The sequence below is a fragment of the Oncorhynchus kisutch genome, linkage group LG15 (assembly GCF_002021735.2).
Source record: "Oncorhynchus kisutch isolate 150728-3 linkage group LG15, Okis_V2, whole genome shotgun sequence".
Taxonomy (NCBI): domain Eukaryota; kingdom Metazoa; phylum Chordata; class Actinopteri; order Salmoniformes; family Salmonidae; genus Oncorhynchus; species Oncorhynchus kisutch.
In genome coordinates, this window is record NC_034188.2 from 61,488,591 (window position 1) to 61,628,440 (window position 139,850).

General features: G+C 44.4%; 11 protein-coding genes, 1 long non-coding RNA gene and 1 other non-coding gene across 44 annotated transcripts in view; 6 read left to right on the top strand and 7 right to left on the bottom strand.

The window, feature by feature from the left end:
- Positions 1-10,258: 10,258 nt before the first annotated feature.
- ilkap (integrin-linked kinase-associated serine/threonine phosphatase) lies at positions 10,259-14,502 on the bottom strand. 3 transcript variants are annotated; one of them, XM_020503729.2, is made up of 10 exons: positions 14,240-14,502; positions 13,650-13,778; positions 13,368-13,485; positions 13,018-13,124; positions 12,565-12,655; positions 11,856-11,943; positions 11,480-11,613; positions 11,181-11,300; positions 10,856-10,937; positions 10,259-10,759 (listed from the first exon to the last, which is right to left on the bottom strand). In XM_020503729.2, exons 1-10 carry the CDS (start codon positions 14,280-14,282, stop codon positions 10,619-10,621), a joined length of 1,053 nt encoding a protein of 350 aa, XP_020359318.1. In that variant the 5' UTR covers positions 14,283-14,502; the 3' UTR covers positions 10,259-10,618. The 3 variants fall into 3 exon arrangements, with proteins under 3 accessions (XP_020359318.1, XP_020359320.1, XP_020359317.1); XM_020503731.2 differs by having other exon boundaries at positions 12,565-12,658; positions 13,656-13,778; positions 14,240-14,499; XM_020503728.2 differs by having other exon boundaries at positions 12,565-12,658; positions 14,240-14,495.
- Positions 14,503-14,577: 75 nt separating this feature from the next.
- Positions 14,578-14,649, top strand: trnag-ucc (transfer RNA glycine (anticodon UCC)). Its single transcript has one exon. It is a non-coding gene; the product is annotated as a tRNA-Gly (tRNA).
- Positions 14,650-18,931: 4,282 nt separating this feature from the next.
- On the bottom strand, positions 18,932-21,573 carry polr2d (RNA polymerase II subunit D). The gene is made up of 4 exons (XM_020503114.2): positions 21,267-21,573; positions 20,542-20,722; positions 20,310-20,405; positions 18,932-19,345 (listed from the first exon to the last, which is right to left on the bottom strand). Exons 1-4 carry the CDS (start codon positions 21,340-21,342, stop codon positions 19,267-19,269), a joined length of 432 nt encoding a protein of 143 aa, XP_020358703.1. The 5' UTR covers positions 21,343-21,573; the 3' UTR covers positions 18,932-19,266.
- Positions 21,574-22,022: 449 nt separating this feature from the next.
- Positions 22,023-30,696, top strand: LOC109905628 (uncharacterized). Its single transcript, XM_020503115.2, has 4 exons — positions 22,023-22,318; positions 27,505-28,396; positions 28,507-28,762; positions 29,011-30,696. Exons 2-4 carry the CDS (start codon positions 27,534-27,536, stop codon positions 29,245-29,247), a joined length of 1,356 nt encoding a protein of 451 aa, XP_020358704.1. The 5' UTR covers positions 22,023-22,318; positions 27,505-27,533; the 3' UTR covers positions 29,248-30,696.
- LOC109905629 (PHD finger protein 13) lies at positions 30,135-38,743 on the bottom strand. Of its 4 annotated transcripts, XM_031790705.1 has the most exons (6): positions 38,397-38,674; positions 38,011-38,101; positions 34,908-34,994; positions 32,950-33,859; positions 32,421-32,689; positions 30,135-31,168 (listed from the first exon to the last, which is right to left on the bottom strand). In XM_031790705.1, the coding sequence occupies exons 2-5, from the start codon at positions 38,020-38,022 to the stop codon at positions 32,460-32,462; spliced, it is 1,239 nt and encodes a 412-aa protein (XP_031646565.1). In that variant the 5' UTR covers positions 38,023-38,101; positions 38,397-38,674; the 3' UTR covers positions 30,135-31,168; positions 32,421-32,459. The 4 variants fall into 4 exon arrangements, with proteins under 4 accessions (XP_031646565.1, XP_031646564.1, XP_031646563.1 ...); XM_031790704.1 differs by having other exon boundaries at positions 30,135-32,689; positions 38,623-38,743; XM_031790703.1 differs by having other exon boundaries at positions 30,135-32,689; positions 38,397-38,677.
- Positions 38,744-39,050: 307 nt separating this feature from the next.
- LOC109905902 (kelch repeat and BTB domain-containing protein 3) lies at positions 39,051-44,816 on the bottom strand. The gene is made up of 5 exons (XM_020503557.2): positions 43,005-44,816; positions 42,782-42,936; positions 42,404-42,565; positions 40,185-40,312; positions 39,051-40,082 (listed from the first exon to the last, which is right to left on the bottom strand). The coding sequence occupies exons 2-5, from the start codon at positions 42,809-42,811 to the stop codon at positions 39,974-39,976; spliced, it is 429 nt and encodes a 142-aa protein (XP_020359146.2). The 5' UTR covers positions 42,812-42,936; positions 43,005-44,816; the 3' UTR covers positions 39,051-39,973.
- A 1,443-nt stretch (positions 44,817-46,259) lies between these two features.
- Positions 46,260-50,377, bottom strand: LOC109906073 (solute carrier family 35 member F2). Of its 2 annotated transcripts, none has more exons than XM_020503732.2 (8): positions 50,194-50,377; positions 49,632-49,807; positions 49,330-49,457; positions 49,024-49,183; positions 48,722-48,878; positions 48,546-48,598; positions 47,143-47,297; positions 46,260-46,691 (listed from the first exon to the last, which is right to left on the bottom strand). In XM_020503732.2, exons 1-8 carry the CDS (start codon positions 50,307-50,309, stop codon positions 46,431-46,433), a joined length of 1,206 nt encoding a protein of 401 aa, XP_020359321.1. In that variant the 5' UTR covers positions 50,310-50,377; the 3' UTR covers positions 46,260-46,430. The 2 variants fall into 2 exon arrangements, with proteins under 2 accessions (XP_020359321.1, XP_020359322.1); XM_020503733.2 differs by having other exon boundaries at positions 49,330-49,437; positions 50,194-50,328.
- A 571-nt stretch (positions 50,378-50,948) lies between these two features.
- Positions 50,949-66,919, top strand: LOC109905631 (cullin-5). 2 transcript variants are annotated; one of them, XM_020503119.2, is made up of 19 exons: positions 50,949-51,052; positions 52,110-52,219; positions 52,328-52,427; positions 52,656-52,832; positions 53,032-53,173; positions 53,316-53,437; positions 53,523-53,603; positions 53,716-53,809; positions 53,910-54,040; positions 55,881-55,988; positions 59,798-59,862; positions 60,175-60,307; positions 60,611-60,742; positions 60,844-60,967; positions 61,105-61,280; positions 61,423-61,584; positions 61,750-61,868; positions 62,329-62,452; positions 62,654-66,919. In XM_020503119.2, exons 1-19 carry the CDS (start codon positions 51,029-51,031, stop codon positions 62,846-62,848), a joined length of 2,319 nt encoding a protein of 772 aa, XP_020358708.1. In that variant the 5' UTR covers positions 50,949-51,028; the 3' UTR covers positions 62,849-66,919. The 2 variants fall into 2 exon arrangements, with proteins under 2 accessions (XP_020358708.1, XP_020358707.1); XM_020503118.2 differs by having other exon boundaries at positions 50,950-51,052; positions 53,292-53,437.
- A 1,992-nt stretch (positions 66,920-68,911) lies between these two features.
- LOC109905632 (DCN1-like protein 5) lies at positions 68,912-81,380 on the top strand. 24 transcript variants are annotated; one of them, XM_020503120.2, is made up of 11 exons: positions 68,912-69,238; positions 72,122-72,192; positions 72,404-72,446; positions 72,544-72,646; positions 74,124-74,215; positions 78,106-78,176; positions 78,272-78,363; positions 78,904-79,012; positions 80,427-80,531; positions 80,665-80,767; positions 80,872-81,380. In XM_020503120.2, the coding sequence occupies exons 4-11, from the start codon at positions 72,576-72,578 to the stop codon at positions 80,928-80,930; spliced, it is 702 nt and encodes a 233-aa protein (XP_020358709.1). In that variant the 5' UTR covers positions 68,912-69,238; positions 72,122-72,192; positions 72,404-72,446; positions 72,544-72,575; the 3' UTR covers positions 80,931-81,380. The 24 variants fall into 24 exon arrangements, 14 of the variants coding, with proteins under 14 accessions (XP_020358709.1, XP_031646572.1, XP_020358717.1 ...); XR_004203147.1 differs by adding an exon at positions 80,095-80,200 and having other exon boundaries at positions 68,932-69,238; positions 78,106-78,363; XR_004203154.1 differs by adding an exon at positions 80,095-80,205 and having other exon boundaries at positions 68,984-69,238; positions 78,106-78,363; positions 80,665-80,771.
- Positions 81,381-82,452: 1,072 nt separating this feature from the next.
- On the bottom strand, positions 82,453-84,060 carry LOC116353542 (uncharacterized). Its single transcript, XR_004202959.1, has 3 exons — positions 83,868-84,060; positions 83,605-83,757; positions 82,453-83,463 (listed from the first exon to the last, which is right to left on the bottom strand). It is a non-coding gene; the product is annotated as an uncharacterized LOC116353542 (long non-coding RNA).
- Positions 84,061-86,901: 2,841 nt separating this feature from the next.
- Positions 86,902-111,301, top strand: LOC109904823 (calpain-5-like). Of its 2 annotated transcripts, XM_031790715.1 has the most exons (14): positions 86,952-87,303; positions 94,017-94,176; positions 98,883-99,014; positions 100,027-100,232; positions 104,155-104,363; positions 104,438-104,630; positions 104,792-104,985; positions 108,068-108,145; positions 108,281-108,476; positions 108,559-108,681; positions 108,767-108,963; positions 109,398-109,519; positions 109,636-109,772; positions 109,890-111,301. In XM_031790715.1, exons 4-14 carry the CDS (start codon positions 100,119-100,121, stop codon positions 110,067-110,069), a joined length of 1,743 nt encoding a protein of 580 aa, XP_031646575.1. In that variant the 5' UTR covers positions 86,952-87,303; positions 94,017-94,176; positions 98,883-99,014; positions 100,027-100,118; the 3' UTR covers positions 110,070-111,301. The 2 variants fall into 2 exon arrangements, with proteins under 2 accessions (XP_031646574.1, XP_031646575.1); XM_031790714.1 differs by lacking the exon at positions 100,027-100,232 and having other exon boundaries at positions 86,902-87,303.
- LOC109905634 (olfactory marker protein-like) lies at positions 101,110-103,654 on the bottom strand. Its single transcript, XM_031790716.1, has 2 exons — positions 103,395-103,654; positions 101,110-102,654 (listed from the first exon to the last, which is right to left on the bottom strand). Exons 1-2 carry the CDS (start codon positions 103,485-103,487, stop codon positions 102,226-102,228), a joined length of 522 nt encoding a protein of 173 aa, XP_031646576.1. The 5' UTR covers positions 103,488-103,654; the 3' UTR covers positions 101,110-102,225.
- Positions 111,302-132,832: 21,531 nt separating the features above from the next.
- The window catches only part of LOC109904824 (unconventional myosin-VIIa-like), a 19,549-nt gene continuing 12,531 nt past the window's right edge, over positions 132,833-139,850 (top strand). The window contains 13 exon segments of the mRNA XM_031791427.1: positions 132,833-132,953; positions 133,838-133,920; positions 134,619-134,687; positions 134,689-134,829; positions 134,972-135,008; positions 135,011-135,174; positions 135,517-135,696; positions 137,563-137,652; positions 137,877-138,004; positions 138,147-138,273; positions 138,461-138,580; positions 138,803-138,976; positions 139,119-139,346. Of these exon segments, the coding sequence (XP_031647287.1) occupies positions 132,833-132,953; positions 133,838-133,920; positions 134,619-134,687; positions 134,689-134,829; positions 134,972-135,008; positions 135,011-135,174; positions 135,517-135,696; positions 137,563-137,652; positions 137,877-138,004; positions 138,147-138,273; positions 138,461-138,580; positions 138,803-138,976; positions 139,119-139,346 (1,662 nt within the window).

Consider the following 139,850-nt stretch of genomic DNA (forward strand, 5'->3'; position numbering starts at 1 on the left):
AAACATTTATTAAAATAATTATTGAACTTTTCAGCAAATAAGAGCTGTAAAATTAGCCAAATATAATAACTCATCATGGTTACTTACCCATCCCAATCACCTCCGTCAGTGTGCAGTGTGTTTGAGGAGGACAGTGGGCAGTGAATGTCCTGTCCTGTTGGTACGACTGCGGTGTGAAATCTGTATGAAACGCTGTCACTGTCCTGTCAGCTGGTGACAAAAGCGACCATCCCCCTTCAATCAGACACACGTATAAGCACACGCACGCGCAGGCGCGCATGCACACACACACACACATATACACATACACACCAGCTTAAAGGGAGGGGTGTAGGAGAGGACGGGGACAGGGGGTTGAGGAAGCTCCAGTGGTGAGCTAATTACATCACATTAACTATTCCAACTGCAGCACAGTCCAAATGCGGTTCTTCCAACTGATTTAAAATATACAGAAGAATCTGGAAAGAGAGTGATAGAGACGGAGAGGGGGAAGAGGGAAGGAAATTAAAAGAGGGGTCCGAAGAAAGAAAGAACTGAATGACTGACAGCTTCATCTCATTTACATGCACTTACAGGGGCCCCTAGCCCTCCGCTCCCTCACTCCAGCCTTACCCTCCCTCCCTCCAGCCCTCCCCTCCCTCCCTCCCTCCCTCCCTCCCTCCCTCCCTCCCTCCCTCCCTCCCTCCCTCCCTCCCTCCCTCCCTCCCTCCAGCTCTCCTCTACCCCCCTCCAGCCCTCCGCTCCCTCACTCCAGCCCTACTCTCCCTCCCTCCAGCCCTCCTCTCCCTCCCTCCAGCCCTCCTCTCCCTCACTCCAGCCCTACTCTCCCTCCCTCCAGCCCTCCTCTCCCTCCCTCCAGCTCTCCTTTCCCTCTCTCCAGCTCTCCTCTCCCTCTATCCAGTCTGCCTCTCCCTCCATCCAGCCCTCCTCTCCCTCCAGCTCTTCTCTCCTTCCCTGCAGCTCTCCTCTCCCTCTCTCCAGTTCTCCCCCCTCCAGCCCTCCTGTCCCTCCCTCCAGCTCTCCTCTCCTCTCCCTCTCTCCCTCCCTCTCTCTCTCCCTCCATCCACTCCCTTCCTCAAGCCCTCCACTCCCTCAACTCTTCCTCTCCCTCCCTCATCTCCTCCCCTCCCTCCCTCTCTACCTCCCTCCTGCCCTCCACTCATCCTCCCATCGTTCTCATCGTTCACTCCTAGGCCATCATTGACAATAAGAATTTGTTCTTAACTCAAATGAAATCAAATTGATTTATATAGCCCTTCGTACATCAGCTGATATCTCAAAGTGCTGTACAGAAACCCAGCCTAAAACCCCAAACAGCAAGCAATGCAGGTGTAGAAGCACGGTGGCTAGGAAAAACTCCCTAGAAAGGCCAAAACCTAGGAAGAAACCTAGAGAGGAACCAGGCTATGTGGGGTGGCCAGTCCTCTTCTGGCTGTGCCGGGTGGAGATTACAACAGAACATGGCCAAGATGTTCAAATGTTCATAAATGACCAGCATGGTCAAATAATAATAATCACAGGCAGAACAGTTGAAACTGGAGCAGCAACACGGCCAGGTGGACTGGGGACAGCAAGGAGTCATCATGACAGGTAGTCCTGAGGCATGGTCCTAGGGCTCAGGTCCTCCGAGAGAGAGAAAGAAAGAGAGAAAGAAAGAGAGAATTAGAGAAAGCATACTTAAATTCACACAGGACACCGGATAGGACAGGAGAAGTACTCCAGAAATAACAAACTGACCCTAGCCCCCCGACACATAAACTACTGCAGCTTAAATACTGGAGGCTGAGACATGAGGGGTCAGGAGACACTGTGGCCCCATCCGAGGACACCCCCGGACAGGGCCAAACAGGAAGGATATAACCCCACCCACTTTGCCAAAGCACAGCCCCCACACCACTAGAGGGATATCTTCAACCACCAACTTACCATCCTGAGACAAGGCCGAGTATAGCCCACAAAGATCTCCGCCACGGCACAACCCAAGGGGGGGGCGCCAACCCAGACAGTAAGATCACATCAGTGACTCAACCCACTCAAGTGACGCACCCCTCCTAGGGACGGTATGAAAGAGCCCTAGTAAGCCAGTGACTCAGCCCCTGTAATAGGGTTAGAGGCAGAGAATCCCAGTGGAAAGAGGGGAACCGGCCAGGCAGAGACAGCAAGGGCGGTTCGTTGCTCCAGAGCCTTTCCGTTCACCTTCACACTCCTGGGCCAGACTACACTCAATCATATGACCCACTGAAGAGATGAGTCTTCAGTAAAGACTTAAAGGTTGAGACCGAGTTTGCATCTCTCACATGGGTAGGCAGACCATTCCATAAAAATTGAGCTCTATAGGAGAAAGCCCTGCCTCCAGCTGTTTGCTTAGAAATTCTAGGGACAATTAGGAAGCCTGCGTCTTGTGACCGTAGCGTACGTGTAGGTATGTACAGCAGGACCAAATCAGAGAGATAGGTAGGAGCAAGCCCATGTAATGCTTTGTAGGTAAGCAGTAAAACCTTGAAATCAGCCCTTGCCTTGACAGGAAGCCAGTGTAGGGAGGCTAGCACTGGAGTAATATGATCAAATTCTTTGGTTCTAGTCAGGATTCTAGCAGCCGTATCTAGCACTAACTGAAGTTTATTTAGTGCTTTATCCGGGTAGCCGGAAAGTAGAGCATTGCAGTAGTCTAACCTAGAAATGACAAAAGCATGGATTAATTTTTCAGCATTTTTTTGGGACAGAAAGTTTCTGTTCTTTGCAATGTTAAGTAGATGGAAAAAAGCTGTCCTTGAAACAGTCTTGATATGTTCTTCAAAAGAGAGATCAGGGTCCAGAGTAACGCCGAGGTCCTTCACAGTTTTATTTGAGACGACTGTACAACCATTAAGATTAATTGTCAGATTCAACAGAAGATATCTTTGTTTCTTGGGACCTAGAACAAGCATCTCTGTTTTCTCCGAGTTTAAAAGTAGAATGTTTGCAGCCATGCACTTCCTTATGTCTGAAACACATGCTTCTAGCGAGGGCAATTTTGGGTCTTCACCATGTTTCATTGAAATGTACAGCTGTGTGTCATCCGCATAGCAGTGAAAGTTAACATTGTGTTTTCGAATGACATCCCCAAGAGGTAAAATATATAGTGAAAACAATTGTGGTCCTAAAACGGAACCTTGAGGAACACCGAAATTTACAGTTGATTTGTCAGAGGACAAACCATTCACAGAGACAAACTGATATCTTTCTAACAGATAAGATCTAAACCAGGCCAGAACTTGTCCGTGTAGATCAATTTGGGTTTCCAATCTCTCCAAAAGAATGTGGTGATCGATGGTATCAAAAGCAGCACTAAGGTCTAGGAGCACTTAACTGACTTGCCTAGTGAAATAAAGGAAAATAAATCATAAATAAATAAAGCATACTATTACTACCAGGCTATGTACCCGCATACTATTACTACCAGGCTATGTACCAGCATACTATTACTACCAGGATATGTACCGGCATACTATTACTACCAGGCTATGTACCAGCATACTATTACTACCCGGCTATGTACCAGCATACTATTACTACCAGGCTATGTACCAGCATACTATTACTACCAGGCAGCATACTATTACTAATATTTTATGTTTACTACTGCAAGACATACAGTACTTTGTGGTGGTGAGATTATATATCTCTCTGTCTGCTATATCAGTCAGATTGTCTTCGTCAGGTTGGTCCCAATGTTGTGTGACTCCTATTGGTTGTGTGATGCTGCACATTCTGATGGATTCTATATTCTTGGATCAGTCAGAAACCTCAGTGTTAGTTAGTCAACACAGCAGGAGTCGAAACCTTTCATATAACCAGGCATAGGGAGAGGGGGGGGGGGGGTGAGATAGAGAGAGGGGAATCCTGCAGCCTGCTCTAACAGATGCAGCTCTCAGTCAGTCTGGCTGGCTGGTGATGATATAAGAGCAGAGTTATCTGAAGAATGATATGGTTATTTAATTCAACAGCCTGAGGCAAGCTATTAGAACATTCAGCGTCTTCCATAAACACAACACTGATTCAGGAGGAACACAGATAACAGAAAAAACAACTGTTCTGTCAGGGTCTGTGCATAGAACAGTTAGGGTAGGGACGTCCCAAGGATCCCAGATAGCACGGAACATTCTGTCAGGGTACGCACCATGGATACACTGTCTGCAAACCTTGGATAACCTGTCTGCAAACCTACACATATTCGCAAATACTCTAAAACATGGAATAATTGCCAATGGGCTAACTGAACAGGCTATAGGTCTATAATACGACTGGGGGTGGCAAGAAGTGACCTGACTGCTGACTTGTTTCCCCCCTGGATCTGAACATTGTTTCCCCCTGCTCAACCCTTCATCTGGTCCTCAAGCCTTCATCTAGGCCTCAAACCTTCATCTGGACCTCAAACCTTCATCTGGGCCTCAAACCTTCATCTGGGCCTCAAACCTTCATCTGGTCCTCAACCCTTCATCTGGGCCTCAAACCTTCATCTGGGCCTCAAACCTTCATCTGGGCCTCAAACCTTCATCTGGGACTCAAACCTTCATCTGGGACTCAACTCTTCATTTCGGCCTCAGACGGAAGAGACGTGGATGGACAGGTGAGGAAGGTGCTCATGGAGAGTGGATCGGACACAGGATGTGACCTGTTGGTCTTGCACTTGCCTCTGTGGATGACCATGGAAGAATTCTCAATAGGCTAACTGAAATGTTTTGTTTTGTTGTTTTAAGAACAACTCTGAGATTCTTGCTATAATGAAAAGTGCTATACAAATTAAATATATCATTATTAGAATGACCGGTCATTCGTTCCATACCAAATAAATATTATGAACTCAATGTGGTATAAAAGTAGTAGGCCTACATACAGTGCCTTGCGAAAGTATTCGGCCCCCTTGAACTTTGCGACCTTTTGCCACATTTCAGGCTTCAAACATAAAGATATAAAACTGTATTTTTTTGTGAAGAATCAACAACAAGTGGGACACAATCATGAAGTGGAACGACATTTATTGGATATTTCAAACTTTTTTAACAAATCAAAAACTGAAAAATTGGGCGTGCAAAATTATTCAGCCCCTTTACTTTCAGTGCAGCAAACTCTCTCCAGAAGTTCAGTGAGGATCTCTGAATGATCCAATGTTGACCTAAATGACTAATGATGATAAATACAATCCACCTGTGTGTAATCAAGTCTCCGTATAAATGCACCTGCACTGTGATAGTCTCAGAGGTCCGTTAAAAGCGCAGAGAGCATCATGAAGAACAATGAACACACCAGGCAGGTCCGAGATACTGTTGTGAAGAAGTTTAAAGCCGGATTTGGATACAAAAAGATTTCCCAAGCTTTAAACATCCCAAGGAGCACTGTGCAAGCGATAATATTGAAATGGAAGGAGTATCAGACCACTGCAAATCTACCAAGACCTGGCCGTCCCTCTAAACTTTCAGCTCATACAAGGATAAGACTGATCAGAGATGCAGCCAAGAGGCCCATGATCACTCTGGATGAACTGCAGAGATCTACAGCTGAGGTGGGAGACTCTGTCCATAGGACAACAATCAGTCGTATATTGCACAAATCTGGCCTTTATGGAAGAGTGGCAAGAAGAAAGACATTTCTTAAAGATATCCATAAAAAAGTGTAGTTTAAAGTTTGCCACAAGCCATCTGGGAGACACACCAAACATGTGGAAGAAGGTGCTCTGGTCAGATGAAACCAAAATTGAACTTTTTGGCAACAATGCAAAACGTTTTGTTTGGCGTAAAAGCAACACAGCTCATCACCCTGAACACACCCTCCCCACTGTCAAACATGGTGGTGGCAGCATCATGGTTTGGGCCTGCTTTTCTTCAGCAGGGACAGGGAAGATGGTTCAAATTGATGGGAAGATGGATGGAGCCAAATACAGGACCATTCTGGAAGAAAACCTGATGGAGTCTGCAAAAGACCTGAGACTGGTACGGAGATTTGTCTTCCAACAAGACAATGATCCAAAACATAAAGCAAAATCTACAATGGAATGGTTCAAAAATAAACATATCCAGGTGTTAGAATGGCCAAGTCAAAGTCCAGACCTGAATCCAATCGAGAATCTGTGGTAAGAACTGAAAACTGCTGTTCACAAATGCTCTCCATCCAACCTCACTGAGCTCGAGCTGTTTTGCAAGGAGGAATGGGAAAAATTTTCAGTCTCTCGATGTGCAAAACTGATAGAGACATACCCCAAGCGACTTACAGCTGTAATCGCAGCCAAAGGTGGCGCTACAAAGTATTAACTTAATTAAGGGGGCTGAATAATTTTGCACACCCAATTTTTCAGTTTTTGATTTGTTAAAAAAGTTTTAAATATCCAATAAATGTCGTTCCACTTCATGATTATGTCCCACTTGTTGTTGATTCTTCACAAAAAAATACAGTTTTATATCTTTATGTTTGAAGCCTGAAATGTGGCAAAAGGTCGCAAAGTTCAAGGGGGCCGAATACTTTCGCAAGGCACTGTATATACTGAACAAAAATATAAACGCAACATGCAACAATTTCTAAGATTTTACTGAGCTACAGTTCATATAAGGAAATCATTCAATTGAAACAAATTAATTATGCCCTAATCTATAGATTTCACATGAGTGGGAATACAGATATGCATCTGTTATTCACAGATACCTTAAAAAAACAGCAGAGGGATAGATAAGAAAACCAGTCAGTATCAGTGAGACACATCTCCTTTGCATAGAGTTGGTCAGGCTGTTGATTGTGGCCTGTGGAATGTTGTCCCTCTCCTATTCAATGGTTGTGCAAATTTACTGGATATTGGTGGAAACTGGAACACGCTGTCGTACACGTCGATCCGGAGCATCTCAAACATGCTCAATGGGTGACATGTCTGGTGAGTATGCAGGCCATGGAAGAACTGGGACATTTTCAGCTTCCAGGAGTTGTTTACAGATCCTTGCGACATGGGGTCGTGCAATATGCATTATGCTGAAACATGAGGTGATGGCAGCGGATGAGTGGCATGACAATGGGCCTCAGGATCTCTTCACGGTATCTCTGTGCATTCCAATTGCCATTGGTAAAATGCAATTTTATTCGTTTTCCAAAGCTTATGCCTGCCCATACCATAACCCCACCGCCACCATAGGGCACTCTGTTCACAACATTGACAGCAAAACGCTCACCCACACAACCCATACACGTGGTCTGCTGTTGTGAGACTTGTTGGACATACTGCCAATTTTTCTAAAACGACATTGGAGGCAGCTTATGGTAGAGAAATTAACATTAAATTCACTGGCAACAGCTCCTGTGGACATTCCTGCAGTCTTCATGCCAACTGCACGCTCCCTCAAAATCTGACATATCTATGGCATTGCGTTGTGACAAAACTGCACATTTTAGAGTGGCCTTTTATTGTCCCCAGCACAAGGCTGTGTAATGATCATGCTGTTTAATCAGCTTCTTTTTGTGCCACACCTCTCAGGTGGATGGATTATCTTGGCAAATGAGAAATGCTCACTAAAAAGGAATGTAAACAAATTTGTGCACAGAATTTGAGAGAAATAAGCTTTTTGTGCGTATGGAACATTTCTGGGATCCTTTATTTCAGCTCATGAAACATGGGACCAACACTTTACATGTTGCGTTTATATTTTTTTGTTGTGTAAATCTCCTGAGGCATACCTACCAAGAGAAGCTGTAGATGTGTAACTCTGTCTGATAGCATGTCTGTCTCGCCCATTACAGGCTGTCATCATGAGTAAGGTTGAGGAACGGTTTGATAGCACCATCTAATGGCCAAACCCATTCGTTACTGTGGGAGAGAAATAAAGGCTATTGTTAGAGATGGGCTTCCCAAGTGTATCCCAGGTGACCTACAAATTGATCTAATTTAATGTATTAACCCCAAAGGGGAACTTTGTCTGGGACGAAGAGGGACATCATCTGGTGTGCATCATGTGATTTTAACCAGTTTTGAGTAGGCATTGCCCGTCATTTTTTGCAGACAGAAATTAAATGAGTCAGCATGGTTCCTTCTCAAATTTCTGATAGAATACAATAAAGCAAATCCTAATCCTAATGTTTATGATATGAACTTGTAGGAAACAGAAAGGGAAGGGACAGACATACAGCACCAGTAAGAGGTTTGGACACACGTACTCATTCTTTGGACACTGTGCTTACAAACCTCCAAACGAGCTTCAACGCCATGCAACACTCCTTCCATGGCCTCCAACTGCTTTTAAATGTTAGTAAAACTAAGTGCATGCTCTTCAACTGATTGCTGCCTGCACCCTCCCGCCCGACTAGCATCACTACTCTGGACAGTTCTGACCTAGAATATGTGGACAACTACAAATACCTAGGTGTCTGGTTAGACCGTAAACTCTCCTTCCAGACTCACATTAAGCATCTCCAATCCAAAATGAAATCTAGAATCGGTTTCCAACAAAGCATCCTTCACTCATGCTGCCAAACATACCCTCGTAAAACTAACTATCCTACCGATCTTTGACTTCGGATATGTCATTTACAAAATAGCCTCCAACACGAATTGCAAAAACCCCTGAAGCTGGAGTCTTATATATCCCTCTCTAACTTCAAGCATCAGCTGTCAGAGCAGTTTACCGATCACTGTACCTGTACACAGCCCATCTGTAAATAGCACACCCAACCACCTCATCCCCATATTATTACTTACCCTCTTTCTCTTTTGCACCCCAGTATCTCTACTTGCATATCGTCTGCACATCTATCACTCCAGTGTTAACGCTAAATTGTAATTATTTGACCTCTATGGCCTATTTATTATTGCCCATCTCCCTACTCTTCTACATTTGCACACACTGTACACAGATTTTTCTATTGTGTTATTGACTGTACGTTTGTTTATGTGTAACTCTCTGTTGTTGTTTTTGTCGCACTGCTTTGCTTTATCTTGGCCAGGTCGCAGTTGTAAATGAGAACTTGTTCTCAACTGGCTTACCTGGTTAAATAAAGGTGAAATAAATTAAATAAATATTCAATAGTTTTTCTTTACTTTTTATATTTTCTGTAGAATAATAGTGAATACATCAAAACTATACAATAACACATATAGAGTCATGTAGTAACCAAAGGTGTTAAGCAAATCCAAATCTATTTTATATTTGAGATTCTTCAAAGTAGCCACCCTTTGCCTTTATGACAGCTTTGAACACTCTTGGCATTCTCTCAACCAACTTCATGAGGTAGTTACCTGGAATGCATTTCAATTAACAGGTATGCCTTGTTAAAAGTTAATTTGTGGAATTTCTTTCCTTCTTAATGCATTTGGGCCAATCAGTTGTGTTGTGACAAGGTAGGGTTGGTATACAGAAGATAGCCCTATTTGGTAAAAGACCAAGTCCATATTATGGCAAGATTTGACCAAGGAGAGTAATGGAGTGCTGCATCAGATGATCTGTGATCTGGCCTCCACAATCACCCGACCTCAACCCAATTGAGATGGTTTGGGATGAGTTGGACCGCAGAGTGAAGGAAAACCAACAAGTGCTCAGCATATGTGGGAACTCCTTCAGGACTGTTGAAAAAGTATTCTAGGTGACTACCTCATGAAGCTGGTTGAGAGAATGCCAAGAGTGTGCAAAGCTGTCATAAAGGCTGTCATGTGGTGGCATGCAGCGTAGTGGTTAGTGTGTTGGGCCAGTAACCGGAAGGTTGCTATATCGAATCCCTGAGGTGACAAGGTAAAAATCTGTTGTTCTGTCCCTGAACAAGGCAGTTAACCCACTGTTCCTAGGCTGTCATTGTAAATAAGAATTTGTTCTTAACTGACTTGCGTAGTTAAATAAAGGTTAAGTTGAAAAAAGGCAGGTACTTTGAAGAATCTCGGCCATATTTAACACTTTTTTGGTTACTACGTCATTCCATGTGTTATTTCATAGTTTTGATGTCGTCCCTATTATTCTACAATGTAGAACATAGCAAAAATAAAGAAAAACCCTTGAATGAGTAGGTGTGTCCAAACTTTTGACTGGTACTGTACATCTGTATTATCCAGGGGGGAGTCGGCTTGGAGGAAGACATGAGTCCGTTAAATCTAGACCAGCTTCAGATTGGATCATACAGGGTTGTATACATTTTTAAAAACATTTTGGGGGACAATCTCTGAAATTATGTTCTGAAATAGTTTCTTAAAAAGTACACCAAAGAAAATGTAACATTGAGGGCAATAAAACAACATGTGCACAAATGAGATAAGACAAGGTATTGATCAGAAACCATAAAGACCATTTAAATCATCAGTAGTCATCAGGATAAGCAGTACAGGGCAGTACAGGGCATTACACCTAATTTACACCCTACGCAAGTACACAACACAAGCCATTAGAAATGTGCGTTCTTGCATTGTGTGCATGCGTAGGGTATACAGTTCACATTGAGTTAGAGATTAGAACACCTCCTTTATAATGAACAACCAACATGTTTCTGATGTTCGTCTGTTGGTGGCAGCGGTGGGATCTGTTCATGTGTTTTTAGGTCTGGAGCCACAGTGGACATAGCACTCAGAGGCACTGAGGCACGCAATGAGACACATCAATGATGGGCCAGATCAGGTGTCTGTTGTTCAGAAGCTAACAGACACCAGTATGACGGTAACATTGTCGGCACATCCTCTTCTCACTGCCTCGTTGGCCAGTCTCTGACATGCTGCTTCATAGTGGCCTTCTTCCTCAGTCTGTCCCTCCTTCCTCTCAACACTCCCATTCTGAAAATACCCGCAAAACAGTGTCACACACCGCAGCAAACACACATCATGAGACCTCTTTTATCCATAAACACACATTGTGAGCATGATGTATACCTGCAAGACGTTGAGAACGTATTTAACAGCATCCTCTGCAGAAAACACTTTAAACAGACCATCACAGCCCAGGATAATGAACCTGAGACAGAGAAAAAGAGAAAGAGAGAGAGTTCACCCATCAGCCCGCCAACAAATTCAATTAGCTTTTCCAAGCCCACATCATGTCAGTTCAGTGACTACTTCAAGGAAGGGAGTAAAAGAAAATGCATTTATAAAGTATTGGAACGGGGCTTGGCTGGGAGTACCTGGCATAGTGTTACCTGTCATTGGTTGAAACCGTACATGTCTTACTGATCATTGGTTGAAAGAGTCAGTGTCTTACCTGTCATTGGGTGTAAGCTGACAGCGTCTGAGGTCAGGTGTGGATATGACTCCAATGCGTTTGTACTGTCCATCTCCTATAGACCTGGACACTTCCAGCACCCCAAGGACTCTCCCATCCCTGCAGCAACATACACAGCAGCAACCATGGATAAAGAGTTGATTAAATAGTTATTCCTCCTCACAGAGCAGGTCAAGGACATCACTAGTACTTATCAAAGATTATTTTTGTTGTTGATGGTTTTTTCCAGGCACAGATTTACAGAGAAAATATATGAAATCCCAGTGAAAGCCCAGTACCTCACGGTGCCCCCCGCCCGCTGGATCCTCATGCGCTCCTCGTAGATGGTGGGGTTGTGTTCCTTACTGAGCGCCAGAGTGACACACTTCCTATCTCCGCCCTGCATTTCCTGTTCCATCCGACAGAGAACCGCCTACAGAAAGACAGAGACACAATTTTACAGGTGAGGAAATGTACTACAACGCAACAGAATAAAAAAAGCTGCTTCCTATGGCAATATCATCATTGATGATGGCTAAATAAACAGGTTAAAACTAAGGTTATGTATAAAATTGCACCCTATTCCCTAGTGCATTACTTTAGCCAAGGGTCAATAGGGCACTGGTCAAAAGTGGTGCACTGTATACGGACTGTGTGAGCAGAGGAGCACCTTACCCTGCTGTCTCCCAGGTTGGCTACATACACCATGTCATCCACCACTAACATACAGGTGGCTGTAGAGCCATCCTTCCAGGCAGGCTTCCTGTGGGACCAGACCAAACACACTGTACACATCGCTTCATACATTCATTCATGTAGGACAGATTAGCTCATCAATTTATAAGGCTTCTAAAATACTCCCAAATGGCACCCTATCCCCTACATAGTGCACTACTTTTGATCAGGGCCCATTTGGGAAACAAAGCTATATAAGGAATAGGTTGTAATTTGGGACTCAACCATAGTAATGCACAGACATTCAAAGCCCTTACTAGACATCCGTGTTGCCTCCCACAATGTTTCATAGTTCCGGCTTAACACGTCTGTACGTAATAGAATGTCAGTCTGGTAAAGAGGAACTACGTCACTACCTACATCACTGCCTTATCCGCTTGAATAAAATACCAAATAGTAGCTAGCAAGATGGAGATCACAGAGATTTTTAATGAGTGCATTTTGCAAGTGGCTAGTTTACATCAACTACCAACTCACTGAAACCACAAATTTTGGTTTTGAATAATGACGTTCTGGCATGTTTGCCTCGTGATTTGTTGGGAGAGTTGTCCGTCTTCCCTTATCGTAGTTACCAAGAGAGTGCGTCATATCTACCAGAACCTAGTCACTGCTGTTGCCTAGGGTCGGGTTTACAAGACTAAGCACTTACTGGCTGGAGGCTTTTTTCAGGAAGTCTTCATCTGTTTGTCGGAAGGTGTCTAGTAGGCACTTCTTCACGAGTTTGTCCAGGTTCTCAGTTTCTACTATGAGAGGAGACACACAATATGCATTAGATATTGATGAATCTTCTAGAATATTGTGAAGAGATAATACCACTAGAAATGAAAGCCATGTTTATTGAGGATGAATAGGCATGTGATCTGAGTCATTTTTTAAATGATTTAACCAGGCAAGTCTGTTAAGAACACATTCTTATTTACCATGACAGCCAGGACCAGGGACTTTAGTGACGCCTCTAACACTGAGATGCAGTGCTGCGCCACTCAGGAGCCAAATCTCAAGAATTAACTGATGTATATTGAATATGTGACGAGATAACACAACAAATAAATCTGGCCCAGTATTTTGACAGTGAAGAGGAGATCTGAGTCTTTCCATTCACCTTTAGGGAACTTCATTGCCAGAGTGTGGTGAAGATGTTCTGCAGCGAAGCGAGAGGCTCTAGCTCCTCCATGGCCGTCGAACACAGCGAAGTAGGCCAGACGAGACCTTCAACACAGACAGTAGTGTACGTCACTTCACTGGAGCACATCACACCTTCCAGGTCCTAACAGACTGACACTCCCCTATGTTAGAGAGAAGGGGGCTTAGGATGTCTCCCAAAAGACATTCTTACCTATATAGTGTACTACTTTTGGAGGGTCTGTTCAAAAGTAGGAAACTACATATGACTGGCAATAGGGTGCACTTTGGGACTCATCCTGACACTGCCCTGCGTCAGTGGGGACTTACACTGTAGTTGGAAGGGTGGACAGGCAGGTTTTCATGTCAGATAGGAGAATGTGAGCGTCCTGCATCTCCTCTCTCTCTCCCCTCCGAGCGGCTACATACCCCTTCAGTATAGGCACACCTGGGGACACAGAGAGTGATCACTTTCACTCAGAGATTGATCATCTGGGGACACAGAGTGATCTCTCATAGCTAGTAGTAACTTTACACCCAGACACAGACAGACAAGACAGACAAACATAAAATAGGTGACATACTGCACATTCATGTGGAAATGTCGAAAACCTTTACAAACTTTCTTTTCTTCTAGTTTTTGTTCTTCCACCACCTCATCATCATCAGGTGCGTCTCTTTTCCTCTTGGCCCCCCTGTCCTCCAGGGGTGATGGACATGTCTTCTGTACCGAGGCTTCACCTGGTGCAGGACGAACCGGGACAGACAATGAAGGGAAAAGATAGCTATTCAGCCATCCACTGCTAACTGTCAACTACCCAGCTTAGCAGTTCCAGCTTAGCAGTTCCAGTTTAGCTAACAAGTAACGTTTGATAGCTAGTCGGGAAACCCACTGCACTGGGCCTATCAAATTAATGACTAGCTATTCTTATAAAAAAGAAACTGTTTGATGATATTTGTTCAAGTAACGTTAGCTCGATAGCTAGATTTGGTTGCTCTCTGTGTGCTACATAGCAGTTGACTTGCTAACCCAAACAAGGCTCGCTAACGTCACATAATTGGCTAATGTAATGTTAGCAAACACGTTATAGCAGAGGCTGGGTTAGCATTAGCAAGCTAACGTTATTTGATTACGACACCTTGAAACATGTTAAATGTGTAATTCGTGAAACATGTTTAAAGTGACATATCAAGTTATCTACCTGCGGTTTGGGTTGGTTCTGGAAGATCGTCAAATAAATCCATATTGAAGAAGGCGCTTTCGCTGGTTTGCTGCTTCTTGCTTCATTCAGGGGCGCTCGCAAATAGTAACTAATGAAAATGTAGCAAATGTGGCAAATGAACAACATTAGCACATCTGTATTATTTCATCGTGACGTATTCTCAAAAAGTTTGCCTATTATCTATGAATAATTAGCTAATTAGCTAGTCCGATAAGTATATGGTCTAAAAAAAATATATATAAATGAAACTTTTCGAATTACGGAAAACATCAGCTATTACTTCAAATATCAATATGTTTCACACATACTCCATGTCAGCGTTGGTGGTATAGTGGTGAGCATAGCTGCCTTCCAAGCAGTTGACCCGGGTTCGATTCCCGGCCAACGCAAGTTATTTTGTAATACTGTCTGATCTTGCATGCTATGTGAAAACATTTGGCTATTAGCCATATACAAACTATTTTCTACATATTTTTTTCCCAAACAATAACCGACACAAAAGTGGCAACAATGCGACATTGAATGAAGATGTTCAAAACCAAACGATTTTGGTCTCTAGTCGAACTCGGAAGCTATGTCAAGCTTTGCTTTGCTTTAATAGCATCACGGCAGCAAGGTTAAGACATCCGGTTTTCGTATTATGCCTTAAAAATAAATGTCCGCGGTGAAGACGCTATGTGTATGATACAAAATCAATATTTTTTGCAGATTTGCATAGTGCATAGTGTTAAAATGTATAACAACATGGAGTGAACATTTTTACCAAAGAGAATTACTACATTATATACGACAAATAATATTATAAAGTGGAGTACATTGAGAAATGGTTGGAGATTAAGTAAATGAATGTAAAGAACATACAGTAAGTAGTAATAGCCTACCGGTAAAACCAAAAAATATAGGCCTAAAATGACCATTTTAAAAAATGTAACATTATTTTGATTGTATGATTATTGTTAATTTATTGCTGCTATTGTTCAAGGTTGCAATTTAGAAATGTAATGTTTAAGAAAAGTCTTAGTTTATGTTTGTTGTGTTTCACAAACAAATTGCACATCACAGAAAAAACTAACGATTGTGTGTCCATTAAACCATAGTCCAGTTTACTCACTAGTGTCCATCCCTATTATACAAAAAAAAGTGAATTTGAACAAAAAGCTAGGTCTTAGGAGGTGTTGCTGCACTTTTACTGTCTTCAGATAGGTTTGAACTCTATGGCACAAATATAGCACTGTACAAGGAAAATGATCGATTGTGTGCCCATAAAACCAGGGTCCAGTCTACTCACTGTCCCTAGAATACAAATCAGGTGCTCACCAGCATTGGGATAATATAGGTCGTTTACAGGTATGCCAGTCAGTTAACACCCCATCCACTGATCACATTGTTGTCCCCCACGATGAAATCGGGGAGGGGACTGTGTTCTGTCTCCGTCCGTTCGTTAGTCACATGAAATATTTTAGACAGCACTGTTCAATCTTTGCTAATGAGAACCAAGATGGGCCTAGCTTCCTCCTTCATGACTGGGAAATGCCTCAATTATAGGCTGTAGAAAATCCTACATCCATCTCATTAGATCAGAACAGGGTGGATCAACAATGATTCATATTACTTGCATCCTAATAAAAGACTAGTTGTGTTTTGCTGCAAAACACACATTATTTGTCTACCCATATGATGTAGATCATTGTTAAGTTATTTGATGTATAAGCTTCAGTAACAAAATAACACCATGGTTGTAACAAGACTTTAAACAGGTACTTTTTGTGTACAATATGTTTATCTTGAGTCCACACTGGTAAGTTAATTAGACAGTCACAGAGGATTTTCTGCTGAATAACTGGTCAGAGCATAGAACTTTCCATTCAGCTTCAGGCAACTTTAATGTAAGGCATGATCACACCTGTAGTGACTACTTATATCTGTCACACCCATTGTTGCTTATCCATAGTTCACTCGATATATCAACGTAATTAAACCCAACACAATGTTGGGTTTAAACAGAATGCTTCCCACCACTTGATCACATAACTAGACGTGATCTGTACGTGATCCCAAAGCTGCCACCAGTGTAGCGGAAGAAAGTGAAAGCTTCAACAGGGACTCTAACCAGGGCGTATACTTGGCAAAGTGAGCTCTAACTGATGTTGCCATGAAAGCCTAGTAGACCTCTGGGCAGAGGCAGTAGGCCTAAAATCCTGGCATGTGCCTTGTTACAATAGCCTAAAGTAAATAACATGATTAACACAACCATAATAATCATCATGAGACGGCCTTGGAAGTGTAAGCCAACAAAATTCATTATTTTACATTAACCTGTTTAACTGCATTGATATGGCTTAATTGATCATAGTCCAGACTTGTTATAGTTGCAAATACCATGCAGTTGCACCAGGGGAATTTAAACCAAACATATTTTTTTTTAGGTCTTCTGTTTCCTCACATTTATTGATTAATTCATTTCCCATCATGAAAATGCATCCCCATTCCCCAATCAAATATGTTTATTAATACCACAAAAAAAGTGAAAACAAGCATAGAAAACAGCAATGGCATTAATACTTTTTTTTTTTTAAACGTAAGGCTACTATTATATTATAAATAGTTCGGTGACAACCTGGTTGATTACCAATATTGGTTTGTTAAAATGTTTGTTTTGTTATATAAATAAATGTGGGACACAAAAAAAAGGCAGTGTAGAACACCATTGCCCAAAATGCATTGCTCCAATAACTTTCAAAAGATTGTTCTGAGGTTTGCCCCCCAAAAAACACATTTTCCTATTAATGAAGTCCACAAATCTTTTTATGTTTTCCTATTAATTTAGTTGCACAAAAATGTGTGTATTTTCACACAAATTAAGCCACACAAAAACACATGAAATGTGCTGAAATACTTTTTTTTCTACATATTTGCATGAATTGAGTGTGAGATTATGTTGAACATATATATAGCATTCTGTTGGTGGCAAGAATGTTGTATAATAATTTAAATAGAAAAACTGGAAGTGTTGAATCAAGTGTTGTTTTTCGTATCAGTTCATACAGTGCCTTAAGAAAGTATTCAGGCCCCTTGACTTTTTCTACATTTTGTTACGTTACAGCCTTATTCTAAAAAATATTAAATCGTTTTTTCCCCCTCATCAATCTACACACAATACCCCATAATGATAAAGCAAAAACAGGTTTTTAGAAAGGTTTGGCACACATGTATTTGGGGAGTTTCTCCCATTCTTCTCTGCTATTCCTCTCAAGCTCTGTCAGGTTGGATGGGGAGCGTCACTGCACAGCTATTTTCAGGTCTCTCCAGAGATGTTCGATCGGGTTCAAGTTCAGGCTCTGGCTAGGCCACTCAAGGGCATTGAGAGAGACTTGTCCCGAAGCCATTCCTGCGTTGTCTTGGCTGTGTGCTTAGGCTCCTGTTGGAAGGGGAACCTTCACCCCAGTCTGAGGTCCTGAGTACTCTGGAGCAGGTTTTCATTAAAGAGCTCTCTGTACTTTGCTTTGTTCATCTTTGCCTCAATCCTGACTAGTCTCCCAGTCCCTGCAGCTGAAAAACTTCTCCACAGCATGATGCTGCCACCACAATGCTTCACCGTAAGGATGGTGCCATGTTTCTTCCAGACATGACTCTTGGATTTCAGGCCAAAGAGCTCATTCTTGGCTACATCAGACCAGAAAATCTTGTTTCTCATATGGTCTGAGAGTCTTTAGGCTATGTACAGGTGTAATGATCGGTAAGCTACACTGAGATGCTGATGCTTAAAGTTAGTGAGGGCGATATAAGACTCCAGCTTCAGTGATTTTTGCAATTCGTTCCAGTCATTGGCAGCAGAGAACTGGAAGGAAAGGTGGCCAAACGAGGAGTTGGCTTTGGGGGTGACCAGTGAAATATACCTGCTGGAGCGCGTGCTACGGGTGGGTGCTGCAATGGTGACCGGTGAGCTGAGATAAGGCGGGGCTTTACCTAAAGTAGATCTTTACCTAAAGTGGATCTCAAGTAGATCTCCTAACCGACTTGCCAAAACTATTTGTTCACAAGAAATTTGTGGAGTGGTTGAAAAACAAGTTTTAATGACGCCAATTTAAGTGTATGTAAACGTCCGACTTCAACTGTACAATGGCTCTTCATTTCTGGTAAGTCTAAGTCAAATCGCAATTACGTAAAGATATTCACATTTGTGCTGTACTGAACTGAAGACTTGTGTTTGCATCTTTTTACAATTGAATCTGGTTTCTCTGTTGCAGTGAGCCAGCCAGGAAGCTGTCAATGTCCATTCCCCATGTCAGTCTCCTAGATCACCCTGTCTTTGTGTCTGAGTGGTGTGGATGCAGTCTTCAAGCCCACCAGTCTCTCCAGGAGGAACATAACTCTGATAGTCAGCGCCACAGCAGAGCACCCTGGCTTCTGTACAGGGGGGGGGTCTCCAGGTACCTATTGTGGACCAGCCTCACACTTCACTGTTGTCCCAGAGTGTATCCATAACCAGTCAGGTAGTACACTGGTCTAGAACACTGCAGGCGGGAGCAGTACTCCTACCCTGATCATGGCTTACCGATGAGGTGTAGGTCCTGAAATACAGACCTCACATCCGACCCAACGATTGCATTTGACAAGATGAAGTGAACAACCACTTTGTATTAGGAGCTAAATAAAAATAAAACGAATTGCTATGAAAAGTATTTCAGATGTTTATTTGAAAAGTATTTACATCTAGGAATGTATAGATTCATCCTAGCTTGGTATGGCCTTCAAAATGGATATAATGAATGTACATCTGTGGTGCCTGATGCACATCTATTACCCCCCCCCCCCCACACATAAAAATAAAATAAAAGTCTGAGCTGGAGGTACCCATCCTGGGGAGAACGGTCAAAAGCAGTGCACTATATAGTGAATAGGGTGTCATTTGGGACTCAATGTCCTTCTGGGTGAGTAGCGGCGACCAGTATATTCTGACATAATGGGTTTAGGGTTAGAATAGGCCAGATGAGGAGGAATTGTCCTCAGTACTGGAAACTTCTCTTGGTCTGAATGTCATCAAGGATTTGCTGCAGCTCCTCATCCTCAAACCGCCCCTCAACACTGCAGAGAGAACAAGCAGGTTTCAGAACAAAACAGCACAACTCCTGTCACTAAATGTATAATTAAATGTAACATTTATTTAACTAGGCAAGTCAGTTAAGAACAAATTCTTATTTACAATGACGGCCTACCGGGGAGCACTGGGTTAACTGCCTTGTTCAGGGGTAGAACGACAGATTTTTACCTTGTCAGCTCTGGGTTTTTATCAAGCCACCTTTCAGTTCCTGGCCAAATGTTCTAACCATGAGGCTACCTGCCACACAGTTTGGTTATACCAAACGTTTAAGCCCGATTTCCTGGTCAAGAGCCGACTGCTACCCAATCAGAGACGAGGCTAAAGAGTCCAGGTTAGAGCAGGGGTTTCTAAAGTTTCTCACTCAGGCCCTCCTTCCAGCATTGTGGAACATCCCGCGCCCCCCTGCGTAAGCACCACATCTATTTCTATGGGCACAAACTCTGTTCATGACACAAACGGTTCACAACCCGCTTGTTGGCAGAGAGAACATGTTGAAGGTTTAAAGCTTAATTCCTGCTATTGTACACATTTTGTCATGGGGTGCAGAGAATGTTGCTGTTTTAAAGTTAATCTTTTTCAAATTCTTTACATTTTGCCCTGTCTAATGTGTGTTCATGTGATATAAGTGACAAACATTACATGATATTTAGGCAAATAAAACTAGCTTTAAAAAGTTAACTGACATGGGATAGTTGATCTAGACATTCTTGACAAGTTATAAATGACTCTCTAAGGTATGCAATGATCGACAAGAGGAACTGACGATGCACTACCCAACTTCAAAATGGCACCTTGTGCACTTTCTAGAGTAAGTTGAAAGCCGGACTGAGCCCCTGACCCGCCCCCGAACCTGACCCGCCCCTGACCCCCCCCCAGGCCATTTGGGAACCACTGGTTTAGAGGGCTGAGTATGGCGATAAGTGAGGAGACAGTAACAGCAGGTCTTACCTAGGGATGAGGGCTTTGGCCTCCTCCGCTGCTTCTGGACAAAGGTTGGCCAAACTGGCTAACTCAAACTTATGCAGCTTCTTCTGCAAGAGCAAGCTGTGGGATACAGGACAATAATTTCAGTCAACATGAAACGTTAATGAAAACATTCACCACCAAATAAATGTACATGGACTTTTATAAGGTATTGACATTTGTTTTTGGTTGTGATAGTGACAACAGCTACACTGACCTGCGAACACTGGCGATAGTTTCTCTGTTTTTGAAACGGCTGAAACGTGCAGTATAATTCAGAGTTTTCATGAAGACCTCAGATAGCTCTTGTTCGTCCTCTGCACTCTCGTTCTGCTGCTTGCGATGCTCCAGAAGCATGTGTACCTCAGAGTTTAGAAGTGTCTCCGCGTTCTCGAACTCTGAAGAACGCAGGGGAGGGTGGGTTTTAATTAAGCAATAAGGCCTGAGGGGGTGTGGAATATGGCCAATATACCACGGCTAAGGGCAGTAAAAATACCTGTAAGGGTATGTTGATAACCAGTTTATAATAGCAATAAGGCTCCTCTGGGTTGGTGATTTATGGCCAATTACCACGGCTAAGGGCTGTGTACAGGCACTCCGCGTTGCGTCTGGATTAAGAACAGCCTTTAGCCGTGGTAATCGGCCATAAATCACCAACCCAAAGGGCTGTGTACGGGCACTCCGCGTTGCGTCGGGTTAAGAACAGCCTTTAGCCGTGGTATATTGGCCATTAATCACCAACCTCTCGAGGAGCCTTACTGTTATTGTAAAAACTGGTTACCAAGGTAATTAGAGCAGTAAAAATACCAGTGGTATTCGGTCTGATATTCCAGAATTCAGGGCTCAAACCACCAAGTTTATAATGTGGAATATAGTTCGATAGGTACCTTAAGTGAATCGTTATATTCAATCTAGTTAACATAAATACATTTTGATACGAACCTTTGGGGAAAAGTAGCTGAGAAGCGTCCTCCTCAATATCTCCGACAGTTGTTGTTGAACCGCCACTGGACGCCATGCTGCTTGTCACACTGAATGAATGAGCCTTCCTAGCTGCGGGTACAGTTAGAAAAATGAATAAAAAAATAAACAGTTGATATCCAGTTGCTTGCTCTGAACCAAAAATGCCGTATATCGGCGCCTTATAATTGTTTGCAGAATTGTTTCGGCATAACAAAAACACTAGCACGACGAATCTCCAAATTCATCAAGGAAGGAAGCTGCGTACCAATCAGCGTCTCGTCAGAAACACAAAAAAAGTACTTCTGGGTCACGGAATTTCAGAGATTTTCAAAATAAAAGTCCCCCAACGTAATAGTAGAAAGATGTCAAAAAACTGTATTTGTTCATGATATATAACAAATAATTGTCTAAACAATAACAATGATCAATATTTGTTCATATTTAAGTGACATTTAGGTTTTAAAACATGTTCAAATGTCAAATAAATGACCCCAATGCGAAACAACGTACATTTATTACACATTGGTTTATATATTAAAAACTATTCTGGGTGCCACACAAAGTATTGCAGCGAATACTCCCTAGGGTCTGTAGAATGTATAGGCTATTTTATCTCACTTGGTGCTTTCAAGAAAACTTGGACTCAGAAAAAAACGAGGTCAAACGATGACTTCAGATAGTCGGAGCTCTAGAAAGATGGCAGAGTTTCTGACTTGGAACAAAAAAACACAGACACACACACACACACACACACACACCAGCAGCAGCAACCCAGCAGGATGAATCTGACGTGCTTGCCATGAGATAGTGAGTCACATAGTCGGAGCTCGTTTTTTCCGAGTTCCCAGTTGTCTTTAAGGCGACAACTGACACTAGACATGTTCAGGACATGTCCGATACACAATAACACAGACACACACAGCAACAGGAAGCCAACAGGATGAATCTGACTTGCTTGTCATGAGACAGTGAGTCACGTAGAACCAGTTTCACTTTCATACACAGCTCGAGACTAGACAGAACTTCATCGGGTAAGCGAAACAAATATTTTGCGCAATACCATTATTGTCTGTAATTTAATAGAAAAGTAGAGTAGGACAATGATGTCCTCAGTTTATACGGCACACACCTATTGACATAGGTCTGTTGTATTATTTCTATAACTATTAGTTTGAAACGGCCAAAAACCTAAAAGGGTTCTTCGGCTGTCCCCATATGAGAATTTTTTTGGTTCCAGGTAGAACCCTTTTGGGTTGTATGTAGAACCCTTTCCACAGAGGGTTCTACATGGAACCCAAAAGAGTTCTACCTGAAACCAAAAAGGGTTCTCCTATGGGGACAGCAGGAATAACCCTCTTGGAACCATTGTTTTTTCAAATAGTGTAGGATTGCAGAAAATTAGCTTCTGGACCAGAGTCAGGAATATAAATATATAAGTATGTGAAGGGTGTGTATGGACAGTATGCGAAAGAAAATGTGTGTACAGCAGTAGTTGTATAGGATGAGCCATAGAATACATTACAGTTGAAGTCGGAAGTTTACATACACCTTAGCCAAATACATTGAAACTCAGTTTTTCACGTTTAATCTTAGTAAATATTACCTGTTTTAGGTCAGTTAGGGTCACCACTATTTTAAGAATGTGAAATGTCAGAATAATAGTAGAGAGTGATTTATTTCAGCTTTTATTTCTTTCATCACATTACCAGTGGGTCAGAAGTTTACATACACTCAATTTAAATTGGTTAACTTGGGTCAATAAGTTGGGTGAATTTTGGCCCATTCCTCCTGACAGAGCTGGTGTAACTGAGTCAGGTTTGTAGGCCTCCTTACTCACACACGCTTTTTCAGTTCTGCCCACAAATGTTCTATAGGGTTGAGGTCAGGGCTTTGTGATGGCCACTCCAATACCTTGACTTTGTTGTCCTTAAGCCATTTTGCCACAACTTTGGAAGTATGTTTGGGGTCATTGTCCATTTGGAAGACCCATTTGCGACCAAGCTTTAACTTCCTGACTGATGTCTTGAGATGTTGCTTCAATATATCCACGTAATTTTCCACCCTCATGATGCCATCTATTTTGTGAAGTGCACCAGTCCCTCCTGCAGCAAAGCACCCCCACAACATGATGATGCCACCCCCGTGCTTCACGGTTGGGATGGTGTTCTTCGGCTTGCAAGCCTCCGCTTTTTTCCTCCAAACATAACGATGGTCATTATGACCAAACAGATCTATTTTTATTTCATCAGACCAGAGGACATTTCTCCAAAAAGAATGATCTTTGTCCCCATGTGCAGTTGCAAACCATAGTCTGGCTTTTTTATGGCGGTTTTGGAGCAGTGGCTTCTTCCTTGCTGACCGGCCTTTCAGGTTATGTCGATATAGGACTCGTTTTACTGTAGATATAGATTATTTTGTACCTGTTTCCTCTAGCATCTTCACAAGGTCCTTTGCTGTTGTTCTGGGATTGATTTGCACTTTTCACACCAAAGTGCGTTCATCTCTAGGAGACAGAACACGTCTCCTTCCTGAGCGGTATGATGGCTGCATGGTCCCATGGTGTTTATACTTGCATACTATTGTTTGTACAGATGAACGTGATACCTTCAGGTGTTTGGAAATTTCAACCAAGGATGAACCAGACTTGTGGAGGTCTACAATTTATTTAGATTTTCCCATGTTGTCAAGCAAAGAGGCAGTGAGTTTGAAGGTAGGCCTTGAAATACATCCATAGGTACACCTCTAATTGACTCAAATTATGTCAATAGCCTATCAGAAGCTTTTAAAGCCATGACATAATTTTCTGGAATTTTCCAAGCAGTTTAAAGGCACTGTCAACTTGGTGTATGTAAACTTCTGACCCACTGGAATTGTGAAACAGTGAATTATAAGTGAAATAATCTGTCTGCAAACAATTGTTGGAAAAACTACTTGTCATGCACAAAGTAGATGTCCTACCCGACTTGCCAAAACTTTAGTTTGTTACAAGAAACTTGTGGAGTGGTTGAAAAACAAATTTCCAACTTCAACTGTATATACTTACAGTGCCATTCGGAAAGTATTCAGGCCCCTTGACTTTTTCCACATTTTGTTATAGCCTTATTCTAAAATGGATTAAATAAATCAATTTCCTCAGCAATCTACTCACAATACCCAAAGCAAAAACAGGGAAAGAAATTTTAGCAAATGTATTAAAAATTAAAAAACAGAAATACCTTATTTACATTTGTATTCAGACCCTTTGCTATGAGACTCGAAATTGAGCTCAGGTGCATCGATCATCATTATACAACTTCATTGGAGTTCACCTGTGGTAAATTCAATCGATTGGACATGATTTGGAAAGGCACACACCTGTCTATATAAGGTCCCACAGTTGACAATGAGCAAAAACCGAACTATGAGGTCGAAGGAATTGTCCGTAGAGCTCAGAGACAGGATTGTGTCGAGGCACAGATCTGGGGAAGGATACCAAAGCATTGAAGGTCCCTAAGAACACAGTGGCTCCCATCATTCTTAAATGGAAGAAGTTTGGAACCACCAAAACTCTTCCTAGAGCTGGCCGCCCCCGGCTAAACTAAGCAATCGGGGGAGAAGGGCCTTGTTCACGGAAGTGACCAAGAACCCGATGGTCACTCTGACAGAGCTAAAGAGTTCCTCTGTGGAGATGGGAAAACCTTCCAGAAGGACAACCATCTCTGCAGCACTCCCCCAATCAGGCCTTTATGATAGAGTGGTCAGACGTAAGCCACTCCTCAGTAAAGGGCACATGATAGCCTGCTTGGAGTTTGCCAAAAGGCAACTAAAGACTCTCAGACCATGAGAAACAAGAGTCTCTGGTCTGATGAAACCAAGATTGAACTCTTTGGCCTGAATGCCAAGCGCCACGTTTGGAGGAAACCTGGCACCATCCCTACGGTGAAGCATGGTGAGACAAGTCTCTGAATGTCCTTGAGTGGCAGAGCAAGAGCCCGGACTTGAACCCGATCATCCGTGGCTCGGGTGGCTGAGGTACTTGATAATCTTCTCAGCCTTCCTGTGACATCGGGTGCTGTAGATGTCCTGGAGGGCTGACAGTGTGCTCCCGAGGATGCATTGGGCTGACCGCACCACCGTCTAGAGAGACATGCGGTACCATGCAGTGCATTTTAGGTACCCTCGCTGTGATATTTCCAACAGAATCCTCTCAATGGTTCATCTGTAGAAGTTTGTGAGGGTCTTAGGGGCCAAGGAAAAATCTTCAGCCTCCTGAGGTTGAAGACGCATTGTTGCACCATCTTCACCACACTATCGGTGTGAAGGGACCATTTCATGTCCTCAGTGATGTGCACACTGAGGGATTGAAGCTTTTGACCTTCTCCACTGTGGCCCTGTCGATGTGGATGGGGGCGTGCTCTCTCTGCTGTCTGCTGGAGTCCACCATCAGCTCCTTAGTTTTGTTGACGTTGAGGCAGAGGTTAGTTTCCTGGCATCACTCCGCCAGGGTCCTCACCTCCTCCCTGTTGTGTCATCAGCAAACTTGATGATTGATTTGGAGACGTGCGTGGCCACGCAGTCATGGGTGAACAGGGAGTACAGGAGGGGGCTGAGCATCCACCCATGTGGGGCCCCCTGTTGAGGATCAGCATGGCAGAGGTGTTGTTGTCTACCTTCACCACCTGGGGTCGAACTGTCAGGAAGTATAGGACACAGTTGGACAGGGAGGGGTTCAGACCCAGGGTCATGAGCTTAGTGATGAGCTTAAAGGCTGAGCTGTAGTCGATGAACAGCATTCTTACATAGATATTCCTCTTGTCCAGGTGGGATAGGGCCGTGTGCAGTGCAATGGTGATTGCATCATCTGTAGATCTGTTGGGGCGGTATGCAAATTGTAGTGGGTCTAGGGTGTCGGGTAAGGTGGAGGTGATCCTTAACCATTCTCTCAAAGCACTTCATGATGACAGAAGTAAGTTCTAAGGAGCGATAGTCATTTAGTTCAGTTACCTTCGCTTTCTTGGGTACAGGCACAATGGTGGACATCTTGAAGCAAGCTGGGACAACATACTGGGATAAGGAGATATTTAATATGTCTGTAAACACTCCAGCCAGCTGGTCTGCACATGCTATGATGATGCGGCACACAGTCCTTGTGAGCGGTGGGGGCTCACATCGGCGGCTCAGTGTTGTTCTCGTTGAAGTGGGCGATGAAAATGTTGAACTTGTCCGAGAGTGAAGCGTCACTGTCCCCGACTTGGCTGGCTTTCCCTAACACATGCGTCTCTTGTCCGAGCCGTTGAATTGTGACTCCACTTTTTCCATGTACTGTCGTTTTGCCTCATTGATTGCCTTACAGGGGTCATAGCCTGTTTGTTTGTACATGTCCATGTCCCCAGTCACCTTTCCGTGGTTAAATAAGGAGGTTTGTGCTTTCAGTTTTGCACGAATGCTGCCATTTTCCCATGATTTTTGGTTTGGATAAGTTCTAATCGTCACAGTAGGAACAGAACATTTCCCTGTTTGAGTGATCAAAATAGTCTTGAAGCTTCCTGCTTAAGTCTCTGCCTTTATGCGAGGAGGAGCAGCATGGAGGTGTGATCTGATTTGCCAAAGGGAGGGCGGGGGAGGGCCTTGTAGCCGCCCCGGAAGGGAAAGTAACAATGGTCAAGCATGTTCTCCCTGCGTGTAGCACAGAACATTTTCCTCCGATTTTCTTTATTAACGTCCCCAGCTACAATAAATGTGGCCTCGAATATGCTGTTTCTAGTTTGCACAAAGTCCAGTGTGGTTCCTTGAGAGCCATCACGATGTCGGGCTTGGGGGGGAATATACACAACAATAACCTAAGAGAATTCTCTCGTGAGGTAATGCAGTGGGCATTTGATGTAAGATCTTGAGTGGATGGCTGAGCTGAGCTAGTCTGGAGAAAGAGAGAGTTGAGCTGACCAACAGCTCACACGGTTGTGTGTGTGGCAGCCAGCCTAATGCCGCGTTCACATCATGTCGGGATCTCTTAAATGCGAATCACCTACTAGGAAACATGGGTATGATCTCTGGACCCTGATCTTTCCCACATGCTGAACTCAGACTTCATACACCACTGAAAATTGCAACAAACATGGAAATTTAGTACGAACAGTAGACCATGCCACACACAGCAGGTCCAGATTTAGGAATAGGACATAGGAATGGTTTACATGCCACAGTATCTTACCTCCTCTTTTTTGTATTGAATTTACAGAATACTAACTTCTTGAAACTCACAGAACCATGAGTCCCAGAAAGACAAACAAAAATGGCTCTCACACTGACAGCTCAGCCTTAAAGAGCCCACCAAAACAAAGGCATATCAACAAAGGTTCCACCCTAAATCCCTCTAATGGCTCAGGGGACTCAGGAACCAGCAGAGCGACGGCCAGCCAGGCCAGGGAAGCAGGAGCAAACACAGACATACATTATGCCAAGAAGAACATCCCTACTGTCAGATATCATCCTGACATCGCACAGAAGAGACCTGAGGCCCATCAGCATAGTCATAGCCCTGACAAGAGCAGCCAGGTCAGTGGTAAGCATGTGGTCTCTCCCCCCAGGACCAATCAGGATCAAATAAAATCTAGTAAAATCAGCAGAGCCACGGCTAGCCAGGCCAGGGGAGCAGGAGAAAAGACCACAGACACACGTTACGCCAAAAGGAACATCCCTACTGTCAGATATCATCCTGACATCGCAGAGAAGAGAGCTGAGGCCCATCTGCATAGTCATAGCCCTGACACGAGCAGCCAGGTCAGGGGTAAGCCTGTGGTCTCTCCCCCCAGGACCAACCAAATTGGGGGGAGCTCCATGGTCTCTCCCCTCAGGCCGAAAGCACTGCCCCTGGGGTTATGTCAGAAAGTAGAGGTGGAGGCGTTGGAGCTCCAGACCCGGGGCCAGAGAGAGAACCCCAGCTGGTTCTCCTGGCGTCAGAACCGAATCACAGCGTCGGTCGCTCACCGACTCGCCCATAGCCGCTTCGTTACTGGCCAGAGCACGACCCCGCCGGCTTCCTACCTGGCCGCCATCACAGGCCGCGGCACCAACGTCAAGACCCGCGCCATGACCTGGGGCATTAAGCGGGAAGCCGAGGCCGTGCAGAGGTACCATCTATGCATTTACTTTAATTGTTCTGCGATTGTTTTTATATGTTGTATTAAATGTTGTATTCTGTGTCTGTAATAAAGTACAATCTCATCTCATTTTATCTCAGATATCAGAGCCTGAAGAGCAAGGCCCTGGGCCGGGCGGTGAGGGTGCAGGAGTGTGGCTTGTTCATCGACCCCCAGCGCCCCTGGCTAGCAGGCAGTCCTGATGGCATCGTAGAGGACCAAAGGACCGGCCAACGGCTGCTCTGTCTAGAGGTCAAGTGTCCCTACAAGCACCGTCAGAACACTGTAGCCCAGGCCTGTAGAGAGGACCCAGCCTTCTGCCTGACAATACAGGACCAGGGGGAGGAGGGGGGACAGGTTAGTTAAGACATGTTGTTTGTTGTATCATTGTACCCCCTGACTTGGGCTATACCAAGCTTTATTTTAATTTTTTTCAAGCATACTATCATCATAAAGGCATTTTAATTATATGAAGAGTGCCTTGCCTTGGTCCCCCTTGTTTTTGATGACCAGTTAACCCCTTAACCAAAGAGCACCTTCAATCTGTAAAGATGTACCTACTAGTGTATTCTAGCAGCACTTCCCTATTCTTCTTTTCTCTACAGGTGAGGTACCATCTGAAGCCAGACCACAGCTATTTCACCCAGATCCAGTGCCAGCTGGCGGTGACAGGGTTAACCCAGGCTGACCTAGTGGTGTTCACCTTGAAGGAAACAGCCATCGTCCCTGTGACCTTTGACCCTGTGTTCTGGGACAAAACCCTGGCCAAGCTGGAGATGTTCTACACCGATGCTGTCCTGCCCTACATCAGAGACGTACTAGATATGAGGCCGGAGGAGTAGCTAGCATGCCTGGACACTGAGGTAGAACCATGTGGCTAGCTTGTTCAGGATGAGACTAGCTTGTTCAGGATGTCAGATATGGAAGTCCCGAGACAAACTGTAGTTGTGTCTGTGGTAAAGGACTGGTCTGGGTTGTGTCTGTGGTAAAGGACTGGTCTGGGTTGTGTCTGTGGTAAAAGGCTATGGCGACTGCAGGTTTAGAGATTTTAACCTATTACTTTACTGTCAAATATTTGAATGTAAATTAACCATGCCTGCCTTACGACATCTCAGAAACCTGGAGCTGATTTCATGTGAGCAGAGATCAACCTATTACTGAACAAAAATATAAACACAACATGCAACAATTTAAAATATTTTACTGATTTCAAAGAAGGAAATCTGTCAATTTAAATAAATGATTATGGCCAAATCTATGGATTTAACATGACCGGGCAGGGGCACTGCTATGGGTGGGCATAGACCCACCCACTTGGGAGCCAGGTCTACCCACTGGGCTGGCGTGGTTACACGTGGTCTGCAGTTTTGAAGCCAGTTGGATGTACTGCCAAATTATCTAAAATGACTTTGGAGGCAGCTTATGGTAGATAAATGAACATTAATTTCTCTGGCAACAGCTCTGGTGGACATTCCTGCAGTCAGCATGCCAACTGCACGCTTCCTCAAAACTTGAGACATCTATGACATTGTGTTGTGACAAACCTCACATTTTAGAGTGGTCTTTTATTGTCCCCAGCACCTAGTGCACCTGTGTAATGATAATGCTGTTTAATCAGTTTCTTGATATGCCACACCTTTCAGGTGGATGGATTATCTTGGCAAAGGAGAAATGCTCACCAACAGGGATATGAACAAATTTGAGAGAAATAAGCTTTTTGTGCATATGGAAAGTTTCTGGGATATTTTAATGAATCTCATGAAAACACTTTACATGTTGCATTTATATTTTTGTTCAGTATATAGGATCAACAGTAGTGTGGCAGCTGACAGGAAGTTGTGCTGGAGATCAGTTGTTTAAATAGGCACGAAGAATATTTGCTTAATAATGGTGATGCTTTTTAAAATGTATTTAACCTTTATTCAACTAGACAAGTCAGTTAAGAACAAATTCTTATTTACAATAACAGCCTACCCCAGACAACGCTGGGCCAATTGTGCCACCCTATGGGACTCCCAATCACAGCTGGATGTGATGCAGCCTGGATTCGAACCAGGGACTGCAGTGATGCCTCTTGCACTGATATGCAGTGCCTTAGACTGCTGCGCCACTCAGGAGCCGTGCTCCATTAAAACCAGACAAAACCATATCTGGTCTGGTGACTGATGTGTACAATACACCAAATAATATGTAAACAGTATAGAACACCGATGAGACTAATGAGTTAGTCCTTTACCTTTATTACTGCATGTGTCACATAAAAGATATAATAAACAACTCTAAAAAGCAAACTATTTACATCTTACTAAAGGTTTACCATCTGATATACACTGAGTGTACAAAACATTATGAACACCTGCTTTTTCCATGACAGACTGACCAGGTGAAAGCTATGATTCCTTATGGATGTCAAATTCACTTCAATCAGTGTAGATGATGGGGAGGAGACAGGTTAAAGAAGGGTTTTGAAAGCCTTGAGACAATTCAAACATGGATTGTGTATGTGTGCCATTCAGAGGGTGAATGGGAAAGAAAAGATTGAAATGCCTTTGAACAGGGTATGGTCGTAGGTGCCAGGCGCACCGGTTTGTGTCAAGAACTGCAAGCTGCTCGGTTTTTCAGTGTGTATCAAGAATGGCCCACTACCCAAAGGATATCCAGCCAACTTCACACAACTGTGGGAAACATTGGAGTCAACGTGGGCCAGCATGCCTGTGGAATGCTTCCAACACCTTGTAGAGTCCATGTCCTGACTCGACTGTTCTGAGGGCAAAAGGGTGAGAGGGTGCAACTCAGTATTAGGAAGGTGTTCCTAATGCTAGGCACTCAGTGTTCATATATAACGTGTTTGGAAGAGAGGCAGGCATCCACTGGCAATGTATAATACAGAGTCAGAAAGGTGAAGGCGTGACAATCTTATACATCAAATGGCAACAACTGTGGAAATAACTGAAAATGCATATTTTGAGAAAGTAGTCCCCAGAAACCTGTCCATGGGTCTCAAATGGGACCATATTCCCTACATAGTATTGTACTAAGTAGTGAATTCAGCATACTAGTGTAGATGAGCCAAGGCAAGCCCTTAGGTTCAGTGATGCACACATGAAGAGATGGGTAGAAGGAGGGTGGAAAGTATGGGTGGGTGGCAGAATGGAGGGGTGGGGGTAAATGAGATTAGCATGTGAGAAGATTTTATGTTCTCACCACAACAGTAACAGCAGGCCGTTACCAAACACATTCCTCTTTCACCCCTGCCCTCACTCCATCCCCCCCAATCCCTCTTTCTCGCTCTCCTGTAGCCCCTCATTCCTTCCTGAGTAGATTGTCTGTGAATGCATGGACATTGTACTGTTCTAGGGAGAGTGATAGGATCTTACAATGCCTGGATAGGTATTAAGTATCAGCTAGCCACATCATGTTAAAACAATCTGGTGCCCGATGGCACAGGTGATGTGGCACACAACCATTGGTTGATGAATGTAACATCTGAGCAGGGGAACACAACCATAGACTCATGGCTTGGTTGCTGATGGCAGTGTCCTGGGTCGTGTTCATTAGGCACAAAATGGAAGAAAAAGGATCGAAACAGGGAGGACTACCTGGACTTGTCCAATAACAGAAGTTAATTTACTTTTTCTGTGTCTTACTGAACACAACCCTGGTGGTGGTTTTTGCTGAGCGACAAAATGGACCAGCATAGAACTTGATGCTCACTAGTGGTCAACGTCCCAAATGGCACCCTATTCCCTACATCAAAAGTAGTTTACTATATAGGATACCCAAGTCAGTTGCACAACTTAATGCATTCAACCGAAATGTGTCTTCAGCATTTAACCCAACCCCTCTGAATCAGAGAGGTGCGGGGGGATGCCATAATCGACATCAACAGCGCCCGGGGAGCAGTTGTTGTTTGGGGTTGCTACATAGCTCAAGGGCAGAACAGCAGATTTTTCCACCTTTGGGATTCAAACCTTTCGGTTACTGGCACAATGCTCTTAACCACTAGGCTACCTACTGCCAATTGGGACGCAGCCAATGAACCAGCTGGTGCTATCTAGTCGCTGAAGCGTTTGCGGGGGGCAATCCGCGCCCGGTTGGAGCGTCTGATGTTGGTCTTGGTATCTCGGCAGGGCTGGCAGATGAAGACTTCAGGAACATGGGTGCGGCGGATCTTAGCGCAGGACAGGTGCACCCAGGTGCCACACTCACTACACTCTATCATGGGCCGACCCGCAAATGGCTTCAGGCAGAAACAGGTGATCAGGTCCCACGAGTCGTCCTCATCTGAGAAAAGAGAGAAATAGAAGAGACGTTATATTAAACACAGTCTCTGTTTTAAACTATCAATGATGGTTGTAAGATAGTGATGAGGTAATGAGTGAGTGTGTCCAAAACTGCACCCTGTTCCCTATTACTTTTGACCAGAGCCCTACTAGGGTCCTGGTCAAAAGTAGTTCATTATATAGGGAAAATGGGCCCTGGTCAAAATGTATACAAGAGGAGAGCGTGCCATTTGGGATGCTTCTTTAGTCTCAGGTACTCACCCTCCATCTTGCGGTTGTCTGCAGATGTGTCCTCTCCATCGCTCCCTCCCTGGTCTGTCTGGTAGTTGCTCCCTCCATGGTCCCGGTCCTGGTCGGGGCTGCTTCCCTCCTCTGTGTGGTAGCCTGTCTCTTGGTCTTCAGCTAGCTGACCTCTGAACCTCCTGTCCATCACCATCCTTAGGATATCTGACCTCTGACCCCTGTCTATGCCTCCTTCACTCCCAGACCCCTCCCAGCTCTCCCGTGACCCCTTCTCTTCCTTTCTTCTCTTTTTTTCTCTGTCTCCCAGCTTGTGAGGACTGCTCCTCTCCGTCTCACAGCTTGTCATTGTCATGTCAACTGGCTGCTCTGTCACTTCCTGTTCCAGTTCTTCACTTCCTTTCTTCTGAGGGAAAGCGTCGCTCGTCTTCCCAGCCGACCCGTTGGTGTCTGGTGTGTCTGTCTGACCGTTGTTGGTCTTGTTCCTGTGGTCAGACAGAGAGCTGCTGGGGGTGGCTTCAGGGAAGAGTTGAGTCAGGAAAGATTGGGGAAGTTTACAGTCATGGTCACGTTTGGAAACCATCAGAGGATGTGTTTTGTTGTCAGTAGGACAGCTGTTGTGGTTGGTCCATCCAGACTGGGGCAGGTGCTGCTCATGGATCTCTGGCGTTTTGCTGACCGTTGATCTAGTGGCAGCCTGTTCCGTATTGGGAGACTTGGCACTTTCTCCTCTAGGCTTCTTCTCCCCCTGACCGTTCCCGACTGGCTTCTTGTCTGACCTCCTCTTCACCTCCTTCCCTTCCTCCTTCTGGCCCCGAGCAGAGGAGCCACAGTCTGAGGTAGGAGAGGACTGGTAGGCCCATGGACTGGTACTCTGGCTGGTGCTGCAGGGGTTGCTGTCCCTGGGCTTGCTCTCACTACACCACCACTCCTACAGGGGGAATACATCACCATGGAAACACAACAGCAGAACTAGAGACATCATTCAACAGAAATATACTGAACAAAAATATAAAAACGGAACATGCAACAATTTAAACGATTTTACTGAGTTACAGGTCATATAAGGAAATCCGTCAATTGAAATAAATTCATTAGGCCCTAATCTATGGATTTCACATGACTGGGCATTGGTCACAGATACCTTAAAAAAAGGTAAGGGTGTGGATCAGAAATCCAGTCAGTATCTGGTGTGAGCACCATTTGCCTCATGCAGCGCAACACATCTCCTTCACATAGTTGATCAGGCTGTTGATTGTGGCCCATGGAATGTTGTCCCACTCTTTTTCAATGTCTGTGCGAAGTTGCTGGATATTGGTGGGAACTCGAACACACTGTCATACACGTCGACCCAGATCATCCAAAACGTGATCAATGGGTGAGAATGCTAGCCACGGAATTGTGTACAGATCCCTGCGACATGGGGCTGTGCATTATCATGCTGAAACAGGAGGTGGTGGCGCCGATTGGACTTACTGCCAAATTCCCTAAAACAACATTGGAAGCGGCTTATGGTAGAGAAATGAACATTTAATTCTCTGGTAACAGCTCTGGTGGACATTCCTGCAGTCAGCATGCCAATTGCATGCTCCCTCAAAACTTGATGTGTGGCATTGTGTTGTATGACAAAACTGCTAATTTTAGAGTGGCCTTTCATTGTCTCCAGCACAAAGTGCACCTGTGTAATGATCATGCTGTTTAATCATCTTCTTGATATGCCACACCTGTCAGGTGGATTGGATTATCTTGGCAAAGGAGACATGCTCATTAGCAGGGATGTAAACAAATTTGCGTACAACATTTTGGGGATATTTTATTTCAGCTATGAAACATGGCACCAACACTTTAAATGTTGTGTTTATATATTGTTTTCAATGTAGAAACAATAAGACATAAATTAATTACAAGAGCAATTTGGTGTTAATAAGCTACATCTCAGTCTTACTTGAACAGGAGAAAACTGTGTTTTATCAACCTACCTCTGTTTGATAGGGGATGTATCCAGTATAGGCCAACACAAAGGTGCAAAACTGGTTGAAGTCTTCCACAGTGCGTTTTCTCTTTCTCTGCGGAAAAAACAAACCTTGTTATTATAGACCATTAATAACCACATAACATGTGCAGAGTCCCTCCAATCCATGCAACTGGCCCGTAGTGCCAGGTAGGCAGAGTGGGCACATTTGAGACCATTCCATTGGGACCATTCCATTGAGAGCAAACTGTCTACTCGGTGCACCCAGCGAGCTGAAACAAACGCACCTAAGTGCAATAGTAAACTGCCGTGAGCCAAAGCGCGGGAGGCAGTCACACCGACCAACCAACCAGTTGTAGGCTAGCCTACACTTCGTTTGGTCGACAACATCAAGATAGTTAAGTAACAGACAAACCCGCTGTGTGAAAGCAGGCATCATAGTAATGATACAACGATTGCCAACTGATTTAGAACATCAGGGCCCACGCCTTTTGAAATGTAAACGTTAATTACCTGGATAGATGGTGGGCTCTTAGCTTGATCGGTTAAATAATTACTGTTTGTGGTATAGTTTAAGCTAATTTATGCAAATGTTTATAGCTAATCAAGATTTTGTTACATTAAATGAGGATAGCCTGAACATTATAAAGTTGGTTTGGCGTGTCTAGCTTGAAAGGTTCAAGAGTTGCTGTTGGTGAGTTATTTTATGCTAATTTAGATATTTATGTAGCTATAGTTGATAAAGATTTTAAAGAATTTTAAATTAGGATAGCCTGAACATTTTAAAGTTGGTCTTATAGCTTAATTGGCAAAGGAGCAGGACCATTTTGAATAGCTACCTCTTAGGTCCTATGGTTCTCATTCAAACCCATGTTAATTTATGCAAATCTTAAAATGGTTATAGGTGAAAAAGTATCAATATGAAACTAAACAAATAATATGTTTAGGAAGGTCATACAAAACATGATGCATTTATTTCAAAAGAACAGAATAGTATGTTTTGAGTTGTATTTAGCTGTGCTTTATAGCAGAGGCTATGAAATCAACTTTTTATATTCCCTTGCCCTACCACAGTCAACACAAATTTTACAGTCAAAATGTAATGGAAACAAGAAAGGATATTTATTGCTGATTGTCGCCAGTACTCACATGAGGAACGCAACGGTATGGAGCCTCAGTCTAGGAAAAAGTCATACTTTGTCTGTTTCAATCTGCACCATTTGTAGAGTTGTTTGGCAAAAATAGGTTAATTAAAAACCTTGAAATCTGCCCTTTCCGACAGGGTATAGCAATCAAAATGACTGACCTGCATGGACCTCTGTAGACTGAAATGGAAGTGCTATTTCGTAAGCCCCGGTCCCTTTTCCAATGCGCTGGTGCACTTGTCATCAGCCTCTTCATAATCAATTGATAACATTGTCACCCATCAGACTATTGGCAATTTAATATTTATTATTATAATATTTCAAATTAGTTTCAATATAGTTTAGGTGTAGTTTGGACGGGCTAGATGGGCAGTCAACTGTTGTCTTAGACTGTAAATACTAAAATAAGATTATAGTGTATTTTCTGACTATGCACTTTTGGATCAATCAATACATTTGTCTAATTACAATTTACATTTGGTGTCCTGAGGTTTCTTGTGACCCATTTTAACAAAATAAATGCATTCATTTAGCAATGTATTGTTTATTATGGAATATTTACACAATTGAAATAACAACTGACTCGAGACCATTCTAGTAGTTATGGATTTCCGGAGCGCTGACTGTTAATATTTTTATTTTATTTTAATAGGCAAGTCAGTTAACTTGGGGATTCGATCTCGCAACCTTTTGGTTTACCACCAGGCTACCTTCCGCCCCTTAGCAGTTTAAGCGCTAGAGCGAGTGGAATAATAATAACAATATGATATATAAGACACCTAGAGTTGTGCTTTGAAACAACCCACAACTTTAGGCTAAGATTGTCAAAATAAACTTTCAAACGGCCTGGCACCGGAAAGACAAAATGGACAGCCCTTCAAAAACGTGAAGCCAAATAGCCTACAACGCATGAAAAATGTACCCTAGCCCAAGAAAGTCTCGCGAATATTGCATAGACCTGTGTTGATATACATAGGCTATTGCAACACTGTCGCAACTCGATTTTGACATTATGTAGAACTTAATAGCAACATTGTATCGAGTGTGTAAAGCCGGGGCTAATGGGGGAGGGGAGGAAACGAGGGCTGAAAGACTGTAGGTGCACCTAGAACAGAAACACTGACAACGATGCCGGTCTCGATAGTTTCTCGGCGCGCCAAAGGTAGGCTAGTCGTCATTTCAACAAGACAACTGTTCGTGTATAGGCTGGCTAGCCGTAATGTCATGATCATCCCATCCGGGATTTGACAGTCAGGAGAAGAAAAAAAAAATCAACTTCATGTCTGTCTCTACACCGGGGTCGCCTGCATAGGAAGTGATCGACGCATAACGAGACAAACACTGTTCCCAAAATCAATCAAATAATCCTCTACTGTCCTTAAGTAATTGTATCTAAAGATGGCGACGAAGATGTAATTTCATCGTAACATGATTGCTGGGCGGTCACCAGAGAAACATGACAGTGGGTTAGACTGTTGAAGTAAGCTTGTAACATGTAACCTTCGCTTCTCCAAATAGTTTCTCTAAATTAGAGAGCTTGATCAGATGGCATCCTAGTCTACTCAAGGATACATTTTTGCAATTGCAAATCAATGAGCGGAGTGCCAAATATTTCAGCGACACAATAGAATTCCTCCTGACATGGCTTCTGTAGTCTAGCCTAGGCTAAACACACTCGATGCTGCGCAGGAAAAAAACAAGTTGTCAACGTTTTCTGGACACCCAATAAACTAGGTCACGTTTCACACGAAATGCAAATAAAAGAGCATCCATCATCGTCGATGCTTTTTTCACTGACCATCATTTAAAGGTGTTTGATTCATTAGGCTACGCGGAAAGAACGTTGTCGTATCCAAGTCGCGCGCCCTGGACACGCCACAACAAGCTTGCAACCTACACGGAAACTTGTTTGTTCTTACCACTTTGGAAAACATTTAACAATGTAGGCTAATAAACCATACATACCTGGGTTAACATTGTTGTATGTCTCTAAATCAAATGCAAACAAAATGCTGAGGGTGAGGTCTTGTCCTCCTTGCTCTGCTGTAGCCTTGTCCTGATGATTTTCAATCGACGAAATTGGTTATTTTAGGAAAACAAATCTCGATGTTTTACTTACAGCAACACGTTCGTTACAACAGACAACATTCAGCTACTAGACATTCTATCATTGTCAGCAACGATGTTGTTTGATTCACAAAATGTTTAATGATAAACCATGGAACAGTAGTCCTAGAATGAAGACAGAGCGAAAATGTACTGTTCTTTGGTAGTCTCTCTACAAACAATTGTCTTTGTCGCTGCCGCGCAAGCTGTCCTATGATATAAAAAGCAACGAAAAGTACACTGACTCCTGAAGGTGGGAGATCCGCGAAACGATCACATTCTATTAGTGACATCAGTCCACGGAGCAGGACAGGACCGCTTTAACTCAAAAGAGGAGGGTAACTCCCGTTTCGTAGATGGTTGAACGAATACTATCTAAAATAACTATTGGAGTATAAGAAATATGCGATATAAATTGTAGCACAATATTATAACACATTTGCATGACGCAACTAAAAACAAAAAACCTACTACATATAGCGTATCATTTGTGGAACACCCCTTTCCAGTCAGATAGTTGAGTCCGTCATCTAGTAAGACGCTGAACAGGAGGATATATTATCATATCTCCCGCGAAAAGTCGGCAACTGTTCATGGAGCACAGGTGCCCTCATTCAATTTGAACTGATTTGAAGTTGCATGTTTTTAACTTTGAGAAAGTCACTATGTGAGCCATGTAAAATAGTTAGCCTTCTGCGCAAGTATTTACAAATATTTCAAAAATACAACATGGTGTTTGGCTAGACAAGCCTACTCTGGCACAAAAACATTCCATAGTCTACCAGTAGAGGGTGTTGTAACACTTGTTACCTGGGACAGTAGGCTCTCACTGTCTCACTTTTAAATAGTGAAGGCAGGCCTAGCCCACTTACACTGAAAATAAAGACAGAGTTCTTTAATAGATACCATTCTAGAGTTATTTAATAGATCCTGCCCGCAATAGATGACATGTCAACTGCCTTGGTCAGGTGATCAGACATGTCCAGAAACAACCAAGGCAAGTCAGTGGGTCAGAAGACTCAGAAACCTCTACTGTTACTTTGAACCCAAATAGCATTCTTGAGAATAGAAAATGTTTTAAATAAATACACTGCTCAAAAAAATAAAGGGAACACTTAAACAACACAATGTAACTCCAAGTCAATCACACTTCTGTGAAATCAAACTGTCCACTTAGGAAGCAACACTGATTGACAATACATTTCACATGCTGTTGTGCAAATGGAATAGACAACAGGTGGAAATTATAGGCAATTAGCAAGACAACCCCAATAAAGGAGTGGTTCTGCAGGTGGGGACCACAGACAACTTCTCAGTTCCTATGCTTCCTGGCTGATGTTTTGGTCACTTTTGAATGCTGGCGGTGCTTTCACTCTAGTAGTAGCATGAGACGGCGTCTACAACCCACACAAGTGGCTCAGGTAGTGCAGCTCATCCAGGATGGCACATCAATGCGAGCTGTGGCAAGAAGGTTTGCTGTGTCTGTCAACGTAGTGTCCAGAGCATGGAGGCGCTACCAGGAGACAGGCCAGTACATCAGGAGACGTGGAGGAGGCCGTAGGAGGGCAACAACCCAGCAGCAGGACCGCTACCTCCGCCTTTGTGCAAGGAGGAGCACTGCCAGAGCCCTGCAAAATGACCTCCAGCAGGCCACAAATGTGCATGTGTCTGCTCAAACGGTCAGAAACAGATTCCATGAGGGTGGTATGAGGGCCCGACGTCCACAGGTGGGGGTCACATAGGAGTAGTGTTGACGGACACAGCCTTGACCAAGGTGCCATGGAAAAACTGACCAAACTCTGCCACCAGGTGGTTCTACTGGTCAGAGACGACATCGTAGCGCAGGAAACAGTCCAGCGAAGGGTTGAAGGAGTCCGATATCGCCACTGATGACCCCAATGTGTAGATGATACAGCCGCACGCACTGGTTTCTGGGTAATATGAGGCCACGGGGAGGGTTAGAGGTATATGTGTGTGGGGGTTTCTGTATTTGTGTGCGTGTGTCTGTGTGTATTTGTGTGTGTGTTCTTTACCTGGGTAGTTGGGTAGTATATAGCTGTGGCAAAGGAATGACGGATTGTCCAGTTGATGACCTTACTGCCATCTCCTCACTGGACACTCTCAGACTGTCCGACCCCATACATACCTCCAGCACACCCACCTGGGAGGACAGGAAGTAGATCAGTATTTCCCACCATTAGTATTTAAAAGCAATCCAATGCTTTTAAATCCTTCAGGGGGAGTGGACCCATGCACAATTTTACATGGCTCACATGTAGTGACTTTCTCAAAGCTAAAAGGAGTAACTATCTACTTCAGTATTTCCCAATGCTGGTCCTGGGGACCCAGAGGGGTGTATTTGTTCTAGCATTAACACACCTGATGCAACTTGATGATGAGTTTATATGTTGATTCAGGTGTGCTAGTGCTAGGGCCCTTTTAATTCAATGAGTCTCAATAAATTATCAAATCAAATCAAATTTATTTATATAGCCCTTCGTACATCAGCTGATATCTCAAAGTGCTGTACAGAAACCCAGCCTAAAACCCCAAACAGCAAGCAATGCAGGTGTAGAAGCACGGTGGCTAGGAAAAACTCCCTAGAAAGGCCAATACCTAGGAAGAAACCTAGAGAGGAACCAGGCTATGTGGGGTGGCCAGTCCTCTTCTGGCTGTGCCGGGTGGAGATTATAACAGAGCATGGCCAAGATGTTCAAATGTTCATAAATGACCAGCATGGTCGAATAATAATAAGGCAGAACAGTTGAAACTGGAGCAGCAGCACAGTCAGGTGGAAGTTGAAACTGGAGCAGCAGCATGGCCAGGTGGACTGGGGACAGCAAGGAGTCATCATGTCAGGTAGTCCTGGGGCATGGTCCTAGGGCTCAGGTCCTCCGAGAGAGAGAAAGAAAGAGAGAAGGAGAGAATTAGAGAACGCACACTTAGATTCACACAGGACACCGAATAGGACAGGAGAAGTACTCCAGATATAACAAACTGACCCCAGCCCCCCGACACAAACTACTGCAGCATAAATACTGGAGGCTGAGACAGGAGGGGTCAGGAGACACTGTGGCCCCATCCGAGGACACCCCCGGACAGGGCCAAACAGGAAGAATATAACCCCACCCACTTTGCCAAAGCACAGCCCCCACACCACTAGAGGGATATCTTCAACCACCAACTTACCATCCTGAGACAAGGCTGAGTATAGCCCACAAAGATCTCCGCCACGGCACAACCCAAGGGGGGGGCGCCAACCCAGACAGGATGACCACAACAGTGAATCAACCCACTCAGGTGACGCACCCCCTCCAGGGACAGCATGAGAGAGCCCCAGCAAGCCAGTGACTCAGCCCCTGTAATAGGGTTAGAGGCAGAGAATCCCAGTGGAAAGAGGGGAACAGGCCAGGCAGAGACAGCAAGGGCGGTTCGTTGCTCCAGAGCCTTTCCGTTCACCTTCCCACTCCTGGGCCAGACTACACTCAATCATATGACCCACTGAAGAGATGAGTCTTCAGTAAAGACTTAAAGGTTGAGACCGAGTTTGCGTCTCTGACATGGGTAGGCAGACCGTTCCATAAAAATGGAGCTCTATAGGAGAAAGCCCTGCCTCCAGCTGTTTGCTTAGAAATTCTAGGGACAATTAGGAGGCCTGCGTCTTGTGACCGTAGCGTACGTGTAGGTATGTACGGCAGGACCAAATCAGAGAGATAGGTAGGAGCAAGCCCATGTAATGCTTTGTAGGTTAGCAGTAAAACCTTGAAATCAGCCCTTGCTTTGACAGGAAGCCAGTGTAGAGAGGCTAGCACTGGAGTAATATGATCAATTTTTTTGGTTCTAGTCAGGATTCTAGCAGCCGTATTTAGCACTAACTGAAGTTTATTTAGTGCTTTATCCGGGTAGCCGGAAAATGGAGCATTGCAGTAGTCTAACCTAGAAGTGACAAAAGCATGGATTCATTTTTCTGCATCATTTTTGACAGAAAGTTTCAGATTTTTGCAATGTTACGTAGATGGAAAAAAGCTGTCCTCGAAATGGTCTTGATATGTTCTTCAAAAGAGAGATCAGGGTCCAGAGTAACGCCGAGGTCCTTCACAGTTTTATTTGAGACGACTGTACAACCATTAAGATTAATTGTCAGATTCAACAGAAGATCTCTTTGTTTCTTGGGACCTAGAACAAGCATCTCTGTTTTGTCTGAGTTTAATAGTAGAAATTACAATGGGAACCTATCATAGTGGCTCCTCACCGGCATATCCAGGAAGTCTGGAGTCATTGAGTGGGCGTGAAAGTTCTGAACTACAAACTCAGTGGCCCGTTGGAAGAGGGAGGTGGAACCGTATCCCTCGGTGAGGGCCAATAGCATCAGGCAGTTCGGGAGCTCCAGGGTTTCAATCAGGAGCACAGACACCTGGGAAACAGAACACTGGTCAATATATCAACATCACCTCTGAAGTTTCTGAATGGATTTGACATACAGTATGTATCTGACCCAGATCTAGGGTTTATTCCAAATGGCACCATATTCCCTTTATAGTGCAATACTTTTGACCATGGCCCATAGGGCTTTGGTCAAAAGTAGGGCATAGGGTAGGGTGTAATTTGGGTTACCCCTGATGTAGTGTACCTGTAGGAAAGAGATGGGCTGGAACAGCATGTCTATGTTTTCATTGGTGACGACTATCTCTCCAGAGTGAAATAAGTCCAGGTAGCAGCGTACGGCTGGTTACCCAGGGTGCTATCCCATCCCCACACTCACGCATTTTCAACTCAAACATGGCCCTGCAGACAGAGAACCGTTAGAGCAAACGCACACATGCACGCACACACAAACGCACACACACACCAACCTGAAGATGTTGCTGCAGGCTGCCAGGACACAGGGGAAGGTCTGTTCCTGGACTGTTACAGTGAAGTTAAACAGCAGGCCTCTCTCTCTCTGAACGATCTGAGCATGCCCAGTAACTGCTGGCTGTGAGCCTCTGACACACACAGCTCAGACCTGTGATCCAGACTATAGGGAATAACGTAGGGAACGTAGTCGGTTCCCTCGGACTGGGAGTTGGATCCCTCAGACCGTGGGTCCATGATCGCTCCAGAGCCCGGGACAGAAACAAAAATGTTAATATCACTTTTATGTTCTAAGGTTGTATTTTATGCAAACTAGGGGCATCAACTGAATGAGAAGAGGAGGACAGGTAGAGGATGATGAGGTGGAGGAGGAGAGAAGGAAGAGGAGAGGAGGAGAAGGAATGGCTTTGATAGTAGCAGTGAGTCTAATTAGCTATTAAGTGGGGATCTTTCAACGATCATTCTCACAATGGCACATTGGTAGTAGTCAGGGCTGGGTTTGATTAAAACCCTGCATAGCTGTAGATGAATCAACTGTCCAGTAGGAGGTTCTACCCAGCCTTAACCATGGAATCTCATATTTGAACTTTTATTTACAAATACTGTATTTTCTAATAGTAATTGTCATTGTTTTTAAAACACAATGTCAAACCTACAAGAAAAACATTTATCTTTTAGAGGTTACACTCTCAGAACATAATTCATATATTTTGTCTCAAATATGGAAATGCACCACAATCATGTATTCAATTGTCATATGTCATATAAGTAACACATATTCAAATACAACACTGCCATATAAGGAAAAACATACAACATCTTACTAGATTCTTATTAGATTACTTAGTTTTTTGGAAAAAACAATGTTCTTCTGCCATTCAAGATTCTTATTCGATTTTCATGATTATTTTCCATATGGGGCTGTGCAAGCTCTATAGCCTAGTAGTCTATCTATATATCATTCATGTGGAGCTGATTAGACCGTTTAGGATTCAGGGAGAGAGATGGAAGATTGATTGACAGAGGGAGAGGGGTAAGAAAAACATTTGCATGCAGTCTACCTTATTATACCTCAACTGTCTGTGAACACACGGAGGTCGTGTCTACATTCCACATGTCACATGTGTCTACATTTGTCCCAAAGCAGATCAGTAGCATTGCTTCTGTGCCTTGTTTAGCATCATATATTGAGTGAATCACAAAGCAGACTATTAGTTCGCTAACTGTTTATAATAAAGTATTTGACGAGCACTACCTCGGGAAAAACAACGTTTTTTGTCCATAGATTTGATCAGCTGATCAGATCCGATGTTTGTTAACAATATTGTGCGCGTGCTACTAAAGGTTTCGGCACCACGGACAGCTCTCTACCCTACCGGAAGAGCGAAGCCATGAAGTGAAAAATACTCAACCTGCGACCTCATTCCAAGATTTCAAGTATAAAGTATTTCAACTGTCTATGTTTTTTGTTTTGTTGTCTCAATGTATTATTATTTAATCAGGTGATGTTTCACGCATTGAGACCTGCAGTTAATATAGAACATGTCTATCTTCATGTGAAAATATCTTGCTTAAAATTGGGTTTATGTTTGATATCAATGAAGACTCACTCATTAAATTGACACACCCCACAATGAATGTGGAATAAAACATTTATCATTCCTCCTGCCAAGTCAACTAGTGGAGAAATATTACAACTAATACAAAAGACCTATACTGTACATACAACTGAAGGAAGTGTACATACACCTTAGCCAAATACTTTTAAACTCAGTTCTTCACAATCCATGTCTTAGGTCAGTTAGGATCAGCACTTTATTTTAAGAAAGTGAAATGTCAGAATAATACTACAGAGAATTATTTCTTTCAGCTTTTATTTCTTTCGTCACATTCCCAGTGGGTCACAAGTTTACATACACCCAATTAGTATTCTGTAGCATTGCCTTTAAATTGCTTAACTTGAGTCAAACATTTCGGGTAGCCTACCACAAGCTTCCCACAATAAGTTGGGTGAATTTTGGCCCATTCCTCCTGACAGAGCTGGTGTAACGGAGTCAGGTTTGTCGGCCTCCTTGCTCGCACACGCTTTTTCAGTTCTGCCCACAAATTTTCTATAGGATTGAGTTCAGGGCTTTGTGATGGCCACTCCAATACCTTGATTTTAAGCCATTTTGCCACAACTTTGGAAGTATGCTTGGGGTCATTGTCCATTTGGAAGACCCATTTGCGACCAAGCTTACTTCCTGACTGATGTCTTGAGATGTTGCTTCAATTTATTCACATCATTTTCCATCCTCATGATGCCATCTATTTTGTGAAGTGCACCAGTCCCTCCTGCAACAAAGCACCCCCACAACATGATGCTGCCACCCCCGTGCTTCACGGTTGGGATGGTGTTCTTTGACTTGCAAGCCTCCCCCTTTTTCCTCCAAACATAATGATGGTATTATGGCCAAATAGATCTATTTTTGTTTCATCAGACCAGAGGACATTTCTCCAAAAAGTGCTATTTGTCCCCATGTGCAGTTGCAAACCATAGTCTGGCTTTTTTATGGCGGTTTTGGAGCAGTGGCTTCTTCCTTGCTGAGCGGCCTTTCAGGTTATGTCGATATAGGACTCGTTTTACTGTGGATATAGATAATTTTGTATCTGTTTCCTCCAGCATCTTCACAAGGTCCTTTGCTGTTGTTCTGGGATTGATTTGCACTTTTCACACCAAAGTGCGTTCATCTCTAGGAGACAGAACGTGTCTCCTTCCTGAGCGGTATGATGGCTGCTTGGTCCCATGGTGTTTATACTTGTGTGCTATTGTTTGTACAGATGAACGTGGTACCTTCAGGCGTTTGGAAATTGCTCCCAAGGATGAACCAGACTTGTGGAGGTCTACCATTTTTTTTTTTAGGTCTTGGCTGATTTCTTTTGATTTTCCCATGATGTCAAGCAAAGAGGCACTGAGCTGGAAAGTAGGCCTTGAAATACATCCACAGATTCAACTCTAATTTACTCAAATTATGTCAATTAGCCTATCAGACGCTTCTCAAGCCATAACATAATTTTCTGGAATTTTCCAAGCTGTTTAAAGGCACAGTCAACTTGGTGTATGTAAACTTCTGACCCACTGGAATTGTGATACAGTGAATTATAAGTGAAATAATCTGTCTGTAAACAATTTTGGAAAAATTACTTGTGTCATGCAGAAAGTAGATGTCCTAACCGACTTGCCAAAACTATAGTTTGTTAACAAGAAATTTGTAGAGTGGTTGAAAAACAAGTTTTAATGACTTCAACCTAGTGTAATGTAAACTTCCGACTTCAACAGTACACCGGTGAATCTGTAGATCTATTAGAATGGTAAGAATGAAAGAAAGGAGACAAGGAGATGAACAGCTATAGACTCTTGGGAAGTGCTCGTCTAGTAGATCAGATCACATCGCCGGTACTTCCTCATACTGTGTTCTCTGATTCCACGATACCCCTGAGCATTCACCCTCTTCCTCTTCCTGCTCCTCCAAGACCTCCACCACTACTTCTTCATTGATGATGTCATCAGGGTTGTCATAGCCACCCTCCTTCCAGCCCACAGAGGGGGTGATAGGGTCTGCAGGGTTAGGGGTCGTTGCCACAGCGTTGAAGGAGACAAAGCCCACCAGGATGATCACCAGAGACACAATATACAGACCTGAGAACTACACACCCACACACACACCAGATGAGCTATATGAGGCCATAGTAGATTACGCATTAACAACAGTCATCAATACACTGAACAGGGACACGGTGACCAGGGGATTTCTCTGCACGACTAAGATGTTTTAAGATAAGGTCAGCTATGTCCTGTGATCAGGACAGCTCTACCTCTGTTTCTGGGTACTCATCTTATCACTACTGTCTCCTTGATCTCACAGAGATTAGATTCGACAAGTTTGACAGAGATTACAGTGAGTACAGACATAGTTTAGCAGCAACCATCAATCTATCATCCATCTATGGAGTCATCAAATCATTGATTAACTCATCTCTTTATCTGTTCAGAAACACAATCACTAACTGAACTGTTAAATGTCTCAACCTGCTGTACCCACTATCCTCAGTGTTTCTGCTGTGTGTGTGTGTGTGTGTATGTGTGTGTATACTAACTGTGTATTGAAAGAGAAACAGGCCACAGAAGAGGCTGAGGAGGTCTTCAGTGAGCAGGGAGAGGTTGACTGCTGTAGCACTGGTCTTCCTGACCACTATGGGCATACAGCTGTACAGGGTGTACATACACAGGGCATAGCCAGCAAACAGCAGGCCTGGGGAGAGAAGAAGTATACATTATAAAATGAACATACTATACATTGCTGATCCTTGTTTTCGCAGAGTATGACCGACAACAGGATTTCTAATATATTTTACTTGGCTCTCTTATCACAGGTGCATCTGTCTTTTTAATATTTTATTATGTGTTATTATCTGAATATTATTGATCCTTGTCTTGTGTTTTGTAACATTGATTATGCTTGTGGTGATTAAACAATTTCCCAAGTTGGAATCAACAGAGTACTACTACTCTACTCTCTCTACTCATTTATACAGCGGTACTGGGTGTAGTCAGAGAACAATAGGCCTGAACAGAAAACACATACAGTCATTATACAGGGCAGAAAGTATTATTAACAAGGTAGATCAACTGTTGCAGCTCCCATAAAACCCAAGATAAAGAGCAGCAAAGAGCTGTATGTGGAAACTGTACTTCTGCAAGCTAACACAGCACACATTCTGTACTCTCTGTAACCTTGCCACCAAAACATCAGTAACCACCACCACGTCTGTAACCCTAAGAGAGAGGTAATAACCGGTGCCCTGGGGTGGTCTAGTCGTTTACACTACCGAATCTGCGGACCCACAACTACTTTGTAACTAACCCTCTCCTTACTTTCCTTCTTCTACACTGTCCTGTCTCTTTAATAAAACAAATCATTTAAAAAATGTCAACAAATATACAGGTAACTGCCAAAATAAAGGAAGCACCAACATAAAGTGTCTTAATAGGGAGTTGGGTCACCACGAGCTGCCACAACAGCTTCAGTGCACCAGGCATAGATTCTACAAGTGTCTGGTACTATATTGGAGGGATGCAACACCATTATTCCATTAGAAATTACATGATTTGGTGTTTTGTTGATGGTGGTGGAAAACGCTGCCTAAGCCACTCCAGAATCTCCCATAAGTGTTCAATTGTGTTGAGATCTGGTGACTGAGACACACACACACACACATAAATACACACACTCTCACACACACCCTTTTCACCCCCTATGCACCTTTGAGACCCCTCTTTTAATGTCACTGAGTTCTCTTTCTCCAGTCATGGTAGCCAAAATAATGTGCAACTGGGCATTTTTTACATGACCCTAAGCATGATGGGATGTTAATTGCTTAATTAACTCAGGGACCACACCTGTGTGGAAGTACCTGCTTTCAATATACTATGAATCCCTCATTTACTCAAGAGTTTATTTAGCCAGTTACTTGTATATTTTGTTTTATGTGGTACTAACCGATTCGCCAGTCCCATTGGATGTTTGCCATGTTGTTATGCTCCAGAACACCCCTGTAGGAACACAGCAGACCACTCAAATCAACCACATTCCCATTCTACTACCTTCTCACCGAACATGTACACTCAACACACATCCACACGCATGCGCACACACACGTAAACACACACACTTACAGCTGTATGCCACTGATGAGTGTGCCGAACAGGCCGACCATGCCTAGGAACTCTACACTGCTGAGGTGTTTGACGATGTACTCCTGACACAAGTTAGACACAGCATATAGACTGGCACTGAGCAGGACCAAGCCATCACCTAGCAGAACGTCTGAGGCTAGGAGAGAGGGAGGAGAGGAGCGAGATAGGAGAGGAGGATGAGGAAAGAGGTGAGGTTAATATGTTACTATTTATTATGATATGAACTGAGAGATTGAATTAAATAATTAATGAATTAACGAAAGAATGGAGTGGGTTCTTACTGGATCCCAAGTCTCGTCCAGCCAGTAGGTCAGCTCCCACCATGGCCCCCACCCCCAGCAGACAGACACACACAGATATGTAGTGGACGGGTCTGTAGCACGTCTTCAGGAACCAGCAGGAGAGTATCATCAACACAGGGATCACAAAACAGTCCAGCAGCTGGAAGACAGAGAGACACACCAGAATAGTCACATACATTGACATAACTCAGCACACACACACATGCACACACACATATGCATGCCTGCAGGCACGCAAACTCGCACACACACAAAAACATACACACACCCTCTCGTAGTTCTGACCTGTATACTGGTGAGTGTAGTGTACTGGTAAGCTTTAACCACTGTGTAGTTAGCCTCGACGTCCACCAAGCCTACTAGGAGATACATCCACCACCTCTTCTTTAAAATCTGAAACATATTGCCATCCCCTACAGTACGTTAGGAGAGGGTAGCCTGGAGGTTATTGCACTGCTACACAATTATAACATTTTACAGAGTTCACAACTGCACTATTCTGATGAGGAGCGCCCTGGGGTGGTGTGTGTGAGAGAGACTACCTGTTCTTCAGAACAGCATGTTGGTGTGCGTGAGTGTGTGTGTACCTGTTCTGAACAGCAGAGCGGTGGTGTAGGTGATGCAGAGCAGTGCATAGCTCATAAAGCTCTGGAGCATGGGCGCGTCCACGTGGTAGTCTGAAGCCAGGTACTGGGATGTTACTGCTGTGCCACACATGAGAACAGCCAAACCCTGACCCATGGCTACTGTCTTCACCAGCTGCCTGTTAGGACAATGCATAAGTGAAGCAGAAATTCAGAAACTCTGGAAGACAGTAGAAGTTGATAAAACTGGGTCTTTATTGGTAAAAACCAACATGTTTTGGCCCTATAGTCTTCATAAGGGTTTTATCACAACTCAGTCCAGGCATCTGTATGGTAGCCGCCAGGGACATTCACAACTACTGGACAGTGGAAACCCTCCACTCTTAGACATTGATAGATCTCCACTATGTCACTATCTGTCCGACATGGCACCGTATTCCCTATATAGAGCTCTACTTTCGATCAGAGCCCATAGGGAGCTGGTTAAAAGTAGTGCAATATATTAAGGCTAGGTTGCCAGATGGGATGCAGATAATCACTGATATAACATTCCCCCCAGACTCACCATGTAAACACTTGTTTAGGGTTGAACTTCAGAAGCTTCCGGATAATAAGGCATTTTCTATCATAATTATTTCTGGGGTCTGTAGCTATAATCCCATCTGGGTCCATCTCAGCCATGTTGTATCTCTGTAACAGTGGGATCCTGGGATGGGGAATACACTGCTGTGTGCTGCCTGTCCTGGGGCTTTTAAATGTCTACTGTGCTGCCTGGGATGAATGATTAACAGTGTTCTCTAATCAAAGTGCAAAGACTACTTAGTGTTTTCAGATGATAGCTGTAGTGATGAAAGTGTGTGGTACAAAGTGTGTGAAAATGGGGGAGGGGGTTGGGGGGTATTTAGATCGTGATTACTTCATTTCAGCCAGGTAATTACTCTACCCAAGGAAGGAAAGTGGGAGGAAAGGCTTGAATGAATAAAGGAAGGAAAAAAGAGGAAGGAGGAAGGCTGTGTTGCATATCCCTTCTCTATGTTACTTGCTTGTCTCCAAGTCACATAGCTACTGTACATACCATGCAATGACCTTTAATAGAACTCAGTGGTTCCATGGCAGTCAAGTCCACGGCAGCTAAGTTTAGCACTGGCCCAGCCCAGTGGCCTACTGTATTTACCTTCCAACACCTGCAATATCCTAGTTGGTGCAGTGTCTTATGTGCATTTAGTAGACAAAGAGCAGCACATAACAAGGGCAGTGAAAATGTAATGACACAATACTGTAAACTGGACAAATATCTAGCCTTTATCTCTGTTTATTTTTAAGTCAGTAGCTACGTTACCCAATTCCCTCCAACCATACTCTCGCGAGACTGCGCGAGGAGGGCACAAGTTGGAGGAAACATGGCGACGTCTAATTTGTTAAAGGTAAGAGCCTCTTCACTTCAACATTTTACCTGGAATTGAACACGTAATTATGCTCCCAATGCCCATAGTCTGGATGTAAATAAGTTCATGAATGAGTTAAAAACAAACCTGACCACGAACACTGTGTGACAGTTTTTTGTTGTTGTTGCATTTAAGGCAACAGAAAGGTCTCTCTTGCTAGTTAGCTAGCAAGGGATGCTAAGATAATTTAGCTAACCAGCCATCTGCCTAACGTGCAATACAGTTGTCACCGGCATAAGCATTTCGTCTTTTAAATTGATAGTTAATCAATAATATAATTCACAGTTCATTGTAGTAACGGTTGTCTGTCCACATCAAACTGTAAGAGAATATGCAAAGGCTTGTGCAGGTGTTGGAACAATCAGCTGAATTGGCAAGCTAACATTACATTAGTTCTGTTTGTCAGTTCTCCAGCACAGCAAACTGTACATACAGTCTTGACTGCTACAGATTGATCAAAGTTGGGTGCAACTACACTGTTGCCAATGTAGTCTGTAGCTAAGGTTTTAGTTGAAGCCGGATTTATTTTAGCGAACTAAACCATTGTAACGTTATGTTTTAAAATAATATAATAGAAAACTACTATTAAACATACAATTTGATTCAGAACAGCGTCAGAAGCAAATTACTGGGTAATGGGTTAGTATGTAGGAACAGTGTTGTTCGCTTCTCTCTCCAGAATGAATGGCTCTAGATACTGGGTCGTGTGTGGTGTCATCTCTCTGCAGAGTGAAGGCACTCTGTAGTCTGAGATACTAAGTGACAGGTGGTAAAAGTAATTGTTTGTTTCTTTCCAGAATAATGTCCCATTGCAGTTTGACAGTAGTTCTAGTGAGTCCTGGGTCATATTCACTAGGCACAAAATATAAGCAAACAGGCCGAAACAGAGAGTGACTACTTTAAATTGTCCAAATAGAAATGCTTGTTTTCATTTTCTGTTGCCAAACATTTCCCACCGTGTGTACTAATGAATACAACCCTGAGTAGTAACAGTATAGATGTAGTGAGTAGTAACAGTAGTATCATCTCTCTCCAGAATAAAGGCTCCTTGCAGTTTGAGGACAAGTGGGACTTGATGAGGCCCATTGTTCTCAAGCTGCTGAGACAGGAGGCTGTCACCAAGCAGCAGTGGTTTGACCTCTTCTCGTAAGACACACACACTGCATCACACCACACCAAACTGCACAGAAGACACACACACATACTGCAACCGCACACACACACAAACCCCGCGCTTGTTATTTTGTGTTGCAGAGACGTCCATGCTGTGTGTCTGTGGGATGATAAGGGCCCAGCTAAGATCCACCAGGCCCTCAAAGAAGACATCCTAGACTTCATCAAACAAGCTCAGAATGTAAGTGGAACAGTGGGTTACAGGGGAAGGGTTTCGGTAATGGTTGAAATCCCATTTGAGGTTGGAATGTGCCATTCTTCGCACAAACACACATACACACACACACACACCCCTTTCCAGTACAGTGATAACAGTTGTAGGCAAGAGGCTGACCCTTAAACCTCTGAATCCTAACCTCTACCTATGCAAGCTGTCTCTGACCTAACCTCTGACCTGTTTCCATGGCAGCGTGTGTTGAGTCACCAGGATGACACAGCGTTGCTGAAGGCCTACATTGTGGAGTGGCGAAAGTTCTTCACGCAGTGTGACATCCTGCCCAAACCCTTCTGTCAGCTGGAGATCACACTGATGGGGAAGCAGGGCAGCAACAAGAAGTCTAACGTTGAGGACAGCATTGTACGCAAGGTGAGGAGAGGGGAATGAGGGAGAGGAGGAAGGAGAGAGGCAGGGCAGCAACAATGAGTCTAATGTAGACTACAGCATCGTACGTAGGGAGGGGAGAGATGGACAATGCTCTTCTTTTTGATGTTATTCATCAATTGTCTTGTCCTGCTTTTTCTCTCTCTTATTTATATATGTATATCCCCCTCTGCCTCTCCTCTAGTTGATGTTGGACACATGGAACGAGTCAATCTTCTCCAACATAAAGAGCCGTCTTCAGGACAGTGCTATGAAGCTGGTTCATGCTGAGAGGCTGGGAGAGGCTTTTGACTCCCAGCTGGTTATAGGAGTACGAGAATCATACGGTAGGACATATACACCCTGAGTGGCTAATATCCACACATTTTATATGGGAAGTTTTTGTGAAGTATGGTATGTTTTCGGTATTTTGACAAAGTGTGTGTGTGTGCTTGCGTTTTGTAGTCAACCTGTGCTCTAACCCTGAAGACAAGCTCCAGATCTACAGAGATAACTTTGAGAAGGCCTACCTGGACTCAACTGAGAGGTTCTACAGAACACAGGCCCCATCATACCTACAGCAGAACGGAGTCCAGAACTACATGAAATATGTAAGGACTGCGCTCTGTGTGTGTGTTGTGACAATGTCTCTCAGTGAGTGTGTATACATTCACTGACTGTGTGTGTGTCTTGCAGGCAGACACAAAGCTAAGAGAAGAGGAGAAGAGGGCAGTTCGATACCTTGAGACTCGTCGTGAATGTAACTCTGTCCAAGCTGTGAGTAGACGGTTTACCCATGAGGCTGTATAGACTGGTTTAAACTCATATTCACAGTCAAGAGATGATGATGTCATGTAGACCAATGTTAGTCTCTGTTGTCTCTCTCCAGCTGATGGAATGTTGTGTGAACGCTCTGGTGACGTCGTTTAAAGAAACCATCCTGGCTGAATGTCCCGGCATGATCAAACGCAACGAGACAGACAGTGAGTAACATGTTGCATTACTACTGTTACCTACCAACCTTGGGTCCGGTTATAGAAGAGGGTCCTTCTTTGTGTGACGTGAATGTCCTTCACCCTGCAGAGCTCCACCTGATGTTTTCCCTGATGGATAAGGTTCCTAGTGGGATAGAGCCCATGCTGAAAGATCTGGAGGATCACATCATGAACGCTGGGCTGGCTGATATGGTGGCTGCTGCAGAGACTATCACTTCTGTATGTACACACACACAGAGCCATGTTTTACTATACTTGTGAGGACTTTTTGGGGACCAACAATTGATTACCATTTAAAATCCTATTTTCCTTAAACCCTAACTCCTAAACCTAACCGTAACGCCTAAACCTAACCCTAATTTTAACCCAAAGCCTAAAATGTCTTCACTTCTCTGAATTTTAGTTGGTTTAATATTTTTGTGAGGACTTCTGGTACTAGTAAGTGTAGTAAAACATGTACAGTGGGGCAAAAAAGTATTTAGTCAGCCACCAATTGTGCAAGTTCTCCCACTTAAAAAGATGAGAGAGGCCTGTAATTTTCATCATAGGTACACTTTAACTATGACAGACAAAATGAGAAAAAAAATCCAGAAAATCACATTGTATCACATTTATTTGCAAATTATGGTGGAAAATAAGTATTTGGTCACCTACAAACAAGCAAGATTTCTGGCTCTCACAGAGGCTCCTCTGTCCTCCACTCGTTACCTATATTAATGGCACCTGTTTGAACTTGTTATCAGTATAAAATACACCTGTCCACAACCTCAAACAGTCACACTCCAAACTCCACTATGGCCAAGACCAAAGAGCTGTCAAAGGACACCAGAAACAAAATTGTAGACCTGTACCAGGCTGGGAAGACTGAATCTGCAATAGGTAAGCAGCTTGGTTTGAAGAAATCAACTGTGGGAGCAATTATTAGGAAATGGAAGACATACAAGACTACTGATAATCTCCCTTGATCTGGGGCTCCACGCAAGATCTCACCCCATGGGGTCAAAATGATCACAAGAACGGTGAGCAAAAATCACAGAACCACACCTAGTGAATGACCTGCAGAGAGCTGGGACCAAAGTAACAAAGCCTACCATCAGTAACACACTACGCTGCCAGGGACTCAAATCCTGCAGTGCCAGACGTGTCCCCCTGCTTAAGCCAGTACATGTTCAGGCCCGTCTGAAGTTTGCTAGAGAGCATTTGGATGATCCAGAAGAAGATTGGGAGAATGTCATATGGTCAGATGAAACCAAAATATAACTTTTTGGTAAAAACTCAACTCGTCGTGTTTGGAGGACAAAGAATGCTGAGTTGCATCCGAAGAACACCATACCTACTGTGAAGCATGGGGTGGAAACATCATGCTTTGTGTAAAGGAAAGTATGAATGGGGCCATGTATCGTGAGATTTTGAGTGAAAACCTCCTTCCATCAGCAAGGGCATTGAAGATGAAACGTGGCTGGGTCTTTCAGCATGACAATGATCCCAAACACACCGCCCGGGCAACGAAGGAGTGGCTTCGTAAGAAGCATTTCAAAGTCCTGGAGTGGCCTAGCCAGTCTCCAGATCTCAACCCCATAGAACATCTTTGGAGGAAGTTGAAAGTCTGTGTTGCCCAGCAACAGCCCCAAAACATCACTGCTCTAGAGGAGATCTGCATGGAGGAATGGGCCAAAATACCAGCAACAGTGTGTGAAAACCTTGTGAAGACTTACAGAAAACGTTTGACCTCTGTCATTGCCAACAAAGGGTATTTAGCAAAGTATTGAGAAACTTTTGTTATTGACCAAATACTTATTTTCCACCATAATTTGCAAATAAATTCATTCAAAATCCTACAATGTGATTTTCTGGATTTTTTTTCTCATTTTGTCTGTCATAGTTGAAGTGTACCTATGATGAAAATTACAGGCCTCTCTCATCTTTTTAAGTGGAAGAACTTGCCTAATTGGTGGCTGACTAAATACTTTTTGCACCACTGTATATACACACACTCACTCAAAATGTATCTGTAACATACAGTATATCTGTATGTTTCTCTTTTTATTCCGGTGTGTAGGACTCTGAGAAGTACGTGGAGCAGCTGCTGACATTGTTTAACCGTTTCAGTAAACTGGTGAAGGAGGCTTTTCAGGATGACCCTCGATTCCTCACCGCCAGAGACAAGGTACACACATACACATACAGCACCAGTCAAAGGTTTGGACACACCTACTCATTCGAGTTTTTCTTTATTTTTTGTATTTTCTACATTATAGAATAATAGTGAAGACATCAAAACTATGAAATAACACATATAGAATCATGTAGTAACCAAAGAAGTGTTGAACAAATCAAAATAGATTTATATTTGAGATTCTTCAAAGTAGCCACCCTTTGGCTTCATGACAGCTTTGCACACTCTTGCCATTCTCTCAATCAGCTTCACCTGGAATGCTTTTCCAACAATCTTGAAGGAATTCCCAATTAAACGGAATACTTATTGGCTGCTTTTCTTCACTCTGCGGTCCAACACTTCCCAAACCATCTCAATTGGGTTGAGGTCAGGTCATCTGATGCAGCACTCCATCACTCTCCTTCTTGGTCAAATAGCCTTGAATTCTAAATAAATCACTGACAGTGTCACCAGCAAAGCACCATCACACCACCACCTCCATGCTTCTTGGTGGGAACAACACATGCGGAGATCATCCGTTCACCTACTCTCCATCTCAGAAAGACACTGCGGTTGGAACCAAAAATCTCAAATTTGGACTCATCAGACCAAAGGACAGATTTCCACCAGTCTAATGTCCATTGCTCGTGTTCTTTGACCCAAGCAAGTCTCTTCTTTTTATTGGTGTCTTTTAGTATTAGTTTCTTTGTAGCAATTTGACCATGAAGCCTGATTCATGCAGTATCCTCTGAACAGTTGATGTTGAGATGTGTCTGTTACCTGCACTCTGTGAAGCATTTAGTTGGGCTGGTTTGATTTGATTTGAATCTCTTTTAGTCCCCATTTGGACTAATCTTCCAAGAGTCCTTAAACATTAAAATACAATTTATAATACAAACACACTTTCACATATAACACACTATTACAAACATGCATAATGACCCAATAAATACTCAATCTAAAAAAAATATTGATTCTTCATCTACTATAATCCCACAACATTTCTATATACTATATTTAAAAAAATATATATATACATTTATATATTGAAAGTTTTCTAGTTTGCTCAGTTAATTTATTCCATTTCTGTATTGCTCTAAATCAAAATGCCTATTTCTCTTTTCTGTCTGGATAACGCATAGATGGTGGCCAATCTATTCCTAGTATTTACAGAATGTGTCTCTTACCAACTGAATACCGTTGTGAATAGAACTTGGCCGTTTTAAATGATGTATATTATAAAATAAGCATGTTTTTTTTAATTACCTTGTCGATTGATGACCAACCAAGGACACTGCGCATGACTGCAACAGAAGAACCATATCTTCACCTTAAAACAATCCTTGCTGCTTTATTCTGTGCATTCTGCAGTCTCCTAACTTCACTTGATGATGCATTTCCCCAGACCACCGAACAGTAGTTCACCTAACTCTCAATTAATGCTTGTGTTATTTGCTGAATAATTTTTCCTGGTAAATATTTAGCTATCCCTCTGATTATGCATGCGGTTTTAATATATATTTTTTTACATAGATTAGTTATTTGAGATGACCATGATAAGCAGTTGTCTAGCTGCACTCCCAATAGTTTGGTTTCTGCCACTTCTTCAATTTGTACTCCTCCCATACTTAATTGTATCCCATGCTGTTTTGGCCTTTTCCTAGTTGAACAGACCAACTTAACTTTGGTTTTCTTGGTGTTTAAAACAAGTTTGTTTTGGCAAACCCACTTCCTGATATTCTCCAAATCTCATTGTAAAGCCTGTTGAACCGATTGTCTTGCTGCATAAATTGTAGTATAATCTGCAAATATTGTAGATTGAGTTTCAACCAAGGCATAGGGTTGTTGGTATATATTAAATAAAGAATTGGCCCAATGCAGCTGCCCTGCGGTATTCCACAGTTTAACACATTAGGAGAAGAAAATGAACCATTGATATAGGTGGACTGTTTCCTGTCAGTTAGATATGACTGTACCCAATTCAATGCTACCTCCTTAAAACCATAATGCCTTAATTTGGTCAATTATTTCATGATCCACTAAATCAAATGCTGCACTGAAGTCTAAAAATAGTACACCTACAAATTTGCCATTATCCATAGCATTGAGCCACTGATCATTCATGTCAAGCAATGCAGTGGTAGTGGAATGGTTTTTGCGATAAGCATGCTGATTGGCTGTAATCAGATCATTATTTTCCAAGTACTCCCACATTTGTCTACTCACAATACCCTCCAATATCTTACTGAGTGTAGGGAGTAGACTAATTGGTTGACTATTAGCAGGAGTAATAGGTTCTTTGCTGTCTTTCGGAATAGGACACAGTTTCGGATGCTTCCATACATTTGCAAACATCCCCTTTTCCAGTGACCAATTAAATATGTATCTCAGTGGAACTGCAATCTGGGGAGCAGCACAGTGAAGCAAAAAATTGTCCATAAGACCATAACCTGTAGATTTACCATCAGGTAATGACTTCAATAGGTTTAACACCTCCTCCACTGGCTGGTAACTCTAATGAACATATCCTCTGCAGCAGAGGTAACTCTGGGTCTTCTTTTCCTGTGGCGGTCCTCATGTGAGCCAGTTTCATCATAGTGCTTCAAGGTTTTTGCGACAGCACTTGAAGAAACTTTCAAAGTTCTTGAAATATTACGGATTGACTGACCTTCATGTCCTAAAGTAATGATGGGCTGTCATTTCTCTTTACTTATTTAAGCTGTTCTTGCCATAATATGGATTTGGACTTTTACCAAATAAGGCTATCTTCTGTATACCACCCCTACCTTGTCACAACACAACTGATTGGCTCTGTTAGGTTCTAAATATCAGAGTAAGACATCAATAGACACTGAAAGCTCCAACCAATTTTATTCACCCATTGGGTCAATACAGCTACATAAGACAAAGACGTGGTTCCACCAGTGGTGGTATATATACACCCCAATTTGGGGTGGAGTCTCCTCCTTCTCGCTAAACATTACATCTTTGTTTTTAGGCAGGGAATTAAGTGATACCGGCAATAAACTGTTCCTTCTCCCTTAATCTGACCTGACCCCCTTCCTCACTAATCCACAGCTCTCCACCCTTATCAGTGCCTGCCAACATGTGATCGTCTTTCTGTCACTCAGTACATTCCAAGCTTAACTACATCTACCATATCCATATTCACTCCTACAGATACCCATTAACTTCTGGTGTAGACCCTAGACTATGGCACCCCTTTTGTCTCTAGTATAACTGATGACTAATAATATTCAAAGTTTAGAAATCTGAAACCATCAGTTCAAATGCATTAAGACGGACAGAAATTCCACAAAATTCACGTTTAACAAGGCACACCTGTTAATTGAAATGCATTCCAGGTGACAACCTCATGAAGCTGGTTGAGAGAATGCCAAGAGTGTGCAAAGCTGTCATTAAGGTAAAGGGTGGCTACTTTAAGAATATAAAATATAATATAAAATAGCACTTTTTTGGGCTACTACATGATTCCATGTGTGTTACTTCATTGTTTTGACGTCTTCACTATTATTCTACAATGTAGAAAAAATAAAAAACCCTTGAAAGAGCAGGTGTGTCCAAATGTTTGACTGGTACTGTACATGCATACAGCGAGACAAAAGGGGGTGAAGGGAGGGGTGGAGAGAAGGGGGGATGGAGGAGAAAACGGGGGATGTGAGGGCAGAGACATTAAGCGAGAGTAAAGGGTTGAAGAGAGCAGATGTAACGGAGGGGTGGAGAGAAAAGGGGGGTGGACGGAGGAGGAGAAAAAAAGGGGGGGATAGCGGGAGGTTTGACAGTTCTGTGTTTCTCTTCAGGCCTACAAAGCTGTGGTGAACGATGCCACCATTTTTAAACTGGAGCTGCCACTCAAACAGAAAGGGTGAGACAAACCTGGGTTGTATGTTTATATTATATTCCTTGGTTATGGGTCAATATGGCTGCTAGTCCACCCATCACAGAATATGAGCTGCATCCTGATTCTTTACCCTTTTCCTGAGGGGTGCATTTTCACACTCCACATCATGGATTTAAAAGCACATGATCAGTGTAACCATTGGCTGGAGGAAAGTGTGCACATGTAGACTTCAGAAAAGGGGTGGAGAATTGGGACGCAGCCAGACTTGAATGTGGAGGCCTGTTCTAGTAATTAGATTTCTATGTGTACTATTAATCTGTGTGTGTGTCTTTACAGGGTAGGTCTGAAGACCCAGCCAGAGTCGAAGTGTCCAGAGCTGCTAGCTAACTACTGTGACATGCTGCTGAGGAAAACAACCCTGAGCAAGAAACTCACATCAGAGGAGATAGAACTCAAACTCAAAGAAGTGGTGAGACTCTCCCCTAGTACTGTAGAATGAGCCCTGATTCTCAAGCATTGGATTGGTGTAAGCATTGGCTGTTGTGAAATCCATGACGGGAAGTGTGCACTTTCAGAGAAGGGCGTAGAAATTGGATGCATCCATAGTCTTCTACCCCCACCACCACCACCTATTCTAGTTGCTTGTGTTGAAGTATGTTCAGAATAAGGATGTGTTCTCGCTCCCTCCCTCCCTTCTCTCTCTAGTTACTGGTATTGAAGTATGTTCAGAATAAGGATGTGTTCTCGCTCCCTCCCTCCCTTCTCTCTCTAGTTGCTGGTATTGAAGTATGTTCAGAATAAGGATGTGTTTATGAGGTACCATAAAGCCCACCTGACCAGAAGACTGATCCTGGACATCTCAGCCGACAGCGAAATAGAAGAGAACATGGTGGAGTGGCTCAGGGTAAGAACACACACACACACTCTCTCTCTCTCTCTATCTCTATCTATCTATATCCCCTTTTGATTGAGTTTTTTCCACTGGGTCTGTGTGTGTGCGTGTAGGAGGTGGGGATGCCTGCAGACTATGTGAATAAGCTGGCGAGGATGTTCCAGGACATTAAAGTATCGGATGATCTCAACCAGGTCTTCAAGGAGATGCACAAACACAACAAGCTGGCTTTACCAGGTAACAAACACAAACTAAGCCACAATACTCCACCAGCTGGTGTACCATAGTAATACACAAATTCTCTCTCTCTCTCTCTGTGCCTCTGCCTCTTTTTCTCTGTCTCTCTCTGTTTCTGTCTCTCTGTCTCGCTCCAGCTGACAGTGTGAATATAAAGATCCTGAATGCGGGTGCTTGGTCGAGGAGCAGTGAGAAGGTGTTTGTGTCTCTGCCTACTGAGCTGGAGGATCTGATCCCAGAGGTAGAAGACTTCTACAAGAGAAACCACAGCGGAAGGAAACTACACTGGCACCACCTCATGTCCAATGGCATCGTGAGTGGGAGATGCGCACACACACAGCAAACGCACACACTCAGTAGTTTTTCCATGGATTATATTACTATCACCTCATGTCCAACGGCATAGTGATCCCCCTCTCCCCTGTGTGTGTGTGTTTTTGTGTGTGTGTGTTTAGATCACCTTCAAGAACGAAATGGGTCATTATGACCTGGAGGTCACAACCTTTCAGCTGGCTGTCCTATTTGCCTGGAACCAGCGGCCGCGGGAGCGAATCAGCTTCGAGAACCTTAAATTGGCCACCGAGCTTCCCGATGCTGAGCTACGACGCACACTCTGGGTAACAAACACACACAAACAGACTCTGGGTACTTTATACACACACACTCACACTCTCTGGGATTGAAAAATGTAAGCACACATGCCAATATAAACACAATTCATACACAGAGAAGAAACTAATGACCTCTCCTTTTTTTCTCCCTCTCTGCTGTCTCCTCTCTAGTCTCTGGTAGCGTTCCCTAAGCTGAAGAGACAGGTGTTGTCCTATGAGCCTTCAGTCTCCTCCCCTAAAGACTTCACAGACAGCACCCTGTTCTATGTCAACCAGGACTTCTCTCTCATGTACGTAGCTTTGAACCCACAACATTGTGTTAGCCCACTGACCTTAATAAAGGCATTGAATGCACCTGGGGTTGCTAAACTCTGGTAACTTTCCCCAAATTCTCACATTTTCAAAGAAGTACTAATTGGAGCATTCCAGAGTTTCCTGCTTATTCCATCCTGAATCCAGGAATATTCCCACAGGTATTTCTTGAAAACCTGGGATTTTTGGGAAATATGGCAGTGTTTTGCAACCTTAATTGCACCTCACTTCAACAGCTTTTGGCTTACCATGTTGATTCATGCTCTATTTAGTTAATGTAACTGTATGTATTCTAACTCATTATTCATTTTGGGGAAGTTTGAATGTTGATGAAAGCTTTGTTGTCATGGTTTCCTACTGAGGACCAGGATGGAATGTTGAGCAGTTTCAGGTGTGATGGCTGATCGGATGTTGAGTTCTTTTGTCTCTGTTTCTCAGTAAAAACTCCAAGGTCCAAAAAAGGGGCAAGATTAATCTGATTGGTCGATTGCAGCTGACCACAGAGCGAATGAGAGAGGAGGAGAATGAGGGCATCGTCCAGCTGAGAATATTAAGAACCCAGGTAACTTTACACATTGAAAGGTCCAACTTGAGGAATCTGAAGTTTCAGCACTTTTTTCCCCCCCAAAGACTTATGGAGCACTACTGCCTTCCACCCTGCAAGGTTTTAACAATCATAACAATACCAGTTGAATGTGTGCCTCGACATTGAGTAAAGATATATAATGCTGTACGTTGTTTGACCCACCCACCCCCCCTCCAGGAGGCCATCATCCAGATTATGAAGATGAGGAAGAGGATCAGTAACGCTCAGCTACAGACAGAACTGGTAGAGATCCTCAAGAACATGTTCCTGCCCCAGAAGAAGATGATCAAGGAACAGATTGAGTGGCTCATCGAACACAAATACATCAAACGGGACGAGACAGACATCAACACCTTTATCTACATGGCATAGAACCCCTTTACCTGGATTGGAACCACCTACCTACCGCTTGACCTGGCTGGGCCCTCGCTGCAGCAGAAGGAAGAAGAAATGCAGTAAGAGGAGGAAGGAGGAGGGGTTGTTTCAAAAGAAGAGGAAGGAGAATATCTCTGCGGCCTGGGGGGGGGGTTGGTTGGAGGGTTGGTTGGCTGGCTGGCTGTATGAGATAGATGGTGTAGTCTTCAGACTGTGGTGCCCCTCGGGGTCCAGGAGGAGAAGGACAGGAGGACAGTGGGGCTGACTGACAGTCTCAGTATCACAGTAGAGACATTATTAAATAAATAAACTCTCCCTGCCTTACCCTCCTTACGCAGTCCGCACAGAGACAGACAGGAGGACTAGTGGTCTATATCATTATGGAGTAGACACAGAGAGGAGTGTATTTTGCCAAACGTACTGTGTGTGTCTATGTATATGTGTGTCTGCACCTTGACAGCTTGTTGCTCTGTGGAAGTCTTGCAATCACCTGAGGACCCATCGCGCGTGCGTGTGTGAGTATCTCACCCCCCCCAACTGCCACACCCCTCAGAGAGGATCATGACTCCTCACATATCAGCCAGTCGCTGGGTGAGAACAAACGAGAACATCAGCACTTTTCTGTGTTTCAGTGTGTCTGAATGGCTTTATATATCAATTTCATTCTACTTTTCAATGCTCATCATTATTTCTATGAACACTTGTGTGTTGTGTCTCTCGTTAAATGCTGCACAGCGTCATCCAATCGATCGAAGTCACAAAGCTCTCTAGCGATCTTTGATTCTTCTCTCTCCCCCACCTATAGCCAGTGCAGGACAGGACATGACAGGTGTGTTATTGTCAGACCATGAGGGGGTGTCATGACTGGTCATGACCCAGGTTTCTTCCCAAATGCCACCCTATTCCCTAGGTACTGCATTACTTTTGACCAGAGCTCTATGGGTTAAAAAAGTAGCTTATGTTCCCTATATACACTGCTCAAAAAAATAAAGGGAACACTAAAATAACACATCCTAGATCTGAATGAATGAAATATTCTTATTAAATACTTTTTTCTTTACATAGTTGAATGTGCTGACAACAAAATCACACATTATCAATGGAAATCAAATTTATCAACCCATGGAGGTCTGGATTTGGAGTCACACTCAAAATTCAAGTGGAAAACCACACTACAGACTGATCCAACTTTGATGTAATGTCAAAATGAGGCTCAGTAGTGTGTGTGGCCTCCATGTGCCTGTATGACCTCCCTACAACACCTGGGCATGCTCCTGATGAGGTGGCGGATGGTCTCCTGAGGGATCTCCTCCCAGACCTGGACTAAAGCATCCGCCAACTCCTGGACAGTCTGTGGTGCAACATGGCATTGGTGGATGGAGCGAGACATGATGTCCCAGATGTGCTCAATTGGATTCAGGTCTGGGGAACGGGCGGGCCAGTCCATAGCATCAATGCTTTCCTCTTGCAGGAACTGCTGACACACTGCAGCCACATGAGGTCTAGCATTGTCTTGCATTAGGAGGAACCCAGGGCCAACCACACCAGCATATGGTCTCACAAGGGGTCTGAGGATCTCATCTCGGTACCTAATGGCAGTCAGGCTACCTCTGGCGAGCACATGGAGGGCTATGCAGCCCCCCAAAGAAATACCACCCCACACCATGACTGACCCACCGCCAAACCGGTCATGCTGGAGGATGTTGCAGGCAGCAGAACGTTCTCCACGGCGTCTCCAGACTGTCACGTGCTCAGTGTGAACCTGCTTTCCTCTGTGAAGAGCACAGGGCGCCAGTGGCGAATTTGCCAATCTTGGTGTTCTCTGGCAAATGCCAAACGTCCTGCACGGTGTTGGGCTGTAAGCACAACCCCCACCTGTGGACGTCGGGCCCTCATACCACCCTCATGGAGTCTGTTTCTGACCGTTTGAGCAGACACATGTACATTTGTGGCCTGCTGGAGGTCATTTTGCAGGGCTCTGGCAGTGCTCCTACTGCTCCTCCTTGCACAAAGGCGGAGGTAGCGGTCCTGCTGCTGGGTTGTTGCCCTCCTACGGCCTCCTCCACGTCTCCTGATGTATTGTCAATCAGTGTTGCTTCCTAAGTGGACAGTTTGATTTCACAGAAGTGTGATTGACTTGGAGTTACATTGTGTTTTTTTGAGCAGTGTAGGAAAATATATATATATATTCCCTACTAAGGGAAAAATATTTGATATCCTATATATGGAATAGGGTGCCCCAGTAAAATCCCTCCAGTGCAATAGCTAGACAGCCCCTCCTACTAGAGCACTTCCTGTGATGAGGTCATGTTGCTAAAGCAACGGCACTGCAGTGTTGCTATTAATGTACCCTACCCACAACCTTTTACAGAAGACTGTGTGTTGCAGTATGATATGAGTGGGGAGGGTGATGATAGAAGGAAAAAAAATGTGTTGCTGTCGAGTGTTTGTATGCGAGTGTTTGATAAATAGGTTCGGTCTGTAGCGGGCTACTAGGTGTACATAGCCACTTATTGATTTGGAGTAATGTTACATGATTAAATGAATGAGACGACTTAATAACACTATCCCGCTTTTACTCTTTTTAGTTTGAGTTTTACTTCTGGCATTGGGATAATGTTGTACTGTGGGATATTACAGTGCACCCCAAAAGGCATCCTATTCCCTATATAGTGCACCACTTTTGACCAGGACCTATAAGGCTCTGGTCAAAAGTTGTGCACTATGTAGGGAATATGGTGCCATTTGGGACGCAACCTAGGTGTCAATGTCCTCTTTTCTCTCACTCTGATTTTAATGCAACCACATTGTCTTGAGGTGTCTAAATTGATTCCAAAGTGATTGTCAGATGATGGAAACATTACTTGGGATTTAGCAGTTATGAATTGTTTGATCATGATGTCATGGCTTTATTTCACACACACTACATACCTACGCAGCACCGTATAGTCCACCATTCTACAGTGGAGGACACCTATGAGAAACACACGTACACACAATGACTATTGACAAAACAGTTAATAGTTTATTCTACCGGGTAATGTCATGTGTGGATAACTACTACCTGTCAACTGGCAATAAGAGGCTCTCCTCCACGTCAACTTTAGAACAGTTACTCTGAAGGATATCTGTCTTTGTGAATAAAAAGTGTGTGTTTATCATTATTGACAGTTTTATGTGGTGATATCGTCCACTGAATGACATTGTGTCCAGCAGGCCCAGGTTTTAGTAACGTTGTTTCTTTTTCATGTCTTCCTTCCCTGGTATCTGACATTAATGGTTACGCATCACTGCTGTAGTTGTTGCATCAAAACAACCTAGAGAAGAAGTCTTTGTCCCAAATGACACCCTATTTCCTATTTAGTGCACTACTTTTGAACAAGGCCCATAGGGCTCTGTTCAAAAGTAGTGCACTATATAAGGAATAAGGTATCATTTGGGGATGTAGGCAAAGTGTTATTACATTTTAGTAATTTAGCACACTCAATTAGCGCATTCTTAAGATATGTTATCAGAGTAATGTACTTAATGTAACTCCGTCTGATACACTTAGCTATTCTCTAGATTTTAGCCATGTTCAACAATGTTTTAAGATGACACAACTTAGGTAACTTTATGAGTAACAACAAATAAACAGTATTAAACAATGACATACTCAATTTTTGTTGTAACAATTCATGTTTTTCGCTGCACAGAAATGTCAGAGCAACTCTTATTGTGTTATGAGACTGACATCTTGCTTCAGTTTGTGTTTAAGTGTTTGTGATGATGGTAAACAGATGGGTAATCATAAGACCCGTATCTCTTCCTCTTCTTCCCTACTTGCATATCTGGAGCCTTGAGTGGAAACTTGAAAACTAAGTTTTATCAATCATAACATTACCAGATTAATGTGACCCTACTTTGAGTAAAGATATAATGCTGTACATTGTTTGAATGCGAGTATTCTGGCTGTTGGACTCAACTACTTAGATGTGCTGCATTATTATAATTTTTTGGTTTGTGACTTTGAGCTATTTTTTGTATAATTTATTTCCTGGCAAATAAAAACTGTACTGTAAAGAGAGAGTCATCTCCACTGCTCTTGGTTTCCTTTGTCTTCTGATGGTTTTCTATAGACAGGTACATCTCTATCTATAGACATGTGTAGGACAGGCACAATTCAAAATGTTGTTCTTCCTCTCAGTGTACTTTGATAGTAGCCCTCCTGAAGCATACCAATGCCTCTTTTAAGAAGTCAGAAACTTTATGGAACAGAAGATAGTGTGATTGCCCATTGATATATATATATATTTCAAGTTGAATTAGCCTATGTATGGAACGCTGTTTGGGTCTTTGTGTGTCAAAAAAGATACACAAGTAACACAGTTCTATTATAGAATGTTGTGTGTTCTGAATTTGCACGTGCAAGCCAAGCGCCACCACTACTATAAGTAGCACTGTCAAAGCTGTACACAAAAGTCTGCAAACACCGGCCACGAACGATGTGTTTACAATACCGCGTTGGTAATAAAGCATTACTTGTTCAACCGCAACTTCTGGGCTAGCTTTAGCTTGGTACCTAGCTAGCACCATTACAACCAGCCTGAAAACAATGAACAGTAGAAAATGCAGTCATTTTCATTATTCTTAGCAATGATTTAGGAATCCTTGTGATTAAGTATTAGCTAGGTAGCCACTTGTTGTTCGCCTATTGAAATTGAACTTAAATTCATAAAAATAAATAGCGAGCCAGCTACTTAACCCTGTTGCCCAAAGCTAACGTTATAAGCAACCAGCTAACTTCATCTGGCTCGACTGGATCGGGTTATGTGTTGTGAAGCTAGCCACAATAAGGATTAGGCACAATCATGGAATTTGCAGTTTGCCTTCAAAATAAAAGTACCTCAAAGTGATTCATACGGTTACAATTGGAGGAATCATGCCATATTTAAACTAGATAATGTTATCAATGTTGGAATGTGAAGAAATGAAATGGCGTACCAGTCTACTAGGTGACACCCACAGAACACAACTGTGTCGAGTTTAAATGTGGCTCAATTCACAGTTGTTTCAGAGTCCCACAATAAGAGCTACGACGCTAATGCTCTCCGAGTGTCACTGAGTAGACTGATACCCCATGTCATTGATCCACAATCCATAGGTAAGGCTGTACAGTGAAATAAGTATGCCCCCAATGCAATTCTAAAGTATAACACATCCAGTGTGATTTAAACTGATTTTTGTCAAATTAACAAATTATTGTTTTATGATGATTTTATATAACAACATTCCAACCTCGTTTAGCATGATCTATTCAATTATGGCATAATTCTACTATTTGTGTTAATTTACATCACTGTCAATTACATACCTTTATTTTGAAGGCTAACCGCAAAGTCCACTATTGTGGCTAGCTTCACATAGATTGGTCCGACCACCATTAATCTAATAAAAACTGCTTTATAAATTCGGGTTATTTTAGATGATGACACCTAGCTATATAGTTAGCTAGTTAACTATAGCTACTGAATTCAGATTATGTCGTTTTGCTGTATTTTTGGGGAAGAACATTGTTTGAGTCCATGAGCTGGCTAGCTTTCTTTTATGTCCAGCGCTGTAGGTGCGCGAGACAACTTTACTAGCAACATAGCATACGTATCGATGAATCAAATCATAATGTATTGGTCACATACACATGGTTAGCAGATGTTAATGCGAGTGTAGCGAAAAGCTTATGCCCTCTAGTTCCGACCATGCAGTAATATTTCACAACAACTACCTTTTACAAACAAGTGTAAAGGAATTAATAAGAATGTACATATAAATATATGGATGAGCGATGGCCGAACTGTCCCAGCTTTGAATCGTTGTGACATGTGAAATACGAGTGACAGTGTAAATAATGTGTAATAACTGCAGTCATATTCAGGTCCTGACTGGTCAACAACCTTATTTGACACGTTCAAAATAGTGTTATTTGACGTCTGTTTTGACACGCAAAGATACTTCACACTGTAAGGACATGTGGGGAAAAGAGATAAACTGAGAAACAGGCAGACCTGAGGTATTCGTCATTTCTGGTAGAGGGAGGAAGGGGGCGTTTTATTTATACATAATCGTTAGTTATTTTATATTTCTTACCAATTTCATGCGTTCGATATTATTTTTAATCAAGTACGGTAAAGTACATATTCGAATAATTCGACCTGCAATTTGATTTATTTCCATAGCTAGTACGACTCGATCGCGCACCCATTGAAATCATGTGGTACGTTCCATACCTCTCTGTTGCCCCGGAAGAAAGCAGTTCGCTTTACCACTTGGAAAGTGATCAGCTCGCGAGGTTGCAACCGTGAAAGTACATGATCTACTCGCATAAAAGAAACACAACTCTTGGAATCCAAGGTTTGCATAAAATATTCACATACTTTTAATATCCAAAACGGTGTTGTATATCCCCCCCTTGGGTGGATGCACTGACGTAAACATGTGGCAAATATTTGGCTAGATACGTTAGCCAACAACGGCTACATATGTTTTCTGACTTGTTGAGAAACTAAGTTTAGCATTCCAGCTAATCGTTTCCATTGTTTTGGTCGAATTCGATTGATCTCTTTACCCAGTGTATTCTAGCTAACCTTAGCTAGACATGCTAGTTAAATACAGCCTTCTTTGCCGGTCCCACGCATTCGACTGTTGGCTTTTGAACGTCATCGTGACAGAAATAACCTGCGAACTGGCTAGCTAAAGTATCTGACTGTTAGCTACCCGCGTTAGTTGGCTAGCTAGCTAATTAGCTTAATTTTTAGTTAACTCGAACTAGCTAGCTATCTTTCTTGACAACAACAAAAAAGCAACGCCCCAGTGTGTGTATTGGCGTAATCTTTATGCAGATAATTAATTTTGTGGTTAAGATGATTAATCACATGTATCGTCCTGATTCAGCCAGAACAACAACGTTGTTTGCTTCACTAAGCTAGCTAACTTACTAACGTTAGTAGGTCATTGATTGCCAAATAACGTTGATCCAGTAATTTTACATTTGAAACCCTGCATCGTTGGGAAAGGTTCGTAAACAAGCATTTCGCTGTAAAGTCTACACCTGTTGTATTTGGCTCATGTGATGAATGACATTTTATTTCGAAAAGCAATGCATGTTGTAAGCTACCTGTCTAGTTAGCCTTTGCAATCGCAGTTAAGTTGGCTAGCCGCTAGCTAACATTAGTACTCTGACAATATTTCGTATGACAGGTCTAGCTTATCTTTTTAAAAATTGGATTTGATAACAACCGTTATAACGTACTTTGGCATTGTATTATAGTTAATATTTAGACTAATATTTAGACTATCTAGCTAGTTACCCAGTGCAGTGGGTTTCTGAATGTTTCGCATCGTTCGGCATTACGGTGACGCAGTTATTCTGACCAGCGTTGTTTAACGTTAGTTAGCACCTACAACAATAACTGGGAGATACTCCTGCATGTGTGTCGATGCATATCGTTATTTGTTGTAGTTCTGTGTGCGTTAACTGGGTGACTAACGTTAACTATTAGAATAGCGATCATTGATATGTCTGCTGTCTGTACATTAAAGAATCCGGTAGAAATGTAACTTTAGATAACTAGACTATCAAAGTAACTTGGATGAAATCTGGCCGCTAGCTCTGATTTTACAATATCCAGTTATTTCACGTTTATTTATCAGCTTCAAACAGAAAGGTCCACAGGTCTCGAGAACCCAAGGGGGGTATACCCATCTACCCAGTGGTGTAGTGGGGGCTATGTGCAGTATACTCCCTTTTTTTCAGTGGGCATTGCCCACATTTCCCCCCCCCCCCCCAGACCTAAAATAAAATAGTATCCTGATGTGGTTTAAGCATTGTTGTGGACTTAGACCATTCCATTTTGGCTGGTCAGTTCTCCCTTCCAGTCTCTAGAGCTTTGTTACCCTTTGGATGGTGGACCATTTTTGATACACACAGGAAACTGTTGAGCGTGAAAACCCCAGCAGTTGGGGCAGTGTATACAAACCTGTGCACCTGAAACCTACTAAAATACCCCGTTCAAAGGCACTTAAAATCTTTTGTCTTGCCCATTCACTCTTTGAATGACACATACACAATCCATGTCTCAAGGCTTTAAAAAAATCTTCTTTAACCTGTCTCCTCCCCTTCATCTACACTGATTGAAGTGGATTTAACAAGTGACATCAATAAGGGATCATAGCCTGGATTCACTTGGTCAGTCATGGAAAGAGCAGGTGTTCTTACTATTTTGTTCACTCAATGTATTCACATGTCCGCCGCACACAGCCTAGTTTCAGCAAGAGACTGGTTGTCGCATGGAGCATCTCACAAAATAACGACATCAGCAGCTGGTAGGTAGGAAAGACGTTTCAATTCAGGATATCTACTAGTAAATGCTAACTAAGGAAACAATGGGTATGCAAACCAGGTATTGAAAATGTTTTGTCTGAAGTCCTGGTTGAATCTTTGCCTTGTGCAATTCAGTTATCATGCGCTGTTTGAATGAACATTTCTGAAGCCTTTCCTAAAAAGTCTACCCAATTAAATGTTGACTGCAAAGTACGTCTACCTGGCAGAATGATATCTATGATTTGTATCAATTGGGAGGGCATTTGTTTTGCAAACTCTTACATCGCATGTACTCTACTGTAGGCCTACACTGTATGTGCAGGAACACCGCTAGCCAAATGGTCCCTTGCTAGGCGTACAATTTAATTAAAGGGCAACTACACCCTCCTCCAAAATATGATTTGATATTCCCAGACCTCATAAATGGTCTCCTGGTGTGGTTTAAGCATTGTTGTAGACTAGGAACATGCCATTTTTGTTGTTTTTCTATCAAGAATTGTGATTTTGAGAGGAAAACTTTGAGAGGAAAACTCAAACTATTGGAGAACATTAAATTTTCAGCACAGTGCGCCTTTTAGATAATTATAGTGTACCCACTTCTCCAGACACCACTGCAGCTACTGTCTATTGAATGGGCTACGGTCCACATAACTTATGGACCAGATAGCAGCTAGCCAATTATTAACAACACGTGCATTGGATGAGATCTGTTTGTTTAGACTAGGTAGCTGCTTCGATATACAGCCAACTGGCTAACATTAAACATAGGAGTTATCTGATTTGTGGTTTACGTCTTGTCTGGCGCACAACCCCGAATACCACTTACACAAGACGAAGCTAGCTTGCCAGTATATTAGCTACTATGTCATCTCACCTCTCCCTCCCGCTCGCTCTCTCTCTGTCTGTTGCTGTAGGATAGTACACAGTGTTCGTACTGGCTGAGGAGACAGACCTACAGACGGTATCACAGACACTGGACAGATTTGTAAGTTAACAGACTCATGAGTGAACTATTGGGATAACCCAGTACTGTAGCTAGATAGCTAGTTGAGCCACTGCCAGAGCAGGGGCATTCTGAGAGTTGATTAGCTATGTGATGTGACCATACTGTCTTGTCTTTATGTATGCTTTATAATGTTATGGTACTATGTAGTTTATCACCTCAAGTCTCACTGTAAACTGTGTTTTTATTATAGAATCTTATAGATTTGAATGGACAAGGAGACCAGAAATACATAGGTACTTCTCCTATATACTATCTGTAAATAGTATACTGTTTATGGTATGGCTCTCAGCTCGGTGAGCTGACAGACTCGGTGTGTGTGTGTGGACCCAGCCCAGCTAGTTAACCCGTGTGGAAACTCTGCGATGCCTGTGAAGAAAAAGAGGAAGTCTTCAGGGTCAGATGACCCGGGACTCAGGAAGTGTAAAATCACCTGGTGAGGAACCCTTCCTCACCCACCACCCGTCACCTCTCCTGCGTCTCACCTCTCCTGCGTCTCACCTCTCCTGCGTCTCACCTCTCCTGCGTCTCACCTCTCCTGCGTCTCACCTCTCCTGCGTCTCACCTCTCCTGTTCCTCACCTCTCCTGCTTCTCACCTTTCCTGCGTCTCACCTCTCCTGTTCCTCACCTCTCCTGCTCCTCACCACTTCTTCCACCATCCTTCACTATTGGATGTTTGGTCTTTTTCCTCCACACACCCCATTTCATGATTCCCACCCCTTAAAAACCTGCTGTAAAAAAACCTGCTTTAGAGCTGTAGTGGAACTCTGCCTCACCCAACTGTTCTACTGTAGACCTTCCTTCTCCTCACCCATTCCACCGTATGTGTGTGTGTTGCAGCTGCTGCTTGCTGGCTTTGCTCTGTGCAGTGAGCCTTGCTGCTTGACTGGGGAACTCAACACTCAGCACATATTTGTCCCATTATGCAGCACAGACCTCAGTCAGTCCACAGGAAAGGAAAGAGGGAGGAGTGTGTGTGACACTGAATATCCTAAGAACTCCTCATGCATGTGTCTGAGTCTGTTTAGTGACCATGTTCTATCCTGTGGTGTAGTTTCTGACTGTGTTCTATCCCGTGTGGTGTAGTTTCTGACTGTTCTATCCCGTGTGGTGTAGTTTCTGACTGTGTTCTGTCCCGTGTGGTGTAGTTTCTGACTGTGTTCTATCCCGTGTGGTGTAGTTTCTGACTGTGTTCTATCCCGTGTGGTGTAGTTTCTGACTGTGTTCTATCCCGTGTGGTGTAGTTTCTGACTGTGTTCTATCCCGTGTGGTGTAGTTTCTGATTGTGTTCTGTCCCGTGTGGTGTAGTTTCTGACTGTGTTCTGTCCCGTGTGGTGTAGTTTCTGACTGTGTTCTATCCCGTGTGGTGTAGTTTCTGACTGTGTTCTATCCCGTGTGGTGTAGTTTCTGACTGTGTTCTATCCCGTGTGGTGTAGTTTCTGATTGTGTTCTGTCCCGTGTGGTGTAGTTTCTGACTGTGTTCTGTCCCGTGTGGTGTAGTTTCTGACTGTGTTCTGTCCCGTGTGGTGTAGTTTCTGACTGTGTTCTGTCCCGTGTGGTGTAGTTTCTGACTGTGTTCTGTCCCGTGTGGTGTAGTTTCTGACTGTGTTCTGTCCCGTGTGGTGTAGTTTCTGACTGTGTTCTGTCCCGTGTGGTGTAGTTTGACTGTTCTATCCCGTGTGGTGTAGTTTCTGACTGTGTTCTGTCCCGTGTGGTGTAGTTTCTGACTGTGTTCTGTCCCGTGTGGTGTAGTTTCTGACTGTGTTCTGTCCCGTGTGGTGTAGTTTCTGACTGTGTTCTATCCTGTATGGTGTAGTTTCTGACTGTGTTCTATCCTGTATGGTGTAGTTTCTGACTGTGTTCTATCCTGTGTGGTGTAGTTTCTGACTGTGTTCTATCCTGTGTGTTGTAGTTTCTGCAGACCTCAGGCTCCCGGCCGGTTGATCAGCCCAGAGGACCAATTCTCCAATAAGAAATGTCTGGCCTGGTTCTACGAGTACACAGGTACAGTGCCTTGAGAAAGTATCCATGCCTAGTTAAAGGTTAAATAAAAATTCCACATTTTGTTATGTTACAGCCTGAATTCAAAATTGAATAACTATATATTTTTCTCACCCATCTGTATTGAAAATGAAATGTATTGAAAATTAAATATCTCATTTACATAAGTATTCACACCCCTGAGTCGACTACATGTTAGACAATCACCTTTGGCAGCGATTACAGCTATGAACAATGTTCTCTCTCCAAGTAGGCTACTGTGGCTATTTGATCATAATGTAGGCCTATCAGAGTGGTCTACCATAGAAAACAATGTAGAAAATACATCCCATAACATGTTTACATGGAAATAGCTGTTCCTTCATTCAGCCTACAGTAGCAGACAATGTGTGGTGTTCAATGTATATAAACTTAAATAAAATAAACAACTTTTAAGGATGGACATTAACCTGTTTATCCACTTGTCCTTCAGACAAGGTGACTGAAAATGTTGTGGTGTTTGATGCAAGAAACCACTATTCACTTACCATTATTACAGAGAATCAGACAAATTATGCTACCCTCTGCCTATTTGCTACTTAGCTTATTCAAGCATGTCTCAAAATACGACACTGCCCCTTTAAGACAGAAAAAAAGCTCTTTATGCAACTTGCTTTTGAAAGATGTGCTCTTACAGGAAGCAACCACTCCCCCACTGCTGACTAGAAATAACTGGGCTAAAACTGACTTACTAAAAAATGTACACATCTGGCTACATGCAGCTCTTGCTTTGATCTCAAAACAAGCGCATCTACTCCCGACCACTTATGCTGTAAACACAGTTCAAAGTGAATGGAACAGCTCCATATATGGCAACGGTCTATTTGCATATAGGGATACTGCAACTCTGATTGGCTAATGCGCACCGGTCTGTGTAGAGTATGGGCCTGAGCCATGCTTGTCAATGCAATAGAATCCTACTCTGTGCTCTACCTACAAGAAAATGTCTTACATAGTTCGTTTTGTTTCAGTATATTGCGTTGATTCGATCACAATTCGCACAGTAGAGGGAAACGTTGAAATAGTTAACTAAAGGGGAAAATTTCAATCTCGTGCTTCTCTGCGTGGGGGGAGCTGCGAGTCTGCACGCAGTTTAGAGGGAACATTGTCTGTGAGTCTTTCTGGTTAAGTCTCTAAAAGTTTTGCACACCTGGATTATACATTATTTGCACATTCTTTTTTAAATTCTTAACTTTGTCAAGTTGGTTGTTAATTATTGCGAGACAGCCATTTTCAAATCTTGCCATAGATTGAGCCAATTTAAGTCAAAACTAACCAGGCCACTCTGGAACATTCAATGTCGTCTTGGTAAGCAGCTCCAGTGTATATTTGGCATTGTGTTTTAGGTTATTGTCCTTCTGAAATGTGTGTTTTTCTCCCAGTGTCTGTTGGAAAGCAAACTGAACCAGATTTTCCTCTAGGCTTTTGCCTGTGCTTAGCTCTATTCTGTTTCTTTTTATCAACAAAAAAAACCTCCCTAGTCCTTGATGATGACAAGCAGTACTACATAGAGCCATGACTACATGGAACTCTATTCCACAGTACTACATAGAGCCATGACTACATGGAACTCTATTCCACAGTACTACATAGAGCCATGACTACATGGAACTCTATTCCACAGTACTACATAGAGCCATGACTACATGGAACTCTATTCCACAGTACTACATAGAGCCATGACTACATGGAACTCTATTCCACAGTACTACATAGAGCCATGACTACATGGAACTCTATTCCACAGTACTACATAGAGCCATGACTACATGGAACTCTATTCCACAGTACTACATAGAGCCATGACTACATGGAACTCTATTCCACAGTACTACATAGAGCCATGACTACATGGAACTCTATTCCACAGTACTACATAGAGCCATGACTACATGGAACTCTATTCCACAGTACTACATAGAGCCATGACTACATGGAACTCTATTCCACAGTACTACATAGAGCCATGACTACATGGAACTCTATTCCACAGTACTACATAGAGCCATGACTACATGGAACTCTATTCCACAGTACTACATAGAGCCATGACTACATGGAACTCTATTCCACAGTACTACATAGAGCCATGACTACATGGAACTCTATTCCACAGTACTACATAGAGCCATGACTACATGGAACTCTATTCCACAGTACTACATAGAGCCATGACTACATGGAACTCTATTCCACAGTACTACATAGAGCCATGACTACATGGAACTCTATTCCACAGTACTACATAGAGCCATGACTACATGGAACTCTATTCCACAGTACTACATAGAGCCATGACTACATGGAACTCTATTCCACAGTACTACATAGAGCCATGACTACATGGAACTCTATTCCACAGTACTACATAGAGCCATGACTACATGGAACTCTATTCCACAGTACTACATAGAGCCATGACTACATGGAACTCTATTCCACATCAAATAACTGACGCAAGCAGTAATATTTTTTATTTTTTTTTACTATTTTAAAAAACACCTTATGGAACAGCCGGGACTGTGAAGCAACACAGACACATGCATACACACACATGCACATGGATTTACTACTGTAGATATGTGGTAGTGGTGGAGTAGGGGCCCCGAGGGCACACATTGTGTTGTGAAATCTGTGAATGTATTGTAATGTTTTTTTAAATTGTATAAACTGCCTTATTCTTCTGGACCCAGGAAGAGTAGGTGCTGCCTTGGCAGTAACGAATGGGGATCCATAATAAATACAAATACCCATAACATGATGCAGCCACCACCATGCTTACATATATGAAGACTGGTACTCAGTGATGTGTTGTGTTGGATTTGCACCACACCTAATGGTTTGTATTCAGGACATAGTTTATTTCTTTGCCAAATTATTTACAGTTTTACTTTTATTGGAAACAGGATGCATGTTTTGGAATATTTTTAATTCTGTAAATGTTTCCTTTTTTTTAACTTGTCATTTAGGTTAGTATTGTGGAGTAACTACAATGTTGTTGATTCATCCTCAGTTGTATCCTATCACAGCCATTAAACTCTTTAACTGTTTTAAAGTCACCCTTGGCCTCATGGTGAAATCCCTGAGCAGATTCCTTCCTCTCCGGCAACTGAGTTAGGAAGGACGCCTGTATCCTTGTAGTGACTGGGTGTGTTGATACACCATTCAACGTGTAATTAATAACGTCACCATTCTCAAAAGGGATATTCAATGTCTGCTTTAGTTTAACCCATCTACCAATAGGTGCCCTTCTTTGTGAGGCATTGGAAAACGTCCTTGGTCTTTGTGGTTGAATCTGTTTTAAATTTACTGCTCGACTGTGGGACTTTACAGGTAATTGTATGTGTGCGGTACAGAGATGAGGTGGTCATTCAAAAGTAATGTTAAACACTATTGTTGCACAAAGAGTGAGTCCATGCAACCTATTGTGTGACTTATTAAGGATATTTGTACTTCTGAACTTTATTTAGGCTTGCCATAACAAAGGGGTTGAATACTAATTGACTCGAGACATTTCAGCTTTTTATTAATTTGTAAAAATGTCTAAACATAATTCCACTTTGACATTATGGGATATTGTGTGTAGGCCAGTGACACATTTCAATTTAATCGATTTTAAATTCAGTCTGTAACACGACAAAATGTGGGGGAAAGTCAAGGGGTGTGAATACTTTCTGAAGGCACTGTATGTCATGATGATCACAGATAGAAAAATAAGATGGCCGATTAACTTGGCTACACACTCAGAACTCTTTTTAAATTGCAAGGAACTCTGAAGCTGATTATTGGTCACTAAGTATTGAGTCATTTATACCATTTTGTGTGTGTTTTTGTACCTGCTTCCTGTGTACCAGGTCCAGATGAGGTGTTGGGTCCAGAGGGGATGGAGAAGTTCTGTGAAGACATTGGAGTGGAACCAGAAAACGTTAGTCTTCCTCGTCTTTTCTCTTCATCCATCCATCGTTGATAATTATGATGTATGTTCTCTCCCTCCCCGCTCTCCATCTTTCTCTTTTTCAGATAATTATGTTAGTTATAGCCTGGAAACTAGAAGCTCCAAATATGGGATTTTTCACTAAGGAGGAGTGGCTTAAGGGAATGACTTTACTGCAGTGAGTAACCTTGATTTACCACATCGCATGTCTATGTTCCTGATGCTTCTCACTCTATAGGTGTGACTGGGAAACCGTGTGTGTTAGTGACACTACACCCCACTATAGGTATGACTGGGAAACCGTGTGTGTTAGTGAAACCACACCCCCTATAGGCGTGACTGGGAAACCGTGTGTGTTAGTGAAACCACACCCCCTATAGGTGTGACTGGGAAACCGTGTGTGTTAGTGACACTACACCCCGCTATAGGTGTGACTGGGAAACCATGTGTGTTAGTGACACTACACCCCACTATAGGTATGACTGGGAAACCATGTGTGTTAGTGACACTACACCCCCCTATAGGTGTGACTGGGAAACCATGTGTGTTAGTGACACTACACCCCACTATTGGTGTGACTGGGAAACCATGTTTGTTTGTGACACTACACCCCCCTATAGGTGTGACTGGGAAACCATGTGTGTTAGTGGCACTACACCCCACTATAGGTGTGACTGGGAAACCATGTTTGTTTGTGACCCCCTCCCTCCCCCTATAGGTGTGACTGCATAGAGAGGTTACAGGGGAAACTGGACTACCTTCGCAATCATCTCAACGACACGATCATCTTTAAAAACATCTACAGATACGCCTTTGACTTTGCCAGGGTGAGTCCTCGTTCACTGGTTCACAGTCAGGAAATGGTTTGACCTCCTAAGAAGAGAGTAGAGGGTCTGGTTGCATTTGGAAAGTATTCAGACCCCTTTTCCCACATTTTGTTACGTTACAGCCTTGTTTTTAAATGGATTAAATCGTCCCCCCCCTCTCATCAATATACGCACAATACCCTATAAAGACCAAGAAAAAAAATGGATTTTAGAAATGTTTGCAAATGTATAAAATATAAAAAACTGGAATCACATTTACATAAGTACTTTGATGATCCTGAGCGCTCTAGAGCAGGTTTTCATCAAGGATCTCTGTACATTGCTCCATTCATCTTTCCCTCGATCCTGACTAGTCTCCCATTCCCTGCTGATGAAAAACATCCCCATAGCATGATGCTGCCACCACCATGCTTCACCGTAGGGATGGTGCCAGGTTTCCTCCAGACGTGACGCTTGGCATTCAGGCCAAAGAGTAAAATCTTGGTTTCATCAGACCAGAGAATCTTGTTTATCATGGTCTGAGAGTCCTTTAGGTGCCCTTTGGCAAACTCCAAGTGGGCTGTTATGTTCCTTTACTGAGGAGTGGCTTCCCTCTGGCCACTACCATAAAGGCCTAATTGGTGGAGTGCTGGTTGTCCTTCTGGTAAGGTTCTCCCATCTCCACAGAGGAACTCTAGAACTATGTCAGAGTGACCATCGGGTTCTTGGTCACCTACCTGACCTTGGCCCTTCTCCCCCGGTTTCTCAGTTTGGCCGGGCAGCCAGTCCTGGGGTCTGAGTCTCTTCACGGGGCCTCTGGGTGTCCAGGGGGCTGGCAATGGCAGCAGTCATGATGGTGTTGCAGACAGCTCTAGGAAGATTCTTGGTGGTTCCTAACTTCTTCCATTTAATAATGATTGAGGCCACTGTGCTCTTGGGGACCTTCAATCCTGCAGACATTTTTTGGTACCCTTCCCCAGATCTGTGCCTCGACACAATCCTGTCTCGGAGCTCTACGGACAATTCCTTCGACCTCATGGCTTGGTTTTTGCTCTCTTGTAGAGCCTTTCCTAATCATGTCCAATCAATTGATTTTACCACAGGTGGACTTCCATCAAGTTGTAAAAACATCTCAAGGATGATCAATGGAAACAGGATGCACCTGAGCTCAATTTCAAATCTCATAGCAAAGGGCTGAATACTTATCATGTAAGGTATCTGTTTTTTATTTTTAATACATTTACAAAAAATTCAAAAGCCTGTTTTCCCTTTGTCATGGGGTATTGTGTGGAGGTTGATGAGGAAAAAACGTAATTTAATCAAAAGGCTGTAACGTAACAAAATGTGGAAAAGGTCTGAATGCTCTTCCTCTTTATCATCTCTCTTACCCCTCCCCCTGACTCTCTGTTCTCTCCCCTTCTCCTCCCTCCCCCAGGATAAGGACCAGAGGAGTCTGGACATGGACACAGCTAAGTCCATGCTAGGGTTGCTACTGGGGAGAACATGGCCACTCTTCCCTGTCTTCAACCAGTTTCTGGAGGTAACACACACCCTATGCTGAACACAAATGTGTTGTCCCTGCACTGACTCCCTCCTAATATCGATCTCCTTTCTCCTCCCCCTATCCCCGCTCCTCTATTGTCTCTTCCTCTATTTTCTCTCCTCCCCTGCAGCAGTCCAAGTACAAGGTGATGAATAAGGACCAGTGGTATAACGTCTTAGAGTTCAGTCGTACAGTCAGCACAGACCTCAGTAACTATGACGAGGATGGAGCCTGTGAGTACGTACACACACACTAAAGCATGCAAAAACACACAAAAAAACACACACACACACAGTCCGTCTAACACTACTCTCTCTCTCTCGCTCTCTCTCTGCAGGGCCGGTGTTATTGGATGAGTTTGTGGAGTGGCAGAAAGCTCGGCTGGCAGCGTTATAGCTGAGGACACACTCGCCAAACCGCAGAAGAGGAGAAAGAGAGAAGCTCACATGAAGATGTTCTCCCTCCGTTTGAAATATACAGAAACGGCACACACACTATAGAGAGATGGCACACACACACCCATACGGTGTCACGGCGTGCAGATACACTTCCAGTGACGGCCTCTGCTTAGTGGGCCAAACAATGAAGTCCTCTCTCTCTGAAGATAGTTTGTCAGTGTTAATTTAAGCAAGTTCAACAAGGAGAAAACAAACAAAAAACGAAACGAAAGGGGGAACTATTTTTCATATATATTGCATCTGTGGCCACAGTTCTCTAGCCATTGTTGTGAAGCTCGACTGGGGAATTTTTTGGTTTCCTTGAACATTTTTTCCCTTCATTTTTGAGTCTTACCTTGTTTATAGTATGTTTTCAGAACAAGAATAAAGAATGGAATTCAACCAAATATACTGGGCTGTGATTGGTACGACAAAATGAATCTTGTTTACCATACATTGCTTGATGCTCATTGGGTCTGGTGGATCAACAAGTCCAACATGGCCTTCGTTAAAGATCCAAAGCAGACGTTTTTATATCCATATCAAATATTTTCTTGTTAACAACTAAGTACCTTTAATGTGATTGTTTTACATTAAAATACTCAAAAAGAAACAGAACTTAGCAAATACCAATTTCTCAAGCAAGAATTTTGCTAAGTCTGTCTGGAAGTGGTCTGAGTGGGGAGAAGAGAACTATGTTATTGGCAGAAACGTTTGGAACTCTTTCTTATTGGTCTATTAACAAATTTACTGCCTGGTGATGTCACCAGACAGGACAAAACTCCATCCCACCAAAACAGGTGGTCTTTTCGAACAGTCCTTGCACTAAAAGTACATGATCAGAATTTTCACAGTATTACTCCAGCCAGCCACAGTATGGAAATATACACAGTGTAGAAAGCATTAAGAAAACTGTCCTAATATTGAGTTGCACCCCCTTTTGCCCTCAGAACAGTCTCAATTTGTCGTCGGGCATGGACTCTACAAGGTGTTGAAAGCATTCCAAAGGGATTGATGTCTAATGTTGACTCCAATGTTTCCCACAGTTGTGTCAAGTTGGCTGGATGCCCTTTGGGAGGTGGACCCATTCTTGATGCACACGGGAAACTGTTGAGCTTGGAAAAACCCAGCAGTGTTAGTTCTTGACAATTAAACTGGTGCGCCTGGCACCTACTACCATCTTTTGTCTTGCCCATTCACCCTCTGAATAGCACACATACACAATCCATGTCTCAAGGCTTAAAAATCCTTCTTTAACCTGTCTCCTCCCCTTCACCTACACTGATTTGAAGTGAATTTAACAAGTGACATCAATTAGGGATCATAGTTTTCACCTGGTCAATGTTTTGTACACTCAGTGTCTATAGAACACAGGGAAATTATGTTTTTTTAAACTGCCCTGGGCCTTTAACCCAATAGAAAGAACACGAAAAAGTCCCGAGCCAATAGCCATCGGCTTTATATTTAACCAATCACTTCCCTCTGAACACTTCCTCACATATTGTGTACCTCTAATTTGGAGCCCTGTCTTGCAGTCGTGTGATTCACTAAGCTCAAATAATGATGAAATAAATCATATTTTTTTGTTCACTCTTACATAGGCCAGACTATAGATGTTATTCCAGGCTTATTAGAGTTTTGCACAATTATAACCTGGGGACAAGGTTAGAACCATATACACTGGGATTAACAACACAATCATCCAAAGTGTGTATTTTTTATGTTTTATTTCCAATTACTTTAACAAAATATTAATGGAATCTGCTGGATTTGATGACAAGTCAAAATCTTAAATTTGTCTGGGAATTTGTGATTGAGTAAATGTTTTGCAATGGAGTGAAATGGCAAGGCACTATCTGTTAAAGTTGTCCAGTAAGAAACTCATTTTTTTCTGTTCCAAACTATTTTGGTACGGTGTGTCTGTATGCCCTATTGAACATGACCCTGATCTTTCTGCTTAGGGGCTGCATCTATCAAGACTAGGAGGGCTGACCTAGAAACAGTTTTGCGTTTTAATTCGTAATCATTAAGATTTATATGAACCGGTCAGGATGGGATCATTTATCAGCCGCCATACTGAGACGCTTTATGAATACTGTCACATCTCCAGTTGAAAGACTGGTTTCTCCTGGCCCTGGAATGGACTTGCTGTATCCCTTTCGTCAGGGTCTGAGTCTCTACCCGGGGGGCTCTGGGTGTCGAGGGGGCCGGCGCTGGCAGCAGCCATGATGGTGTTGAGCCTGATGAGGGACAGCGAGCACTGCTTGGACGGGGGGATAAGTACTGTTCTCTTCATGACATTTGCTCCTGAAGCTTCTCCGAGTTGGCCGGTGGAGATGGGCTGACTTTGTCCATAATAATGCTTGTCGTCGAGGCAGAGTTACCCTCATCCTCTTGTTCCACATCCTGCCGGAATGCCACGCTGACTGTTTCACCATGGTTACGATGTCCCTGTCCTAGCGACCGCTCCCAATTCACACACCTTAGGAGTACTGGTAAAATGTATCTGTATTTAATGTTGATGTTTAAATGAGGGAGGTAAAGAGTGAATGCATGTGTGAGTCCCAAATGGCAACCTATTATATAGTGCATGTCTTATTAACACAACATGGATGCCTTACAACAGTACTTACAGCTGGTAGGATGAGTGTAGTTTGTCCTCCGGTCAGTAGGAGGCAGTAGTACAGGCTGCTGTGGTGAGGAGAGGCAATGTGGATCCGCAGGCTACCATCTCGTTGCATAGTAACCACATCTTTCTGGTTGGCATGAAGACTGCTGTTCAGGACCTGACCAAATGGGGTCTGTCAGTACTGAACTGCTCCTACACACACACCAGTATAACAGGGGTATGGGGACATTCCAAAAAGGTAGTCTTTTTTTGTGTGCATTATCTCACTTGCATGTGTTGTTCATGCAGGGCAGTGTGAGGCTCCTCACTTTGTGAACTCTGACCCTGGAGGTGTAGCTTCCAGGGGTTTGACTGACCACGCCCATACAGAGTGGTGAGCCAATCAGTAGATGCCCCGGGAATTCTCCCCATCCCCACCACTACACACACACACAAAGTAAGGATAATGTTTCCCAGAGGACCCATGTTGAGTAACATGTTTTTATATTCCACAGAGAAATAATAAAGCAATCAACCGATCAATAAATTAACCAATCAAGTATCTGACATGGGTTTTCTTGGTATACTCCTTAATTAAAACACACAGGGTGAATAGTAATAGCCTTGTGTGAAAAATTATATTTCAATACATTGCTCCTCATCATAATATCATTATGACTTACTGTGTAGTTTGTTCTAAGTGTATCTCCTTAAACAACAAACCGTCTTCATTTAAACTAACACGTTAGATGTTTCATGTCCATCTCTCACGTTGTCTGATGTGAATGTTGTCTTTCTTCAGTTCAGTAAAGTGCAGTTTCTCACATGACTCCGGTGAATCCAGTCCCTTAGTGTTAAACATTAATGACACAGCGCGACAGACAGACACTTCGCCACCTCGGTCACGGCCACTGGCAGTACATTACGCTGCGGTCCTTTTACCCGGTGGCCACAGGTGGGCGCTGCAGTACTGTAAATAGCAGAGACGTTAAAAACGTGTTGTTTCTAAACAAACTGTAACCTTATGCCGATTAAATTAAATTGTATTGGTGACATACACATGGTTAGCAGATGTTATTGCGAGTGTAGTGAAATTGCTTGTGCTTCTAGTTCCCGACAGTGCAGCAATATCTAAGTAATTGAACAATTTCACAACAACTAACCAATACACACAAATCTAAATAAAGGGATGGAATAAGGATATGTACATATAAATATATGGATGGGCCATGACCGACCAGTATAGATGAGATGCAATAGATGGTATAAAATACAGTATATACATCTGGGATGAGTAGCGCAAGATATGTAAACATCATTATTAAAGTGATATTAATAAAGTGACGAGTGATCCATCTGTTAGAGTGGCCAATGATTTAAAGTATGTATGTAGGCAGCAGCCTCTCCGTGTTGGTGATGTCTGTTTAACAGTCTTGAGATAGAAACTATTTTTCAGTCTCTCGGTCCCAGCTTTGATGCACCTGTATTGGCCTCGCCTTCTGGATGGTAGCGGGGTGAACAGGCAGTGGCTCGGGTGGTTGTTGGCCTTGATGATCTTTTTTGCCTTTCTGTGACATCGGGTGCTGTAGGTGTCCTAGAGGGTAGGTAGTTTGCCCCCCGGTGATGCGTTGTGCAGACTGCACCATCCTCTGGAGAGCCCTGCGGTTGTGGGTTGCCATACCAGGAGGTGATACAGCCTGACAGGATGCTCTCAATTGTGCATCTGTAGAAGTTTGTGAGGGTTTTAGGTGACAAGCCAAATTTCGCTGTTGCGCCTTCTTCACCACACTGTCGGTGTGGGTAAATCATTTTAGTTTGTCTGTGATGTGTGCGCCGAGGAACATGAAACTTTCCACCTTCTCCACTGCTGTCCCATCGATGTGGATAGGGGGGTGCTCCTTCTGCTGTTTCCTGAAGTCCACGATCATCTCCTTTGTTTTGTTGACGTTGAGTGAGAGGTTGTTTTCCTGACACCACACTCCGAGTGCCCTCACCTCCTCCCTATAGACTGTCTCGTTGTTGTTGGTGATCAAGCCTACTACTGTTGTGTTGTCTGCAAACTTGATGATCGAGTTGGAGGCGTGCATGGCCACACAGTCATGGGAGAACAGGGAGTACAGGATGGGGCTGAGCATGCACCCTTTTGGGGCCCCAGTGTTGAGGATCAGCGAAGTTGATATGTTGTTTCCTACCTTCACCACCTGGGGGCTGCCCGTCAGGATGTCCAGGACCCAATCGCACAAGGTGGGTTTTAGACCCAGGGCCTCAAGCTTAATGATGAGCTTGGAGGGTACTATGGTGTTGAATGCTGAGCTGTAGTCAAAGAACAGCATTCTTACATAGGTATTCCTCTTGTCCAGATGGGATATGGCAGTGTGACGGCAATTGCATCGTCTGTGGACCTATTGGGGCGGTATGCAAATTGCAGTGGGTCTAGGGTTACAGGTAAGGTGGAGGTGATATTATCCTTGACTAGTCGCTCAAAGCACTTCATGATGACAGAAGTTAGTGCTACGAGACGATTGTCATTCAGTTCAGTTACCTTTGCCTTCTTGGGTACGGGAACAATGGTGGCCATCTTGAAGCATGTGGGGACAGCAGACTGGGATAGGGAAAGTGTTACATTGTTTCCAGACTGGCAAATTGATTGATCTGCTGCATACTGGCTGCAATTTGATTTGTTCACACAGGCAGCCCAATTCTTTAATTGTTTCCACTAATTCTTCTTTTGACCGATCACATCAGATCAATTCACATTAGAGCTTTTTCAGATCTGATTGGCCAAGAGACCAATTAGTGAAAAAGATCAGAATTGGGCTGCCTGTGTGAACCCAGCCTAAACGCATGCCACTGTACCATCAGACGTACATCTTCGAAAGCATTGTACAGCAACATTCTATCTTTCTTTGTGCGTTCTGAAACTAATTAGACCTAATTCTGGAGAAAAATAAAATATTGAGTTTGCGAAGTTGCTGCTTTAGTTACAATTCTTTATGAAGAGTAAGGTGAGGAGTTTTGCCCAGAATCAAAAGATAATTATAAACTGGATGGTTCAAGCCCTGAATGCTGAATGGCTGCCAGCCGTGATATATCAGACCATATACCATTTATTTTTATGATCTAATTACGTTGGTAAACAGTTTATAATAGCAATAAGGAACCTGAAGGGTTTGTGATATATGGCCAATATACCAAGGCTAAGGGCTGAATCCAGGCACTCCGAGTCGCAAGTAAGAACAGCCCATGGTATATTGGCCATATACCACACCCCCTCGTGCCTTATTGCTTTAACATCACACTTTTTTTAATGACAAGGCAGAAATAGATTACTGTTTGGAAATTAGCCAAAATAGGCACTTTCCAAAGGAGACGTGGATTTATTCTCAAATGGTTTATGTGAAAAGCAGTAGGCTCCAATTAATATTTTCAAGAGCTTTGATTCAACTTGATCATGTCATTGGAGCAGTAGGTCTAGTCGACACTAAAATGGACCACATGATTCTGATCAACATGGTCAGAGAACAGGAGTAGCCAGAGCACAGTAAGACTCAGCCCTCCCCTATGTGTGAGAGAGAAAGAGTGAGAAAGAGACAGCAAGCGAGCCCTGGGGAGCTCGTGCATCAGAAGAGCAGCCTCCAGGAGCGAACCAGGGGTCTCACCGACTGAAGCCCCAGTAGTACCGGAGAGAAACGAATACGTCACCGAGGGAGTCAACTCTTCCAAGGTAAACTAGCCCAAACTAAACCAGCCAGTCGGTTTTGCGGAAATGAATGATGATGAATGAACTTATTTAATATTTTGTAGAGCATAGCCCACAGGAATTATGCATATGTTTGTCTCTGTGTGAATGTATTTAAACTTTTTTAGAGCAAACGATTTCACCAACTGTTAGCCAAGTTAAATTATATTCCACGATAGACCATCAACGGAGTTGAGCGAAGACGAGTGAAGACGCGAGTGGGCGGACTGGAGCTCGGAAGTTACATATATATATATATATATATATATAAAAAAAAAATTAATAAAAAAACGACGTATTTCAACAACCCCAAAAATAGCCCACATTTACACAGGACAAAAGCAGTATTTTAGAAAAATACAAAAATATGCATTTTATGTGATGTCGAAGCCCACACTAGATGTAGCGCAACTCCGTTGATGTGAAGTACAGTACATCGTGGAGTTTAGTTTTACTTGCCTACCAACTGCTGTGTCTTCAGCAAGTATAAAACAAACACGTTTTGACGTTAGTTCAGTTCAATAGTCTACTATCTATTTGTGGGTGTGGTTGATATGCTTAGCTCACTCGCAGGAAAGCAGAACATACACTTTCTTTCCCCCCAGCAGCTGCAGTCTGTAAAATGTGTTTAGACTTACTGAGCAGAGCTACTACCTTTGCCCCAGGCTGTGGAGGTCTGTTATGAATCCTGACTTTCTCTCTCCATCCCCAACTCATTTCTCCTCAGTAGAAGTTCTAAAGCCTGATGAGTCATGTAGGACTCAACTATTCTTTTCAGTCCTATACTCTTGAGTATGTTAAATGGGGACTGAACTGTGAACAAAGAGACGGTTGTAGTATAGTTTTTCTCTGCCATTTCAGTCTGTACCATGTCTTTCGGTGTTATTGCCTGAGAACACCCTCACACCATGCCAGTCACACCACACCCTCCGCTAACATTGGGTTGGTGTTGTGGTTCGAGTAGGTAGCTGATTGTTACAGACTAATGTGACGCTCGCTCCATTATTTATTTATTTAACTAGGCAAGTCAGTTAAGAACAAATTCTGATTTACAATGACGGCCTGGCAAAAGGCTTCCTGCGGGGACGGGGGCTGGGATTTAAAACATAGGACAAAACACACATCACGACAAGAGAGATAACACTACATAAAGAGAGACCTAGACAACAACATAGCATGACAACAACATGGTAGCAACACAACATAGCAGCAGCACATGGTAGCAGCACAAAACAGTGTACAAACATTATTGGGCACAGACAACATCACAAAGGGCAAAAAGGTAGAGACAACAATACAGCCGTGGGCTCCCGAGTGGCGCAGCGGTCACTACAGACCCTGGTTCGATTCCAGGCTGCATCAAAACCAGCTGTGATTGGGAGTCCCATAGGGCAGCCCACAATTGGCCCAGCGTAGTCCAGGTTAGGCCTTCATTGTAAATAAGAATTTGTTCTTAACTAATTTGCCTAGTTAAATAAAAATTAAATAAGTGTGCAAAGCTGTCATCAAGGCAAAGGGTGGCTACTTTGAAGAATCTAAAATATATTTTGATTTGTTTAACACTTTTGGTTACTACATGATTTCATATGTGTTATTTCATAGTTTTGATGTCTTCACTATTATTCTACAATGTAGAAAATAGTAAAAATAAAGAAAAACCCTTGAATGAGTAGGTGTGTCAACTTTTGCCTGGTACTGTAAGTGCTTTACACCACTGCCTAAAGGACTCTCAGAACATGATTAACAAGATTCTCTGGTCTGATGAAACCAAGATTGAACTGTTTGGCCTGAATGCCAAGCGTCACGTCTGGAGGAAACCTGGCACCATCCCTACGGTGAAGCATGGTGGTGGCAGCATACTGTGGAGATGTTTTTCAGTGGCAGGGACTGGGAGACTAGTCGGGATCAAGGGAAAGATGAATGGAGCAAAGTACAGAGAGATCCTTGATGAAAACCTGCTCCAGAGCACTCAGGACCTCAGACTGGGGGCGAAGGTTCACCTTCCAACAGGACAATGACCCTAATCACAGCCAAGACAAACACAGGAGTGGCTTCAGGACATCTCTCTGAATGTCCTTGAGTGGCTTAGCCAGAGCCCGGACTCGAACCCGATCTCACATCTCTGGAGAAACCTGAAACTAGCTCTGCAGCGATGCTCCCCGTCCAACCTGACAAAGCTTGAGAGGACCTGCAGAGAAGAATGTGAGAATCTCACCAAATACAGGTGTGCCAAGCTTGTAGCGTCATACCCAAGAAGACACAAGGCTGTAATCTCTGTCAAAGGTGCTTCAACAAAGTACTTGGTAAAGGGTTTGAATACTTATGTAGATGTGATATTTCACTTTATTTTTAATTTTTTTATAAACCTGTTTTTGTTTTGTCATTATTGGGTATTGGGTGTAGATTGAGGGGGGAAAAACAACAACCATTTAATACATTTTAGAATAAGGCTGTAATGTAATAAAATGTTATGTCAAGGGGTCTGAATACTTTCCAAATGCACTGTACAAAGAGTGAGAGAGTGATACATGATGAGTGTGGGATAGAACAAAGGGTAGTATGGAGAAGTGAGACAGAATTAAAACAAACAGGCAGAGCAAATGAGATGAAGTGTATGTGAAAGAGGGGAGAGAAAGAGAGAGAATGAGAGCGATAGAGATGAATATGGAGGGGACCTCTGTAGTAGTAGTGATTTTGACATGTGGAGATAATGTTTCCTATCAGGACAGAACCCAATAGTCCCCTTCTTAGACAGAACCCACAGCTAGGCTGGCCACATTCCATTCATACTCCTAGTCCCCTTCCCTAATTCCTACTCCCTCAGATCTGCAAGGAATATACACACTGCTCAAAAAAATAAAGGGAACACTAAAATAACACATCCTAGATCTGAATGAATTAAATATTCTTATTAAATACTTTTTTCTTTACATAGTTGAATGTGCTGACAACAAAATCACACAAAAACAATCAATGGAAATCAAATTTATCAACCCATGGAGGTCTGGATTTGGAGTCACACTCAAAATTCAAGTGGAAAACCACACTACAGGCTGATCCAACTTTGATGTAATGTCCTTAAAACAAGTCAAAATGAGGCTCAGTAGTGTGTGTGGCCTCCACGTGCCTGTATGACCTCCCTACAACACCTGGGCATGCTCCTGATGAGGTGGTGGATGGTCTCCTGAGGGATCTCCTCCCAGACCTGGACTAAAGCATCCACCAACACCTGGACAGTCTGTGGTGCAACGTGGCGTTGGAGCGAGACATGATGTCCCAGATGTGCTCAATTGGATTCAGTTCTTGGGAACGGGTGGGCCAGTGCATAGCATCAATGCCTTCCTCTTGCAGGAACTGCTGACACACTCCAGCCACATGAGGTCTAGCATTGTCTTGCATTAGGAGGAACCCAGGAGGAACCCAGGGCCAAGTCTCACAAGGGGTCTGAGGATCTCATCTCGGTACCTAATGGCAGTCAGGCTACCTCTGGCGAGCCCTCCATGTGCCCCCCAAAGAAATGCCACCCCACACCATGACTGAACCACCGCCAAACTGGTCATGCTGGAGGATGTTGCATGCAGCAGAACGTTCTCCACGGCTTCTCCAGACTCTGTCACGTCTGTCACGTGCTCAGTGTGAACCTGCTTTCATCTGTGAAGAGCACAGGGCGCCGGTGGCGAATTTGCCAATCTTGGTGTTCTCTGGCAAATGCCAAACGTCCTGCACGGTGTTGGGCTGTAAGCACAACCCCCGCCTGTGGACGTCGGGCCCTCATACCACCCTCATGGAGTCTGTTTCTGACCGTTTGAGCAGACACATGCACATTTGTGGCCTGCTGGAGGTCATTTTGCAGGGCTCTGGCAGTGCTCCTCCTTGCACAAAGGCGGAGGTAGCAGTCCTGCTGCTGGGTTGTTGCCCTCCTACGGCCTCTTCCACGTCTCCTGATGTACTGGCCTGTCTCCTGGTAGCGCCTCCATGCTCTGGACTCTACGCTGACAGACACATCAAACCTTCTTGCCACAGCTCGCATTGATGTGCCATCCTGGATGAGCTGCACTACCTGAGCCACTTGTGTGGGTTGTAGACTCCGTCTCATGCTACCACTAGAGTGAAAGCACCGCCAGCATTCAAAAGTGACCAAAACATCAACCAGGAAGCATAGGAACTGAGAAGTGGTCTGTGGTCCCCACCTGTAGAACCACTCCTTTATTGGGGGTGTCTTGCTAATTGCCTATAATTTTCACCTGTTGTCTATTCCATTTTCACAACAGCATGTGAAATTTATTGTCAATCAGTGTTGCTTCCTAAGTGGACAGTTTGATTTCACAGAAGTGTGATTGACTTGGAGTTACATTGTGTTGTTTAAGTGTTCCCTTTATTTGTTTGAGCAGTGTAGTTGTAAGTAGTACCGTGACAGCTCCATCTAGACCTCCAGTAGACTAAGTCCAACCAGTAGCGGTGGTTGACTGAACTGCATACAGTATTCCTGTAGTGAGTGAATGAATTACATTTTTATTTTTGTGTCAAATCACCAGTTGGAAAACCCAATGCTTATGGGATTAATTGACACAGAAACAAACTTTACAATGATTGACTGTGATAATTCAGTGATAATTCTTCTTCCTGTAGTCTCTGCAGTGTGCATCACATAAAAAGTAAAAAGTAAATAACAATACAATTCTATACATAATAATAATGAAGTTTATCCAAACAAGTAGTGTATACTGAACAAAAATATAGACGCAACATGCAACATTTTCAAAGATTTTACTGGATGTGGAGGTCCTGGTCTGGCACAGTTACACGTGGTCTGTGGTTGTGAGGCCGGTTGGACGTACTGCCAAATTCTCTAAAAAAGCACCGTTGGAGGTGGCTTATGGTAGAGAAATGAACATAAGATTATCTGGCAACGCCTCTGGTGGACACTTCTGCAGTCAGCATGCCAATTGCAACCTCCCTCAAAACTTGAGACATCTGTTGCATTGTGCTGTGTGACAAAGCTGCACCTGTGTAATGAATCAGCTACTTGATATGCCACACCTGTCAGATGGATGGATTATCTTGGCAACTGAGAAATGCTCACTTAGAGGGATGTAAACAAATTTTATTTCAGCTCATGAAACATGGGACCAACACTTTAGATGTTGCATTTATATTTTTGTTCAGTGTAGTTTGTACTTTTAGCTGTTGTGAACCGACTACTCCCTTCACCTCTCTTTGTCTATGGTAAACTCTGTGTGTGTGTGTGTGTGTGTTCTGTCTCTAATAGGGTTGTCAAACACTAACATGATTACACTACCTAGCTACATCCCATAAGCATCTCCATGACTACAAGAGAGTCCTGCTGACTGTCTGACCAGTGAACAGCAGCAATTTGTGTGTTTAGCAGACGGACAATGGTAAAAAACTTCAGACTGTAAAAGCCCACTATGCTAAAAGGTCTGGTAACCTCTGATCTAACATTGGAGTTGGGAGCTGGTTACTCCCAGTGATCCATTGGTAAACTAGGAGTGTCTGTTGTGTGTATGTGTCACGTGACTGGAGACGTATGTTGTTATGGTGTAACGTGCTGTGTGTGTTGAAAAAGAGGATATCCTTGAACAACGGTGGTTCTTTTTCTCTACTTTCAATGGGAGGAGTCAGTGTAGAATGTAGATAATGGGTCTCTGTCACTCTCACACACCACACAGACATACACACACACACACACACACACACCCTTCTCTTGTTTGCCCTCTTCTGGGCATAAATCTGATAGACTCCCCACCAGAAAAATGTAGCCTTTAAGCTACGGTAACCACCATTCACAGGCTGCTGAGAGGAGGACAGCTCATAATAATGGCCTGAACGGAGCAAATTAAATGGCACCAAACACATGGAAACCATGTTTAATTTATTTGATAACATTCTCCTCCAGCTATGACCACGAGCCCGTCCTCCCCAATTGCGGTGCCACCAACCTCCTGTGCTACCATTATCAATATCAGGTTTTTAAATATCAAGTGGCTGAGGTAGTGGCAATGAGCGCGCAGGCCCCCATCTTGGCGCTGTAATTTTGTCATGGAGCTGAGAGAAAAGGTTGCAGTTTCAAGCTAATATCCAGCCATTCTATGCATTTTCCCATGACTAATTCAGCGTTCTTTTGTTCAGACATAATAGCAAAATCAATACTGCTAAATTCATTGTTTTTATTCTCCCTGATTACCTACCTTTTATGTAGGGGACTGGTAGTTCTCTCTTATTTATATACATATAATGTTATAGGTCCCTTATCATTTCTACATGCTTTGTCTGGTATTAGTCGTTTAAGTTTACACAAAGTGTTTTTCCTTCCAGAAAATATAATTTTTTACACTGTTTGGACTTGTTTGTCTGTAACTGTGTGTGTTCCAGGGAGATGGTTGTGTCGTATGAGAACCAGTGTTTTGCTGCTGTGTGTGTGTGTGACAGTGTATGTGTGTGTGTTCCAGGGAGATGGTTGTGTCGTATGAGAACCAGTGTTTTGCTGCTGTGTGTGTGTGACAGTGTATGTGTGTGTGTTCCAGGGAGATGGTTGTGTCGTATGAGAACCAGTGTTTTGCTGCTGTGTGTGTGTGTGACAGTGTATTTGTGTGTGTTCCAGGGAGATGGTTGTGTCGTATGAGAACCAGTGTTTTGCTGCTGTGTGTGTGACAGTGTATGTGTGTGTGTTCCTGCAGGGTGATGGTGGTGCCATTTGAAGGACAGGGCTATTCCTCCCTGCGTAAGAAGTGCCAGCAGCATCGGGTCCTGTTTGAAGACTCTGTGTTTCCGGCTACAGACCAGTCTCTGTTCTACAAAACGAACAGCATAGGAACCATCACCTGGAAGAGACCTAAGGTACCACACACTGACGGGAGGGGTGTGTGTGGGGGGGAGTTAAAGGGCAACTCCGCCACTTTTCAACCTCATATTCATCCTCTTCAGCACCAAACCAGTGTCTACATGATGTGAAACCAGTGTGTTTCTATGATCTGTGGTTAAAAAGAGAAGAAAGGTCCTAAGATAAAAGCTGTCACCACTTGGTAGGATTAAAAGTCAAAACAAAGAGTTTCTAACCAGAGGGAGGGTATTTTCTTGTTCCCCACATCACCGTGAATTCTCATAGTGTTTGAAAATCACAGTTTTGAAGAGTCCATGTTATCGCAGAAATGGACTCAACCGCACGATTGCCCGGCCATCCCGTCTACAGTGAGCGGTTCATTATTTTATTTGTACGGTAATTCTATTTTCATGACTGTCTTCATCCATAACTGTCGGTTACATGGTTATACAGTAATTGTGCCAGTCCCAGAGTTAAGGTGTTTGAATAAGCATCTGACTGAGAGTTTGTTTATTATCTCACATGTGTAAGAAGGAAATGGGTCAGGGAAGGAATAGAGGATGAAATGGAAGAAATGTTCCTCTCTATGAACCCTTCAAATGGTGTGTGGGTACATTAATATCAGGTGACCAGTAGGAGAGGAAGTAGTTAATATCAGGTGACCAGTAGGAGAGGTACTAGTTAATATCAGGTGACCAGTAGGAGAGGTACTAGTTAATATCAGGTGACCAGTAGGAGAGGTACTAGTTAATATCAGGTGACCAGTAGGAGAGGTACTAGTTAATATCAGGTGACCAGTATGTTATCACTGCTGATAGATAGAAACACTATTGCAAACACACACACACGTCCTGGTTGCGCAGCACTGAGCTGTATCAGGAGCTAACGTGGCGTTGACTGTCTGAACACAGGAGAAGAGAGAGAGAGAGAGCAGTCCGTCCAGTGGGAGAGGGATAAAACAAACAGCGACACTGGTGACAACCAACAGTACCTTCTGTCTGTTCTGCTTCACATCCGTGTGTGTCTACTGTTCCGATATTCATCTGTTACAGTACATGCCGCTCCCATGATATGTTCTACTTTCTTTATACTCTGCTGTTATTCTACAGCTGTGGTTACAGTCCAGGTAAGGGAGGGTGTAACAGCAAGACTGGTTGGACCAGTAAATAAAGCCTTGGTGTAAAGGTATTACTCATAGATAATATATCTATTGTATTCATGTTTTTCCTCCAGCCTTGCTCCAACACAGCAGCTGATCAAGCCCAAGGCAAAAGGTTACTTCTCACCCAGTGAGATTCCTCAGGAGGGCCCCCTGGCTCAGAGAAAGCGCGGGTAGGGTGTGGCGGTGTGTGGTTAGAGCAGCGAACCATGGAAAGGGTTGAGAAAAGAGCCACTCTACAGTGTGTTAGACTTACTGATCTTCTTTGGGAGTGTACCAGAGGTTTTTATCCCCAATGTCTTTCACAAGACCTCTGATCCCCCTGTTAACCTCTAGTTATAGTAGTGTCTAGTACAGTCCCAAAGAGTAGCTTAGTGTGGTCAGGCCTGCTTCTTCTCTTCCTCCTCCTCCTCTGGTCCTGCTCCAGGGCCTACATCACCACCCCACCCTGGTACTGTCCTCCTAGGGCTGGGCAGTGTACCGTATTTTACGATATACCAGTATTGATGCACGGACGGGTTTGGGTTTTTACTTTACCTTCTATAACGGTATTTGAATGTTTGGTTTGTTAAATGTGATACGCCTGGTGTACCATTTTCATGGTTTACTTTGCTACTTGAGTCATATCTCTCCTCTCTCTTCTCTCTCTCTCCATGCCACTTTCCACACAGACCTAGCCCCACCCTCTGTCACTCAAGGAGCACATTTCTTGTTCCTCAACCACGAGACACTTGCGTTCAGTCTGCATGATCAATGCAGCACATGCAACAATGTTGATGACAACGATGCTATTTTCACTTAGCTTCTTATTATAAATCAACTAGCGTTCTATAATTACACTATTAGTTTGTGTTTCTTACATCTGCCAACAGCTAGTTTGCATTTTCTTAGCAAGTTGGGCCTAAATCTTGTTAGCCGCTAATGCAAATCACTAGCTAGCCAATAAATACTGTACTGAGTCAGAGCAAATGTAATTAGCAATACAGCCTGATAATACCAGTGATGGTGTAGACCTAATCAGCATGTATCTTCTAAATCAAAGAGGAATACGCAAAGCAAGAATTTTAGCTATATGAAGTAGCTAAGAGAAAACATTCCATGTAGCTAAAGATTATAGGGTCTCCTAGGAAACACTTATCAACACTTTGGTTCCTTGCCTGTCACAATAACAACACCTTCCTGGCATTTTAATTTGTTTTCATGTCAAACAACACTGTATTCAAAGTTCCCGCTATTATATTCTAACTATAGAATTAGAATAATCATTATTTCCATGATTCCAACAGTTCACCCAAGTGTTTTTCTGTAAATCGCAAGTCAATTTGCAGGTCTAGATTGTTTGCCCATATCATGCAGCCCTGCGTTGCCGCAGTATGGAAATGATCTCAAATGAGTGCCGGAAATGGATGAAAATGCAGAAAATTATTCTTGATTCAATTGAACAGTATAAAACAATCAGAATGGAGAAAGACTCTATGTGTTGCCACCCTAGGATCACTCACTACTCATAAAGCACCGTAGGATCACTCACTACTCATAAAGCACCGTAGGATCACTCACTACTCATAAAGCACTGTAGGATCACTCACTACTCATAAAGCCTTCTAGGATCACTCACTACTCATAAAGCACCGTAGGATCACTCACTACTCATAAAGCCTTCTAGGATCACTCACTACTCATAAAGCCTTCTAGGATCCCTCACTACTCATAAAGCACCGTAGGATCACTCACTACTCATAAAGCACCGTAGGATCACTCACTACTCATAAAGCACCGTAGGATCACTCACTACTCATAAAGCCTTCTAGGATCACTCACTACTCATAAAGCACCCTAGGATCACTCACTACTCATAAAGCCTTCTAGGATCACTCACTACTCATAAAGCACCGTAGGATCACTCACTACTCATAAAGCACCCTAGGATCACTCACTACTCATAAAGCACCCTAGGATCACTCACTACTCATAAAGCACCCTAGGATCACTCACTAATCATAAAGCCTTCTAGGATCACTCACTACTCATAAAGCCTTCTAGGATCACTCACTACTCATAAAGCACCGTAGGATCACTCACTACTCATAAAGCACCCTAGGATCACTCACTACTCATAAAGCACCCTAGGATCACTCACTAATCATAAAGCCTTCTAGGATCACTCACTACTCATAAAGCCTTCTAGGATCACTCACTACTCATAAAGCCTTCTAGGATCACTCACTACTCATAAAGCCTTCTAGGATCACTCACTACTCATAAATCCTTCTAGGATCACTCACTACTCATAAAGCACCCTAGGATCACTCACTACTCATAAAGCACCCTAGGATCACTCACTACTCATAAAGCCTTCTAGGATCACTCACTACTCATAAAGCACCCTAGGATCACTCACTACTCATAAAGCCTTCTAGGATCACTCACTACTCATAAAGCACCCTAGGATCACTCACTACTCATAAAGCACCCTAGGATCACTCACTACTCATAAAGCACCCTAGGATCACTCACTACTCATAAAGCAAATGTACAACTTTTATTATTCAAAAACATAAAATACAGTCTAAAAAATAAAAACTGTTTATATGATATTTTGGCCATATCGCCCTGCCCTATGTCCTACCACACGTTGCCTAGAGAGGCTGTTCTCTGCTGGGGCTGAGGGAAGGAGCGGATGGAAAAGGGACTTAATGATCTGTGGTTCTAGGTGACACTTGGGACCTCTATGTTCCCATTTGGGCCCTGGTCGTAGTTAGCGCACTATATCGTGTGGAAGTTGAGACGCACCCAGACTGTTGGGAAACCCTCCCTCCCTCCTGCCATTAGTGGTCAGCTCAGAGAGAGCAGCACAGCCACATAAAACAGTCTCTGAGTGTCATTAATTAACAAGGATAGAGTGATGGATGGATGGATGGACAGAGGAGAGGAAGAGATCTTTATCACTAATGGTTTTCTTGGCTTCTACTCAGATGCATCTCAGAAACTTGTTCTTTTGACTGTTGATTTAGAATTGAATTTTAATTGGGGAAAGGGGTGGTTAGCCTAATATCCTGTCTCATTTCTCTTGTTTGCACCCCCCCCCCCCTCTTTCTCTGTCTTCTGTCCCTCTCTCTCTCCTACCCTCCCCTCTGTGTGTTAATCCCATGTTGTCCCCTCCTCCCTTCATCATTTCATTTAAATGTACAATTTGATACAAATGCACATAGTCAGACTGCACTGAACTCGAATTCACATGAGACATTCCTTAGTATTGTAAATCTAGCTTTAACCCCATGTTGTCTCTTCTCTATAGGAGCTGTGTGATAACCCCATGTTGTCTCTTCTCTATAGGAGCTGTGTGATAACCCCATGTTGTCTCTTCTCTATAGGAGCTGTGTGATAACCCCATGTTGTCTCTTCTCTATAGGAGCTGTGTGATAACCCCATGTTGTCTCTTCTCTATAGGAGCTGTGTGATAACCCCATGTTGTCTCTTCTCTATAGGAGCTGTGTGATAACCCCATGTTGTCTCTTCTCTATGGGAGCTGTGTGATAACCCCATGTTGTCTCTTCTCTATAGGAGCTGTGTGATAACCCCAAGTTGTTTGTGGATGGTATCAGTGCTCATGACCTCCTCCAGGGCCAGCTGGGGAACTGTTGGTTCGTAGCGGCCTGCTCCTCCCTGGCATCCAGAGAAACTCTGTGGCAAAAGGTAAGGATCCCTGACCGTCTGCATGTAGTGTGTTTGTTTGCCTTGGGTGTGTGACAAGCATGAACACACACACACAGAATGACTTGGAGTTTATTATCATTTCCGACTCCTATTTGGAGGAGTGGCTTGTTTGTTTTTGTGTTCGTGTGTGTGTGGTGGTGTGGCCCTTCTGAGATGGCAGTGTGTGTTTTTTCCACTGAGTTCACAGTGAATCATTAGCATTAGTCCCACTGGTCTCAACGTTTTGTGTTCAACTTTCCACCACTTTTCACCAGCTCCTTACCCCTGTCTCCTTACCCCTGTCTCCTTACCCCTGTCTCCTTACCCCTGTCTCCTTACCCCTGGCTCCATACCCCTGTCTCCATACCCCTGGCTCCATACCCCTGGCTCCTTACCCCTGTCTCCTTACCCCTGGCTCTTTACCCCTGGCTCCTTACCCCTGTCTCAATACCCCTGTCTCCATACCCCTGGCTCCTTACCTGTCTCCTTACCCTAGTCTCCTTACCCCTGGCTCCTTACCCCTGGCTCTTTACCCCTGTCTCCATACCCCTGTCTCCATACCCCTGTCTCCTTACCCCTGTCTCCTTACCCCTGGCTCTTTACCCCTGGCTCTTTACCCCTGGCTCCTTACCCCTGGCTCCTTACCCCTGGCTCCTTACCCCTGGCTCCATACCCCTGGCTCCATACCCCTGGCCCCATACCCCTGGTTCCTAGTGTGAAGGACGTCACTGTGTTGCTAATAGGTTCACCTTCTCTATTGTGCCTATCCGTGCAATGGCTCAGAATAGTAGTCCTTCGCTTCACATGCACACATGACTGCCCTGCTTGACAATGAAAAGGTACCAATTGGGCAGCGCCATTGGTGATATTTTAAGCTGTGGACTGATGTTACTGGCATGATATAACTCCGTACCCCTACCTCACTAAACCATCACATCACAGAGAGGGCTCTGATCTTTCATCTGAAACAATTGAGCAGGTTTATTATGTTTCTCCATTTCCTGAACAACAGAGGATCACTGAGAAAACAGCTGCTGTTGGGTTGGAGAGCGTATTTCACTCCAACGACAGAGCTGGCAGGAGAGCGCTAAACGGACCGGTCTGATGAAGAGATCTAAGCATTTTCTGTTCATTTCCCGGATGATTCTACATGTTGAAGTGCGACTGTTAGTCGACAGCCAGAAGGTGGTCTACTGCACACAACCAACGTTCATTATGGTGGGTCTTCCTCTTAACACAGGCTCTCTGCCCTCGAGCTGGGACTGTTTCCCAACCTAGTCACCGGTACTGTGTTAGTCCGCTGAGCTGAAACCTCAGGCGAGGTCACTTGTCCTAACTAAACTACCTCTGTTACATCTGCACCATCATGACTGTTATTATTAGCGCCCAGGGAATACATTATTGTTGGCGTATGTGTGTATGTGTATGTGTGTGTGTGTGTGTGTGTGTGTGTGTGTGTGTGTGTATGTTTGGATTAATTAATGGTTGTTTAGTCCCGGTGTTTAACGACATGTTCTATCAAGAGTCAGTAACGATGTGTTCTAGAAGCAGCTCGTTAACACAGAGATGGTGTTATTAATTGGACCAAACTGTACTTTCCTACTGTCCCCTCTACCCCAACACACACACACACACACACACTTATTAATCCACTGGGAGGGTGCTGCTATAATAATGTGCTCCGGATCACTCTCATTAACTCTGTCTGTCTCTCTCTGTCTCTGTCTCTCTCTCTCTCTCTCTCTCTCTCTGTCTGTCTGTCTCTGTCTGTCTCTGTCTGTCTGTCTCTCTGTCTCTCTCTGTCAATCTCTCTCTCTCTCTCTCTCTGTGTCTGTCTGTCTGTCTCTGTCTGTCTCTCTCTCTGTCTCTCTCTCTCTCTCTGTCTGTCTGCCTGTCTGTCTCTCTCTCTCTCTAAAGTGTTACATTTGCCTTCTGGTATGTAGTCTACCACTTGTGTGTGTGTGAGAGAGAGAGGGAGGGAAAGTGTGTGTATTGATTTCCCTATGAATGAACAGCAACCGTAGCTACTGTATCCTGAGGCTAAGCCATGTCTGTCCTGTTCCCTGTCCTGACCATTAACACAAACACAGCAGGACAGAGTACCTACAGCTCTTTATTGGACAGCAGTAGATGACATGGCCAGTTTACAGTATATTGTTGTGATATTTCATGCAAAGTGAATATGGTTGAAGTTACATTGCAGCATTGGTTCTCTAATATACCCTATAAAGAAGGATCAGAACAAGCTATTCATATCATTCCGGTTTTAAATATAAATATACAGATAACTGCCAAAATAAAATAAACACTTGGGTAATAAGGGATACAAAGTATATTGAGAGCAGCTGCTTCCACACAGGTGTGATTGCTGAGTTAATTAAGCAATTAAGATCATACTTAGTCATGTATAAATTCTGGAGCGGCTGAGACAGCGTTTTCCACCACCATCAACAAAACTTCTCTTGGAATTTCTCTTGGAAGAATGGTGTAGCATCCCTCCAATATAGTACCAGACACTTGGAGAATCTATGTCAAGGCGCATTGAAGCTGTTACAGTGGCTCATGGTGACCCAACGCCCTATTAAGACACTTTATGTTGGTGTTTCCTTTATTTTGGCAGTTACCTGTATCTATAGTTTGAATCTGCAGCCTACTGTGTAACGACTTTACCTTCAAAACATGGTTTCTAGCCGCTTGTTGACTGACATGCATAGATAGATAGCTAGATAGATACTCAGGAAGGAAGTACACACACGCACACACAGATGAGAAATGGGACTCAGTGTGTGTGGGCGGGGGGCGTAAAGAGAAGGATAGGAGTGTAGACTGGTCCAAACTAGACTGGCTGTAGTAGAAGGCATTCCCTTAGAATGGAGAGAGGGAGACTAGAGGAGGAGTAGAGGGAAGCAGTTAAAGGGATACTTCGGGGTTTTGGGAATAAGGTCCTTTATCTACTTCCCCAGAGTTGGATGAACTTGTGGTTACAATTGTTATGTCTCTGTGTTCAGTATGAAGGAAGATAAATGTAGTTTCACGAGCCAGTGCTAACTAGCGTTACCCATAGACTTCCAGTCATTGCCCGAAAGCTAGTTAGCATCGGCTCGCAAAACTACCTCTATCTTCCTTCATACTGGATGCAGAAAAGTACACACTTTGGTATCCAGAGGGCCTCATTGCCAAAATCCAGAAGTATCCCTTTAAGGTTTGTAGGTCAGGCCTGATTGAACTCCATGGAGATGCTGACCTTGTCAGCCTCCGCCCCCTCCTTGAAGGCAAGCAGGAAGTACATGACCTTGCGGACCTTTGCCATCTCCGCGATTCGCTCCCCAAACTCCTGGATGTCCGCCTCCAGACACTTGAGGGGCGTGTCCTCCGGGTCACCAGCGTTCCGCCAGAATGTTCCGACGGGTTCAAGAAGCTGCCGGGTCATCAGGTGTGTGAGGTCAGGGGTCCAGAGCTGGGAGATCCCTGTGATGGTCACTCTGCCATGACCAATCAGAGACACCGACCAGTGGACGAACGTCAGCTTCTGATTGGAGAAGTCCAGACGGTAAACAGCCTCGTGGGGGAGGAGCAACCGCTCCCCGTCCTGTCGCTTCTGACCGCTCCGCTGCAGGGACTGGACACGCAGCCGCATTACCTAGTAACAATAATAACTATATTAATAATGTAATCATAATACTATAATATAACTGCACTTCTGACCGCTCCGCTGCAGGGACTGGACACGCAGCTGCATTACCTAGTAACAATAATAACTATATTAATAATGTAATCATAATACTATAATATAACTGCACTTCTGACCGCTCCGCTGCAGGGACTGGACACACAGCTGCATTACCTAGTAACAATAATAACTATATTCATAATGTAATCATATTATAGTAATACTATAATATAACTGCACTTTTGACAACTCTGCTGCAGAGACTGGACACACCTGCGAATCACATTGTAGAATAATAATACTTTTATAATAGTATAACTATAATATGCTGGACGTATTGGATACTCAGACGCAGATCCCATTCAGTACAAGTCGACTCCTGAAAACTGTCCGTTTGTCAGTAAATAGGTTACTTTGTTTTTGTTTTTTTTACCTGCTTTTCTCCCCAATTTCGTGGAAGCCAATTGGTAGTTAGTCTTGTCTCATCTCTGCAACTCCTGTACGGACTCGGGGGAGGCGATGGTCTAGAGCCATGTGTCCCCCGAAACACGACCCAACCAAGCCGCACTGCTTCTTGACACAATGCCTGCTTAATCTGGCAAACTTGCAACCAACTGAACCATCGATTTGTGCTATTTCAATCACCAACCTCGTCTTAACCACATCTCAACCTCATCTCAACCTCATCTCAACCATGTGAACAGTCTTACCTCAGTGAGGGAAGTGTCCTTTGCAAAGCGTAGCTCCATGGCTGAGCCGTGCGAGGGGGCCGCGGCCGGGTCTGTGCCTGTCTGAGAGCTCATCTTTCTCTGCTGGGGAGGGAACTAGGCCTGCCTGTCTGTCTGTGTGTGTCTGTGTCTGCAGATAGTTTCTCTCTGTTCCTCTCCACCTCTGTCTCTGTCTCTTATGCCATCTCTTTCCCAGAGGGTAACATGGTTGAGTTGGTTCTCTGGTTGGGACTATTGATTGTGTGGCATGTACAGTGAGGGAGGGATGGAGAACAGAAGGGGGAGGGGGGAGGAGGGAGTGTGTGGTGGCGCTAGGCAACAGGAAGTGATGACATCAGAAGAGGAACCAGGGATTTTCCTGATGGCTTCTGGGAGCTGGTTGGTCATAGCTGGATGGGCTGGTTATTAATATACCCGGGCGGGCGGGCGGGCGGGCTGTCTGGCTGTGTGTGTGTGTGTGTGTGCGCGTGCCATTGTCTGTTTGTGGTGTGTACATTTTGGTTTGGTTGTTATGATGCACTAGGTGGTTGCTTGTTAGCTGTGATTTTTCTGATTTGTATTGAGCAGATAGTGAGAGAGACTGGTAGTGGGGAAAGTTAGAGAGCGATTGTATCAAAGGGCAGTAGGCCGGATTTGAACCCATGACCATACTAAAGACGTGTGCCGGAGGCTGCAGCATTACCTCTAGACCAGCCAGGCCATGCAGCTGTGACGTGTTCTGAGCATCTTATCTCTCTCCCAGGTGATCCCAGACCATAAGGACCAGGAATGGGATGAGGACAAGCCAGAGTCTTACGCCGGAATTTTCCACTTCCGCTTCTGGCGCTTTGGAGAATGGGTGGATGTTGTCATTGACGACCGGTTGCCCACTTCGAACGGCAACTTGGTGTATTGTCACTCCAATGACAGCAACGAGTTCTGGAGCGCTCTGGCGGAGAAGGCCTACGCCAAGTTAGTACTATAGATGGACTGTTGTGTTTGTGTAGGATGTGTTGCTTTTGCTGAGTGTGTGTGTGTGTTTGTAGGATGTATGGGTGTTACGAGGCATTGGATGGGGGAAACACAGCGGATGCGTTGGTGGATTTTACGGGTGGCGTCTCGGAGCCCTTGGACCTACTGGAGGAAGGGTTGAGTACGGACAAGGAGAAACGCTCAACGCTGTTCGACAGAGTCCTCAAGGTCCACAACAGAGGAGGCCTCATCAGCGCCTCCATACGGGTATAACACACAAAGATGCACGTGCGCGCGCACACACACACACACACACACACACACACACACACACACACACACACACACACACACACACACACACACACACACACACATACACATACACACATACGCCTAGAATCCTGACTCTTCAACCCTCCCTGCAGGCGGCCAGTTCAGCAGAGATGGAGGCTCGTCTGGCCTGTGGTCTGGTGAAGGGTCATGCCTACGCTGTGACAGACGTTAGAAAAGTCCGGCTGGGCCACGGCCTCATGGCTTACTTCAAGTCAGACAAACTCACAATGATACGACTCCGAAACCCCTGGGGAGAGAAAGAGTGGAACGGTGCCTGGAGCGACAGGTAGGTTTTAAAATGTTATTTACCTTTAGTTATACAACAAGTCCTATTGAGGTCAGAAGACCTCTTTCACAAGGAAGACCTGGCCTGGTAGTGGGCGAGAAGAGTGTGTGCAGAGGTGCCAATTGGGAATGACAGTCGCCATATCCTAGCTAGCTCAACACCAACAATTTAAAATAGGCTACGAAAATCATTCAAATCCCGAATTAAAAGGCAAATGCTATTTAGTGGCGTTAACCTTCTGACTTTAGGACCATGTGGATACCTGGGAGCGGGAGGGAACGCTATTTGTATGGCTGGCTGGCTTTATGGAGAGCAGAAGGCAGACATTTTACGTGCCCCCAACCGATTGTGTTTTATGTTTTTTTTTTATCTGCATTGATTATACGATGTACCGGCATGATAGAACAGTGGCGTCTGGTAAGACAAGGGGCGGCGGACTATGTATTTTTGTACAATAACAGCTGGTGCATTATATCTAAGAAAGTCTCAAGCTATTGCTACCCCGAGGTTGAGTATATCATGATAAGCTGTAGACCACACTACCTACCGAGAGAGTTCTCATCTGTATTCTTCGTAACTGTTTACATACCACCTCAGTCAGAGGTTGGCACTAAGATAGCATTGAATGAGCTGTATTCCGCCATAAGCAAACAAGAAAACTTGCGGAAAACTTGCGGTCCCCGGCTCCTAGTAGCCCCGGCTCCTTAAATCAGTTTTACGAAATTTCTATCAGCATGTTAAATGTACAACCAGAGGGAAAAGAACTCTGGACCACCTATACTCCACACACAGAGATGCATACAAAGCTCTCCCTCGCCCTCCATTTGGCAAATCTGACCATAATTCCATCCTCCTGATTCCTGCTTACAAGCAAAAATTAAAGCACGAAGCACCAGTGACTCGATCAATAAAAAAAGAGGTCAGATAGTACATACCCCAACCAGAAGCCATGGATTACAGGCAGCATCCGCACTGAGCTAAAGTCTAGAGCTGCCGCTTTCAAGGAGCGGGACTCTAACCCGGAAGCTTATAAGAAAAATCCCGCTATGCCCTCCGATGAACCATCAAACAGGCAAAGTGTTAATACAGGACTAAGATCGAGTCATACTACACCGGCTCTGACGCTCATCGGATGTGGCAGGGCTTGCAAACCATTACAGACTACAAAGGGAAGCACAGCCGAGAGCTGCCCAGTGACACAAGCCTACCAGACGAGCTAAACTACTTCTATGCTCGCTTCGAGGCAAATAACACTGAAACATGCATGAGAGCACCAACTGTACAGGAATACTGTGTGATCACGCTCTCCGCAACCGATGTGAGTAAGATCTTTAGACAGGTCAATATTCAGACTGATTACCAGGACGTGTACCGCGAGCATGCGCTGACCAACTAGCAAGTGTCTTCACATTTTCAAAAACTCTCCCTGTCTGAGTCTGTAAAACCAACATGTTTTAAGCAGACCGCCATAGTCCCTGTGCACAAGAACACAAAGGTAACCTGCCTAAATGACTACCGCCCCGTAGCACTCACATCTGTAGCCATGAAGTGCTTTGAAGGCTGGTCAGGGCTCACATCAACACCATCATCCCAGAAACCCAAGGACACTCCAATTTGCATACCGCCCTAACAGATCCACAGATGATGCAATCTCTATTGCACTCCACACTGCCCTTTCCCACCTGGACTAAAGGAACACCTATGTGAGAATGCTATTAGTTGACTACAGCTCAGCGTTCCACACCATAGTGCCGTCAAAGCTCATCACTACGCTAAGGACCCTGGGACTAAAGACCTCCCTCTGCAACTGGATCCTGGACTTCCTGACGGGCCTCCCCCAGGTGGTAAGGGTAGGTAACAACACATCTGCCACGCTGATCCTCAACACAGGGGCCCCTCAGGGGTGTGTGCTCAGCCCCCTCCTGTACTCCCTGTTCACTCATGACTGCACGACTCCAACACCATCATTCAATTTGCAGATGACACAACAGTGGTAGGCCTGATCACCAACAACAACAAGACAGCCTATAGGGAAGAGGTCGGAGACCTGGCCGTGTGGTGCCAGGACAACAACCTCTCCCTCAACGTGATCAAGACAAAGGAGATGATTGTGGACTACAGGAAAAGGAGGGCCGAGCGCGCCCCCATTCTCATCGATGGGGCTGCAGTGGAGCAGGTGGAGAAGTGGAGAAGCTCCTAAACAGCTTCTACCCCCAAGCCATAAGACTCCTGAACATCTAGTCAAATGGCTATCCAGACAATTTGCATTGCCCCCCTCCACTCTCCACACCACTGCACTCTTTGTCATCTATGCATAGTCACTTTAATAACTCTACCTACATGTACATACTACCTCAACTAACCGGTGCCCCCGCACATTGACTCTGTACAGGCACCCCCCTGTATATATTGTTATTTTTTACTGCTGCTCTTTAATTACTTTGCGAGAGTGAAACCTCTCACTTTGCCTCTTCCTCTCTGTGGAAAGCACATCGATGCATTTGCAGGGAACAGCGTGACATTTTTCAACACAGAACAGCTGTAGTAGATGGCTTTGGCTCGGTAACTGCTGTTTGACTTGACATGCAACTAAACTAGAGTTGTAATCCTGGTACTGAGCTAGTGCGTAGCAGGCAGCTAATACTGGAGTAAATGTAGCTTTTTTTTGCTGCTCTCCAAATAGAATTTTACCGTTTTAAATAGTTTAGAAATCAGTAAATGAGCTTCGATAAATAGTTTTTTAAAATAACCCCAGATGGGGGTGTCGTGATCGGTTCCTGACTCACTGCTCCCTCTGCTGGTTGGGAGAGGGTGTGATTGATGTGATGGTTCATTCCTCTTAGAATGTTTGTTTCATTAATATCCTGTATCATAGGAAAATTCCAAAAATGATCTCGGCACCAAAAGGTCTTGGGGAAACTGTCCATCTGAGCCTCTGATGTTCATGTCTCAGAACCTTGAGTCCCCTACTCTATCAGTTCTGTTCTGGTAGCATTATTTCACACAGAACACCCTTCAGAGAAACACTGTGAGCGATAGAGAACCTCTCTGCAACAACTTCTCTCTCTCCTCTCTCTCTCAGCTCAGAGGAGTGGGGGAAGGTGAGTAAGAGTGAAAGAGAGAAGATCGGAGTGATTGTGCAGGACGATGGAGAATTTTGGTGAGTTCTAACCCTTAACCTATGACATCTAGCCATGACCCCTAACCTTTCCTCCGCACGGCTGAGAAAATGGATGGCCATAGAATGAAGCCTGATGACTTCCCTTTCCCTCCCCTCCCCTCAATCCCCACCCAGGATGACATTTGATGACTTCTGTCAGTACTTCAGTGATTTGATCATGTGTCGTCTGATCAACACTTCCTACCTGTCTCTTCACAAGACCTGGGAGGAGGGCTCTCTAAAGGGCGCCTGGCGGAACCATGACGACCCGCTCAGCAACCGCGCCGGGGGCTGCACCAATAACAAACACACTTTTGTTCAGAACCCACAGGTAGGGGTAGGGATGGGGGGAGGGTGCGTGTGTGTGTGCATTGATTTATAGGACTGGTGTGTGTGTGTGTCTCTCCCTGCAGTATGTGTTCAACGTCAAGAAGCCAGAGGATGAGGTGCTGGTATGTCTACAGCAGACAGACAAGAGAGCCAGACCTAAAGAGGGGAAGGGAGAAAACCTGGCTATAGGCTTCGAGATACACCGGGTGAGAGGTGTTATTCATGTGTTCCTTCAAATGAATGTATGTGAAAGTCTTATTCATGTGGTCATTAAAATGATTGTGTGTGTAGGTGGAGTTGAACAGGCAGTACCGTATGCACACTCGGCAGCAGAAGGTGTGTGGGAGTGTGTACATCAACTCCAGGTGTGTGTTCCTACGCTGTTCCCTGAAGGAGGGTCGTTACATTGTCATACCCACAACCTTTGATCCCGCTCTGGAAGGAGACCTGTTGTTACGCATCTTCACTGACGTCCCCGCCGACTGCAGGTACACTCACTCACACACTCACTCACTCACACTCACTCACACTCACTCACACTCACTCACGCACTCACTCACACACTCACTCACTCACACTCACTCACACACTCATTCACTCACACTCACACTCACTCACACACTCACTCACTCACTCACTCACACTCACACACTCACACACTCACACTCACACTCACTCACTCACACTCACTCACACTCACACTCACTCACACTCACTCACTCACACACTCACACTCACTCACTCACCCACTCACTCACTCACTCACTCACTCACTCACTCACTCACTCACTCACTCACTCACTCACTCACTCACTCACTCACTCACACACTCACTCACTCACTCACTCACTCACTTACTCACTCACTCACTCACTCACTCACTCACTCTCCTCATTATCTTGCCCTCTCTCTCCCCCCATAGAGAGTTAACCCTAGATCAGCCAGCCCAGACGTGTTGGTCAGGACTGTGTGGCTTCCCTTCCCTGGTCACTCAGATTCATGTCCACAGAGCAGATGGACTGGCTGGACAAGACTCTGACGGAGGTATACAAACCTTTCTTCTCTCCCTTCTCCGTCTGTTCCCCTTTCTTCTCTGGTCTGGTCCTTTTCATATCTTCTCCACTCTTCTCCTACTGACAGTCTGTATGTATGTGTTGCAGCGTCAGACCCATATGTGATCATTCGTTGTGAGGGGGAAAAGGTTCGTTCTCCGGTCTATAAAAACACCCGCAGCCCAACCTTTGACACCAAGGCTCTATTCTACAGGAAGAGAACTAACCAGCCTATACTGATAGAGGTGAGGAGACTGAGCAGGGGGGTGGAGTTAAAGTAGAGTGAACATCACCATTTGGGTTGTTTCAATAAGTAACAGTTCTCTCAATTAAAGTCAGTACTTCTTCATTCATCATTCCAGGTGTATAACCACAACGTGTTGATGGATTCCTTCCTGGGTCAGGTCAGTTTGACCTCTGACCCAGGCGACCCCCAGCAGGTTACCGTCCACCTGAGGGACAAGGGTAATCACCAAGACAACGACCTCCCAGGCACGCTCACCGTCTCCATGGTGACCAGCAACATTCTCACTAACATCTGACTAACCATCAATCAATCACCAATCTATCAATCAGTGCCTTACTCCCTCCGTCCAATATGAGAGAAGAGCGAAACAGGTGCCAGTAACAGAGTATATGATTGGTCAAGAGGTCCCTTCTGTTTCCATATGTGCTGGAATTGGCAGTATACATGATTACACTGTTCAATATGAACATCATCACTATATGTACTGTATATACTAACTATATGTTTACAGTTTATGTATCTTTAAAGTTGTATTGTTTTGCCAAAGATTTGATCATAAATATCAATTAATTTGCCATTAACCTTATCTGATGAGGGACCAAAGTTAGGATTCCAGACTGTATTGTGTTGGTTTTTACGGAGTGTAGTACTAGCCCTGGCCACATGGGGGCAACAGAGGACATTTAATCTCCTAGTTCTCCTTTCTCATCTAATAACCACTTTACCTTGTGCATTACAGATATATAAATACTTGTTGTGTATTTCAGCTGTATATGTTGTCCTGTTTACATTTATTTACATGGTTTAGTTTTACATTTCAGTTGGCTTTGTACTAGTCTCTTTCAAGTAGCTGAGTTGGTTCTGGGTGCTGAGAGTAGTTACGGACATTTTTATTCTTTAGGGGAGACATTGTTCAAGTTATTTTTGTTAATAACTTTATAATTAAACTTAAAATATATATATATATATTTCTGTCGGTTGCTCTACTTTTATATCATGTTGATTTTCCAGTGGGAGGCCCAATACAGTAGACAGACTAGATTCACTAGAGGAGAAGAGAGATTAAGCTACAGTTTCTAGCCAACACTGTCACTCTTACATTCGACTCTTTACTCAAACACTCAACTCCTCCCTTCATTCCCTTCTTTCTCATTCCCATTGTACTCTTATCATGTTGTATTACCTCCAGTTACTACAGTGCCATGTAGATCATGTTTCAAATCATATCACATTTATCTATAACATTCTCGTCATCATGAGGACTTCCTAACACTGTCATAAGTGTCATAAACAGTCATAATGCCAGTCTCTGTCATGGTGGTGGGTCCTTGTTAGAGAAGGACTGGTTCATCTGAGCAGGCTTGTTTCTTATCTTTATAAGTAAAGGTTTATGATATTTTAATGTACCGCAGGGTGATTTAAAGGCTATTTAATGATTTAGTGTTATACTTCTCTGTTTATTTCTCTTTAAACCTGTTGGCTGGTTTCAATCAAATGTATACTGTATTAAATAGTTAAAACACTGTCTGTCTGGTGCCGGGTCATTCTGTGTCCCTTCCTCCATTTTATCTAGTGTGTGTGGTCCCATTACTCAGCAGAACTCTCTCTTGATAGAGTCCACTATCAACCATGCTGTGTAGAGCGAGAGAGAGTGTGTGACTGTGTGTGCTGTTAGGTTCAGTGAGGTGTGAGGAACACCGATCAATGTGTCTTTCAGAACAGCCTGACCTTTATTACAGCAACACCAATAGAAGCGAGATGTGCTCTCTGTTTCTGTATGTGAAGCAATGCATTCTCTCTGTGTGCATGTTGAATGGTTGTGTGTGTGTGTGTGTGTGTGACCTCCACTACGTTGTGCCTCACTGCCCCCCACTGGGTTTCCGGCCACCCCCCTCTGTCTCTCCCTCCCTCTATCGCTCTCTCCCCAGTAACTCTAATTGGGATCAGTGGCAGTGAATGAGCTGGTGTGTCACAGCTAATACCTTGAGAGAGAGAGAGAGAGAGAGAGCAGGAGCAAGGGAGTCACTAGTACCTCTACAGTGCAGCAGGTGTCTGACCACCCACTAAGAGAGAGAGAGAGAGAGAGCAGGAGCAAGGGAGTCACTAGTACCTCTACAGTGCAGCAGGTATCTGACCACCCACTAAGAGAGAGAGAGAGAGAGAGCAGGAGCAAGGGAGTCACTAGTACCTCTACAGTGCAGCAGGTGTCTGACCACCCACTAAGAGAGAGAGAGAGAGAGAGCAGGAGCAAGGGAGTCACTAGTACCTCTACAGTGCAGCAGGTGTCTGACCACCCACTAACAGAGAGAGATTCAGGAAACCCCTCTCTTTCTCTGTCCTGCCTTCATCCATCCACCCCACTGCATTCTGTGGACTTGTCTGAGTGAACATAGACCTGGGACAATCATCTGGAACGAGAGAGAGAGGGGTATAGAAAGAGGACTGTACACAGTGGTAAGAATATACATAGTCAGGAGGCTTAAAGAAGCATGGAGGCTTTGGCTCTTAAAGCTACTTTTTAAAGCTACTTTTTGCTAACTTCTCCCTCGTGTGTGTGTGTGTGTGTGTGTGTTACAAGGTTTATTGGTGTTGTTTGTCCAGATAACATGTGGGAGAGTGTTAGTACAATATGTTTGCTCTATATCTGACACTGTCTAGTCCTAGTATGTGGTTTCAGGGTGTTCACATGGAGAAACATTAATGATTAACTAACCATTGAATCATAGGCATACCTGCCTTGTGTGTGTGTAAGCAGAGCTGATAGAGCCCTCTTTAGCTACTCCCTGTATGTACTGTATCTCATTTAGAGAATCCTGCCTGCTCCGGGTTGTGGATACTGACTAGTTGCAGAGAGAGACCCTCTACCATCTCTCCTGTCCATCCTTCGACTCGCACAGCTCGTGTTGCATTATCAGCTGTAGAATTTTTTAAATGTTTTAAATTGCTCCTGCTGCAGCTTAGATGAATGTTCACATGACATTCAGATAACATGTAATGTTCTTATAGGCTCTGCTGTTTCTACCGTCAATTAACTACAGTTACATTACTACCTCTCCTAGAGGGTTAACTCGACTGGCACAGTGCAGTGGGTACTGTATCTGCCTAAGAATTCAGTAACACTTCTCAACTTTGGTGATATGTAGCAACAGGAAGCCTTTATATGCATGACATAAAGAATGTATTCTACATGAATGCAACATATCACTACTCTAAGTAAGGTGTTACTGTTACCTCTATTGGCACAGTGGGTAGCGAGCCTTGGTCAGAAGTTATTAAGAAATTCTGAGTTTCTGGTTCAACCCCAGAGTTAATTAGCCCCAAACTTAGCTACAGGAGTTTAAATCAGTTCAAATCAGAGGCTTTACATCGCCATAAACTCATTCCATTAGTCTTATTGTGAGCAGATCCTGGCTAGTCATTATACACCCTCTATACATCTCTGTCTCTCTATCTCGCTCTCTTCTATCAGTTGATTGGTTTATCAGTCTGACAGTTTTGGTGTTGCGTGAGAGTGTTGATTAGAATTTAGTTTTAATGGGGGCAATGGGGGTTAGCCTAATATCCTGTATCCTTTTTCTTGCTGTGCATCTCTCTCTCTCTCTCTCTCTCTCTCTCTCTCTCTCTCTCTCTGTCTCCCTGTGTCTCTCCCTCCCTGTTGGGTTATTTCAGGAGGTATAGGGTCTTAGGGCGGCAGTATGTACAGCTGAGGGCGGGTTCAATGTACTTTTATAATGGTTTTCTGGAATGTGGCATTGTATTATACTGTGATTGGGTTTGGCGGTATCCACTAGTGGGTGGGATGGGGTAATATGGTGTTTTTAGTGTACTGACAAGGTCCCAGAGTCAGTCTCTTTGTCTCTCTTCCCCTCTGACCTATAAAACTATAAAAGTCTGTGTCCTCGCTGGTGGAGGCGATGGAATTACAGACAGGCTGTTTCTCAGAAGCCCACACTCAGGTGATCAACAACAATGACTGGTGTCGCCCAGAGAATGAAGGGAATGGATTATATCTCCTTCTTTCCTTCTGCCTCTCCTTCTGTGTCTCTAATTTTCTTTTCATCTCTGTCTTTCTCTCCTCCCTCTATTTCTCTCTCTGTTCTGTTCTCTCTCTCTCTCTCTGTGTGTGTGTGTGTGTGTGTGTGTGTGTGTGTGTGTGTGTGTGTGTGTGTGTGTGTGTGTGTGTGTGTGTGTGTGTGTGTGTGTGTGTGTGTGTGTGTGTGTACAAGAAGAAGTATATATTCATGTTTTACAGAATTGCTGTTCTATATCTGTGTTTTCATATTCAAACACGTTCATACAGACAACTTACACTAGGTCTCCCTGGCAGCAACCTTTGTCCCAGACCTCTGCTGTGGTAATTAGATGCTAAAATATTGATGGAGAGTCGTTACCCTTCCTAATCCTACCGCACGTGTTTGTGTGTGTGTTTATGTGTGTGTTCTCATCAATGGTTTAATCAGAGAGGCTTGGGGGCACAGAGCTGACATCTATTTACTGCAGGAAATTAACCAAACTAAATGGCATTTTCCTGTCTCCCCCAAACATCCCTCCCCTCCCCTTAAACCTCACTCTCTCTCTCCCCCAAACATCCCTCCCTCTCCCCAACCCAACTCTTTCCGTCTCACCCCTCCCCCTAAACCTTCCCCTCTCCCCCTAACCCTCATTGTCTCCCCCAAAATTCCCTCCCCCCAACTCACTGTCTCCTCCTACTGTGTGTGTGTAGCAGGAAGGGTGTGTCAAAACCTTAAACTAAAGTATAATTAGGGGGATGAATAATTGACTAGGTCTAAAACACAGTGGCAGAGTTGGGAATGAGGTTAGGACACTGGTCGGTCATGGAGGACCTGTGAGGGGTGTGTGTAAGTGGATGAAGGATGTGGTGGTGTGTGGGTTTTATGCAGTGAGAATGTACATTGAATTTTTGTGAGTGGCCAACTTCAATACAAAGGCAGTTTCAGTTTTAATTAATATGCAAATGAGAATGTTGTTGGTCATTTTCCAGAGCAGCCAACTGACTGGCTGATTGTGTCTCAAATGGCACCCTATTCCCTATAAATTGAACTACCTTTGACCAGAACCCTATGGGCCCTGGTCAAAAGTATTGCACAGTATAGGTGTCATTTGGGACACAACCACTGTTACTCACTTTGTCATTATGACTTGATGGCTGCCTGAGTTGCTAGCTGCTAACCAGATCCTTTCTCTCTGTCTCTCCTCTCTCTCTGTCTCCCCTCTCTCTCTGTCCCTGTCTCTCCTTTCTCTCTGTCTCTCCTCTCTCTCTGTCTCCCTTCTCTCTCTGTCTCCCCTCTCTCTCTGTCCCTGTCTCTCCTCCCTCTCTCTGTCTCCCCTCTCTCTCTGTCTCCCCTCTCTCTCTCTGTCCCTGTCTCTCCTCTCTCTCTGTCTCCCCTCTCTCTCTGTCCCTGTCTCCCCTCTCTCTCTCTCTCTGTCTCCCCTCTCTCTCTGTCCCTGTCTCTCCTCCCTCTCTCTGTCTCTCCTCTCTCTCTGTCTCCCCTCTCTCCCTGTCCCTGTCTCTCCTCTATCTCTCTGTCTCCCCTCTCTCCTCTCTCTCTGTCTCTCCTCTCTCTCTGTCCCTGTCTCTCCTCTCTCTCTCTCTCTCTCTCTCTCTCTCTCTCTCTCTGTCTCCCCTCTCTCTCTGTCCCTGTCTCTCCTCTCTCTCTCTGTCTCCCCTCTCTCCTCTCTCTCTGTCTCTCCTCTCTCTCTGTCCCTGTCTCTCCTCTCTCTCTGTCTCAGGGTGGACACGTGGAGACATCTGATGTCCAGGCATAAGCTCAGAAACCAGAGTCATGGTCATTCTTCAGCAGGTAAAAAAAACACACACACACACACACACAATCTTTCTGGTATGTTTCTGAGGGGAACAACACAGACGCTTTTCCGCTCCATTACAGGAGTGTCAGGTGTGTGTGTGTGTGAATGTGTGCATGAATGTGCATAGTGTGTGTGTGTGTCTCGGTCTTCTTGATGTCCAGTAAATGTGGTGTTCTACTCGTCAGCCTTTCTGATCGTCTAATCACCCCTGACAATGGCTCCTCTTCAGCTGAACAGGCCCCTTCACATGCACACACACAGACACACACACAAAACTCTCAGCAGAGAACCAGAGAGAGAGAGAAAGAGAGTGAGAAAGAGAGAAGGGGCGGGGAGCCAGGGGCAGCGGGAAGGAGAGGGGTCTGTGGAGAAAGTTGAGAAGGTCTACAGAGGGTTGGGAGATTCTCAGACAGGCAGAAGCCCAGAAGAAGGAGCTAAAATTGTCTAACAGTGAAGTACTGAGAATCTTGTGAAGAGATCAACAGGAGGCCACGCTAGCAGCCAGAGGAATGTTGTTGTGAGAGGGACAGATGGAACACACACACAGCCTGATATGAGTTTAACATGGCGCGATTAGCGATGACTTCAGCAGAGCCTTGGCCAACCGAAGGCTGGGACAGCAGTGTCCGTCGCCTCAGCTATATATGCCCCACCCTCATACAGGTAACCATAACTACCCTCATGTAGGTACTGTTACCATGGACACAGTAGCCATCAGACCTGGGTCAAGCACTGTGAAAAACTGGCAGAGTTAGCACTCTTGTGACTATTCAAGCTAAACCAAGCTCAGCTAGTCACAACTTAATGGTGTAGTTGTGTAGTTTATGTTGTAGTTTATGGTGACAGTGTGTTGTCACCATGATAACTGTGTGCTTGTTCAGTGTTGTTGTTGTTGTTGTGTTCTGCTCACATTCCTCCCTGATGAGAGACTGGCATCCATTCATCTCTCTCTCATGACCAAACACAATAGAGAGGACAGGGGGGAGGAGGTGTGTGTGTGTGTGTGTGTGTGTGTGTGTGTGTGTGTGTGTGTGTGGCTGGTAACTAATGAGTGTGAGAGAGATCACTCTGTACAGGGGGTGTTGGGGGGCTTACACATGAGTATGGTATCTGTATTGAGAGAGGGTGTGTGTGTGTGTGTGTGTGTGTGTGTGTGTGTGTGTGTGTGTGTGTGTGTGTGTGTGTTAGACTGGCAATAAAAGTGTTAGAAGTGTGTGCTGGATGTCTTGTTGAGTGTTTTAGTTGATTTATGCTATGTTAATTGTTAATTGAAGCAGAAAACAGAGTGCTGGCTGGATTTATTGACCAGTGTTGATTGGTGTCAAGTGTCTGTTCAATCAGCCAATCAATAGCTTTCGCTGTGACCTTTGACTATCTAAATGCAAATGAGCTGAAGTCTCATTGCCTGCTTAAATCAGCTATTATCGTGACATCACACGGGATGCATTCCAAATAGCACCCTATCCCTTTACTGTGCACTATTCTATACTGAACTATTCTATACTGAACTATTCTATACTGAACTATTCTATACTGAACAAAAATGTTCATGCAACATGTAAGTTGCTGGTCGCATGTTAATGAGCTGAAATAAAAGATCCCAGAAATTGTCAATACTCACAAAAAGCTTATTTGTCTCAAATTTTATGCACACGTGTTTACATCCCTGTTAGTAAGCAATTTATCCTTTGTCAAGATAATCCATCCACCTGACAGGTGTGGCATATCAAGTAGCTGATTAAACAGCATGATCATTACACAGGTGCAGCTTTGTCACAGAGCACAATGCAACAGATGTCTCAAGTTTTGAGGGAGTGTGCAATTGGCATGCTGACTGCAGGAATGTCCCCCAGAGCTGTTGCCAGATAATTTTATGTTCATTTCTCTACCATAAGCAGCCTCAAACGTTGTTTTAGAGAATTTGACAGTACGTCCAACCGGCCTCACAACCACAGACATCACGTGTAACCACGCTAGCCCAGGACCACATCCGGCTTCTTCACCTGCGGGATCACCAGGGGGGTGCTGAGGAGTATTTATGTCTGTAATAAAGCCCTTTTGTGGGGAAAAAAATCTTCTGATTGACTGGGCCTGGCCTATGCTCTTCCAGGCCCACCCATGCGCCCCTGCCCAGTCATGGGAAATCCATAGATTAGGAATTTACTTAAATTGACTGATTTCCTTATATGAACTGTAACAATTTGAAATTGTTGCATGTTGCATTTATATTTTTGTTCAGTATAATTTTGACTGGAGCCCCTATGGGAACTGGTCAAAAGTAATACACTTGGCAATATGGTATTACTACCTCTGAGGGTTTAGAGCTTGAGGTAGTCACCTCATACAAGTACTTGGGGGTATGGCTAGACAGTACACTATCCTTCTCTCAGCACATATCAAAGCTGCAGGCTAAAGTTAAATCTAGACTTGGTTTCCTCTATCGTAATCGCTCCTCTTTCACCCCAGCTGCCAAACTAACCCTGATTCAGATGACCATCCTACCCATGCTAGATTACAGAGACATAATTTATAGATCGGCAGGTAAGGGTGCTCTTCGTCAACTAGATGTTCTTTACCATTCGGCCATCAGATTTGCCACCAATGCTCCTTATAGGACACATCACTGCACTCTATTCTCCTCTGTAAACTGGTCATCTCTGTATACCCGTCGCAAGACCCACTGGTTGATGCTTATTTATAAAACCCTCATAGGCCTCACTCCCCACTATATGAGATACCTACTGCAGCCCTCAATCCTCCACATACAACACCCATTCTGCCAGTCACATTCGGTTAAAAGTCCCCAAAGCACACACATCCCTGGGTCGCTCCTCTTTTCAGTTCGCCGCAGCTAGCGACTGGAACGAGCTGCAACAAACACTCAAACTGGACAGTTTTATCTCCATCTCTTCATTCAACGACTCAATGGACACTCTTACTGACGATTGTGGCTACTTTGCGTGATGGATTGTTGTCTCTACCTTCTTGCCCTTTGTGCTCTTGTCTGTACCATGGTTTGTGCCGCTACCATGTTGGTTTCTCTTTATGTAGTGTTGTAGTAGTGTTATTTTTAATCTCAGCCCCCGTCCCCGCAGGAGGCCTTTTGCCTTTTGGTAGGCCGTCATTGTAAAGAAGAATTTGTTCTTAACTGACTTGTCTAGTTAAATAAAGGTTCAATTAGAAAAGGAAAACAATTATCATAGTCATATGAGCTGTGGTTTGTGGTGTAATAATTACTGAAAACCACTGGAGGCCAGGATGGTACCTGGTCTTCTTTGGAGGGTGGGTCTGTCAGGGGTAGGAAAGGGTTGTTATGTGTCTCCTCTCCTCGCCTTGTGTGTTTGTCTGTGTTTGTTATGGTTAGTATGTGTCTCTAATAACAGCAGCCACATCTCTCAGTGAATTATTGACTGGACTGGGGAGAAGGGGGTGTAGCTGCAGCTCAATATGGCTACCGGAGTATTTGCGAGTGAGTGTGTCAAAGGAAAGTAGTAGGCGTGTGGAAAGGAGTGGGTGTGTCTAAAGGAAGATAGTGGGCGTGTGGAAAGGAGTGGGTGTGTCTAAAGGAAGATAGTGACTGTGTGGAAAGGAGTGGGTGTGTCTAAAGGAAGATAGTGACTGTGTGGAAAGGAGTGGGTGTGTCTAAAGGAAGATAGTGGGCGTGTGGAAAGGAGTGGGTGTGCCTAAAGGAAGATAGTGACTGTGTGGAAAGGAGTGGGTGTGTCTAAAGGAAGATAGTGACTGTGTGGAAAGGAGTGGGTGTGTCTAAAGGAAGATAGTGGGCGTGTGGAAAGGAGTGGGTGTGTCTAAAGGAAGATAGTGACTGTGTGGAAAGGAGTGGGTGTGTCTAAAGGAAGATAGTGACTGTGTGGAAAGGAGTGGTTGTGTCTAAAGTAAGATAGTGGGCGTGTGGAAAGGAGTGGTTGTGTCTAAAGGAAGATAGTGGGCGTGTGGAAAGGAGTGGGTGTGTCTAACGAAACGTGCAGAAAATGCAGTGCTCCCAGGCCACTACACAAAAACAAGATCCCACAAAAACCCAGTGGGAAAAGGCTGCCTAAATATGATCCCCAATTAGAGACAACGATAGACAGCTGCCTCTGATTGGGAACCATACCAGGCCAACATAGAAATACAAATACTAGAGTACCCACCCTAGTCACACCCCGACCTAACCAAATTAGAGAATACAAGGCTCTCTAAGGTCAGGGTGTGACAGATAGTTAATTTTTTATTAAAAGTACTGATGATGGGTGTACTGTTGCTTCATATGCCTGTGCTTACTGTGACTGTCACCCTGATACTAGGCAACTATTGTACTTCCCACGCCATTGCCGGACAGTAGTGCTTGTCAAGCTGGAGCGAAGGGCACAATGTCCTGGTGTTGTTGCTCTTCATGCCCTCCCCATTGAGAGTAGTATGTGCATGTATCAAGGTGACATCTAGATGGTTATCAACATTAGTTCATGTAGGCCGCTATCCTACTTGAAATAAAATCATGGGATGGGGAAAAAATCCATTATTCCTACTGTGTATCATGGTCAGGTCTTACGCCTCGATCACACCGACAGAGTCATGGCGCAAAGTGGTACACAGCATCATCTGGATATGTGTGCAACAAAAGTTCCACATTCACCTTCTGCTACCATTTCTGTTAAGCCGTCTACGCATACAGTTTGATGCACGGGAACCCTCATAGATATAATCCTAAACAACCTGCCCTCCAAATACACCTCTGCTGTCTTCAACTAGGATCTCAGCGATCACTGCCTCATTGCCTGCGTCCGAAATGGGTCTGCGGTCAAATGACCACCCCTCATCACTGTCAAACGCTCCCTAAAACACTTCAGCGAGCAGGCCTTTCTAATCGACCTGGCCTGGGTATCCTGGAAGGATATTGACCTCATTCCGTCAGTAGAGGATACCTGGTTATTCTTTAAAAGTGCTTTCCTCACCATCTTAAATAAGCATGCCCGATTCAAAACATTTAGTGCCAGGAACAGATTTAGCCCGTGGTTCTCTCCAGACCTGTCTGCCCTTGACCAGCACAAAAACATCCTGTGGCGTACTGCATTAGCACCGAATAGCCCCCGCAATATGCAGATTTTCAGGGAAGTTAGGAACCAATATACAGAGGCAGTTAGCTTTTTCAAACATACATTTGCATTCTGTAGCACCAACTCCAAAAAGTTCTGAGACACTGTAAAGTCCATGGAGAATAAGAAACACTGTCAACACCGATAAATCCACGATAATTGAGAATTTCAAGAAGCATTTTTCTACAGATGGCCATGCTTTCCACCTGGCTACCCCTACCCCGGTCAACAGCCCTGCACCCCCCACAGCAACTTTCCCAAGCCTCCCCCATTTCTCCTTCACCCAAATCGAGATAGCTGATGTTCTGAAAGAGCTGCAAAATCTGGACCCCTACAAATCAGCCAGGCTAGACAATCTGGACTCTCTCTTTCTAAAATTATCCACTGCAATTGTTGCAACCCCTATTACTAGCCTGTTCAACCTCTCTTTCATATCGTCTGAGATCCCCAAAGGGGGAGGCACTCTAGACCTAAACTGTTACAGACCTATATCTATCCTACCATGCTTTTCCAAGGTCTTCCAAAGCCAAGTTAACAAACAGATCACCGACCATTTCGAAGCTCACCGTACCTTCTCCGCTATGCAATCTGGTTTCCGAGTTGGTCATGGGTGCACTTCAACCACGCTCAAGGTCCTAAACGATATCATAACCGCCATCGATAAGAGACAATACTATGCAGCTGTCTTCATCGACCTGGCCAAGGCTTTCGACTCTGTCAATCACCACATTCTTATCGGCAGACTCAACAGCCTTGGTTTCTCAAATGACTGCCTCACCTGGTTCACCAACTATTTCTCTGATAGAGTTCAGTGTGTCAACTCGGAGGGCATGTTGTCCGGACCTCTGGCAGTCTCTATGGGTGTGCCACAGGGTTCAATTCTCTGGCCGACTCTCTTCTCTGTATACATCAATGAGGTCTCTCTTGCTGCTGGTTTATTCTCTTCTTTGGACACTGTGTTAACTAACCTCCAGACGAGCTTCAATGCCCTACAACTCTTCTTCCGTGGCCTCGAACTGCTCTTAAATGCAAGTGAAACTAAATGCATGCTCTTCAACCGATTGCTGCCCGCACCCGCCCTCCTGACAAGAATCACTAGTCTGGACGGTTCTGACTTAGAATATGTGGACAACTACAAATACCTAGGTTTCTGGTTAGACTGTAAACTCTCCTTCCAGACTCACATTAAGCATCTCCAATCCAAAATTAAATCTAGAATTCCTATTTCGCAACAAAGCATCCTTCACTCATGCTGCCAAACATACCCTCGTAAAACTGACCATCCTACCGATCCTTGACTTCGGCGATGTCATTTACAAAATAGCCTCCAACACTCTATTCAGCAAATTGAATGCAGTCTATCACAGTGCCATCCATTTGTCACCAAAGCCCCAAATTCTACCCACCACTGTGACCTGTATGCTCTTGTTGGCTGGCCCTCGCTTCATATTCGTTGCCAAACCTGCTGGCTCCAGGTCATCTATAAGTCTTTGCTAGGTAAAGCCCCACCTTATCTCAGCTCACTGGTCACCATAGCAGCACCAACCCATAGCACGCGCTCTAGCAGGTATATTTCACTGGTGATCCCCCAAAGCCAAAACCTGCTTTGGCCGCCTTTTCTTCCAGTTCTCTGCTGCCAATGACTGGAACGAATTGCAAAAATCACTGAAGCTGGAGACACATATCTCCTCCTCTAACTTTAAGCACCAGCTGTCAGAGCAGCTTACAGATCACTGCACCTGTACATAGCCCATCTGTAAATAGCCCATCCAAGTACCTCATCCCATACTGTTCTTTTTTGTTTTTGCTCCTTTGCACCCCAGTATCTCTACTTGCACGTTCATCTTCTGCACATCTATCACTCTGGTGTTTAATTGCTAAATTGTAATTATTTCACCACCATGGCCTATTTATTGCCTTATCTTACCTCATTTGCACACACTGTATATAGACTTTCTATTGTGTTATTGACTGTATGTTTGTTTATTCCATGTGTAACTCTGTGTTGTTGTTTGTGTCGCACTGCTGTGCTTTAACTTGACCAGGTCGCAGTTTTAAATGAGAACTTGTTCTCAACTGGCCTACCTGGTTAAATTAAGGTGAAATAAAATAAATAAATAAATACGTTCGACAAATCCAACTACCACACAGAATGCACTGCAACTGCCTCTGCATATCGCAATGCTGCAAGGCTACCGCAGCGTTCCATTGGAAATGAATGTAATTCTGGTGCACCAAGATGCAATGACACTCTCAGTATGATCGAGGACTACAGGAGAAGGAGGGCCGAACAGGCCCCCATTAACATCGACGGGGCTGTATTGGTACCCGTCGAGAGCTTCAAGTTCCTTGGTGTCCACATCACCAACAAACTATCAAGAGGGCACGACAACAGCTTTTCCCCCTCAGGAGCCTGAAAAGATTTGGCATGGGTCCTCAGATCCTCAAAAAGTTCTGCAGCTGCACCATAGAGGGCATCCTGACCGGTTGCAACACCGCTTGGTGAGGGTAGCTACAGAGGGTAGTGTGTATGGCCCCATACATCTCTGGGGCCAAGATTCCTGCCATCCAGGACCTATATACTAGGCAATGTCAGAGGAGTGGCCAATTTTTTTTTAAAGACTTCAGTCACTCAAGTCATAGACTGTTCTCTCTGCAATCGCATGGCAAGCGGTACCGTAGCACCAAGTCTAGGTCCAAAAAGTTTCTTTCCTTTCTCTAATAATTCCTGTGAAACGACAGGATTACCGGGACAGAGCACTGGAAGGACTCTGTCTGTGACTTAGTGCACCGATCCTCAAACACACAGCATTTACAATCATAAAGGGACCTGGTGGATCAGTACTCTGAATAGTCAAATTACATTTTGCAGAATCCTGGCAGTGTTCAAGTGGAACCGTTCACCGGACGTTCACCGGACAGTTCTGGGTGAGGAGGAAATATCTCCCTGCACTCTAGGCACAGTAGGTCCCGACGCAAAGGGAGGAACCACGGTTGGCCACATAGTAGTTGATTAAGTGATCTCTGCTAGCCAGTGTTTTTCTGGCCAATGCTGCGCTACGCTTCCACTCCCATCGGTGCATCCCAATGCCTCAGGGGAAAGAACAGTGGACACTGTGTATTCTCCATCGATGCACTGCAGGAATCCCGAAGTGCATCCAAACCTGATTGGCTACCTCACGATGGAGCTTCCACTCCCCATATAGAGGGTTTCCCCTGGAGAGTAAATCTGCCCCCAGATTCAGCACTCCTGGTGCATGAGTAGCTCTCAGTGACTGGAGATGCACACTGTGCCAGTGTGTGTAAGTGAGAGGATTGCAGTCCCCCTTGTCTGTCTGTTTATGTAAGCCACAATGGTGGTAATGTCTGTTTTGACTAGAACATGACGACCCTCCAGAAATGGGAGTAACAACTTTAATGCTAGGGACACTGCAAGGAGTTTGAGGCGGTTTATGTGAGTAGAACAGAGATGGGGTCCCCGCATCCTGTTCACCATTCTGCCCTCATAGGTCGCACCCCAACCTGAGAGAGATACATCCGTAGTGATAATTGTTCTGGCTTAAACAGTGCCCATCCAGACACCCTGTGACAGAAATGTTGGGTGTCTCCAGGAGTGCAGTGCCACCGTGCAATATATGGAGATGAGTTCAACAGATACGAACCAATCGCCTGGGCGCACAGAATGTAGCAGAGCAGTGTGTGTCAACATTCTGAACGTGTACTTTCTCATGTACTTCAAGATCTAGGATCGGGCGTATGCCGCCCCCCTTTTTTGGAACCAGGAAATATCTTGAGTAAAAACAGCTTTGTTCGGGAGGAACAATTCTTATTGCCTGTTGCCAATTATCGATGTGATTTCCTCCCGGAGGACCATCGCTGATTCCCCCTGAGCCTGAGTATGTTTGATTATTTTGAATCGAGGCGGGGTGACAGCGAATTGTAGTCTGTATCTCTTGTCTATCGTGCCCTGTAACCAATTTGACACTGTATGCTTGCCAGTTCTCTCTCCTCTCCGAGAGGGATGACGAGGCTTCCCCCTACAGATTGTGCAGCATCACCCTCTGTTGGGGGGAGGGTGTACGACAGTCCTCGACACACTGCGCATGCTCAGCTGTCCCCACCGGGAAAGTGCTCATGTGGCCTATCACCACAGAAGGAGTGGTTGTTCCCTCTGGTGGCGTTATAGGGAGGCACCCTGTTTGTTTTGATTTTGTGAGAAACAACATGTCTGACTGCACCCTTGGCCTGTAGCCTGGTTGTGCTAGTGGTAACATTTTGTAATGTGAACTAACATTTGGGAGTGTTTGTGAGGCAAGAGGTAGGAGCATCAACCTGAACATTGTCTCTTCTCCTCTTTGGGCTGTACTCTGTGACCATCGACTTGGGCCCGGTATGCCAGAAAGAATACTGGGGTGCCTAGGAACTTGCACCCTGGAACAGGATTGGTGGAGGAGATGGAACGGCGCTTGGAGGAAGCCCGTTATCGCCTCTCTGGTTATGGGGACATCGCTAGGCTATCCGCTTCTTCCTCATTACCCCCTGGGTGGGGTTAGGGACCGAATGGCTCCTTGGACCATGGGTGGGAAGGGAGGCTTCTTAGACCAGGGTCCTTTAGGGTCCAAAGTTCTCTGCTGCGCTGGGCTAGCAGACTGAGGGGGCTGGGCGTCTGGGGATCTTAAAGGTTGAGGGGGTTCGAACTGATGCAGGTTGCGCGAACTGATGCAGGTTGGGCGAACTGATGCAGGTTGGGCGAAGGTGCGGCGAGGCACTGGGGAGGCACTGGGCTGTATCTTCCTGGGAAGACAGAGTTGGAGGACTTCACCCTCCCACTTCTTCTCCTCGCACCGTTTCTGCATCTTCTCAACGGTGGGACTGAAAATACCTTTAGGGTCTACTGGAGCATCCAGGATCTTCAGTTTCTCACTGTCAGACACCGTGGATAGACTGAACCATTGCGCCCTCTCCTGGGATATCATGAGCCCCATTGCTCTTCCTGACGCCTGGACAATGGCTTTAAGCAGATGCAGGTTGAGGTCTGTATCAATGCAGATCTCATCCCATAGACCCAGCTCTGGTGTGACCGCTAGCTCCTCCTGTAGCTCAGCTTGGTATGCCGAGAGCATGGAGTCAGTGCTGAGAGCCCTCATCGCTGTGGCGACCAACCTGTAGACCTTCTCTGTTACGGAGGACTGGAAGCACTTGTAATTGGTTGGTAAAGTGGGGTCAGTCGAGGTCATGGAGGACTTCTGGTTGGGGTGTAGATGGGAAGCTACCATGGTTCGATGGGGTTCATGTGGGCAAGCCCAATCCCTTCCATGTCAACACAGTTGTTGGAGGAGAAATGTGTACTCCAGGTATGGGTAAACTCATCTAGGAATTCTGGGAAGACTGGTAGTAATTGCATGGCTGCCCGTATGGCTTTGGGTAGCCTCTTACCCTCGTAGCCGGACGTAGTGGTCTCCACCCATGGAGTCGTTGTTGTCTCCTATCAGGAAACCCGGCAGGGAGGTCGTTGCTGGAGTCCTCCAACAGCGGGGCAATTGCGTCGAGCCGGTCACCCCAGCTAGCGCAAGCCATTGCTCCAGGAGACTCTGTGGGGAAATCCACCTCTGATTAGCTATTTTGGATGTCAGCGCCATGTTAGAATTCTGTTGACTCAGGCTAGCTTGACATGCTAGCTTGCAACGGAGACTCTTCACAGTGAAGAGGGCACAGTGTGGACAGGAGCTGGGGAGGCTTACGCTTCCTAAACATGTTGCAGCCCAAGGCAAGTGGATCACGCTGTGTGGGTGTCCTTGGCCGATATCTTGTTTCCACAGGAGAAGATTAATGCCGGTAGCTTCTCCTTGTTTAGAGTGGGAGATGTTTTTGTCGCCATAGCTTGGATGCTATTGTCATGAAAATTCTACACAGAGACACTCAAAGTCAATCTTAAATTAATCATCCTTCATTATCAATGTGCTGAAGAGGTTTGTGGTGGAAATTCTAAAGAAGAGAGAGACTGTAGATACTTCTAACAACAACTTTATTATAAGATTTGCAAAAATGGAGCAATCAACAATCACTCAAATAGAGTTGGCTTTCAGCTTTTATAAATCAAATCAAATCAAGTGTATTTATAAATTCCTTCTTACACCAGCTGATATCTCAAAATGCTGTACAGAAACCCAGCCTAAAACCCCAAACAGCAAGCAATGAATGTGTAGAAGCCCGGTGGATTGGAAAAACTCCCTAGAAAGGCCAGAACCTAGGAAGAAACCTAGAAAGGAACCAGGCTATGAGGGGTGGCCAGTCCTCTTCTGGCTGTGCCGGGTGGAGATTATAACAGAACATGGACTGGGGACAGCAAGGAGTCATCAGGTCAGGTAGTCCTGAGGCATGGTCCTAGGGCTCAGGTCCTCCGAGAGAGAGAAAGAAAGAAAGAAAGAAAGAAAGAAAGAAAGAAAGAAAGAAAGAAAGAAAGAAAGAAAGAAAGAAAGAAAGAAAGAAAGAAAGAAAGAAGAAAGAGAGAAAGAGAGAAAGAGAATTAGAGAGAGCATACTTAAATTCACACAGGACACCAGATAAGACAGGGGAAATACTCCAGATATAACAGACTGACCCTAGCCCCCCGACACACACACATTCGGGGTCGGGAGACACTGTGGCCCCATCCGACGATACCCTTGGACAGGGCCAAACAGGCAGGATATATCCCAAACCCAGCACTGGAATAATATGATCAAATCTTTTGGTTCTCGTCAAGATTCTAGCAGCCGTGTTTAGAACTAACTAAGTTTATTTAGTGCTTTACCTCGGTAGCCTGAACGTAGAGCATTGAAGTAGTCTAACCTAGATGTGACAAAAGCCTGGATAAATTTTTCTGCATCATTTTTGGACAGAAAGTTTTGATATGTTCGTCAAAAGAGAGATCAGGGTCCAGAATAACGCTGAGTACCTTCACAGTTTTATTTGAGACGACTGTACTGCCATCAAGATTAATTGTCAGATTCAACAGAAGATCTCTTTGTTTCTTGGGACCTAGAACAAGCATCTCTGTTTTGTCCAAGTTTAAAAGTAGAAGAATTGCAGCCATCCACTTCCTTATGTCTGAAACACAGGCTTCCAGCGAGGGCAATTTTGGGGCTTCACCATGTTTCATCGAAATGTACAGCTGTGTGTCATCCGCATAGCAGTGAAAGTTAACATTATGTTTCCGAATGACATCACCAAGCGAAAACAATAGTGGTCCTAAAACTGAACCTTGAGGAACACCAAAATTGACAGTTGATTTGTCAGAGGACAATTCATCCACAGAGACAAACTGATATCTTTCTGACAGATATGATCTAAACCAGGCCAGAACTTGTCCGTGTAGAACAATTTGGGTTTCCAATCTCTCTAAAAGAATGTGGTGATCGATGGTATCAAAAGCAGCACTAAGGTCTAGGAGGACGAGGACAGATGCAGAGCCTCGGTCTGACGCCATTAAAAGGTAATGTACCACCTTCACAAGTGCAGTCTCAGTGTTATGATGGGGTCTAAAACCAGACTGAAGCGTTTCGAAAAACATTGTTAGTCTTCAGGAAGGCAGTGAGTTGCTGCGCAACAGCCTTTTACATTTCTTTGAGAGGAATGGGAGATTCGATATAGGCTGATAGTTTAAATATTTTCTGGGTCAAGGTTTGACTTTTTCAAGAGAAGCTTTATTACTGCCACTTTTAGTGAGTTTGGTACACATCCGGTGGATAGAGAGCTGTTTATTATGTTCAACATAGGGGTTCCAAGAACAGGAAGCAGCTCTTTCAGTAGTTTAGTTGGAATAGGGTCCAGTATGCAGCTTGAAGGTTAGAGGCCATGATTATTTGCATCATTGTGTCGAGATACAGTACTAAAACACTTGAGTGTCTCCCTTGATCCTAAGTCCTGGCAGAGTTGTGCAGATTCAGGACAACTGAGCTTTGGAGGAATACGCAGATTTAAAGAGGAGTCCGTAATTTGCTTTCTAATGATCATGATCTTTTCCTCAAAGAAGTTCATGAATTTATCACTGCTGAAGTGAAAGCCATCCTCTCTTGGGAAATGCTGCTTTTTAGTTAGCTTTGCGAGAGTACATTTTGTATTGTTCTTATTTTCCTCAATTAAGTTGGAAAAATAGGATGATTTTATAGAAAGTACAAACTATTTTGTCTATGTGGCAGTTTAGTGTGTTGAAATGTGTTGAAACAGGGGTGAAACATGGTGATTAGCTTGTCTGTGCAGATTAAGAATGCTGACATTGCCATGATTATCTGTTCCTTCTTGCAAGTTTCCACACAGCTAAATGCCTGTAGATTGTGACAACAGGATGTCACATACTGCGTTCGCACCCAAACGTCTCTTATCTGTACGCCCAGACTTGACTGTCACACAAGCCTGCATCAGCAAAAAAACACTAACATATAACAATGGACAATTCTCTCAGTAAAAACAGCATAGTATGACTAAATGTAATGAATTTTCCACCATAGGTTCCAACTAACTCAATGCACCAAGTATACATGTCAATCAGGAGCTCCACCCGGGGCAGTCTTGTTAGTTCTCTTATATACAGACAAGTTACCTTTTCTTCCTACATGTGACCGACCAATACTGGGTCATGAATGTGACAGACCAATACCTCACAGGGCTTCTTCTCGCTAACCTGAGACTTTGAAACTGAGATATCCCTTTCTCAAAACAAGGTTGTGGGCGTACTGCTAAATTGCAGATACTGATAGTGAGGATTCACTCAATCAGTCACTTGCATAAATGGTTATTAGAAAAGTACATGAGTAGGACACATATATTGGTTATTAGAAAAGCACAAACATAAAAATGTCCATCACAGTATGTTTTTAGTTATCGGAAAAATAGCCAACAATTAGTGGGTTATCTCCGAAAATGGCACTCGGAGTGATGGCCGGATACCGTATCCGAAAAGACAGATTATAAAAGATAGCTTGGTGTAGCGTAAAAAACTTTTCTTGTCGAAGTAAAACCACAAAACCTAGCTAGCGTGGTGGCTAGCGTGGTGGCTAACTTGCTGACATCTAGTCACTGTTTGGATACAGCTAACTTGGTCATGAAACGAGTTAGCAGTGTCACATCTCTACCCGTTTCTCCCTCAAATAAGTTTCCTCTTACTATGGTGAAGGAAAAGTCAACATCACTGCACACTGAGTGAGTTGTAAGCTCACGTCTGCGGACAATTTAGCTAATTTTGGAATTTTATTTTAATTTCACCTTTATTTAACCAAGTAGGCAAGTTGAGAACAAGTTCTCATTTACAACTGCGACCTGGCTAAGCAAAGTAGTGCGACAAAAACAACAACACAGAGTTACACATGGGATAAACAAACGTACAGTCAATAACACAATAGAAAATCTATATACAGTGTGTGGAAATGTAGTAAGATTAGGGAGGTAAGGCATAGTGGTGAAATAATTACAATTTAGCATTAACACTGGAGTGATAGATGTGCAGATGATGATGTGCAAGTAGAGATACTGGGGTGCAAAAGAAATAACAATGTGGGGATGAGGTACTTCGGTGGGTTATTTACAGATGGGCTATGTACAGGTACAGTGATCTGTCAGCTGCTTTGACAGTTGGTGCTTATAGTTATTAAGGGAGATATAAGTCTCCAGCTTCAGTGACTTTGCAATTCGTTCCAGTCATTGACAGCAGAGAACTGGATTGAAAGGCGGCAAAAGCAGGTGTTGGCATTGGGGATGTTGGCTTTGGGCTGTGAAATATACCTGCTGGAGCACGTGCTACGGGTGGGTGTTGCTATGGTGACCAGTGAGCTAAGATAAGGCAGGGCTTTACCTAGCAAAGACTTATACATGACCTGGAGCCAGTGGGTTTGGCGACGGATTGAGGGCCAGCCAACGAGAGCATATTTTGTAAATGACATCGCCGAAGTCAAGGATCGGTAGGATAGTCAGTTTTACGAGGGTGTGTTTGGCAGCATGAGCGAAGGAGGCTTTGTTGCGAAATAGGAATTCTAGATTTAATTTTGGATTGGAGATGCTTAATGTGAGTCTGGAAGGAGAGTTTACAGTCTAACCAGACACCTAGGTATTTGTAGTTGTTCACATATTCTAAGTCAGAACCGTCCAGACTAGTGATTCTAGTCAGGAGGGCGGGTGCGGGCAGCAATCGGTTGAAGAGCATGCATTTAGTTTTACTAGCATTTAAGAACAGTTGGAGGTGAAATGCAGTTGTGTGGAGGTAAGCTTTCTGTTGAAAAGCGAAAAGAGGTGTTTGAATGACTCAGAGATCCTGCTTTTATAGGATAGAAGGGACGCTCCTCCCCGACGCACACGTCTCGACGTCCAGCCAGTCATATCTGGTGTAGTATAATAAAGGCTTCTGCTGAATATGCTGGGGGCGTATCCCATAAGTGAAATACCGAAACGAATAGTTGAAAGAGAACCTACACACTTTTAGATTTTGTTGTCATGGGCTACCTGGGTAAAATGCTTGCTCGCTAGCCTAACTTCCTTTCATGTGCAACAATGAGCCAGCTAGTTAACATTAGCCTATTACATCTAGCTACATATTGAACTTCCGTCCTCTCAGGCAAGGGGCACAATATATGAATTTATGGTTGGATCAGAATCGCATTATAATCATGGAGTATGGAGAATTAAGTAAAACCACAAGTCTAAATCCTTATCTCCATCCATGGCTAATTTGGGAATGGGACAATTTTAGCTAGCTAACCATCAGAGGTCAGCAACACAATGAGATGCAACAATTCAAGTTTTTTCTGTCAATGTAATTTGGCTTTTGATGTGATTGGTGTGAAGCCAAATCCAAACCTGCTTCCCTTGACACTGCGCCAGGACCATTCACAGTAGAGCTCACTCAGTTTAGCTCAACACTGAACATTTTTTTATGGCTTCCCTGGCATTCAATGCTACGGGCAGCAACAATAAGACACACCTATCTGATGTAAGACACACCTATCTGATAAGGCATATAGGAATGACAGGAAGAGGGGGAGGGCGGGGGGGGGGGGGGGAGAGAGAGAATGAATGAGAGAGAAAAAGAGAGGGGGTGGAGAAAGACGGAGGGGGATACAGAGACACAGATCTGGTAGGTTTTATAAATTATTGACACTGTGGTTGCTGATAGTGGTTTTGGCCCTGGTGACAGGTGTGTGTGTCTGCCTGCCTGCGTGAGCGTGATCGTGTGTGTGTGTGACAGCTGTGTTCTGTGGTGTAGTGTTCAGTCCAGTTCCAGGTCGTTTGCCAGAGGGGTATTTACTTAATTAAACAGACATATAACACACAGGGAATGATGCTACCACCCAGACCCCATCCCTCTCTCTATCCTTCTCTCTATCTTTCTCTCTATCTCTCCACCCAACACTCCTCCCCTCCATTCCTCTCTCCACTCCTCCTTGCTGTCACTGCTGTAGCAGGTATTCAGAACCATTGATCACATGTGCTGTGGAATGACATGTAGAGAGAGAGAGGGACAGAGAGAGCGTGAGGGAGAGAGGGATGATTAGAAATAGAGAGAGAGCAGTGATGGCGTGAGTCGATCAGGAAGATGAGAGCAGATAGACAAAACACCAGGACGTAGATTCAGTTTCCTCAGGAGCAGTGGAACAGAAAGAAGAGAGAAGGGAAGGAGGAGGAGAGGAGGAGTAGGTCTACCCAGGGGTCTTGTTTCATCCTGTAGCTGTGTCTCTCAGGAGGTCCTCCAGACAGTCACACAGACAGCCTTGTCTCTCTTTTGTTGCTGTTGCTGTTGTTGTGTTTATCTATCTGTGTGAGTCTGAGCCTGTTCCACAGACAGACAGTCTGATTGTTATTTTTCTATTATTACTCATTCCTGTTCTCTAACTTATAACAAGAGAGGAAGAGGCAGAGCCAGTATTCATTGCATCTTTGATATCAGAACACACCTGGACAGAAAGTGACATCACATTACCGTTGGCGACCACCTGGTGTGGAGTTCGTGGGATGTGTATAGGACTTGAAGACTGGACTACTGGGCAAATTAGGGTTGGATGGTGGGAGACTTTGAGAAGGTGTGTGTGAGGAATAGAGTACTGGAGGACTTGTGTTTGGCCAGTGGAAGACATTGAGGGTTGTCTGTGTGTGTGGACCAACAGTGAGGATGTACAAGCGTCGTGACTATGTGGACCTGTATGAGAAAGACCAGGCTAAATGGGCTCTAGTACGAAACGTCAACACTGTCTTCAAGCACTCTACACTGCTACCGGTAGGACTACAAAACTGTGTGTGTGTGTGTGTGTGCGTGTATAGGACTGTGTTTGTATTGTGAATGGATTGCATGTCATCTTGTTGAGCTGTCAGAGGAGCTTAGGTAGTGTTGTAATTGGTTTACCATATAGAAGCCACATTTACGATACAATAAAATGTATTGTTCCCAAAATAAAGATTGTCTGTATATTATAAGCAATCAGGAACAAGAAGCAGAGGTATATGGTAAGTAATGCATCACTAAGGGATGTTGTTAGGCCTGATGCACAGCGGTGTGTATGTGTGACATTGATGATGTCATTGTATGATGTTGATTATGACACTGAACCCTGTCAGCACTGCTCTAAGACGTCATCTCTATCAACCATATCACCACCTCTTCTAGGTCTGCAATACACCTTCTGCTTCTGTTTCCTCCCCCTCTCCCGCTCTCTCTCCCTCTCTCTCTCCCTCTCTCTCTCTCTCCTCTCCCTCTCTCCCTCTCCTACTCCCTCCTCCCTCTCTCTCTCTCCTTCCCTCTCTCCTCTCCTCACTCTCTCCCCTCTCTTTCCCCCTCACCCTCTCCCTCTCTCTCCCTCTCTCTCACTCTCGCTCACCCTCCACCCTGTTCTCTCACACCCTACACCGTTCACCCCTCACCCGCTTCCTCTCTCTCTCTCTCCCTCTCTCTCTCTCGCTCCCTCTCTCTCCCTCTCTCCCTCCCTCTCCCTCCATCTCTCTCCTCTCCCTCTCCTCTACCTCCTCCTTTCCCTCTCTCTCCCCCTCTCCTCTCTCTGCTCTCTCTATTCTCTCTCTATCTATTTCTCCCTTTCTCTTTCTATTTCCTCCCTCTCTCTCTTCTCTATTTCCTCCCTCTCTCTCTCTCTGGTTCCTCCCTCTCTCTCTCTCTCTCTCTCAGTATCGGAGGAGGTTGGAGCAGAGAAGCTGCGTCTGGCTGAGGAGGAGAAACTGAGGAACCAGATGAGCGCTAAGAAGGCTAAGGTCTGGAACACACTCAAACACACACGCACACACACACACACACACACACACACACACACACACACACACCACACACACACACACACACACACACACACACACACACACACACACACACACACACACACACACATACACACACACACACACACACCAAAATATGAGAGGATAGGTGAGGATGGCTGGGGTGGTCCGGAGGGGGGCTAGGCCCTGCAATCTAGAGCTATAATCATTATTCTTAATTCTACCTCTTGAGCTGTCTGCATCCTCCTGACTGGTGGTTCTGAATTTAAAGAAACTAAATATGCTTCTCTGCATCTCTGCTAAAATCTGGGTAAAATATTGAAAGGAATGTGAGTCTAATTCAATACATTTAGTTATTGCTGTTCTGAAGTCTACCAACCTGCAGGCATGCCAGCTAAGCCAGTTAGACAAGCTAGCTACTCTAACTTGGTAGCCTGAAATGGTTTCATGGCAGCTAGTTATGAGGTTGGCAGATTGGGAACCTATCTGGGCAAGCTAAAGCCATCTTCATAAAATGTCTATGTGGCTAGTACTATTACAGAGAAACAACAATTGTTTTTAGGACAAATCTGAGTGGCCACTTGCCCCTGTGGCCCCTATGGGCATGACGCCTCTGCACACACACACCTATTAACACCCAGTCTTCTGCAGGTTGAAGCAGAGCGTAACACCAGGAGAGACTGGCCCAGCTAGTGAAGGAGGATGCGGAGAGAGAGAAGAGAGAAAGGGAGGAGGTGCGGAGGGAAGAAGGAGATGGTGGAGCAGATGGAGAAAGCCAGACATGAGCCGGTGAACGACTCTGACATGGTGGATAAGATGTTTGGCTTCCTGGGGACAACAAACTCCTTCCCTGGCCAGGAGGGTGCGCCACCGGCTGGGTTCGAGGTGAGAAAGTCGCCACCTAGCGGACACAGACACAATGTTACAGTTAACACCTTAATCTGCTCTGGGCTACGTTCCAATCGTTCGCTAAGTGTCTTTGTGTGCGTGTGTGTGTGTGTGTGTGTGTGTGTGTGTGTGTGTGTAGGACTTGGAACGTGCCCAGAAGGAGCTTGAGGAGGAAGATTAGATGATGTTCTTCCTCTCCCTGAGGATGAGGAAGATGACCTGTCGGAGTATAAATTCGCCAAGTTCGCTGCCACCTATTTCCAGGGCACCACAACACACACCTACGTCCGACGGCCACTTAAACAACCGCTGCTGTTCCATGAAGACGAGGGCGACCAGCTGGTTGGTCACATGACCTCTCAACTCTGACACCTAACCCCTGACCTCTAACCCCAGTAGACCATGGGTGTTTGTCAGACTATTGTTTTCAGGCAGCCTCCTTCTACCCAACTGTACTTTTCTAATCCCAGCATGAACACTGTTTAGGGTTGCAAAAATTACAGTAACTTTTCCCTACTTTCTCCAGTTGTCCAGAAATCCAGATTGGAAGATTCCTGGAATCAGGAGGGAATAAGTAGGAAATCCGGAATCTTCCAACCACGATTGATAGACAACCAGGGAAATTTGGTTAATAATACCGCGAAATGGTTGCAACCCTAACACTGTTGGTTGCTCTTCCCCCAGGCAGCGTTGCGGTATGGATCACGGTGTGCTGAGGTTCATGGGCAGATCTCCCAGAGCCCCAAGTACCATACGGCCATCACTGACGGCTCGGAGAAGATCCCTGTGATGACCAAGATCTACGAGACGCTGGGCAAGAAAACTACAAGAGAGAAACTACAGGCCCTGCAGGGGGAGGGAGAGGTGAGGAGGAGGGAGGGGAGAGAGAGAAATACAGGCCCTGCAGGGGGAGGGAGAGGTGAGAGGAGGGAGGGGAGAGAGAGAACTACAGGCCCTGCAGGGGAGGGAGAGGTGAGAGAATAGGAGGGAGGGGAGCGAGAGAAGACAACTACAGGCCCTGCAGGGGGAGGGAGAGTTGAAGAGGAGAGGGGTAGAGAGAGAAACTACAGGCCTGCAGGGAGAGTTGAGAGTGTGAGAGGGAGAGAGAGAACTACAGGCCCTGCAGGGAGGAGAGGTGAGAGAAGGGAGGGAGGGAGGGGAGAGAGAGAGACAACTACAGGCCCCTGGCAGGGGGAGGGAGAGGTGAGAGGAGGGAGGGGAGAGAGAGAACTACAGGCCCTGCAGGGGAGGGAGGGGAGAGAGAGAGAACTACAGGCCCTGCAGGGGGAGGGAGAGTTGAGAGGAGAGGGGAGAGAGAGAACTACAGGCCCTGCAGGGAGAGGGAGAGGGGGACGAGAGAGAGAGAGAACTTACAGGCCTGCAGGGGAGGGAGAGGTGAGAGGAGGAAGGGGATAGAGAGAGCAACTACAGGCCCTGCAGGGGACAGAGAGGTGAGAGAAGGGAGGGGAGGGAGGGAGGGGGGAGGAGAGAGAGAACTACAGGCCCTGCAGGGGAGGGAGGGGAGAGAGAGAGAACTACAGGCCTGCAGGGGGAGGTGAGAGTTGAGAAGAGAGGGGGAAGGAGAGAAGAACTACAGGCCCTGCAGGGAGAGGGAGAGGGGAGAGAGAGAACTACAGGCCCTGCAGGGGGAGGGAGAGTTGAGAGGTGGGAGGGAGGGAAGGAGGGGAGGGAGGGAGGGAGGAGGGAGGGAGGGAGGGAGGGAGGGAGGGAGGGAGGAGAGAACTACAGGCCCTGCACGGGGAGGGAGAGGTGAGAGGAGGAGGAAGGGGAGAGAGAGAGAACTACAGGCCCTGCAGGGGGAGGGAGAGGTTGAGAGGAGGGAGGGGGAGGAGAGAAGAGAACTACAGGCCCCTGCAGAGGGAGGAGAGGTGAGAGAAGGGAGGGGAGGAGAGAGAAACTACAGGCTCTGCAGGGGGACAGAGAGTGAGAGGAGAGGGGAGAGGAGAGAGAGAACTACGGCCCTGATGGGGGACAGAGAGGTGAGAGGAGGGAGGGGGAGAGAGAGAACTACAGGCCCCTGAAGGGGGAGGGAGTGGTGAAGAGAGGAGGGAGGAGGAGAGAGAGAGAACTACAGGCCCTGCAGGGGGAGGGAGAGGTAGAGAGAGGGAGGGGGAGAGAGAGCGAACTACAGGCCCTGCAGGGGGACAGAGAGGTGAGAGAAGGGAGGGAGGGGGGAGAGAGAGAGAACTACAGGCCTTGCAGGGGGGAGGGAGAGGGGAGAGCGGAGGGAGGGGAGAGAGAAAACTACAGGCCCTGATGGGGTACAGAGAGGTGAGAGGAGGGAGGGGAGAGAGAGAGAGAACTACAGGCCCTGCAGGGGGAGGGAGAGTTGAGAGGAGAGAGAGAATACAGGCCCTCCAGGGATAGGGCGAGGTCGGAGTAAATATTTAGTTGTGCTGTGAGGAAAAATGTACTTACTACGACTGTGATATGTCATTGCCTCACCTACCTGTCTTAAGATGAATGAATAAGAACTGATTAAGAGCTTCTGCTAAATGACTAAAATGTAAAATGAGGGAGGAGGTAAGAGGTGGGAGTAATCGATAATAACACTTAGCTATAATCTCATTCGGTTAGATTCTACCTTAGTTAAACCGTCATGGAATGATACCCAGTGTTGCTCTGGGTAGTACAACACAGTAGTGCTTCCTAGAAGACGTTTCCTATCTTATTCATAAACTGTGTCCTGCTGTAACCCCTCCCCTATAGACCCCCCATTCAGACAGCAACAAGAAGAACAGTGTCCGACACAAACTAGTGTCCCTCACCCTGAAGAAGAAGTCCAAGATTACTGAGGAGGTAAGAGAGAGGAGGAGGAGAGGAGTATCACTGTGGAGGAGGTGTTGGAGTTGAAAGCATCCTAGAAGTGGTGAACTGGCCCTATTTAGTAAATGACTTTTGACCAGAGCCCTATGCTCCATGATAAAAACTAGTGCACTATATAGGGATAGGGTGCCATTCGGGACACAGACCGTATGTAGATCAGATAGAATGTCCAGTGTTGATGATGAGTTTTCTATTAGGTGACCAAGCGCCTGAACGACGGAGAGATTAGTCTCCATGGCAACAGCATGTTAGAGGACCGGCCCACCTCTAACCTGGAGAAACTCCACTTCATCATCGGCAACGGAATACTACGACCTGCCCTGAGGTAGACCCACACACACACACACACACACACACACACACACACACACACACACACACACACACACACACACACACACACACACACACACACACACACACACACACACACACACTCTGACCTGTCCAGTGTGTGTACTCTGTAGGGATGAGATCTACTGCCAGATCTGTAAGCAGTTGAACCAGAATCCTTCTAAGAGCAGTCACGCCCGCGGCTGGATCCTCATCTCTCTGTGTGTCGGCTGCTTCGCTCCCTCTGAGAAGTTTGTCAAGGTCAGTCAGAATACACATACTACTATAGACTCTCTGCTTGCGTCCCAAATGACACCCTATTCCCTTTATATAGTACTTTTGACCAGGGTCCACAGAGCCATTTGGGATGTAGCCATTGTTAAACTCTATACTTTCTCTATAATTACATCCTTTCCTCTATAACTGCATTACATCCTGTCTCCTCCAGTACCTGCGTAACTACATCCATGGTGGTCCTCCTGGCTACGCCCCCTACTGCGAGGAGAGACTCAGACGCACGTTTGTTAATGGCACCAGAACACAACCCCCGTCCTGGCTGGAGCTACAGGTGCACACACACACACACTCGCGCACAAACAAACAAACATACAAACACATACACACACACAAAGAAATATCCCTTACCTCTCATTCTCCTCTCCTCTCTCCACCTCTCTTCTTCTCGCCCCTCCATCTGTCCTCCCTCTCCCCCCTCTCTCCCCCACCCCCTCTCCCCTCCTCCACCCTCCCTCTCTCTCTCTCCCTCTCCATTCTCTTTCTTCTCTCCCAGGCCACTAAGTCTAAGAAGCCCATCATGTTGCCAGTAACCTTTATGGATGGGACCACTAAGACGTTGTTGACAGACTCAGCTACTACGGCCATGGAGCTGTGTAACGCCCTGGCAGACAAGATTAGCCTCAGAGACCGCTTTGGATTCTCTCTCTATATCGCCCTGTTTGACAAGGTAATACACAGCCACACATACACACACACACACAAGGATGCACGCACACAAACACACACACAGGTACACAGGCAGGCATGCACACGCATACACATCATGCATGTGTAGTGTCCCAGTGTGAGCAGTGTGTGTGTACCACCAGGTGTCCTCCCTAGGCAGTGGAAAGGACCATGTGATGGACGCGGTGTCCCAGTGTGAGCAGTATGCCAAGGAGCAGGGTGCCCAGGAGAGAAACGCCCCCTGGAGACTGTTCTACAGGAAGGAGATATTCACCCCCTGGCACAACCCTGCAGACGACGCTGTGGCCACCAACCTCATCTACCAACAGACTGTACGGGGGGTAAAGTTTGGAGAGTACCGCTGTGACAGGGTGAGTTTTACAATCACGTTGACCATTTCTCTCTCTCTAGCTCTCTCTCTCTCAATTCAATTCTATTTCATTCAAAGGGCTTTATTCGCATGAGAAACAAATGTTTACATTGCCAAAGCAAGTGGAATAGTCCATAAACAAAAAGGAAATAAACAAGGAAAACATCTGTCTCTCTCTTTTCGTCTATACAATGACTTGGCAGAGCTAGCCAGTCAGCAGTACTATGTGAACTAAGGATCTCAGATCCTGACCCTAACCTCTGTCTCTCTCTCCAGGATGACTTGGCAGAGCTAGCCAGTCAGCGGTACTATGTGAACTAAGGATCTCAGATCCTGACCCTAACCTCTGTCTCTCTCTCCAGGATGACTTGGCAGAGCTAGCCAGTCAGCAGTACTATGTGAACTAAGGATCTCAGATCCTGACCCTAACCTCTGTCTCTCTCTCCAGGATGACTTGGTAGAGCTAGCCAGTCAGCAGTACTATGTGAACTAAGGATCTCAGATC

What these genes read in the sequence shown, in the direction of transcription:
- LOC109904823 (XM_031790714.1), top strand. Translation starts at nt 94,021, where the DNA reads ATGGTGGTGCCATTTGAAGGACAGGGCTATTCCTCCCTGCGTAAGAAG. An exon ending in GAGAAACTCTGTGGCAAAAG is followed by an intron (nt 99,015 to 104,154) that starts GTAAGGATCCCT and finishes TCTCTCTCCCAG; the next exon opens with GTGATCCCAGACCATAAGGA. An exon ending in AACGGTGCCTGGAGCGACAG is followed by an intron (nt 104,986 to 108,067) that starts GTAGGTTTTAAA and finishes TCTCTCTCTCAG; the next exon opens with CTCAGAGGAGTGGGGGAAGG.
- ilkap (XM_020503728.2), bottom strand. Translation starts at nt 14,282, where the DNA reads ATGGATTTATTTGACGATCTTCCAGAACCAACCCAAACCGCAG. An exon ending in TCCACCCTTCCAACTACAGT is followed by an intron (nt 13,125 to 13,367) that starts GTAAGTCCCCAC and finishes TCTGTGTTGAAG; the next exon opens with GTCTCGTCTGGCCTACTTCG. An exon ending in CTGAAAAAAGCCTCCAGCCA is followed by an intron (nt 11,944 to 12,564) that starts GTAAGTGCTTAG and finishes CTGGTCCCACAG; the next exon opens with GAAGCCTGCCTGGAAGGATG.
- LOC109906073 (XM_020503732.2), bottom strand. Translation starts at nt 50,309, where the DNA reads ATGGCTGAGATGGACCCAGATGGGATTATAGCTACAGACCCCAGAAAT. An exon ending in TGGACGAGACTTGGGATCCA is followed by an intron (nt 48,879 to 49,023) that starts GTAAGAACCCAC and finishes CCTCTCTCCTAG; the next exon opens with CCTCAGACGTTCTGCTAGGT. An exon ending in TGTTTCTCTTTCAATACACA is followed by an intron (nt 46,692 to 47,142) that starts GTTAGTATACAC and finishes GTGGGTGTGTAG; the next exon opens with TTCTCAGGTCTGTATATTGT.
- LOC109905632 (XM_020503120.2), top strand. Translation starts at nt 72,576, where the DNA reads ATGCCTGTGAAGAAAAAGAGGAAGTCTTCAGGGTCAGATGACCCGGGA. An exon ending in TTGGAGTGGAACCAGAAAAC is followed by an intron (nt 78,177 to 78,271) that starts GTTAGTCTTCCT and finishes TCTCTTTTTCAG; the next exon opens with ATAATTATGTTAGTTATAGC. An exon ending in AAGGGAATGACTTTACTGCA is followed by an intron (nt 78,364 to 78,903) that starts GTGAGTAACCTT and finishes CTCCCCCTATAG; the next exon opens with GTGTGACTGCATAGAGAGGT.
- LOC109905628 (XM_020503115.2), top strand. Translation starts at nt 27,534, where the DNA reads ATGAGTCCCAGAAAGACAAACAAAAATGGCTCTCACACTGACAGCTCA. An exon ending in GAAGCCGAGGCCGTGCAGAG is followed by an intron (nt 28,397 to 28,506) that starts GTACCATCTATG and finishes ATTTTATCTCAG; the next exon opens with ATATCAGAGCCTGAAGAGCA. An exon ending in AGGGGGAGGAGGGGGGACAG is followed by an intron (nt 28,763 to 29,010) that starts GTTAGTTAAGAC and finishes TTTTCTCTACAG; the next exon opens with GTGAGGTACCATCTGAAGCC.
- LOC109905631 (XM_020503118.2), top strand. Translation starts at nt 51,029, where the DNA reads ATGGCGACGTCTAATTTGTTAAAG. An exon ending in CTGCAGAGACTATCACTTCT is followed by an intron (nt 54,041 to 55,880) that starts GTATGTACACAC and finishes TCCGGTGTGTAG; the next exon opens with GACTCTGAGAAGTACGTGGA. An exon ending in AACTCAAACTCAAAGAAGTG is followed by an intron (nt 60,308 to 60,610) that starts GTGAGACTCTCC and finishes TTCTCTCTCTAG; the next exon opens with TTGCTGGTATTGAAGTATGT.
- LOC109905629 (XM_031790704.1), bottom strand. An exon ending in ACATCCCCTATCAAACAGAG is followed by an intron (nt 33,860 to 34,907) that starts GTAGGTTGATAA and finishes TTCCCCCTGTAG; the next exon opens with GAGTGGTGGTGTAGTGAGAG. An exon ending in AGACAACCGCAAGATGGAGG is followed by an intron (nt 32,690 to 32,949) that starts GTGAGTACCTGA and finishes CTCTTTTCTCAG; the next exon opens with ATGAGGACGACTCGTGGGAC.
- polr2d (XM_020503114.2), bottom strand. Translation starts at nt 21,342, where the DNA reads ATGGCGTCCAGTGGCGGTTCAACAACAACTGTCGGAGATATTGAGGAG. An exon ending in TCAGCTACTTTTCCCCAAAG is followed by an intron (nt 20,723 to 21,266) that starts GTTCGTATCAAA and finishes TGCGTTCTTCAG; the next exon opens with AGTTCGAGAACGCGGAGACA. An exon ending in GCCAAAGCCCTCATCCCTAG is followed by an intron (nt 19,346 to 20,309) that starts GTAAGACCTGCT and finishes TTCTCTCTGCAG; the next exon opens with TGTTGAGGGGCGGTTTGAGG.
- LOC109905902 (XM_020503557.2), bottom strand. Translation starts at nt 42,811, where the DNA reads ATGCTGTTCCAGCCCATCTCTTTCCTACAG. An exon ending in CAGACTTCCTGGATATGCCG is followed by an intron (nt 40,313 to 42,403) that starts GTGAGGAGCCAC and finishes CTGTCCTCCCAG; the next exon opens with GTGGGTGTGCTGGAGGTATG. An exon ending in TATACTACCCAACTACCCAG is followed by an intron (nt 40,083 to 40,184) that starts GTAAAGAACACA and finishes CATATTACCCAG; the next exon opens with AAACCAGTGCGTGCGGCTGT.
- LOC109905634 (XM_031790716.1), bottom strand. Translation starts at nt 103,487, where the DNA reads ATGAGCTCTCAGACAGGCACAGACCCGGCCGCGGCCCCCTCGCACGGC. An exon ending in AGGACACTTCCCTCACTGAG is followed by an intron (nt 102,655 to 103,394) that starts GTAAGACTGTTC and finishes TATTGTTACTAG; the next exon opens with GTAATGCGGCTGCGTGTCCA.